Source organism: Bufo gargarizans, unplaced genomic scaffold (genome assembly GCF_014858855.1).
Source record: "Bufo gargarizans isolate SCDJY-AF-19 unplaced genomic scaffold, ASM1485885v1 fragScaff_scaffold_680_pilon:::fragment_2:::debris, whole genome shotgun sequence".
NCBI lineage: Eukaryota > Metazoa > Chordata > Amphibia > Anura > Bufonidae > Bufo > Bufo gargarizans.
The window spans coordinates 68,511-212,689 of NW_025334161.1; positions in this window are offsets into that span (position 1 = coordinate 68,511).

A 144,179-nucleotide genomic window follows, 5' to 3' on the forward strand; every position below is an offset into this window, starting at 1 on the left:
AGCACCCAGGCAGAGGAGAGAGGTCCCGTAAAAGAGGATCTTGCTTCATGTCAGCAGAGAATCAGTCTGCATGTCATAGCAGAGAGTGGAGGCTTCACGTCAGCCACCACTGCAACAGTCCATTGGCATATATTTAGGCCCAGCACCCAAGCAGAGGAGAGAGGTCCCGTAGCAGAGGATCTGGCTTCATGTCAGCAGAGAATTAGTCTGCATGTCATAGCAGAGAATCAGGCTTCACGTTACCCAACATTGGAACAGTCCATTGGCATATATTTAGGCCCAGCACCCAGGCAGAGGAGAGAGGTCCCGTAACAGAGAATCTGGCTTCATGTCAGCAGAGAATTAGTCTGCATGTCATAGCAGAGAATCAGGCTTCACATCAGCCACCACTGCAACAGTCCATTGTCAGATATTTAGGCCCAGCACCCAGGCAGAGGAGAGAGGTCCCGTAGCAGAGGATCTGGCTTCATGTCAGCAGAGAATCAGTCTGCATGTCATAGCAGAGAATCAGGCTTCACGTCACCCAACACTGGAACAGTCCATTGTCATATATTTAGGCCCAGCACCCAGGGAGAGGAGAGAGGTCCCGTAACAGAGGATCTGTCTTCATGTCAGCAGAGAATCAGTCTGCATGTCATAGCAGAGAATCAGGCTTCACGTCAGCCACCATTGCAACAGTCCATTGTCATATATTTAGGCCCAGCACCCAGGCAGAGGAGAGAGGTCCCGTAACAGAGGATCTGGCTTCATGTCAGCAGAGAATTAGTCTGCATGTCATAGCAGAGAATCAGGCTTCACGTTACCCAACATTGGAACAGTCCATTGGCATATATTTAGGCCCAGCACCCAGGCAGAGGAGAGAGGTCCCGTAACAGAGAATCTGGCTTCATGTCAGCAGAGAATTAGTCTGCATGTCATAGCAGAGAATCAGGCTTCACATCAGCCACCACTGCAACAGTCCATTGTCAGATATTTAGGCCCAGCACCCAGGCAGAGGAGAGAGGTCCTGTAGCAGAGGATCTGGCTTCATGTCAGCAGAGAATCAGTCTGCATGTCATAGCAGAGAATCAGGCTTCACGTCAGCCAGCACTGCAACAGTCCATTGGCATATATTTAGGCCCAGCACACAGGCAGAGGGGAGAGGTCCCGTAACAGAGAATCTGTCTTCATGTCAGCAGAGAATCAGTCTGCATGTCATAGCAGAGAATCAGGCTTCACGTCACCCAACACTGGAACAGTCCATTGTCATATATTTAGGCCCAGCACCCAGGGAGAGGAGAGAGGTCCCGTAACAGAAAATCTGTCTTCATGTCAGCAGAGAATCAGTCTGCATGTCATAGCAGAGAATCAGGCTTCACGTCAGCCACCAGTGCAACAGTCCATTGTCATATATTTAGGCCCAGCACCCAGGCAGAGGAGAGAGGTCCCGTAACAGAGGATCTGTCTTCATGTCAGCAGAGAATCAGTCTGCATGTCATAGCAGAGAATCAGGCTTCACGTCAGCCACCAGTGCAACAGTCCATTGTCATATATTTAGGCCCAGCACCCAGGCAGAGGAGAGAGGTCCCGTAACAGAGGATCTGGCTTCATGTCAGCAGAGAATCAGTCTGCATGTCATAGCAGAGAGTGGAGGCTTCACGTCAGCCACCACTGCAACAGTCCATTGGCATATATTTAGGCCCAGCACCCAGGCAGAGGAGAGAGGTCCCATAACAGAGAATCTGTCTTCATGTCAGCAGAGAATCAGTCTGCATGTCATAGCAGAGAATCAGGCTTCACGTCACCCAACATTGGAATAGTTCATTGGCATATATTTAGGCCCCGGCACCCAGACAGAGGAGAGGTTCATTCAACTTTGGGTAGCCTCGCAATATAATGGCAAAATGAAAATAAAAATAGGAATGAATGAGGAAGTGCCCTGGAGTGCAATAATATATGGTTAAGGGGAGGTAGTTAATGTCTAATCTGGACAAGGCACGGACAGGTCCTGTGGGATCCATGCCTGGTTCATTTTTATGAACGTCAGCTTGTCCACATTGGCTGTAGACAGGCGGCTGCGTTTGTCTGTAATGACGCCCCCTGCCGTGCTGAATACACGTTCAGACAAAACGCTGGCCGCCGGGCAGGCCAGCACCTCCAAGGCATAAAAGGCTAGCTCTGGCCACGTGGACAATTTAGAGACCCAGAAGTTGAATGGGGCCGAACCATCAGTCAGTACGTGGAGGGATGTGCACACGTACTGTTCCACCATGTTAGTGAAATGTTGCCTCCTGCTAACACGTTGCGTATCAGGTGGTGGTGCAGTTAGCTGTGGCGTGTTGACAAAACTTTTCCACATCTCTGCCATGCTAACCCTGCCCTCAGAGGAGCTGGCCGTGACAGTAGTGGGCCCTGGCTGGCCACATTTGTTCCTGGCCTATGCTGTTGCAAAAAACCTCCCTCTGAGCCACTTCGAAGAGACTGGCCTGAAAGTGCTAAAAATGACCCCTCTTCCTCCTCCTCCTCCTCCTCCTGGGCCACCTCCTCTTCCTTCATCGCCCTAAGTGTTTTCTCAAGGAGACATAGAAGTGGTATTGTAACGCTGATAACGGCGTCATTGCCACTGGCCATGTTGGTGGAGTACTCGAAACAGCGCAACAGGGCACACAGGTCTCGCATGGAGGCCCAGTCATTGGTGGTGAAGTGGTGCTGTTCCGCAGTGCGACTGACCCGTGCGTGCTGCAGCTGAAACTCCACTATGGCCTGCTGCTGCTCGCACAGTCTGTCCAGCATGTGCAAGGTGGAGTTCCACCTGGTGGGCACGCCACATATGAGGCGGTGAGCGGGAAGGCCGTAGTTATGCTGTAGCGCAGACAGGCGAGCAGCGGCAGGATGTGAACGCCGGAAGCGAGAACAGACGGCCCGCACTTTATGCAGCAGCTCTGACATGTCGGGGTAGTTGTGAATGAACATCTGCACCACCAAATTCAGCACATGCGCCAGGCAAGGGATGTGCGTCAAACCGGCTAGTCCCAGAGCTGCAACGAGATTTCGCCCATTATCGCACACCACCAGGCCGGGCTTGAGGCTCACCGGCAGCAACCACTCGTCGGTCTGTTGTTCTATACCACGCCACAACTCCTGTGCGGTGTGGGGCCTGTCCCCCAAACATATGAGTTTCAGAATGGCCTGCTGACGTTTACCCCGGGCTGTGCTGAAGTTGGTGGTGAAGGTGTGTGGCTGACTGGATGAGCAGGTGGAAGAAGAGGAGGAGGAAGCCGAGAAGGAGGAGGTGGCAACAGGAGGCAAAGAATGTTGCCCTGCAATCCTTGGCGGCGGAAGGACGTGCGCCAAACAGCACTCCACCTGGGGCCCAGCTGCCACTACATTTACCCAGTGTGCAGTTAGGGAGATATAGCGTCCCTGGCCGTGCTTACTGGTCCACGTATCTGTGGTTAGGTGGACCTTGCTACAGATGGCGTTGCGCAGTGCACACTTGATTTTATCGGATACTTGGTTGTGCAGGGAAGGCACGGCTCTTTTGGAGAAGTAGTGGCGGCTGGGAACAACATACTGTGGGACAGCAAGCGACATGAGCTGTTTGAAGCTGTCTGTGTCCACCAGCCTAAATGACAGCATTTCATAGGCCAGTAGTTTAGAAATGCTGGCATTCAGGGCCAGGGATCGAGGGTGGCTTGGTGGGAATTTACGCTTTCTCTCAAATGTTTGTGAGATGGAGAGCTGAACGCTGCCGTGTGACATGGTTGAGATGCTTGGTGACGGAGGTGGTGGTGGTGTTGGTGGTATATCCTCTGTTTGCTGGGCGGCAGGTGCCAACGTTCCTCCAGAGGCGGAGGAAGAGGCCGAGGCGGCAGCAGCAGAAGAGTTAGCAGGGGGAGCCTGAGTGACTTCCTTGTTTTTAAGGTGTTTACTCCACTGCAGTTCATGCTTTGCATGCAGGTGCCTGGTCATGCAGGTTGTGCTAAGGTTCAGAACCTGCCTCGCTTCAGGCTCTGATGGCACAGCGTGCAAACCACTCGGGTCTTGTCGTCAGCACATTGTTAGAAGAAGTGCCAGGGAACTTCTTGAAGCTGCCTTTGGGGTGCTCGGTCCCAGGTGGCTGTGGTCAGTAGCAGGCGGAGTCTCTTGGCGGCGGGTGTTCTGCTTTTGCCCACTGCTCCCTCTTTTGCTACGCTGTTGGCTCGGTCTCACCACTGCCTCTTCCTCCGAAATGTGAAAGTCAGTGGCACGACCTTTATTCCATGTGGGGTCTAGGACCTCATCGTCCCCTGCATCGTCTTCCACCCAGTCTTGATCCCTGACCTCCTGTTCAGTCTGCACACTGCAGAAAGACGCAGCAGTTGGCACCTGTGTTTCGTCATCATCAGAGACTTGCTGAGGTGGTATTCCCATGTCCTCATCATCAGGAAACATAAGTGGTTGTGCGTCAGTGCATTCTATGTCTTCCACCGCTGGGGAAGGGCTAGGTGGATGCCCTTGGGAAACCCTGCAGGCAGAGTCTTCAAACAGCATAAGAGAGTGCTGCATAACTTGAGGCTCAGACAGTTTCCCTGATATGCATGGGGGTGATGTGACAGACTAATGGGGTTGGTTTTCAGGCGCCATCTGTGCGCTTTCTGCAGAAGACTGGGTGGGAGATGATGTGAACGTACTGGATCCACTGTCGGCCACCCAATTGACTAATGCCTGTACCTGCTTAGGCCTTACCATCCTTAGAACGGCATTGGGCCCCACCATATATCGCTGTAAATTCTGGCGGCTACTGGGACCTGAGGTAGTTGGTACACTAGGACGTGTGGATGTGGCAGAACGGCCACATCCTCTCCCAGCACCAGAGGGTCCACTAACACCACCACGACCATGTCCACGTCCGCGTCCCTTACTAGATGTTTTCCTCATTGTTATCGTTCACCACAACAACAAAAATATTATTTGGCCCAATGTATTGTATTCAAATTCAGCTGAATATAAATTTGAGGCCTAGTATTTAGGCGCTGGGTGACAGGTATAGGTTTACTGACAGAATTAGACTTGGAAATGCACAGTAGCGGGTGTGTGAAGTTATTCAGAATGACCCTATGTGCACCTTGAATATGATATACCCTTTTAGGGATAGATTTCAAATAGCTCTGATACAGCAGAAACCACTAAATTATGAAATTGCTAAATTGGAAATTGTATTTCAACCCAGAACAAAAACTGTGCTTGGACGGACACTAAATAACTTGCCCAGCCACAGCAATTTAGCAGGATATAAATTTGAGGCCTTGTATTTAGGCGCTGGGTGACAGGTATAGGTTTACTGACAGAATTAGACTTGGAAATGCACAGTAGCGGGTGTGTGAAGTTATTCTGAATGACCCTATGTGCACCTTGAATATGATATACCCTTTTAGGGATAGATTTCAAATAGATCTGATACAGCAGAAACCACTAAATTATGAAATTGCTAAATTGGGAATTGTATATCAACCCAGAACAAAAAATGTGCTTTGACAGACACTAAATAACTTGACCAGCCACACCAGTAACGACAGATTTAGCTGGATTTAACTTGAGGCCTAGTATTTAGGCGCTGGGTGACATATATACGTTTACTGACAGAATCAGACTGGGATATGGCCAAAAAATAACCACACTATTGATGGTTAAATGCACTTGGTGTGACAGCTTGACCAACCACACTACTGAGGGTTAAATGCACTTGGTGACAGGCGCAGCTTGCCCCTGATGTAGTATATGGCCAAAAAATAAACAGACTATTGCTGGTTAAATGCACTTGGTGTGACAGCTTCACCCTGATGTAGGCTTTAGCCAAAAAACAACCACATCATTGAGGGTTAAATGCACTTGGTGACAGGCGCAGCTTGCCCCTGATGTAGTATATGGCCAAAAAATAAACAGACTATTGCTGGTTAAATGCACTTGGTGTGACAGCTTCACCCTGATGTAGGCTTTAGCCAAAAAACAACCACACCATTGAGGGTTAAATGCACTTGGTGACAGGCGCAGCTTGCCCCTGATGTAGTATATGGCCAAAAAATAAACAGACTATTGCTGGTTAAATGCACTTGGTGTGACAGCTTCACCCTGATGTAGGCTTTAGCCAAAAAACAACCACACCATTGAGGGTTAAATGCACTTGGTCGCAGCTTGTGCTGGCGCACCACAAGACACAAAATGGACGCCGATCACCCCAGAAAAAAGTGACTGACAAACGGTCTGGGCAGCCTAAAAACAGTGAGCAATTAAGTTTCAGCAGCTCAATGATCCACAGCTGCAGATCGATCAATTAATCAAGTCCTTTGGAGGAGTTAATCTGCCTAATCTCGCCCTACTGTCGCAACCGCAACCTCTCCCTATGCTGATCAGAGCAGAGTGACGGGCGGCGCTATGTGACTCCAGCTTAAATAGAGGCTGGGTCTCATGGTGCTCTGGCCAATCACAGCCATGCCAATAGTAGGCATGGCTGTGACGGCCTCTTGGGGCAAGTAGTATGACGCTTGTTGATTGGCTGCTTTGCAGCCTTTCAAAAAGCGCCAAGAAAGCGACGAACACTAAACCCGGACTTTTACGAAAATGTCCGGGTTCGGGTCCGTGTCACGGACACCCCAAAATTCGGTACGAACCCGAACTATACAGTTCGGGTTCGCTCATCCCAAATTGCGGCCTAGTCTACATCTGTACGTGTGAGATACACCATTTAGATACTGTGGTTCTATTCTGCTATTAGAAAACACCCATTTTGGGCTAAAATCTTAAATTTTGGCCTAGTCTACATCTGTACGTGTGAAATACAGCTTTTAGATACTTTTGTTCTATTCTGCTATTAAAAAAACGCCCATTCAGGGCAAAAAACTAAATTTTTCAGCCTTTGCTGCATATCTCATTGTGAGATACACACGTTAGATAGTGTTGTTCTATTCTGCTATTAAAAAAACCACCCCTTTAGGGCAAAAAACTTATTTTTTTGCCTTTGCTGCATATGTCATTGTGAGATACACCCTTTAGATACTGTTGTTCGATTCTGCTTATTAAAAAATAAAAATTCCAATTTAGGGCAAAAAATATATATTTTGCAGCCTTTGTTGCATATGTCATTGTGAGATACACCCTTTAGATACTGTTGTTCTATTCTGCTATTAGAAAAACACCCATTTTGGGCAAAAAACGAAACTATTCAACCTTTGCTGCATATGTCATGTGGACGATGTATTGCTTTATTTAAATGACGGGTGGAGAAACGTCCCACGTTTAATGGAAACGATAGATGAGTTTGGCCGGGTGGCCGGGTGCGAAATAAACTGGACAAAATCCATCCTCTTCCCTCTGAACCGTGTACCCCCTCAAAACGATCTAAAGGTAAAAATTATCTCCCCACTAGATCACCTGGAATATTTAGGTATAAGGATTGGTAGTTCAATCAGGAACTATAACAAACTATATCTGTAAAGAATAAATCAAGGCAACTGGACGTACTGTAGATTTCTTGAAAACGTTTCACTCGTTCTTCCAACAAGCTTTCTCAATTCTGATTGATTGTACAAAAAATTCTGGAAATAAATATGTAACTGAATCCACATCTGGTAATTAGACCAGCCAGTAGTGAGACACTTTATGAATGAAGCAGGCGGCGTGGGCGCGTGACGTATGACTCACGTTGCCAGCGCCCGTCCTCCCGGCCTGCATCCTCCCTCCTCTCTGCTCCGAACGGCGAGCGCTTCTAATTGTAAGTACGGTGATACACAGCGCTCATTATCGCTCATTATGCGATTACATGCATACAACAATTAACTATTAGGGATATGATTATACAGTAAGCGGGGCCCATGTAGTAGAATACAGTCATTGCATGGGCCCCGCTGTCATTATAAAAGCAGATGCGACCCCCACACTTATGGAGGGGATCTGTGGATGACACATAGCATAAGATGCTATATATGTGTCATCCACAGATCTCCCCCATAACTGTCATACACAGATCCTCATAACAGTGCCATCCAGAGAGGATCCCCCATAAGTGTCACCCACAGATCCCCCATAACAGTGCGTCACTCACAGATCCCCCATAACAGTGCGTCACTCAAAGATCCCCCATAACAGTGCGTCACCCACAGATCCCCCATAACAAACAGATCCCCCATAACAGTGCGTCACCTATAGATCCCCATAACAGTGCGTCACTCACAGATCCCCCATAACAGTGCGTCACTCACAGATCCCCCATAACAGTGCATTACCCACAGATCCCCCATAACAGTGCGTCACCCACAGATCCCCCATAACAACAGATCCTCCATAACAGTGCGTCACCCACAGACCACAATTAGTCCAAAACCCACCAAAAGCGCACCTTTTGGTTCAAAATATTTTTTTCTTATTTTCCTCCTCAAAAACCTAGGGCCGGTGCGTCTTATAGGGCGAAAAATACGGTATTCTTTACAGATATATACCATGACCTGGATAAATGAGAACCTTCACAGACATATAACAAACTAAATATCATTCCCTTAGTAAACAGAGTAAAGGAGAAGTTAGGGTTTGGCAGAAATTACCCCTTTCACAGATTAATAGAATTGCACTGATTAAAATGATTCTGTTGCCATGGATATTGTATGTGGTCAGGCCCTGCCCTGTTTGGATAGAAGACAGTGTTTTTAACCTGATTGATAGATTGATTAATGATCTCATATGGGGCAGGAAAAGGGTTTGCATCAAGTTACAGTATCTGTGTTTGGCCGAAACTGATGGCGGCCTTGGCCTCCCACACTTTCAAAGTTACTACCTATGTGCACAGCTACAGTGGTGTATGAACGCTGGGGATGGCTTATTGTTATCTTATCTTACTAGACAACAGCAGCTTCCTATACAGAATATATTTAGTATATTGGAGACCAGACTCCTGGGTCGCGATAAATATACTTGCCCTATAAGCTTAATGCTACAGAAGGTATGGAATAAAATAAAGGCTCATTTGCAGATTACCCACACCCAGGAGTTCACCCGTTATGGGACAACCCCTCTTTAATAGAGTTTGTAGCTCTAAATGACAATAATTATTGGACCCAGAGAGGGATCACGACGCTTTCACATATGTGCACCTCGGGAAAACTGAAATCGATAGGGGAAATATTCCATGACACACATTACTGCACTAAAACACTATAGATATGCCCAACTTAAGCATGCACTAGTATATACACGAAACAATTACCCAAACACCAGGAATGCAGACACTGTTAGATTTTTGCTATAACTCATTTTGAAAAAAAGTCAGGGTTGCACAAATTTATAGTAGATTAATAAAGGAATTAAGCACTGTTATTAAATTCAAAAGTGTGGGTAAATGGGAATTATGGGGGAATTTAACCCACTTCAATGGCGGGAGATATACCAAAACATCAAGAAGGCCTCTCTCTCACGCCAACACCGGCTGACACAATTTAAAATAGTACACCGACTATACCTCACCCCGGGTCTCTTATCCAAAATGTATGGAAAAAAAGGAAAATAATTTTGCTGTTTGAAATGCTCTTTCCCTGATGCTGTTATGGAGCTGCCTGACCATTAAGACCTTCTGGCAAAAGATATTTCAGGGCATGGGGACAATGACTGAAAATAGCCCCCCTTTAACTGTTGAAGTAGCCATACTGGGGGGGAGGGTAATTATGTTATAGAATGGGAAGATAGTGCAGATAGAGACCGGGGGCAAGGTAGTGAGACTGGGGGAGGAATGGAAGGAGGGACTAGAACAGTTCAGAAGGAAAGGTGTAGAGTAAAAAAGATACATAAACCTCTCAAATGTATGTATACTAATGCCAGAAGCCTGACTAATAAAACTAGTGAACTGGAATTAGTGATGTGTGAGGAGGACTATGACATAGTGGGAATGAATAACTGAGACATGGCTGGATGATAGCTATGACTGGGCAGTTAATGTACAGGGTTACAGCCTGTTTAGAAAGGATCGTCAAAACCGGAGAGGGGGAGGGTTCTGCCTTTATGTAAAGTCCTGTCTAAAGCCCACACTCCGTGAAGATATAAGTGAGGGACATGAACATGTGGAGTCACTGTGGGTAGAGATACATGGCGATAAAAACAATAATAAATTACTAATAGGAGTTTACTATAAACCACCTAATATACCAGAGTCCACAGAAAATCTACTACTAAACGAGATAGACGAGGCGGCAAATCATAATGAGGTGGTTATTATGGGGGACTTCAACTACCCAGATATAGACTGGGAAACTGAAACTTGTGTATCTCATAAAGGAAACAAGTTCTTGGCAATAACCAAAGACAATTACCTCTCCCAACTGGTTCAGGACCCGACTAGAGGGATGGCCATACTGGACTTAGTATTAACCAATAGGCCTGACAGAACAACAGACGTGCAGGTCGGGGGACACCTGGGAAATAGTGACCACAAAGTAATAACCTTCCAACTATCATTCAAGAGAGCGTTTGTACAGGGAGGAATAAAAATACCAAACTTCAAAAAAGCTAAATTTAGCCAACTAAGAGAGGCCATAGGCCTAACTAACTGGGATAAAGTCCTCACAAATAAAAATACAGCCACAAAATGGGATATCTTTAAAAGCATCCTAAAATCTCATTGTGAGAGGTACATACCGTATGGGAATAAAAGGTTAAGGAACAAAAAGAAACCAATGTGGATAAACAGAACTGTAAAGAAAGCAATAAATAACAAAAAGAAAGCATATAAAACACTAAAACAGGAAGGTAGCACGGAAGCATTGAAAAACTATAAGGAAAAAAATAGAACATGTAAAAAACAAATAAAAGCGGCCAAACTAGAGACTGAGAGATTAATTGCCAAAGAGAGTAAAACTAACCCTAAAATGTTCTTCAATTATATAAATGTTAAAAAGTATAAATCTGAAGGTGTCGGCCCGTTAAAGAGTAATGAGGGGGGAGTCGCAGAGAGCGACGAGGAGAAAGCAAAGCTGTTAAATATTTTTTTCTCCAATATATTCACTGAGGAAAATAAACTGTCAGATGACATGCCGAATGTTGAAATAAATTCCCCATTAAAAGTGTCCTGTCTGACCCAGGAAGAAGTACATCAGCGACTTAAAAAGATTAAAATAGACAAATCGCCAGGACCGGATGGCATACACCCTCGTATCCTAAGGGAATTAAGTAATGTCATAGCCAGACCCTTATTTCTGATATTTGCAGATTCTATATTGACAGGGAATGTCCCACAGGATTGGCGCATGGCAAATGTGGTGCCAATATTCAAAAAGGGTCCAAAAACAGAGCCTGGAAACTATAGGCCGGTAAGTTTAACATCTGTTGTGGGTAAACAGTTTGAAGGTTTTCTGAGAGATGCTATGTTAGAGCATCTTAACGGAAATAAGCAAATAACGCCATATCAGCATGGCTTTGTGAGGGATCGATCATGTCAAACAAATTTAATCAGTTTCTATGAGGAGGTAAGTTCTAGACTTGACAGCGGCGAATCAATGGATGTCGTGTATCTTGACTTCTCCAAAGCATTTGACACTGTACCACATAAAAGGTTAGTATATAAAATGAGAATGCTCGGACTGGGAGAAAACATCTGTAAGTGGGTAAGTAACTGGCTCAGTGATAGAAAACAGAGGGTGGTTATTAAAGGTAAATACTCAGATTGGATCACTGTCACTAGTGGAGAACCTCAGGGGTCAGTATTGGGCCCTATTCTCTTTAATATATTTATTAATGATCTTGTAGAAGGCTTGCATAGTAAAATATCAATTTTTGCAGATGACACTAAACTGTGTAACACTGAAGAGGAAAGTATACTACTACAGAGTGATCTGGATAGATTGGAGGCTTGGGCAGATAAGTGGCAGATGAGGTTTAACACTGACAAATGTAAAGTTATGCACATGGGAAGGAATAATGCAAGTCACCCGTACTTATTAAATGGTAAAACACTCGGTAACACTGACATGGAAAAAGATCTAGGAATTCTGGGCTCCAGTGAACAAAGCAGACATAGCAGAGCTGGAGAGGGTCCAGAGGAGGGCAACTAAAGTAATAACTGGAATGGGGCAACTACAGTACCTTGAAAGATTATCAAAATTAGGGTTATTCACTTTAGAAAAAAGACGACTGAGAGGAGATCTAATTAATATGTATAAATATATCAGGGGTCAGTACAGAGATCTATCCCGTCATCTATTTATTCCCAGGACGGTGACTGTGACGAGGGGACATCCTATGCGTCTGGAGGAAAGAAGGTTTGTACACAAACATAGAAGAGGATTCTTTACGGTAAGAGCAGTGAGACTATGGAACTCTCTGCCTGAGGAGGTGGTGATGGTGAGTACAATAAAGGAATTCAAGTGGGGCCTGGATGTATTTCTGGAGCGTAATAATATTACAGGCTATAGCTACTAGAGAGATATCGTTGATCCAAGGATTTATTTTGATTGCCTGATTGGAGTCGGGAAGGAATTTTTATTCCCCTAAAGTGAGGAAAATTGGCTTCTACCTCACAGGGGTTTTTTGCCTTCCTCTGGATCAACTTGCAGGATGACAGGTCGAACTGGATGGACAAATGTCTTTTTTCGGCCTTATGTACTATGTTACTATGTTACTCGGACTTCTTCCTCCTGAGTTCAAACATAAAGTTTAAAGAATAGAACAGATTTGTTGGCTAAAGGGACTCTTATTGGCCAAGGTACTAATCCTCAGGGACTGGGTGATAGATAGGGCCCCTACATTACAAGAGTGGGAAAGATTAATGCAAAGAGTAAAATATTTTGAGTCTATTAAATACAAAGGGTAGCAACACCGGACATAGTAGAAAACTACACGACTGGAGTGGAACTGATAACTGAAAATCCAAAACCAAATGGTTAATATTCTAACTATACAGACAACCGTCTGGAGATGACTAGGCGGAATCATCCGCGTACATTGGGTATATACAATACGACTTATAGTGTACTATGAGACAGTTGAAATGAGAGCGGGAGTCGCCCGCCACCTCCGTGACAACCGTGGCCTGGTTTGGGGGGGTGGGGGGGAATAGGTTTGTTTGTTAAGGGAGAAGGGAGATCAGTAACCATCACGGGCATCTGGTACCTTTATATGCCGACAGGCCTATTAGATTAATGGATCAGATTGGAATCTTGTTAGTCTGTATATAATTGAGATCATACATTTGGAGAAGTAAAAAAATATATATGTGTATACAGTTGTGTTCAAAATTATTCAACCCCCAATGCTGTAAAGGGTTTTAGGAAATTTAGTGTACATTTGTAATTGTGTTCATAATGAAATCTTACAAGGACTTTTTAAAGAGCCAAATGCAACTCAAATTACATCAATTGTTTTTGTAATGCAGTATTAAATGTTTTTTTTTTGTGATTTCTTCATTGACACAATTATTCAACCCCTTAAAGACTACCACTCTTAAGAACAGAGGTTCATTCAAGTGCTTTCAATCGGGTATTGAAAACACCTGTGGATGTAAATGAGCAGCAATCAAGCATAATACGCACCAATTAGGCAGATTTAAAAGGACTGTGATACTCAGCTCCTTCTAGACATTTACTGGTGTGTTTACAAACATGGTGAAGTCAAGAGAATGGTCCAGGAAGACAAGAGGAAGGGCAATGGCTATAAGAAGATTGCAAAGATGTTAAACATACCAAGAGACACCATAGGAAGCATCATTCGCAAATTCAAGGCAAAGGGCACTTATGAAACGCTACCAGGTCGTGGCAGAAAGAAGATGCTGACTTCGACTGCTGTGCGCTACCTGAAGCGCAAAGTGGAGAAAAGTCCCCGTGTGACTGCGGAGGAACTGAAAAAAGATTTGTCAGATGTGGGTACTGAAGTTTCAGCTCAGACAATAAGGCGCACACTGCTTAATGAAGGCCTCCATGCCAGAACTCCCAGGCGCACCCCCTTGCTGTCTCCAAAGAATAAGAAGAGTCGACTGCAATATGCCAAAAGTCATGTGGACAAACCACAAAAGTTTTGGGATAGTGTTCTGTGGACTGATGAAACAAAATTAGAACTGTTTGGGCCCATGGATCAACGCTATGTTTGGAGGAGGAAGAACAAGGCCTATGAAGAAAAGAACACCTTGCCTACTCAATTTCAGTGGGGGTTTAATAATTTTTAACACAACTGTATGTACTATGCTCCTTACCTTTCATACCTTTGTATATTGTCTGGAGAAAATGAATAAAGATATTTGAACATAAAAATAAATAAATCAGCCTTTGCTGCATATGTCATTGTGAGATACACCCTTTAGATAGCGTTGTTCTAATATGCTATTAAAAAACACTTATTTAGGGCAAAAAACTAAATTTATCAGCCTTTGCTGCATATGCCTTTGTGAGATACACCCTTTAGATACTGTTGTTCTATTGTGCTTTAAAAAAACAAAAACATTTTGGGCAATAATCTTAAATTGCGACCTAGTATGCATCTGTGCGTGTGAGATAAACCATTTAGATACTGTTGTTCTATTCTGCTGTTAAAAAAACACCCATTTAGGGCAGACAACTTAATTTTGCAGCCTTTGCAGCATTTGTCATTGTGAGATATACCCTTTAGATATTGTTGTTCTATTCTGCTATAAAAAAAAACACCCATTTTGGGCAAAAATCTTAAATTCTTAAATTGCGGCCTAGTCTACATCTGTACGTGTGAGATACAGCTTTTAGATACTGTTGTTCTATTCTGCTATTAAAAAGCTGGGGCAGAAAACTAAATTTTTCAGCCTTTGCTGCATATGTCATTGTGAGATACACACGTTAGATACTGTTGTTTGATTCTGCTATTAAAAAAGCACCCATTTAGGGCAAAAAACAATTTTGCAGCCTTTGCTGCATATGTCATTGTTAAATACACCCTTTACATACTGTTGTTCTATTCTGCTATTAAAAAAAACAGAATAGGCAAAAATCTTAAAGCACTATATCCGCTGTGTCTTTTACGAATATTCTCGATTTTCTAATATATAATTGTTTTAGAATATTGCGAATATTCTAAAACCTAAGATATATCAGCAATATATTGAATATTCGTATATATCAAATACACACATGCGCGTGAGTCACTCCTGGCAGGAAGTAACCGGTTTTATCTAGAATCCAGCGTGAGTTGAGTCGAGTTGGAAGTTGGATCCGATTGGAAAGATGGTGGCGAGCAAGTTCAAAGAAGCTGAGGAAGAGATCCTCATCATAGTAATTATAAGTCAATTTTTTTTTTTTTAATCAATAAAATTTTTATTGAAGATAATTTTTCAATAAACACAGTGACAAGTTACAGAAAGAAAAAAGTACATAAATATTCATATCCAGACAGAAACAGGGACAAATAATAATAAACAAAAAAAAAAAAAAGTGGGGGTTCCACATATGAGTACTAATAATATGACATTCAGACAGTATGGGACTGCACTAGCCATGTATAATACCGATATTAGCGACAATAGCCTCCCCTCACATTAGTGGTGCTGCATATAACACATTGTTCAAAGAACATCTCAATAACTACATTATCAGACAGTCATATTCTTGCATTGAAAAAGAAGGGACAGATCCCAGATGTCCACGCTCCAGGGAGCATGATCATGAGTACATACATAGAGCGTGATTAAAGAAGGTAGTGAGGCAGAGTATCTGCAAATGGGCTGGACAACCAACACAACCACCTATTGTGTACCGCTATCCTTTCCTTTACCGACGATGCAAATGTGAACTCACAAAGCATGTGAAAATTCACTACTTTGATAACATCATTAATTAATGGAGACCTAGCATCCTTCCACTGGTGAGCGATTATTTTCTTCGCAGCAAACAAAACATGCGCTACTACTCCTCTAAATTCAATAGGAATGTTCCCTAGTCCTATACCCAGCACTGCCAGCTCAGGAGTTAATGTGTCTTTAATCCCGGATATCTCTGCTAAAACCTTAGAGACTAAGCCCCATAGTTCAGTGAGATTGGGGCATGTCCACCACATGTGGAATGGGGAACCTATCTGACCGCATCCCCGCCAGCACAACGGAGAGTATCCAGGGGTAGAATGGGCCAACCTGTCCGGTGTGAGGTACCAAAGTAGTTGGACTTTCCTGTTCTGCTCAGTATGGTTAATGCACTTCGAGCACCTCATGGACCAGTTCATAGCATCCGACCAGTCTCTCAGTGAGAATTCCTTCCCCATTTCAGCCTCCCATTTAACCATAAAAGGTTGTTTGCACTGTTTGCCTGAGGACAGCAAGAACACGTACCAGAATGAAAGGCTGGAATGAGAGGTAGTTCCCCCCTCCAACAATTTAGCTAGTGTCTTGCGCTCATCCCCCTCCCCACCGCTTGTGAGGGAGGAGAGGAAATGCCGCAATTGTAAATATTGGTAAAAGAGGGAATTTGGGATCAAATAAGTGGAGTGTAGTGTCTCGAACGCTTTCAGAGTGGAGCTGTCAAAAAGGTCCCCTAGTGAATTAATTCCACAATTAAGCCAACTAGTGACTTGAAGTGTAGGGATATGATATTCAATAGCCGAGATGGGGAGATGCTTTTTCTCCAAGGGAAAGGGCGTTTTAGGTTTAAAAACATGGGTCCATGCAAATATGGTAGCTTGCATCGTACTTAAGGGCATAGAGAATACGAAGGGTTTTAACAAGTAAGCTGCCAAAATTGACTTTAAGGATCTCCTTCTGACATAGTTCTCCTCAATGCTAAGCCATCCGTGAGGCATTTTTGGGGCCCACCATTCCATAGCCTGATCCAATAGGCTGGCCAGATAGTAGCTATATAAGTCCGGGACACCCAAACCACCCGCGTTCAGGGCTGGATAGAGCACTTTTTTGTTGATCCTTGGACGGGTACCTCCCCAAATAAAGTGGAGCATATCCGATTGCAGTTCCTTAATACAGGATTTAGGAATTTTTAGGGGAATGCATCTAAAGATGTATAATATCTTTGGCAGAACCAACATTTTGACTGTATTAATTTTTGCCATCCATGAGAGAGTAGCTTTGCTGTAATTGGAGTAGTCCTTCTGTATATCGGATCTCAAGGACTTAAGGTTAAGAGACAACAGTTCTGCCAATGAGCTTGTCAGTTCAATCCCCAGATATCGTATTGACTCAGCATTCCAATTGTAGGGGAACTTCCCGCATAATTCCTGCTGTAACTCTACAGGCACATTGATGGGCAAGACGTTAGTTTTTCCAACGTTCAGCTTGTAATACGATATCGAGGAATACTGGTCCAAGATTTCATTGACCGCCTGAAGCGACGTTAAGGGATCAGAGAGCGTCAAGATAATGTCATCCGCATATAACCCTATAGAATGCATCTGTTTCCCCACCTTAACTCCCGAGATCCGAGCACAGGTACGAATTTTTTCCGCCAGGGGTTCCATCACCAGTGCGAATATCAGGGGTGATAATGGGCACCCCTGTCTAGTCCCATTAGTGATCTGGAATGGCGCTGACAGGAAACCCGATGCTAACACTTTTGCTGTAGGTGATGTGTACAACCCCAGAATTGCCTGAAGTATATGCCCTCCAAATCCGAATTTCCGAAGGGTATGGTCCAGGAACCCCCAGTGCACTCTATCAAACGCTTTTTCAGCATCCAGAGAGACAAAGATCGTGGGGGCCCTGGACCACCCTGCAATCTGGATTAAGTCAATCATTCGTCTTGTGCCATCCCTACATTGCCTTCCTGTCACAAAGCCCACTTGATCATGTTTAATCAGAGCAGGCAAAACTTCATTGAGACGAGAGGCTATTATTTTAGCAAACAATTTCAGATCTGCGTTCAGCAGGGAGATTGGTCTAAAGTTTTCGGGGGCATCTGGGGTCTTCCCTGGCTTAGGCAGGGTAACTACTGTGGCTGATAACATCTCCGGCAGAACATTCCCTGTAGACATAAATGTGTTAAACAGCTTGACCAGGTGAGGGAGCAGCGTACTTCGGAAAGTCTTATAGTACTCCACTGGGAGCCCATCTGGCCCCGGAGCTTTATTGGACGGTGAGGCCTTAATTGCCGCAAGGACTTCCGTATCTGAGATTGGACTGTTCAGTGCAGCCAATGTGTCCGCAGACACTGTGGGGAGTTTAATAGAATCTAAAAATTGTGCTATTAATTCAGACGACGGCTGCATCGTGCTAACATCTGACTTCAGGTTATATAGGGAAGAATAATACGACGCAAAGGCGTCTGCAATTTCCTGGGGATGCGTGTAAACACTACTTCTGTACTTTAATGTGGTAATCCTGGCCGCAGCTGCTCTGCTCTTTAACCTACGTGCCAGCAGTGCCCCTGCTCTATCACCCGAGTGATAAAAATTAGAGTGCATACGTTTCATGCCCATTTCCTGCCGGTATAGAAGAATGGCTCTGAGCGCTTTCCTACACTCCTGCAGGGAAGCTAGTGTTGAGGGGTTATTGCTGAGTTTATGGGCCTTTTCTGCAGACTGCAGTTTATTTAAGGCATCTTGGAGTGCTTTGCGCCTGTTCTTGTTCACTCTAGCCGCAAGCTGCAACAGAATTCCCCGTATAAACGCCTTATGAGATAACCATAAGAGGTTCGTGCTAGTCTCAGGGATATCGTTAAACTGCATAAACTCTTTCAATGTGTCTGTAATTTTTTTAACTCTTTCAGGGCATTTAAGAAGGAAGGCATTCAATTTCCACTGAGGGTTGGGAGGGTTAGGGAGACCGTCCTCAATAACAATACTCACAGGGGCGTGGTCAGACCACGTCGCTCCCCCAATGTCGGCGCTGATGACCCTATGCAGGAGGCCTTTGGACACTAAAATATAATCAATACGAGACTGAGATAAATGTGAGGTGGAAATAAAAGTATAGTCTCTCTCATCACTATGCTGATACCTCCATATATCATGGAAAGCAGATTCATATAGCGTCGTTTGTAACTCCAGACGCCTACGCCCCTGCACTGACCTGCAATCTAATTCAGAGTTAATCGGGACATTAAAATCTCCGCCCATTACCACCTCCCCAACCGCCATTTTTTCCACCTTGTTAAACAACCTCCTACAGAAGGCCAACTGTCCGACATTGGGGGCGTAAACTGAAACCAACGTAAATGGATTCCCATCCAGTGTGCAAATCAGGATAACGTACCTCCCTGCAGTGTCTGTCACACATCTCTGCAGAGAGAAAGCAATTGACGATCTCACACCGATAAACACCCCTGCTTTCCTCTTCTTCTTAGCGTGTGAGTGATAGATCACAGGGAAAGTTTTATGTTTGCATCTAAAAGCATCTTTCTCTATTAAGTGCGACTCCTGGACAAAAAGCACATCGCATTTAGCCTTCAGGGCATCAGACCAAAGTTGCGTTCGCTTGAACGGAGTGTTCAGACCCCGCACGTTAAGAGAGAAGACTTTAACCCCCATTAGCTATACAAACAAGGATCCTTAACATACGCTGCACCATTCTTCCATACCCACCCTCATGACGAGCCCATACATGGCGTACAGTAAGCATATCATACTCACGGGAACCAAACGAATAAAGAAAAGAAAAACAATACATAGGGAAAAGAAAAAAAAGAAAATGTAAATACAACATGGTCAGCAAGGCTTAACTAGCCCGACCAATAATAACACGGTCCTAGGACCGAACAGAAGAGTCCAGATAGGGCAGAGAAATAAGCTCCCCGCTGCGGGCTACCGCCAACAATACAAACAATAGAATGGTTACTCCCGATCGGGTTAAACTCACTCATCAGGCAACGTCCCAGTCTGGAGGAATCTTATCTGGTCTTGCGGCAGGTTCTTTAGCCCGATGAGAGTCCTCAGCAATAAGGCCCCATTCAATCATTCGTCGGATGGCCATCTGCGGCGAGTTGAAAACCTGCAGGCCGCCGTTATAAGTGACCAGTAACTTTACCGGGAATCCCCATCGATATTTTACTTGCTTTTGCCTCAAAACTGCCGTAACCTGCGCAAACTCTCTCCTCTTCGCAAGGGTAGCTGCCGATAAATCAGTGAAAACCGCAATACCGGTAAATTCTTCCGATGGGGTTGGATTCTGCCGTAGTACCCTCAGGAATGCTTCCTTAATGGTGTAAAAATGGATCCTAGCGATGACATCGCGTGGTAGAGACGGGTCGAGCCCCTTGGGCTTAGGCACTCTATGAATGCGGTCGATTATCAAATCCCTTTCAGTGGATTCAGGTAACGCTGCTTTAATCAGTTGCTGTAGGAGGTGTTCCAGCTCATTTGCCTCCACAGACTCAGGAACCCCACGGATTCTAACGTTGTTTCGTCTGTGACGATCCTCCAGGTCCTGCAGCTTAGCAGTGAGTTTAGCGATGTCTTCCTCCATAGCCTCATGGGCATCGATGAGGGTGTTATGAGAGGCTGCGAATTCGGCCATTTTGACCTCCAGGTGGGACGTACGTTCCCCAATACTCTAAATTTCCTTTCGGAGGTCTTTCAGCATTCCCATCATATCTTCTTTCATTGAGGAGCGCAGGTTCTCCAGCATGGAGCGCATGATATCTGCGTTAAGTTGGGAGCCATCTAGGGAATCACACACAGGCCCTTGCCTGCCTGCAGAACCATGCGTAGGCGGCGATGGCGTTCCCGCCGGAGAGGCCGGCGCGCCCGCCTGAGGTGGAGTCCCACTCCGCCTGGGCTCCGCTGGCGTCAGCTTACCGAAGAACTCGGTCAATTTCACTGGAGCAGGACGCCTCCGAACTCTCCCCATGCCTGCAGCCACTTTAGGTCACTTTAGAGCTCAAGGAGTAATCGCTGTGAGCTGCTGGAAAGCGGTCAAGCCCGGAGCAGAAGCGCTATGCGGCCGGCGCCATCAACGTGCAGGCCACGCCCCCTAATTATAAGTAAATTAAACATTCTATCTCACACGCTCGTTGAGTTATCTTACTAATATTCTTATCTATGTTTATTGAATTTAAGTTTTCGGATATATCTTTGTATGTGAAAACTATTTTTGCATGACAATTAAATTCGCATAGCACATACTTTGATTAGATATAAATGATTGGTTGAAACAAGTATTGTTGACATTCAAAAGTAATATTTTTTTTTGACATAATCATTAATATCTACTCATACTAGATAAAATGTGATTTTATTTGTATTACTAAAATAAATAGTTAAGCATTTTTGATATGACAAACGGTTGGTCTGCCATCAAAGCACTATCTCACTGGCATCTGCTATATATTTATGTATCCATACATACAGTATGTATCCATACATACATGTGGCCGACATGTCATTATGTATGCATAGCAGACAAATATATATCAGAGGCATATTGTACATCTAATTTCCTGCGTCACACAATATACCCACACTACATACCACCAAACCCCCCCTCAAACCCACACCCCCTCTGACCACCCCCCACCCCCAACACACAAACACACACACAGTCTATTCAAACAGCTGTCCTCCAGTTGTTCTCAAACTACAACTCCCATTATGCCCTTCTATAGAATAATAGCTGTAGGCTGTCATGGAATGATGGGAGTTGTATTTTTGCCACAGTAGAGTGCCGCAGTTTTCTGGATGGCTGCAGTGTGAGGATGCCTAGTCTAAAGATTCTAATAAGTGTCCTGTTGGTCAGGAGAAGTGATTTTTGACATTCTATATTTGCTGGTTCATTTAGCTTTAACCAGGGTGCACCACGTGGAGGCGAACCAGCTCTACACCCCATACTATGCCGTCACGTCACTAGACAGGTATATCTCTCCTCAGATGGACACTATCTAATAGCTTATACACCACACACATACAATTTCAATACAATTAGATTTTATACATTTACGTTAACTTAAATTGTAGTATTTCACTCTCAAACAATAATAATTGTTGGTTTGGTGGTTGAGATGATGATGACATGGTGGTGGTCAGTTACTGCGGCATCAAGTCAGTGCACGGCGAGCGGTTCCCTGTAATTAAACTACAACATGCAGAGCTTTAGTTAGACTGCCTCTCGCCGTGTGCTGCCTTGCTGCTGCTGGAACTTTTCCCTCGCCACCAGTGGTGTAGCTGCAGGCCCGGCAGCTGTTCCATCTGTTTCCTACACTGTTATACTGTCACTGTGTTACATAATTTCATTGTGTAATACTGCCGAGGGGGCCCTGACACAATCTTTTAGTCCTCCTCCTCTGGGATGGGCCTCTTCTGGGTCAGGGCCGCAAAGCATACGCTTCTCCTGCTTCCCCGATAGTTACACCCCTGGCCGCCACCATTATAGTAAATGTTGACGGATCGTCATTCTTGTCGCTGGGGTGTATTTACAGGGATGCGGGGTGAAGCGGCTGCTTGGGGGCCCTGACCCAGAAGGGGCCCATCCAGGAGGAGGAGAAGGACTAAAATAATTTGTCAGGGTTCCTTCAACAATATTACACAATGAAATTATATACAGTGACAGTATAGACAGTGTAGGGAACAGATGGAACAGCTGCCGGGCCTGATGTGAGAGAGCGATCTTTACTATTAACAGTTATGTGGGTGGCATAAAAGTAAGGGCTTGTGAAAAAATTTCTGTGGTGGGTAGGTTAGCCCCATTGAAAAATTTGCTGTGGGGCCAAGTCATTTCTAGCTACGCCACTGTCTGGGGGCATAAGTGAACTAGTGGCAGGACGGATCCGACTGCTTGTTCAACTTCAACTTCCTGGAATAGCCTGACGTACTCCACTTTTGTTAATTTTCTTTATTAAATGCTTCCTTTTTTAATCCCACAGCACCTGTTAGAGAAAGGCTATGATGAGCTAAGTTCCCACTGAGCAAAGGAGACGATTATCCGTCAGTTAAGACAAGACTTACGGAGGCGGACAACATACTCAAATGGCCATGCTAAAAAAATGGTCAGACCTGAAGCGGCGGCATCTTTAGAGAATCCGCCAGATCCGTGATATACACTGTCCAGGTACAATGATTACAGAGTGTTGGTGAAATAAACAAAAGTAACGTAATGCTGAGGTACATTTATTTTTCGTGATTTTTATTTTTACATAAGTCTAATTTGTTATTATAGGTGCCCGCCTTCCCTCTGTCAGACGCAGGCCTGCCAGGAGGGATTCGTGGGAGGTGTCTGAGGGGGAGGAGGAGGAGCAGCCAGGACCCTCAGGGCCACCAAATGCCCCTGCACCACCACAGGAGGGGGAGTTAATGGTGGAGGAACAGGGTGGACTGTCAGCCCTACCAGAGTCCCCCCCAGTTTTTGAGGATGAGGAAGAAGAGGATGATGACGGACTAGTCACCACCCCACGCAAGGAGGGTAAATATGTGCTTTTGTTGTTTAAAATTATTCACACACACACGTATTCGTTTAGTTATATTGGATAACAGAAAGTCCCACACTTACAATTCATTACAAGCAGGGTAACAAGACAGTACTATCGCAACACTGTATACAGTCTGTCACTGTTCTGGTTCCCTTCTGAGATTGTTTTGCGTTAGGATGGCCTGTCCACACTTTATCTTAACAGCCTTTTTAACAGCACCGTTATGAGAACATAGGATAGAGTACGGGTGAGACCAGTCCCACCCAATGTCTATGTTCACTATTTAATACCCGATCCAAAATCATTATTAAAGAAAAAAAAACTGAAACAAAACAGGCGTGTTGATTCCAGGCGTACTGATTAACGTAAATTATCTCCCTGAGGCATACATTCCCATTGAGACATACCGAGCATCCCTGATTCTCCCCTTTGGTTTACTACAGTGCATATAGCAATTTCAATCCTTAGTTTCTAAATTTAATATTGTTAAAATATATTTTTTATAATTATGGCAAAAATAAAGTTATAACAAGAACACTATTGTGCCAACCACCTGCCAACCCCGTCGTACTTTGCCACAGTCACCATACATGGCTCGTTTACTCAAGAGTAAAGACTTCTGGAGGGGAATCCACTTTGACCACAGTTTACATTTCAGATTTTTTTATTTTTACAAAAATTGATAGAATACTATTTACATCTCAATGAATAAAATATAGGATTTTTTTTATTTTGGAATACTTCATTACAGTCTAGTGTTATTTAGTAGATCAGATAACGGTTATGATGTAGATAAATTCATTTGTTTATAGTTTTCACACTTTTCAATCTTGTAGAGGCAATATTATTTAAAAATAAAACAATTATAAAATTTAAAAAAATAACATGAGCCCTATCATTAATACCAATAAATCAAAATTTATGATGCAAATCAAATAGCATATGTAAATTATGACCTCAATGACATAGACTATTCTTGGACTAATATTAGGTTAAACAACCAAAAATCAGATTTTATATAGACGTAACCTCTGAAAAATGCATTCTTCACAGTATTTTTTTCGCCTACAATTGCCAGTAGTCAACAGCTTTATACAATATTCACTAAATTGCATTTAATCTGATGACAAACTAATAAAACCATAATTAAAAAAAAAATAAAAAAATATATATATATATATATATATATATATATGTAGTTAAGGCTGCCGGGCAGCCTGTATTTGTGGGAGGGGCTGAGGCCACGCCCCTTGGCCTTATAACCCCAGCAGGACCAACAGACGGGACGTGCAGCCAGGTACTTCCGGGTGACGTACGCATACCTGGTTCCCTGCACGTCCCGTACCTTTGTTTTCCGGCTGAGGTAAGACGGCGGCTCGGCACCCTCTCCACGTCGCTCCTGCAATGAGAGCCTGGCACAGCTGACACAATGGCCTGTCCGGGAAGGGGGGGTTACATTACTCTAGGTATAGGTAGTTCATATCTGATCTCTGCAATAGCCCAGTGATGCTGTGGGTGTTGCATACGGGCGCACAATAGTAGCATGTTACGGGTGTTAGTATGAGTATGGTACATAGAAACATTGTGGCGTCTTGGTTCTGTTAACTTAGTCTTCGGGGTCACTTGAATACTGGTCTTAATTAGCCTGAGGCTACGGTTTCATAGATGGATATTGTGCAAGAGGTTTGATGTTGGGTCTGGGTCCTCATTTGGCCATGATCAGATTGCCAAATGGTGGCTCCTGCGGGAAAACCTGTCCTGTCCTGCGGGAGGCAGGCAAACCCAGGAGGGTGCCTGTGGTTTAAAAAAAAATGCTGGTTGTGGTCAGCCGGGACATTCCTTTACGGCACTCCTGTCTGGTGTCATAACGTCGGTCTAATCTGGGCGGTATTTGTGTTATGAGCCGCCAAAAGCTTCTATATGCATGATATGTTCAAATCAGTATTTATCCCGCCTATACATATGTACAGAATTTTAATACAACGTCATATTTCAGTGGCTGCATTCAGGTCACATAGCTGACGCTTCACGCCTTTTCAAGGACATCCTTTACTAAACAGTAGGTTGTACGTCAGGATATTATATGTGTTATGTTACATGTTATTTTCACAGAGGTGTTTTTATGCCTTGCCGGGCTCACAGGCATCTGGTGCGGCCAGGTAGCATGGCATGTTATGTAAAGGGTAGCGGCTGTCCATGTTCACATCGGCTTGGGGGCCGAATCCTTGCATGGCATCGGGGGAAGTTAGGCGTCCAACACTGTGGCACCACTGAGGTTATGTTTGTCAGTCCTCGTTGCACGTCCGTCTAAGCGGTCACTCGCTATGTCACGTCCGCCGCTGCGGTAGCTTGTGGTCTGGCCTGGTCCCCACAGGCTATGTACGTCCATGTTTTTGTTACTTGTGGGCATGAAGCGGTCAGGTGCAGTGTCACGTCTCCTGGCCATGGTGGCATGTTGTCCTACCTGGAATGTCCAGGTTGTCATACTCGTCAATCTTGTTGCATGTCTGCCTGAAGCGTCAGGTAATGTCACGTCTGCCGCACCGGCAGCATGTTGTCCTGCCTGGAACGTCCAGGTTGTCATACTCGTCAATCTTGTCGCACGTCTGCTTGAAGTGTTCAAGTAATGTCACGGCTGCCGCCCGTGGTGGCATGTCATCCTTCCGAGATCGTCCAGGTTGTCCTATTCGCCAGTCCCCGTCACTTGTCTGTCTGAAATGGTCAGGCTCCATGTTTTCGTCTGCCCATGGAGGCGGGTTGTCCGGGCAGGTACCTCCAGGTCTGTAGATTTCCAGTGCATTAAGGTGTTCATTCATTATTCTTTGTTTATACGGCAGCAACGTTAGGGGGATTCAATTCCTTCGGCCTTCCTAAACAAGGCTGTCACAACCAGACAGCTGAGAAGCTCTGACAGAGGCCTTTCAGAACCTCCTCCTTGAGTTTCTGTGTTGTGGTATTCAGCTCCTCCTCTCGTCAGCCTCTCTCAGCTGTCATGTGTTGGACTAATTGCTTCCCTTTAAATTCTTCCCCAGAAGGCTTTTCTGGGTGGCTTATACTACTTCCTGGAGTGTGTGTGCACGCTGACTCTGTCCTCCTGTTTGCTTCAAAGCTAAGTGTTGTACCTTTATCTGTTATTATCTGTTTGCTGGATCCCAGGTGACCCTGACTCCCTCCGTATCTTGTGTAGGGAGCCGGTGGTCGTGTCCCCTCACTATTGTAGGGTGCTCAGGGCTTTATAGTCAAGGTTCGTGGATATGCAAACCTCCACCATTCGGATCTTTGCATAGGCTGAGCAGCCAGGGAAAGTGCCAGGTCTTCTGCAGGGGTCTCCCTTGGTTCCTTAGTTTTTGGATCCAGCGAGTCGTTTATACATGTTGCTTTGCCTTGTTTCCTGTACACCGTCCGTGACATTATAAGCCGCCATAACCGTCTCAAGCATGGATCCGGTTTCACTTTTGGCTGAACGCTTCCAGGGTCTTTCATTGGAGGTAGCTGATCTCCGTAAGACTTTTTCTCAGCTTCAAGTGACCGGTTCAGCTTGCGTTCATGGAGTTTGTTCTGAGCCTAAGATCTCGCTCCCGGATACGTTCTCCGGGGGTAGTGAGAATTTTGTGCGTTTTAGAGAGGCTTGCAAACTCCATTTTCACCTTCTTCCCTACTCCTCTGGTGATGAGGAACGGAGGGTGGGGATCATTATATCGCTGCTCAGAGGTAACGCTCAGTCCTGGGCCTTTTCGCTGCCGGAGGGGGCACGGCCTCTCCGTTCAGTGGATGAATTCTTTTTAGCCCTGGGTCAGATATATGATGATCCGGATCGTATTGCTCTGGCTGAGTCTAAACTACGTCTATTATGCCAGGGTAAACAATCCGCAGAAATATACTGCTCAGAATTTCGGAGATGGGCAGTTGATACTGGTTGGAATGATGCTGCGCTCCGAAGTCAATTTTGCCATGGTCTTTCAGAGGGATTGAAAGATGCATTTGCCTTTCATGAGAGGCCTATTTCTTTGGACTCTGCTATGTCTCAGGCCGTTCGTATTGACAGGCGTCTTAGAGAGAGAGGAGAGATGTCTCCTTCCTGTCATACGCAGTCCCAGGACAGTGCAGCGGTCCCGCTCTGTGCGCAGGGGTCTCAGTCGCCATCAGCCCCTTCAGAGCAGGAGCCCATGCAGATGGGGTTGATTGCTTCTGACAATAGAAGATTCAGCTTGCATGGGAGGGTTTGTTTTTGTTGTGGAGGTATAAATCATTTGGCAAATATTTGTCCCTCTAGGAGATTCAGGCAGTTTTCTGGGAGTAATAAAGAAACAAACAGGAAAAAATCTTTTAAAAATGTTCCGTCTGTTACTATTGGTTGAGGCGGAAATTGAAGGTTTTCCATTTGCTTGTAGTTCCCGTTTTGTCCTGCCGGCTAGGGTGGCGCTAGAGAGCAAGAACATTTTTTGTGGGATTTTTGTGGATAGTGGAGCAGCGGTTAATCTCATTGATAATCAATTTGCGATAACTCATGGTTTCCAGGTGCGCACTTTGGGAAAGGATATTCCTGTTTTTGCTATCGATTCCGCTCCACTTTCTCAAAAATCATAGGGCATAGTTCACAATATCCGTTTAATTGTGAGTGATGCTCATGTTGAGGATGTGTCATGTTTCGTCCTTAGCGGTTTACCCACCCCTCTGGTGTTGGGGCTGCCCTGGCTCACTAAGCAAAACCCCACCATTGATTGGCAAGCGAGGCAAAAAAATGGTTGGAGTGACTTTTGCAGAGAGAATTGCCTCATGACATCTGTTTCTGAGGTTGCTACTAAGACTGTACCATCTTTTCTCTCTGAATTTTCGGATGTCTTCTCTGAGAGTGGAGTTCAGGATTTGCCCCCGCACAGGGAGTACGATTGCCCTATTAATCTCATCCCAGACGCCAAGCTCCCTAAATCTCGTTTATTATAACGAGATTTAGGGAGCTTGGCGTCTGGGATGAGATTAATAGGGCAATCGTACTCCCTGTGCGGGGGCAAATCCTGAACTCCACTCTCAGAGAAGACATCCGAAAATTCAGAGAGAAAAGATGGTACACCTTAGTAGCAACCTCAGAAACAGATGTCATGAGGCAATTCTCTCTGCAAAAGTCACTCCAACCATTTATTTGCCTCGCTTGCCAATCAATGGTGGGGTTATGCTTAAACAATCTTTCCCAACCTGAGAGGATCGCTATGCGTGCTTATATCTCTGAGAGTCTGAGAAAAGGACACATACGACCCTCGAAGTCACCTGTTCCAGCTGGTTTTTTCTTTGTTAAGAAAAAAGATGGTTCTTTAAGACCTTGTCTGGATTTCAGGGAGCTGAACAATATCACAATTCGTGACCCTTATCCGCTTCCTCTGATCCCGGACCTATTTAACCAGGTTGTTGGGGCTAAAGTCTTTTCCAAATTAGATTTAAGAGGGGCATACAACCTGGTCAGGGTCAGAGAAGGGGACGAATGGAAGACGGCCTTCAATACCCCTGAGGGCCATTTTGAAAATTTGGTTATGCCTTTTGGTTTGATGAATGCCCCAGCCGTTTTTCAGCATTTCGTGAACAGCATTTTTTATCATTTGATGGGAAAATTTGTATTGGTGTATTTGGATGACATTTTGATTTTTTCTCCCGATTTCAAAACTCATAAGGAACATTTACGTCAGGTCTTGCTCATCCTGCGGGAGAATAAATTATATGCAAAACTAAAAAAAATGTGTGTTTGCGGTTCCAGAAATTCAATTTCTGGGGTTTCTTCTCTCCGCTTCTGGTTTTCACATGGACCCCGAGAAGGTCCGCGCTGTGCTTGAGTGGGAGCTTCCTGAGAATCAAAAGGCACTGATGCGTTTTTTGGGCTTTGCCAATTATTACAGGAAGTTCATTTTGAATTATTCTTCTATTGTTAAACCACTCACTGATATGACCAGAAAGGGGGTAGATTTTTCTTCTTGGTCAGTAGAGGCGCGTAAGGCTTTTTCTGATATCAAGGAGAGTTTTGCTTCCGCTCCCATCTTGGTGCAACCTGATGTTTCTTTACCCTTCATAGTTGAGGTTGATGCTTCTGAGGTGGGTGTGGGGGCGGTCTTGTCTCAGGGTTCCTCTCCTGCCAAATGGCGACCGTGTGCCTTTTTCTCAAGAAAACTCTCCTCCGCAGAGAGAAATTACGATGTGGGAGATAGGGAATTGTTGGCCATCAAGTTGGCTTTTGAGGAATGGCGCCATTGGCTAGAGGGAGCCAGACACCCTATTACCGTATTTACTGACCATAAAATTCTGGCCTACTTGGAGTCAGCCAAGCGTCTGAACCCGAGACAGGCCAGATGGTCGTTGTTGTTTTCTAGGTTTAATTTTGTTGTCACGTTCCGCCCTGGAGTTAAGAATGTGAAGGCAGATGCCCTGTCACATTGTTTTCCGGGAGGCGGGAATTTTGAAGACCCGGGTCCCATTTTGGCCGAAGGTGTGGTGGTCTCTGCTCTTTTTCCTGAATTGGAGGCAGAGGTGCAGGCAGCCCAGTCAGAGGCTCCTGATCTTTGTCCTCCTGGGAGGTTGTTTGTGCCTCTCGCTTTAAGACACAAGATTTTTAAAGAACACCACGATACAGTGTTTGCTGGGCACCCGGGGGTAAGAGCCACACTGGATCTCATCGCTCAGAGATTCTGGTGGCCTGCGCTTCGTAAGTCGGTTGAGGGTTTTGTGGCAGCCTGCGAGACTTGCGCTCGTGCCAAAGTCCCTCATTCACGGCCATCAGGTCCTCTCCTTCCCTTACCCATTCCTTCCCGACCTTGGACACATCTGTCCATGGACTTCATAACGGACCTGCCTCGTTCCTCGGGGAAGACTGTGATTCTGGTGGTGGTGGACCTTTTTAGCAAAATGGTGCATTTCATCCCTTTTCCTGGTTTGCCCAATGCTAAGACGCTGGCGCAGGCATTTGTTGATCACATTGTCAAATTGCACGGTATTCCTTCAGACATAGTCTCTGATAGGGGCACGCAGTTTGTTTCCAGATTCTGGAAGGCTTTCTGTTCTCGCTTGGGGGTTCGGTTGTCATTCTCTTCTGCTTTCCACCCGCAGTCGAATGGCCAGACAGAGCGCGTCAATCAGAATCTGGAGACATATCTGCGTTGTTTTGTGGCGGAGAATCAAGAGTATTGGTGTTCTTTTTTGTCCCTTGCTGAGTTTGCTTTAAATAACCATCGTCAGGAGTCCTCTGATAAGTCACCATTTTTTGGTGCATATGGGTTTCATCCACAGTTTGGGACTTTCTCGGGAGAGGGGTCTTCTGGTTTACCTGTTGAGGACAGATTCTCCTCGTCTTTGTCATCTATTTGGCAAAAGATTCAAGATAATTGAAGATTATGCTAGCGCTAGTGTACTTATAATCTTAATTTTAGTAATGACAGGAGGCGAGTATTTTGCATTAAACTCTCTTTACTTACTCCACAGCAGTAAAGAAACAGTTAAAACAGTAACCAATCAAAATGCAATAGGAGGTAATATATTCTGAGCCGTGAGACTCCTCCTCCTCTTTCGCATGCGACATCAGAAAAACTGGACAAACTAAAGTCAATGTCTCTTAAACCACGAACCACCGAACGAACTCCTTGTCCTGTAGCTGTAAAGCATGAAGAAAATCCGGAGTGAACTGTAACCGGAATCAAAAGACCTTCTGTCCGCACTCAGATCTCCGTGAGACGAAGTCCGATCGACACGAAGAAACTCCCTGAAGTTGGACCGGAAACCTCAAGCATTTATACTGAAAAACAATGTGAAATGGGTTAGGAACCGAAACTGAACCTGCTTGCAGGCATGACCCACATAAAATGACAGTAAATGACATCACTTAAAAGGATCTTGGCTGCTAAAACGCAAAAGGGAGTGAAACCATATACTTACCCACGAGCACTTACCAAGGGTGGGAAAGAGGTGGGAAAATACTCGCCTCCTGTCATTACTAAAATTAAGATTATAAGTACACTAGCGCTAGCATAATCTTCAATTTTACCACATGACAGGAGGCTTCATATTTTGCATTTTTAACGGTGATTCACAAGACACATAGCCGCCCACGTGCTTGGACGAAAGTAGAATGTCCTGAAGGTAGACTCCCTCGACCAGTCTGCCGAATGTAGGATGTCTGTCAGAGAAGCGCCTGCCGAGAAGGCCGAGGAAGCAGCCGCCCCACGAACTGAATGTGCCCCAAAACAGGGGTCCACGCCCGCCGGAGACAGAAGCCACCGTATCCACCTGGCGAGTGTAGTAGTTGAGACGGGAACGTTCGGTAGGACATCAAAAGCTGTCCCGAGGCAGAAGTTCGAAGCACGGAAGTGACCTCAACGTACCGAGTAAGGGTAGAAACGACACAAAGTTGCGGTTCTGAGGCAAAGAAGGGATAAAAGACCGACGTAGAGTTGGACTTGGTACGTCTAGACACCCGAAAGGTAACTCCCTCCGGAGAGACCGAAAAGGCGTCGACGTCGAAAGCCCGTACGTCCGAAACTTGACGAAAGGAAACGAGGCAAAGTAACAAAGTCAACTTGGCCGACAGTTGTCTTAGAGAGAGGGAGGTATTAGTCGGCCAATCTCTCAGAAACTGAAGAACCAAGGCCACATCCCAGAGCCGAGAATATCTGGGGTCCGGAGGTCTCTGCAACCTTATACCCCTAAGTAAACGGCAAACAAGTGGATCCCTACCGATTGGGATACCAAGAGAGGGAACGTGCGCCGCCGAAATAGCGGAGCGCACCACGTTGAGAGAACGATAGGAGCGGCCCAAAGAGAACAAATGTGACAGAAAATTCCATATGGCGGTCACAGGTGCCGTAAATGGATCGAAGTCCCGTTCACAGCACCAAGAGGACCAGGAACCCCAAGCTGATAAGTAACATCTTCTAGTTCCAGGAGCCCAGGAGTCCCATATGAGGTCTCTAGCTGCCTGCGATAAATCGCTGGTCTGCCAGGCTCCCCGGAAAGAGCCCAAGCCACCAGAAGGAGACGGCCCTCGAGTACCAGGGGATGCGGATTCCCTTTCTGGTCCGTGAGGAGCATCGGGAAAGACGGTAGAAGCAACGGATCGATGTAGGAGAGCTCCAGAAGGTCCGGGAACCACGGTTGATTCCGCCAAAGCGGAGCGACGAGCAGGAGAGAAATGCGTTGATTCCTCAGGAATTGAATTGTCCGTGCGATCATGCTGAAAGGTATTCCGCCTTGAGTGAAATGTTGCAGGGAAGGCAGAAGTCGAAGATCTCCTTCGTCACCTCCGACAGTAGACGGGAACGGGCTCCGCCCAGGCGGTTGATATAGCGGACCGCCGAGATGTTGTCCATCCACAAGAGAATACAGCAATGTGACTTGTCCTTCGCCAGACTGCGGATAGCGAACGACCCCGCCAACAGTTCCAGGCAGTTGATGTGGAGAAGACTCTCTTGAGCGGTCCAGGCGCCTCCTGTTGATCTGCCTCCGCCCGTCGCGCCCCAGCCCCAAAGGCTGGCGTCCGACTCCAAAACGACGTCGGGAGAGCTCCCGAAGATGGCTCGGCCGTTCCAACGGTCCCGGGAGAAATGGCCTGAATGGAAGCGGATAGTAGACCTACGATCCGAGCCAGAGTACGGAGTGGAATGGAGAAGCAGCGGATGACTCTGCGAAATTCCTTCTTGATAGCCGCGATCTTCTTCGCTGATAAGCGTAGTGTGCTGGACCTGGAGTCTATCTCGAATCCCAGAAACTGGACAGTCTGAGTCGGGGACAACTCCGACTTCAAGAAGTTCACCACGAACCCTAGGGAGGTCAGGAAGTCGACGGTAAAACGTGTGTGCCGAGTCAGTCCGGACCTGTCGTCGTAAAACAGAAGCAGGTCGTCCAGGTATATAATGCACCGAATCCCTTGAGCACGAAGATGTGCGACCACAGGCTTCAGCAACTTGGTGAAACACCACGGGCTGAACTGAGGCCGAAAGGGAGGCACGTGAACTGCCATGGTCGACCTTGCCACAGGAATCTGAGGAAACGTCGGCAGGTCGAGTGGACCAGTACCGACAAGTACGCATCTTTGAGGTCCAGTCTCGTGAACCAATCTCCGTCTCGAAGGAGGTCCCTCAGAAGGTGTATGCCCTCCATCTTGAAGTGCCTGTATCGCACGTAGGAGTTGAGCTTTTTTAAGTTTAAGACTGGTCTGAAATCCCCGGTCTTTGTCTTCACCAAGAAAAGATTGCTGAAAAAGCCTCCCTGATCGTGTGCGGGCTCCACCGCACCCTTGGAGTGGAGGTCTAGTAGCTCGTTTGCTATCAACCTGTAGTCCTCTGCGGAGCAGAGAAAAGGATGCGGCAGGATCGACTGGTCTGGACGTCCCACGAAGTCTATGACGTAACCCTGCACCGTCTGGAGTATCCATGCGTCCGACGATATAGCCGCCCAGTTCTGAAAACAAAGGGAAATACGACCTGCTGTATGAGTGAGAAGAGGTACCTGCAACCAGTGACGACTTACCGATGGAGTTGAAGCGAGCCCTGCCCTGGGCACGTGATCCACGACCTCTGTCGGCTCCTCTGGTGAAGGAGAAAGGCTGTCTATAGCCTGTTTCTGGGTAGAACGGTTGAGGCCTTTGAGAACTGGGGCCCGAAGGCCAGAATCGGCTGGCTGCTCGGCCTCTGTGGCGGCCAGCCCTTTCAAAAACACCCCTTTGGGAGTTGGCTCGGAAGACCCGCTTCATGGAGGTCTGTGCTTTGTTAAGCGAGGTAAAGACATTCACATGTCTATTGAGCTCCTTCAGAAAAGTCTCACCAAATAGATTGCCCTGTGCCAGAGGTCCTAGTTCTTTGGTGCCCAATTCCACCAATTTTCCGTCAAGACGGAGTAATGCTGCTTTCCTCCTCTCAGAAGAGAGGGCTACGTTGGCGTTGCCTACAAAGCAGAAGCACCGTTGAGCCCATTCTCTAATGTCGTGAGCCCATTCACGAACCATATTAGCGTCAAACTCCTCATCATCCGCCAAATACAAAATGCGGGAAAGTGGACCAATGGAGTCCAACAGCTTATCCTGCATGCCGTGGAATGCCTTCTCAACCCCTTTGCGAGGGTCCTGACCACCCCTAGACATAAAGGTGGTCATGATCTGGTCGAACCTTGGAGTTTGCGCCACGAAGTCGGGTAACAGAGGGCGAGGGCATTCGGATCGTAAACGGTTGCGAATCGTTTTGTCCATAGGTTTGCGTAGCCATCGGTGCATAAACTTTGCGAGGTGATCCGGAGGCGTCCAGTTCCCAGAACGTGGATGACAGATGTTTCTCGGATCGAAGAGACGTTGGCCGGAGGGGTCCAGGATGGTTTCCTCATCCTCCAGCAGTGGCGCCGAGTCGTCGGGTAGCTGGGCGGTTTCGAGAAAGGTGCCCTTTTGGTCACCGGAAAACGCGCCCTCATCTGAGCCCCAGGCGTCCTGCGGAACGTCGGAGTCCGCGGCCTGCCACGAGTCCAGAATATTCATGGACGGAGAAAGCTTATCCTCCTCGTCCGAGGAGTATTGATGTTCAGGCAAGGGAGCGAGAGGAGACGGTTTGTCGCGCTTGGCGGGGGCCTTGCCCCTGTCCGGATTAGCAGAGCCCTTCTCTCCTTTCCAATGGCGTTTTTGTGGCCGAGAGTCGGCACGAACCTGTGACTCCGAAGCCTCGGAATCGTAGTCCTGTTGCGGGACCTCAGCGAGGTCATCTGGCCCATCAGCCGCCGTCAGAATTCTGGAGAAAGCCTTCTCCATCGAGGCAGCAACTGCCTCATTAATCATGGCCTGAAGCTGTGCAGCGTTCTGGTCCATTGTCCAACAACACCCTGGCACAGGGTAGTATAAAGTATATAGAGATGGTACCAGCAGTACCTATAACCCCAGCAGGGTAAATTGGGATTTTTACACTGGGCAGCACCCAGGAATAGAGGATGTATAGAGATGGTACCAGCAGTACCTATAACCCCAGCAGGGTAAATTGGGATTTTTACACTGGGCAGCACCCAGGAATAGAGGATGTATAGAGATGGTACCAGCAGTACCTATAACCCCAGCAGGGTAAATTGGGACTTTTACACTGGGCAGCACCCAGGAATAGAGGATGTATGTCTGACACCTCTGTAGCAGCAGCAATTTCGGGGCGACACCCCAAAGCCCAGGGAATGAACCCTGCAGTGGTGAGGCCTGGACAAACGGCCACAGATTTGAGAGCCCTGCCTGGTCGTCTGACAGGCTTATGCAATCCGAGCTGTGAAGGAGGAGAGACACAGTGAGGGCTCTGACACGGAGCACAATATCAAATAGTAAGAGGAAATGGTTGTAATGGACTTACCGCAAAAACCGAGCACTGAGGACATGGAGTCTCTATCCAAAATGGCGGCCACAGTTCTCGCGAGATGCGAGTATAATTCCCGCCGTTGCCGCGAGCGAAAATGTGCGGCGAAAATTTTCGCCGGAAAATGCGCGGCGAAAATTTTTTGCCGAAAATTTGCGGCAAAAAATCGCGACGCGATATTCGCAGATGGGGTGAACGTAACCATAATCCTTTGGGGGGGGGGGGGTTCTAGTAAATAAATAAATTGGCTAGTAAAGCTTATCCTCCACGTCCGAGTGAGAAGGCCAGACAGGGACGGGAGACCAAACTGAGGAGAACATTTTTTGCTTGAGCCACAAACCCCCCAAAATGTAGTAGTAGACATTAAATATTACCACAAGGATAGATAGAAAAACATTCAAATGGAAATACGTAACCCCAAAAGCCTTATAATTGGGAGAGCAGAAACTCTGACCTGTCTGTCTGATGGAGCAGTAAAGAAAGAGGAGGAGGAGTCTCACGGCTCAGAATATATTACCTCCTATTGCATTTTGATTGGTTACTGTTTTAACTGTTTCTTTACTGCTGTGGAGTAAGTAAAGAGAGTTTAATGCAAAATACGAAGCCTCCTGTCATGTGGTAAAATCTAAAGAGCATGAGTGAGAGATATAAGCGTGTGGCTGATAAGAGACGTGTGCTTGGTCCGGACCTGAATGTTGGTGATCTGGTGTGGTTGTCTACCAAGAATATCAAATTGAAGGTTCCCACCTGGAAAATGGGTCCTAGGTTTATTGGGCCTTACAAAATCCTGTCTGTCATCAATCCTGTTGCATACCGTCTTGATCTTCCTCAGACTTGGAAGATCCATAATGTTTTTCATAAGTTCTTATTGAAACCTTATGTTCAACCCATTGTACCCTCGCCTTTGCCTCCTCCTCCGATTATGGTTGAGGGGAATCTTGAATTTCAGGTCTCTAGGATTGTGGATTCTCGTCTTGTCCGCGGTTCTCTTCAGTACCTTGTTCAGTGGGAGGGGTATGGTCCTGAGGAGAGGATGTGGGTCCCAGTGACGGACATTAAGGCCTCTCGTCTCATCAGGGCTTTCCATAGGTCCCATCCTGAGAAGGTGGGTTCTGAATGTCCGGAGTCCACTCGTAGAGGGAGGGGTACTGTCACAACCAGACAGCTGAGAAGCTCTGACAGAGGCCTTTCAGAACCTCCTCCTTGAGTTTCTGTGTTGTGGTATTCAGCTCCTCCTCTCGTCAGCCTCTCTCAGCTGTCATGTGTTGGACTAATTGCTTCCCTTTAAATTCTTCCCCAGAAGGCTTTTCTGGGCGGCTTATACTACTTCCTGGAGTGTGTGTGCACGCTGACTCTGTCCTCCTGTTTGCTTCAAAGCTAAGTGTTGTACCTTTATCTGTTATTATCTGTTTGCTGGATCCCAGGTGACCCTGACTCCCTCCGTATCTTGTGTAGGGAACCGGTGGTCGTGTCCCCTCACTATTGTAGGGTGCTCAGGGCTTTATAGTCAAGGTTCGTGGATATGCAAACCTCCACCATTCGGATCTTTGCATAGGCTGAGCAGCCAGGGAAAGTGCCAGGTCTTCTGCAGGGGTCTCCCTTGGTTCCTTAGTTTTTGGATCCAGCGAGTCGTTTATACATGTTGCTTTGCCTTGTTTCCTGTACACCGTCCGTGACAAAGGCCTCTACCTCCATCGGTGGGTCCGGTCCTCTATTACGGTACCTGTTCCATTCTCGTCCACTTCCATAACCAGGTGAGTATCAGCACTGGTCCTCAGGGCTCCGGCCACAGTCAGATGGTCGGTTCCCCTTTTCTCCTGGCAGTTGTCGGGTTTGGGCACCTGGGTTTCCTCAGTATGCGTGGTCTCCTCACAAAAGTAACTAAGGTTTTGTCCTCAGGTGGTGTCCCGGGTCGTCTGATCAGTCGGCGCGGTCAACGTGTCTCAGGCTTCAGACATAGATGACGCCTCGTCCATCTCCGGGTCCCAGGTGTCTGGTCTGGTCGGCCATGGATCCCTCAGGAATTTGACAATTCCAAAGCTGATCGTGGCGTTAAATAGAAGGGGCATCAGCCACCCGGCATCGGCCAGAAAAGCAGAACTATATAGGCTGCTGGTATCCAATCCGGGACCTTCCAGCGATCAAGCTTCATTGCCAATTGTAGTGTCCCACTAGGTATGGATGGGCACTACACAAGGGTCAATTGGTGTGCGCGTTACTCCTACTCACAAGGAACAGAAATGTCATATTTAATTCTGCATTTAATGTATGTTTTAATGTGTTGTTATATGCAATGTACCCCTGTCTAATGCAGCAGCAGGCCTAGTTGGGTGTAGTTAGACATCCCAGACACTAGAGGGAGATAGGGAGCCCCTAGTATAAATGTCCAGGCCCAGACAGGGAGAGTTAGTGCAGAGTCAGGAGTCTGAGAAGACAGAGGCCAGTAAGCCTGCTCCTGACATGCAGCTGGATAGCCCTGGCTGCTAGTGATGTCCAGGAGGCTGTTGAGAAGCTCCAGCCTGCCTGAAGAACAAGAGAGCCTAAGTTAGCTCTGAAGAGACACCCCAGTTGCAGGATTCAACCTCCTGGGAGAAACCGACAGTTATCCACCTGATAGGAGGAGGCGTCCCAGGGTAAGCCAAGTGCCCCTGATAGGCAGAGGAACTTAGGAACCATTGCAAGCAGTATAATACCTGAGGAAGGAAGTAACCAAGGATATAAGCCACCCTTTTAGGCATCCGGGCCTTGGGAATTATCAAGCCAGAGTAGGAGTTCTATAAAGGACAGTGTAAAAGTGCAACCTGCTGCTGAGTGCTTGTGGAATTTACCCTCAGTGTAACTTGCATGACTATTGCCTGCCATACTTGTGAAAAAGCCCCTTTTTGTGGAACTGTAATCTGAAGACTATACTACTCCCTGCTGTACAAAGTTGGATTGTCCAGTAAAGTTTATGTTTGGTTCACTGCATACTTGTGTACCTTCATCTTTCCAACCACCAACCGGCGTGCCACCGGCCAAAGGCACTGGCGTCACGAATACCACAGGGACCTTGCCCCAGGCACACGAAATACCTGTAACATCCAGGGCACCTCAACTACCATCAGGCCTGGTCCCTATCTACAGAGCGTGCCCCAGAGGAACTGTGTCTACCTCTCCTTCACTGCCACGCGCCTGCCCAGGGTTCTTCAAATATAGTGAGTACCCTCGATTGCCCATAACTGTGACCTCACTTCGTCATCCCCTGCAGGTCGGGCGTGTTGCACAATCATTCAGTCTTCTTTGGCTCAGTTGCACGCCACAATGGGAAGTCTGGCTGCTTTGGTAGCAAACAGTGGGGTTGCGTGGAAACGCTAAAAAGGACCACAGAGAGGCGCCAAAATCCCTAGTATCTAGGGTTGTGATGGTATATACCCAAGCTTGAATTGTTAGATACACATAAGTGGGGTGACAGTACTTTCACACTCACCAATTTATTTATTGTGATTCTCACGGTCAATTCGTATATGATGTGCAATTAGCAACATTATCTTGCTAATTGCACATCATATACGAATTGACCGTGAGAATCACAATAAATAAATTGGTGAGTGTGAAAGTACTGTCACCCCACTTATGTGTATCTAACAATTCAAGCTTGGGTATATACCATCACAACCCTAGATACTAGGGATTTTGGCGCCTCTCTGTGGTCCTTTTTAGCGTTTCCACGCAACCCCACTGTTTTCTTCCTAATCACCCACCTTGAGGGCATCAGGGTGGGTCGAGACCATTGGCAGCCTGCCCTCCTTTGTTCCACTAAATTTTTATTTTTTATATATATATATATATATATTTTTATAAATATATACATATACTTGTTTTCCAAAAAATTCTGGTACAAACTAACTACACATACTTTTGACCTACCTTTGGCGCCCTGCGAAGTTATCCCTGGACCATCATTCTGAAAGGCCCAGTGACTAACCCTCTTTTTTTCTTTCCCTGTCTCTGACTTGCTTTGGTAGCAGACATCCAGAACAGGGTCATGGAGCTCGAGTCCAGGGACTCCGCCGTCTTGCAGCCAGTGGCTGCTGTGGTAACTCTGCCATGGCCTCTGGCAGGTTCCCCAGGTGTGTCCTCTACTCCTCCAGCCATTGTCCCAGCTCACTTTGTGGCTGAGAATATCAGGAAGGATATACTGGCTGGCAAGGAAGTCAACCTTGCGTCTATTCTCATAGCGTCACACGATGCGAATGAGAACAAAACGATTGATTGCGGAGAGGTTTCAGTAGTGCTGAAATCCAAAGATGCCCGCCTGAATCGCGAGCTTTCCATACCCGAGTTTGTGCTCATCTTCAGTCTGTTTAGGCACGTCATCTGCTCGGCAAAGCCGAATAGGAGGGAAGAACTGGACGCCTATCTCTATCAGGTCACCGATTTAGGCCACAAGTATGGGGGCTTGGCTTTTAACGATTATGATCGTTCCTTCGCAGCCAAAGCCGCAGCCTCCCTAGCACAGTTTCAGTTCATGACCAATTGGGCTATGCTCGACATGGAGCTCTTCTGCAGACATTTTGCAGGACTCCGAGCCCCCACTTGTGGGTCTTGTCAATCCATCTTTCATGCTACAGAATGGTGCCCCAACAAAGCGGTCTCCCAACCAGATAGAGCCCTTCCGGGAACGTCAGGGGTCCCCAGGGGCCCGGCCCTCATGGACAAGTTTGGTAGACCTATTGTGTATCTGGGCTAAAGTCAGATATGTAATAACTTTAACTTTGGTCACTGCATGTTCAGTGGGTGCAGAGCCCTCCATGTTTGCACAGTCTGCTTCCGTGCACACCCCAGGTCCACATGCCCGAAAAAGTCCTCTAAGCAGCCGTGACTGACCGACATTACGTTGACCTCCTCGGGGCGCTCCTGAAGAGTCATCTCGATCATCAGTTTGTCGCACATCTGCTTACGGGTCTATCACAGGGGTTCCATACGGGGTTGGTGGCCCTCCCGCAGTCCAATTGGGAGTGTAAGAACCTCTTCTCTGCTAGACAGGATCCTGAGGCGGTGCAAGCTGCGATTATCTCGGAGCTAGACAAAGTGTTCCTCATCGGCCCGTTTGATTCCATTCCCTTCGATGTATGGAGGGTCAACCCCCATTGGAGTGGTGGCCAAGAAGGATTCAAATAAAAAAAGGCTTATCTATGACCTCTCGGCTCCTCATTCTTCCCACGTACCCAATATCAACTCCCTCATACCATCACTCCATCACAAACTCATCAATAGACTTACAAACATCACCTGCAGGTACATATAAAAGGGACATTATTTGTCCTACACAGAACATCAATGCATATTGATAATAACAGTAGTCCTTGATAATCGTTGAGTATATGGCCTGCACATAATTATTAAGCATCTGGATAATATCAGCATTTATTGTTAAGTGTGGATTATAAGGCCTACACCAATCTCCGAATCCTGAAAAACCAGCAGCAGGCAGATGGTTAGTTAACGTTGTAGTTTAACCCCTTAAGGACCGAGGACGTACCGGTACGCCCTATTTCCTGAGTCCTTAAGGACCGAGGACGTACCGGTACGTCCTGACTTAAAAATGTAATTCCGGCGCAGCGGGGGTTAATCGGAACGGGATTTCGGCTGAAATCATTCAGCTGGCATCCCGTAACAACGCAGGGGGGGGGGTCATTGGACCCCCCCCGTATCCGCGATCGCAGAAAACCGCAGGTCAATTCAGACCTGCGGTTTTCTGCGTTTCCGGTCCATTCGGGTGTCCTGTGACCCGATGAACCGGAAAAAGACTGCGATCGGTGGCGTAATTTTACACCACCAATCGCAGTCCGAGGATTTGAGGAGGCGGTGCTGGCCCTGGTGCTGAACACTGCTGTCCAGGGTGCTGATTGGTGCAGGGGAGAGAGGCGCGAGAATCAAACTTCCTGCGCTCCTCTCTCCCCTCCTCTTCCTGTCCAGCACCCTGACCGTGCAGCATCGTCCAGCACCAGCTCCTGTGTCCCCCTAATCGGCATCCATCACCCTCCTGCACCCATCGCCACCCAGGTAGGTTAGGGTCAGTGAGGGAGAGGCACCGTTAGGCAGGGAAAGAAGGGAAAAGTAAGTTAGAAAAAAAAAAAAAAAGTACTTTTATTCCAAACTTCCAAACTTCCATCTATCCATCTAACCCTAACCCCGACCCCCCCTGCCACTTGCCCCACCCCCCACCAGCCCCCCCACCCCCCACCAGCCCCCACCAGCCTCCACCCCCACCACTTTTTTTTTCTGCGTGCGCTGACTGGCCGGCACTTTTTAGCGTCCGTCCACTGTTAGCGCATCGCCCGCCCCACCGCTGATCAGCGTTGTACCGCTGATCAGCAAGTTTTAACATTTTTTTTCCTAACACTTGCCCTTTTTTTCTTGCCTTTTTTAGTACGCGAACACCCGTTGCCCCCGCACACACGCACATATAATAAAGTTTTCCACACACGCACACCTACACGCACACACACCCATGGCCCGCCGGGTGTTCTCGGCCGAGGAGGCATATGCCCAGATTGCCTCCGACTCTGAGAGCCCCAGTGAGGATGAGGATGACCCCACATTCCTTTCATCATCCGCATCCTCCTCATCATCATCGGATGACGATGAGCCACCAAGGCGGCAGAGACGCCGCCAGGTGGAGCCAGGGGCCGCACATGCTAGGGATCCTGTGGCCCACCCTAGTACGAGCCGCCCTGGGGTTCGTACTGGTTTCCCGGCCCACCAAATAAGTCCACCGGAGCCCCCTACCAATGAACTTAGCTGGTGTCCCCCAGTGGACTTTGAGCCTGAGATTCCGGATTTCGCTGTCAATCCTGGAATCCAGATTCCCACAGTGGGGTTTACTGAAATAGACTATTTTAGTTTTTTTTTCAGTAACCCACTGGTGAATTTGATGGTGGAGCAGACGAATCTGTACGCCCAACAGTTCGTCGCTCAAAACCCAGGCTCAGTTTTGGCTAGACCCGGTGGCTGGACGCTGGTCAGTGCAGCCGAAATGAGGACATTTTGGGGCCTCGTGCTGCATATGGGTCTAGTCCAAAAACCCAGTGTCAAGCAATACTGGAGTGGGGACGTCCTGTACCAGACCCCACTGTACAGTATGGTCATGATACATCACCGGTTTGAGGCCATCCAGAAATGTCTGCATTATTCCGATAATGCAGCATGTCCACCCCGAGGTGATCCTGCCTATGACTGGCTGTATAAGATACGGCCGGTCATCGATCACTTTGGGGCCACATTTCAGCAGGCCTACGTACCTGGAAGGGAGGTCGCGGTTGATGAGTCTCTCGTTGCGTTCAAGGGGAGACTCAGTTTCCACCAATATATTCCCACAAAGCGGGCGAGGTATGGCGTGAAGCTATACAAAATTTGTGAGAGTACCTCAGGGTACACTTACAAATTTCGTGTGTACGAGGGGCGAGATTCCTGTATTCAACCCCCAGAATGTCCCCCCACTCTGGGTGTTAGCGGGAAACTCGTGTGGGACCTTATGTACCCACTGCTGGATAGTGGTTACCACTTGTACGTGGATAACTTTTATACCAGCATTCCCTTGTTCAGGTCCCTTGCCGCCAGATCCACGTTCGCTTGTGGGACCGTGCGGAAAAATCAATGCGGCCTCCCTGCCTACCCCCTCCAGGTACCTATCCCCAGGGGGTGAGACCCGTGCACTTACCAGTGGAAACCTGTTGCTGGTCAGGTATAAGGACAAGAGGGATGTCCTTATGCTGTCCACAATCCACGGTAACAGCACCACCCCAGTCCCTGTGCGAGGTACCGCGGCAACGGTCCTCAAGCCCGATTGTATCGTCGACTACAATCGGTATATGGGAGGAGTTGATCTCTCTGATCAAGTCCTCACGCCATATAACGCCATGCGCAAAACCCGGGCATGGTACAAAAAAGTTGCGGTCTACTTGGTGCAGGTTGCCATGTACAACTCTTTTGTACTATACCGAAGCGCTGGCAGCACAGGGACATTCCTCCAATTCTATGAGGCAGTCCTCAAGGACCTGATCTTTTCGGACCGGGAAAGAGCAGGCCGGAGTACCTCGGGAACTGGAGGCGCCCGGATCGTCCCTGGCCAACACTTTCCAGGTGTGGTCCCCCATACTGGAAAGAAGGGACGAACCCAAAAAAAGTGCAGAGTGTGTCACAAGAGGGGGATACGGAAGGACACCACTACTCAATGTGACACGTGCCCCGATCATCCGGGCCTCTGCATTATCGATTGCTTCAGGGAGTATCACACTTCCATGGAGTACTAAATTTTTATAATCCCCAACAGTTCACTAGAGAACATAAAACACTATGGCTCTCAGACTTTGGAGACACGAAAACAATTTTTCTTTCCCCAAAAAATATTAGTTTTAGTGCAGGCATCCTCAAACTGCGGCCCTCCAGATGTTGTAAAACTATAACTCCCAGCATGCCCAGACAACCTACAGCCATCATCAGGGCATGGTGGGAATTGTAGTTTTACAACATCTGGAGGGCCGCTGTTTTAGGATGCCTGCTTAGTGTCTCTAAAGTCTGAGAGCCATACATATTGGGCATTGTCGCGTGCGTAAAAGTCGTCGCTATAAAAATAACTTTTTACCAAACGCCTCGGCTGAACGGTGTTAAAAATATAAAATAAAAACGGTGCCAAAATACCTATTTTTGGGCAAAATTTCCATTTAAATCCATTTTGCCGGTAATAAAGCAAGGGTTAACAGCCAAACAAAACTAAACATTTATTGCCCCAATTCTGTAGTTTGCAGAAACACCCCATATGTGGTCGTAAATGGCTATATAGCCGCACGGCAGGGTATGGAACGAAGGGAACTCCATACGGTTTCTGGAAGTCAGATTTTGATGGACATTTTTTTTTTACACCATGTCCCATTAGAAGCCCCCCCTGATGTAGCCTAGACTAGAAACTCCAAAAAAGTGACCCCATCTAAGAAACTACACCCCTCAAGGTATTCAAAGTTACTTTACAAACTATGTTAACCCTTTAGGTGTTCCACAAAACTAAATAGTGAATGTAGAAACAATTTTAGAATAAATTTTTTTTGTTACATTGCCTCAAAAAAGAGTAATATAGAGCAACCAAAAATCAAATTTACCCCAAAAATAGTCCCAAAACAACAACCACCTTATCCCGTAGTTTCCTAGATGGGGTCACTTTTATGGAGTTTCTACTCTAGGGGTGCATCAGGGGGCTTTAAAGGGCACATGGTGTAAATAAACCAGTCCAGCAAAATCTGCCTTCCAAAAACCATATGACGTTCCCCTTCTTCTATGTCCTGCCGTTTAGCCAAATAGTAGTTTACCACCACATATGGGGTGTTTCTGCAAACGACAGAATCAGGGCAACCCATTTTGAGTGTTGTTTGGCAGTTAACCCTTGTTCTACTCCTGGAAAAAATTGATTATATTGGAAAATTTTCCAAAAAATAGAAATTTCAAAATTGTTTCTCCATCTGCCATTAACTCTTGTGGAACACCTAAAGGGTTAACAAAGTTTGTAAACCCAGTTTTGAATACCTTGAGGGGTGTACTTTCTTAGATGGAGTCACTTTTTTGAAATTTCTATTCTAGGGGTGCAACAGGGGGCTTCAAATGGGACATGGTATAAACAAAACCAGTCCTGCAAAATCTGCCTTCCAAAACCCATATGGTGTTCCCCTCCTTCTATGTGCTCCCGTTCGGCCAAACAGTAGTTTACGACCACATATGGGGTGTTTCTGCAAACAACAGAATCAGGGCAACCCATTTTGAGTGTTGTTTGGCAGTTAACCCTTGTTCTACTCCTGGAAAAAATTGATTATATTGGAAAATTTTCCAAAAAATAGAAATTTCAAAATTGTTTCTCCATCTGCCATTAACTCTTGTGGAACACCTAAAGGGTTAACAAAGTTTGTAAACCCAGTTTTGAATACCTTGAGGGGTGTACTTTCTTAGATGGAGTCACTTTTTAGAAATTTCTATTCTAGGGGTGCAACAGGGGGCTTCAAATGGGACATGGTATAAACAAAACCAGTCCTGCAAAATCTGCCTTCCAAAACCCATATGGTGTTCCCCTCCTTCTATGTGCTCCCGTTCGGCCAAACAGTAGTTTACGACCACATATGGGGAGTTTCTGCAAACGACAGAATCAGGGCAACCCATTTTGAGTGTTGTTTGGCAGTTAACCCTTGTTTTACTCCTGGAAAAAATTGATTATATTGGAAAATTTTCCAAAAAATAGAAATTTCAAAATTGTTTCTCCATCTGCCATTAACTCTTGTGGAAGACCTAAAGGGTTAATAAAGTTTGAAAAAACTGTTTTGAATACCTTGAGGGGTGTAGTTTCTAGAATGGGGTCATTTTTGGGAGGTTTCTATTATCTAAGCCTCACAATATGACTTCAAACCTGAACTGGTCCATAAAAAGTGGGATTTTGAAGATTTCTCAAACATTTCAAAATTTGCTTCTAAACTTCTAAGCCTTGTAACATCCCCAAAAAATAAAATATCATTCCCAAAATGCTACAAACATGAAGTAGACATATGGGGAATGTAAAGTCATCACAATTTTGGGGGGTATTACTATGTATTACAGAAGTAGAGAAAATGAAACTTTGAAATTTGCTAATTTTTCAAATTTTTGGGTAAAAAATGTATTTTTTTTATGCAAAAAAATTAACTTTTTTGACCCAATTTTAGCAGTATCATGAAGTACAATATGTGACGAAAAAACAATCTCAGAACGGCCTGGGTAAGTCAAAGCATTTTAAAGTTATGAGCACTTAAAGTGACACTGGTCAGATTTGCAAAAAATGGCCTGGTCCTTAAGGTGAAAATGAGCCTGGTCCTTAAGGGGTTAAGGTCTACACATAGCCCTGACTCACTCTGCAGGAACAGACAGCAAAATGTTATTAGTTTTTAGTGTTAAGTGTAAAAGAAAATTTTATCTTTTTTCTTTATTAATTAAAATAAAAACAATTGAAGACAGCAAGTTTCATCTACAAATACAAGAAATAGCTACTTTCAACTTAAATACATTATTTTTAAAATTGACATAAATTTGACTGATTGATTAATACTATTTAAAATAAATAAATAATCATTTTGATTATAAGAATAAAAATTATTAATATTTGTATCCAGCCAATGAAATCATTAGGAACAAAAACTTTATTATTATTAAAAGAGCTCAATTCATAAGACTGAGAACTAATATCAAATAAAAAGGTCCAGGCATTGCTTCCGCCAAACAGACCGAAAAATGTGTGTACATGACTCCGAGTATAAGAATTGTCCAACTGGTGAGCTGGCTTCCAGAACATTATATAGTATGTATTTTTTTAATTAAATTTTTTTAAAGCTGTGTCTATATATATTTTGCATGTTCAAATTATGATTACATAATTGTCAATATTTAAAAAAAATATATAAAAGTAACTATCCCTATATACATGTGTCATTCAGGCTTCATTAACAAAACCGGATTGCCACACGGATGAGTATAACTCCAGTCAGCCCCAACCATGTAGATAGGTCAACACAGAAGTCAGCCATCCCTCCCAGGACAACACCATGTTCGAACCTTAACCACTTAAGGACCACAGGTTTATACACTCCTAGTGACCAGGCCCTTTTTTTTCAAATCGGCACTTCACAAATTAATTGATATTAATCAAAATAGATGGCAATTTTCTCAAAAAAAGTGTATTTTTAACTTTTTCTGGTAAATTGTTCAAATATAATTACATTTCTATACAAGTGTGTGCCAGAATGTATTGTGCTACATGTCTTTGATAAAAACAAAATCCAATAAGTGTATATTTATTGGTTTGCGCAAAAGTTATAGCGTTTACAAACTGTGGTGCAAAAATGTGAATTTCTGCATTTTGCGGCTCTGACTTTCTGAGCACCTGTCATATTTCTTGAGGTGCTAGAATGCCAGGATAGTGTAAATACCCCCCAAATGACCCCATTTTAGAAAGAAGACACCCCAAAGTATTCACGGAGGGGCATGGTGAGTTCATGTATGATTTTTTTTTTTTTCACAAGTTAGCGGAAAATGACACTTTCTGAGGAAAATATATATATAAAGTTTCCATTTCTGCTAACTTCTGGCAAAAAAATAAAATAAATCTCCCACGGACTCACTATGCCCCTCAGTGAATACCTTGGGGTGTTTACTTTCCGAAATGGGGTCATTTGTGGGGTGTGTTTACTGTTCTGGCATTGTGAGCAACCCTGTAAAGCCTAAAGGTTGGACTTTAGGCCCCTTTACGCACCTAGGCTGCAAAAAAGTGTCACACATGTGGTATCACCGTACTCAGAAGAAGTAGGGAAATGTGTTTTGGGGTGTATTTTTACATACACCCATGCTGGGTGAGTGAAATATCTCTGTAAATTGACAACTTTGTATAATTTATTTTTTTAAAGTTGTCATATACAGAGATATTTCTCACACACAGTATGGGGTCAGTACAGAGATCTATCCCATCATCTGTTTATCCCCAGGACTGTGACGAGGGAACATCCTCTGCGTCTAGAGAAAAAGGATTCTTTACGGTAAGAGCAGTGAGACTATGGAACTCCGTGGCTGAGGAGGTGGTGATGGTGAGTACAATAAAGGAATTCAAAAGGTGTCTGGATGTATTTCTGGAGTGTAATAATATGACAGGATATAGATACTAGAGAGGGATTGTTGATCCAGGGAGTTATATTGATTGCCTGATTGGAGTCGGAAAGGAATTTTTTATTCCCCTAAAGTGAGGAAAATTGGCTTCTACCTCACAGTTTTTGTTTTGCCTTCCTCTGGATCAACTAGAAAGGATGACAGGCCGAACTGGATGGACAAATGTCTTTTATAGGCTTTATGTACTATGTTACTAACTCATCATACCCCTAACGGAATACCTTGGGGTGTCTTCTTTCCAAAATGGGGTCACTTGTGGGGTATCTATATTGCCCTGGCATTTTAGGGGTCCTAAAGCGTGAGAAGAAGTCTGAAATCCAAATGTCTAAAAATGCCCTCCTAAAGGGTACTCATTGGAATTTGGGCCCCTTTGCGCACCTAGGCTGCAAAACATTGTCACACATGTGGTATCGTCGTACTCAGAAAAAGTAGGGCAATGTGTTTTGGGGTGTATTTTTACATATACCCATACTGTGTGTGAGAAATATCTCTGTAAATGACAACTTTTTCCATTTTTTTTATACAAAGTTGTCAATTTACAGAGATATTTCTCTCACCCAGCATGGGTATATGTAAAAATACACCACAAAACACATTGCCCTACTTCTTCTGACTACGGCGATATCACATGCGTGCCACTTTTTTGCAGCCAAGATGCGCAAAGGGGAACAAATTCCAATGAGTACCTTTAGGATTTCACAGGGCATTTTTAGGCATTTGGATTCCACGAGGGGTATGGTGAGTTCATGTAAGATTTTATTTTTTGTCACAAGTTAGTGGAATATGAGACTTTGTAAGAAAAAAATAAATAAATAAAAAATCAATTCCCGCTAACTTGTGGCAAAAAAAAAAAATCTTCTATGAACTCGCCATGCCCCTAAAAAGTGATCTTTATAGCGCTGCAGTGATTTTACGTTTTTTTTTTGAAGTGATAAGAGAAAAAAATTCTGTCACTGCGGTCGGGCGGACTGAACGCGGACAAGATCAGGCCTGATCGTGTGCGCACAAGATCAGGCCTGATCGGGTGAACACTGTGTTTTTTGTAGAGCCTAAGGTGACCCTAATGTACTGATATAGATCTGATTGCGATCAGTCTTGATCACTTACAGATACTATATAGTACTAGTGCTGATTAGCAACAGTGATGACGCTAATTAGCGACTAATCAGTGACAGCGGTGCGGTGGGCGCAAACTACCTAACAAGTAGCTAACTAACTGGCGGTGATAAGGGACTCTTAGGCCCCATTCACACGTCCGCAATTCTGTTCCGCATTTTGCGGAACGGAATTGCAGACCCATTCATTTCTATGGGGACAGACTTTGTCCCGCTCGGATCCGGAATTGCGGATCTGCACTTCAGGGTCCGCACTTCCGTTTCTCAAAAATATAGAACATATCCTATTCTTGTCCGCAATTGCGGACAAGAAAAGGTATTTTCCATATAGTTCTGGCAATGTGGGGATCCGCAAAATACGGAAAGCACATTGCCGGTGTCCGTGTTTTGAGGATCCGTGGATCCGAAAAACACATACGGACGTCTGAATGGAGCTTTTCAGGGGGGTGATTAATGACAGGGGGGTGATCAGGGAGTCTATATGGGGTGATCAGGGGTTAATAAGGGGTTAATAAGTGACGGGGGGGTGTAGTGTAGTGTGGTGATTGGTGCTACTACTTACAGAGCTGCCTGTGTCCTCTGGTGGTCGATCCAAGCAAAAGGGACCACCAGAGGACCAGGTAGCAGGTATATTAGACGCTGTTAACAAAACAGAGTCTAATATACCCTTCTGATGTTAAAAAAATTGCATCTACAGTCTGCCAGCGAATGATCATTGCTGGCAGGCTGTAGATCAACTTGTTCACTTTACGATCCTGTCAACGCGCGCTCCTGTGAGCACGCGTTCACTCGAAATCTCGGGGCCCGCGAGATGACGCCAATATGCGTCGCTGAGCCTGAGACTGCCGCCGCCCAGATGCCTATCGGCGTTACGTGTGCGGCAAGTGGTTAATCCATAGCAAAAAAAAAAATAATATATATATATATATATAAAAAAAATATATTACATTTTTTCATTAGGTTCATCAATAAGTCCAGTACAATATTTAGTGCACTATTTAGTGCACAAGACCTTTTGACAAGGGAAGGCCACATGCGGTCCACAACTTGAACATCGTGAACCACAAAACTGGTGCCCCAAACCCAATATTTTTTAAATAAAGAATAATAAAATTAAATAAAGTAAAATAATGTAATTTTGTAAATGAAGCCAAACAACACAGGATTTTTTTTCAAAATAATATTATTTACATACATATTTCATTGTCTAAATATTGACAATACATAATTAACACAGCACATGCATGAATATGAACAATCCAAACCATATTTTGAGAATTCTACACTCTAGACTTGTTATTGTGCAAAGTAGAAACAATGATCCTTGCTGGTTGCCTACGCACGATTAAGAACCTTCATGTTTTACAGTTAACACTGTAGTAAAATGCAGACTCAAAAGTTATGATTTACAAATTGGTACACTGTTATCTAAAAAAAATATACTGTCGTAAAGGTCTCGAATATCTGGTTTGTACCTGGATTTAAATTAGGTCTAATGCTCCCTGAACCACTAGTTCACATTTGATACAAGATGCATGATGGTATTATCTTCTTCTAGACTGCTCATGGCATCACGGAAGAAAACATTAATTAATGTATTAATAACCTGGTCACTTGATCTGTTGAATTAGTCCTGTGACCTCATTCTTTCAAAACATACTGTTGATCGATGTGGCTGTCCTGGTGGAAGGCGACGAGTTGGTCACGGAGGGCTTTCGTAAGAGTGTAAAAAAAGCCGTACCTTACGGACAATTTATTAGATTGAGGCGTATTAATAGCAAAGATAGTGGGTATCATAGACAGGCTGATGATCTGAAACAGAGTCTAGTAAAAAGAGGCCACCCTGAAGAAGCACTCAACAGAGATATGGAAAGAGTAGAAGAAAATTTCTCACAGGACAGTCTTCTAAAGAGTGGGAACCAGAAAAAGGACCAGAGTAAGGCCTCATGCACACGACCGTTTTTTTTCACGGTCCGCAAAAACGGTGTCCGTGGGTCCGTGATCCGTGACCGTTTTTTTCGTCCGTGGGTCTTTCTTGACTTTTGGAGGATCCACGGACATGAAAAAAAAGTTGTTTTGGTGTCCGCCTGGCCGTGCGGAGCCAAACGGATCCGTCCTGAATTACAATGCAAGTCAATGGGGACGGATCCGTTTGATGTTGACACAATATGGTGCCATTTCAAACGGATCCGTCCCCATTGACTTTCAATGTAAAGTCTGGAGTTCTTTTATACCATCGGATTGGAGTTTTCTCCAATCCGATGGTATATTTTAACTTGAAGCGTCCCCATCACCATGGGAACGCCTCTATGTTAGAATATACTGTCGGATATGAGCTACTTCGTGAAACTCAGATCCGACAGTATATTCTAACACAGAGGTGTTCCCATGGTGATGAAAAAGCTTTTATGCAGACGGATCTTCGGATCCGTCTGTATGAAAGCAACCTACGGCCACAGATCACGGACACGGATGCCAATCTTGTGTGCATCCGTGTTCTTTCACGGACCCATTGACTTGAATGGGTCCGTGAACCGTTGTCCGTCAAAAAAATAGGACAGGTCATATTTTTTTGACGGACAGGATACACGGATCACGGCCTCGGCTGCAAAACGGTGCATTTTCCAATTTTTCCACGGACCCATTGAAAGTCAATGGGTCTGCGGAAAAAAACGGAAAGCGGCACAACGGCCACGGATGCACACAACGGTCGTGTGCATGAGGCCTAAGGGGCAGACCAAGGGTGTTAGATTTGCATTCTCCTTCAAATACAGTCCCATGGCTGTGCGCATTCGATCAGTCATATTTAAAAATTGGGATGTTTTGAGGAGGGATGCAACTCTAAATGAGCTTACAGGACAGTGACCTTTGATTTCCTTTAGACGGAATCACACCGTCAAAGATAAACTCGTCAGGAGTAGATTTCAAGCAGATAAGAGCAAGAATTGGCTCAAAAGTAATCTACCAAAAGGCAACTTCAGGTGTGGAAGTTGTTCACTGTGCACCAGTAATTCCCCAAAAAAGTGTATTGAGTTTGCTGGTATTCAACATATAGTCAATACCTTCATTAACTGTCGGAGTACATATGTAGTGTACTTATTACTGTGCACATGTGGATGCTTCTACATTGGTAAGACGATTAGATGTCTTTTTGAACGAGTTAGGGAACATTTCAACTCCATTAAGACAGGGAAAGGATGTCCGAGGCTCATAGAACATATAAGAGGCGCTCATGGCGGTGACATCAGTTGCATTTCCTTCTCTGGTTTGGAAATTGTATCCACCCCTCTGCAGGGGGGAGATAGACACCGTCTCCTCCTGCAGAGAGAGGCTAGGTGGATACTTCGCACACAAGCCCTAGGGGAACTCGGACTAAACGATAGGAATGATCTAAGTCCCTTCCTTTAGTATTCTAGTTATGAACACAATTCTGTATTGCTCATATTGTTTATAATCCTTGATGTTTACACATGTATTGTTTTTACACAAATATTCTTTCCAGTCATTTCCTTTATGCAGACGCAGCCTGATTTGTTAATTTCTATGAAAACGGCCTGCGCCAGCATTTAAAAGGAGCAAGCACATATTGACGCACAGCCATAAGAAGCGCATGTAGCGCGAAATGGCCGCTGCTGTTCAATGCGTGCTTCAGAATTGTCCGCCCCCTGCCTGATGTTATTTGGAAAATAAAGCTGCTGATTTTGTGAACACACGGGTGAGTGCCGCTGTCTATTTTCCCCTCTAAATTGATTCTATTTGCATCTCACCTGCAACGCTCAGCTGAGCACCTCCGATCGTGTGTGTCCTCCCCAGCCACGTACAGCATTGATCCATGTGCGCTCAGCCGGTGTAGTGGTGCCGCCCCCTACCTTACTTGCTTTGATTACTCAGGACTTCCTCTTTGGGGCTTGAGCACACCACGTAGCGCTAATCAGCACAGAAGATACTTCATTGCAATTGTTACATGAATATGGCTACAGAGGCATCCAGCCAATCCATACTTGAAGGCAGACAAGGGGCAGAAGATTTCTTCACGCAGTGTAATGCCAAGGACGCCCTGCAAAATCTGAGCACTCGCGCGCTTGAAATCAAAGTAGCGCAGCTAGCAGATAAAGAAATACGTCTTTTCTGGACGGTGAAATCACTCAAATCCTATAAGGAGAGTGCAAGAGTTTGAGGATATATAAAGTTCCTGCACAATATGAGCATGATGATGTTTTTCTGAAGGAGTGGCAATCATTACATATGGGCTTTTCTCTGCAAATATTAGAGATAGTTTTAAAAGAGACATCAAGGAATACGACATAGTCAAAAATGAACTTGACAAAGCACGGACAGAGTTGGAATCCAGGCTATCTGAAAATCTCCAGGAAGCTTTTGACAAGAAGCTGAATAAAAAGCTAACTGTCACACAAGCTGAAGTCAAGGAAAGAAAAAGAGATAAGTTTGTAAGAGACAAACAGGACTATGAATCCGGATCCATCTTTAATTGGAACACTGGCAAAAGATTCAATAAGAAGCAACAAAAGAAAAAAACATACAGTCGCCAGAATAATGATTATTGGACGATGGACTCCGACTCCAGTGTTTCAGATGACCCTAGTCATACATCAGCCGATTCTGTAAGGGAGTCATGTGACCCTTTGGGAAAAGGATCAGAAGAGGAGGGAGGAAGACCAACAAGAGGAATAGGGATCAGGAAGTCAGGAAGGGAGAAAAAACAAGTATCTTGGAGAAAGTAGATACCTCCTTACCCCCTGACAAAAATCTAACTAACTGTTCACTACCACCTGGGTGCACGAAGGTTCTCAACAAAGGACTTGGTTACAGTCTAACTGAAAAGTAACCTGTAACCTTTGAAGTTGATTTATTCAAAGCTACTCGCAAACTATACCTACATAAGCTCTTTAGAGACACCCCACAGAAATTGTCCACTACTCAGGGAGAGTCACCACTTTGTCCGGACCCTGTAGCTTTCCAAATATCTAGCAAATTCAATAAAGAAGAACGAGCCTGTCTTGAATTTCTCACTGGAATGGATGTCACTGAGAGGTCCTCATCCGACATCTCTGTGGATCCATTTACTGGTGGAGTTAGATCCACCTTTTGCCCCCCTATGCCCGCCGGCAGTAGCATTGATATTTTTCAATATCAAGTTATGAGGGATATCAGAGCAGTGATATACTCCACTGCTCAACCCAATATTAGTGCAGATGAGCAAAAAGCCTTACATTGGCTCCGCTCCCAGGAAGATATAATTGTGAAACCGGCAGACAAGGGAGGCAATGTGGTTCTCATGTCTAGAGAATACTATTTAAATGAAGCCTTTAGACAATTAGGTGACACCCGCGTTTATGAAAGGATACGGGGGGATCCCCTGCCCAGTACCCAACAGTTATTGCAATCCCTCGTCAGTAGATATGTGGAGGTTGGTTTTCTACCCAGAAATATGTCGGACAAACTTGTTCCGTTATCTCCAGCCAAGGTCCATAAGTCACTGAGCCATCCCCCTGGATGTCCAATTGTCGCAGGGATTGGCTCAGTGACTGAGCCTCTATCCAAGTATTTCGACTGGCTCTTGAGACCATCACTTATTAGTGCCCCTGCATACCTTAGGGACACCAATGATTTTTTATTGGCCCTTAGGGAAGTGTGTTGGCAAAAAGATTACCAGTTGGTGTCCCTCGATGTGGAAAGCCTCTACACCCGCATCCCTCATGATGCGGGTGTGGAGGTGGTCCTTGACATTGTGGCAAACCTGGGTAAAAGCCATCTATATTGTGAATTTATTGGTGAGGCATTGGAGTTCATTCTAACTAATAATGTATTTCAGTTCGGTAACGAGTGGTTCAGACAAATGATGGGTACGGCTATAGGGACCCCCGTCTCCTGCACATTTGCTAATATGTACCTTGCCAGACTAGAGGACAGGTATGTGTACTCTATCACCAATCCTTTTCTTTCTAAGTTAAAGACGTATCTACGTTTTGTAGATGACGTGTTTACAGGTCCTTCTCAAAAAATTATCATATTGTGATAAAGTTCATTATTTTCTGTAATGTACTGATAAACATTAGACTTTCATATATTTTAGATTCATTACACACCAACTGAAGCAGTTCAAGCCTTTTATTGTTTTAATATTGATGATTTTGGCATACAGCTCATGAAAACCCAAAATTCCTATCTAAAAAAATTAGCATATCATGAAAAGGTTCTCTAAACGAGCTATTAACCTAATCATCTGAATCAACTAATTAACTCTAAACACCTGCAAAAGATTCCCGAGGCTTTTAAAAACTCCCAGCCTGGTTCATTACTCAAAACCGCAATCATGGGTAAGACTGTCGACCTGACTGCTGTCCAGAATGCCATCATTGACACCCTCAAGCAAGAGGGTAAGACACAGAAAGAAATTTCTGAACGAATAGGCTGTTCCCAGAGTGCTGTATCAAGGCACCTCAGTGGGAAGTCTGTGAAAAAGTGTGGCAGAAAACGCTGCACAACGAGAAGAGGTGACCGGACCCTGAGGAAGATTGTGGAGAAGGACCGATTCCAGACCTTGGGGGACCTGCGGAAGCAGTGGACTGAGTCTGGAGTAGAAACATCCAGAGCCACCGTGTACAGGCGTGTGCAGGAAATGGGCTACAGGTGCCGCATTCCCCAGGTCAAGCCACTTTTGAACCAGAAACAGCGGCAGAAGCGCCTGACCTGGGCTACAGAGAAGCAGCACTGGACTGTTGCTCAGTGGTCCAAATTACTTTTTTCGGATGAAAGCAAATTTTGCATGTCATTCGGAAATCAAGGTGCCAGAGTCTGGAGGAAGACTGGGGAGAGGGAAATGCCAAAATGCCTGAAGTCCAGTGTCAAGTACCCACAGTCAGTGATGGTCTGGGGTGCCATGTCAGCTGCTGGTGTTGGTCCACTGTGTTTTATCAAGGGCAGGATCAATGCAGCTAGCTATCAGGAGATTTTGGAGCACTTCATGCTTCCATCTGCTGAAAAGCTTTATGGAGATGAAGATTTCATTTTTCAGCATGACCTGGCACCTGCTCACAGTGCCAAAACCACTGGTAAATGGTTTACTGACCATGGTATTACTGTGCTCAATTGGCCTGCCAACTCTCCTGACCTGAACCCCATAGAGAATCTGTGGGATATTGGGAAGAGAAAGTTGAGAGACGCAAGACCCAACACTCTGGATGAGCTTAAGGCCGCTATCGAAGCATACTGGGCCTCCATAACACCTCAGCAGTGCCACAGGCTGATTGCCTTCATACCACGCTCCATTGAAGCAGTCATTTCTGCAAAAGGATTCCCGACCAAGTATTGAGTGCATAACTGAACATAATTATTTGAAGGTTGACTTTTTTTGTATTAAAAACACTTTTCTTTTATTGGTCGGATGAAATATGCTAATTTTTTTTGAGCTGTATGCCAAAATCATCAATATTAAAACAATAAAAGGCTTGAACTACTTCAGTTGGTGTGTAATGAATCTATAATATATAAGTCTAATGTTTATCAGTACATTACAGAAAATAATGAACTTTATCACAATATGCTATTTTTTTTAGAAGGACCTGTATAGTCTGGGAAGGCACAGAAAAAGAGTGCAATGAGTTTGTTAACTATTTAAACAAAAATGACATGGGAATGACCTTCACGCTCAACTTTGGAGGAAATAGGTTGGAATTCTTGGATGTGGCTGTCCTGGTGGAAGGCGACGAGTTGGTCACGGAGGGCTTTTGTAAGCCCACGGTGACCAACTCCTTGCTCCACCACGACAGCTTCCACCAACAGAGTGTCAAAAAAGCCGTACCTTACGGAGCAGAAATATTCTTTAATTTTCTAATTGGTGGCTGCAAAATTTATCTAATGAAAATAACGTATTTAATTTTGTAAGTGTACTAAAGAAATAGTATTAGAGCTACAATTTAAGGACAAAAGAAACTGTAAACATGTAAGACAGCAGCACTGAAATGTCAACTATGTAGTTAAATGACTAGAAAATGCATTGACTCATCAAAGCACAAAACGTAGTCTTATTAGGCCCCTACATGACTCATATAGATTGGGACAGTCAGCAGCATCCACCAGAGGATTTTTCAATAAGGTCTAGTATGAGGCCCACATATAGCTAGGGCCAAATCAGCAGGACAGGCAGCAGCAGATGGAGTGTTATTAGGCCCCTAGATGACTCAGATAGATAAGGAGTCAGGACAGGCGGCAGCATCCACCAGAGGAATTTTGAAAATGGTCTAGTATGAGTCCCACATATAACTAGGCCCAAATCAGCAGGACAGACAGCAGCAGCAGCAGATCGATTGTTATTAGGCCACTAGATGACTCCGATAGATCAGGAGTCAGGACAGGCAGCAGCATCCACCAGAGAATTTTTGAAAATAGTCTAGTATGAGGCCCACATATAACTAGGCCCAAATCAGCAGGACAGACAGCAGCAGCAGATCGATTGTTATTAGGCCCCTAGATGACTCCGATAGATCAGGAGTCAGGACAGATGGCAGCATCAACCAGAGGATTTTTGAAAATGGTCTTGTATGAGGCCTACATATAGCTAGGGCCGAAACAGCAGGACAGGCAGCAGCAGATCGAGTTTTATAAGCCCCTAGATGACTCAGATAGATGAGGAGTCAGGACAGGCGGCAGCATCCACCAGAAGATTTTTGAAAATGGTCTAGTATGAGGCCCACATATAACTAGGCCCAAATCAGCAGGACAGACAGCAGCAGCAGATCGATTGTTATTAGTCCCCTAGATGACTCAGATAGATCAGGAGTCAGGACAGGCGGCAGCATCCACCAGAGGATTTTGGAAAATTGTCTAGTATGAGGCCCACATAAAGCTAGGGCCAAATCAGCAGGACAGGCAACAGCAGCAGCTAAATGTGCAACCGAAATATATTACACAGAATGGCCCCACCAACAAACAGGGGCAGCACCAATACTAAAATAATACACCTCAGATTGTATCATTTTCTAACCATGCAGCAGGAATGTGAATTCATGAATGGACCACCCATCAGACCATGAACACAACCAATATTTATTTTTTTTGTAAAGTAATTTGACATTTTGAACACACTCTATTTTCAATTAATCAATCAGGTATCTCATTGTGAGAGGTACATACTGTATGGGAATAAAAGGTTTAAGGAACAAAAATAAACCAATGTGGATAAACAGAACTGTAAAGAAAGCAACAAATGACAAAAAGAAAGCATATAAAACACTAAAACAGGAGGGTAGCACGGAAGCACTGAAAAACTATAAGGAAAAAAATTGAACAAATAAAAGTGGCCAAACTAGAGACCGAGAGATTAATTGCCAAAGAGAGTAAAACTAACCCTAAAATGTTCTTCAATTTTATAAATGTTAAAAAGTATAAATCTGAAGGTGTCGGCCCTTTAAAGATTAATGAGGGGGGAGTCGCAGAGAGCGACGAGGAGAAAGAAAAGCTGTTAAATATTTTTTTTCTCCAATGTATTCACTGAGGAAAATAAACAGTCAGATGAAATGCTGAATGTTGAAATAAAATTAAAAGTATCCTGTCTGACCCAGGACGAAGTACAACAGCGACTTAAAAAGATTAAAATAGACAAATCGTCAGTACCGGATGGCATAAACCCCGTATCCTAAGGGAATTAAGTAATGTCATAGCCAGACCCTTATTTCTGATATTTGCAGATTTTATACTGACAGGGAATGTCCGACAGGATTGGCGCACGGCAAATGTGGTGCCAATATTCAAAAAGGGTCCAAAAACAGAGCCTGGAATCTATAGGCCGGTAAGTTTAACATCTGTTGTGGGTAAACTGTTTGAAGGTTTTCTGAGGGATGCTATGTTACAGCATCTTAACGGAAATAAGCAAATAACGTCATATCAGCATGGCTTTGTGAGGTATCGGTTATGTCAAACTAATTTAATCAGTTTCTATGAGGAGGTAAGTTATAGACTGGACAGCGGTGAATCAATGGATGTTGTGTATCTGGACTTCTCCAAAGCATTTGACACTGTACCACATAAAAGGTTAGTATATAAAATGAGAATGCTCGGACTGGGAGAAAACGTCTGTAAGTGGGTAAGTAACTGGCTCAATTATAGAAAACAGAGGGTGGTTATTAACGGTACATACTCAGATTGAGTCACTGTCACTAGTGGAGTACCTCAGGGGTCAGTATTGGGCCCTATTCTCTTTAATATATTTATTAATGATCTTGTAGAAGGCTTGCATAGTAAAATATCAATTTTCGCAGATGACACTAAACTGTGTAAAGTAATTAACACTGAAGAGGACAGTATACTACTACAGAGGGATCTGGATATATTGCAGGCTTGGGCAGATAAGTGGCAGATGAGGTGTAACACTGATAAATGTAAAGTTATGCACATGGGAAGGAATAATGCAAGTCACCCGTACATACTAAATGGTAAAACACTCGGTAACACTGACATGGAAAAGGATCTAGGAATTTTAATAAACAGCAAACTAAGCTGCAAAAACAAGTGTCAGGCAGCTGCTTCCAAGGCCAATAAGATAATGGGTTGCATCAAAAGGTGCATAGATGCCTGTGATGAGAACATAGTCCTACCACTTTACAAATCATTAGTCAGACCACACATGGAGTACTGTGTACAGTTCTGAACTCCAGTGAACAAGGCAGACAAAGCAGAGCTGGAGAGGGTCCAGAGGAGGGCAACTAAAGTAAAAACTGGAATGGGGCAACTACAGTACCCTGAAAGATTATCAAAATTAGGGTTATTCACTTTAGAAAAAAGACGACTGAGGGGAGATCTAATTACTATGTATAAATATATCAGGGGTCAGTACAGAGATCTATCCCATCATCTGTTTATCCCCAGAACTGTGACTGTGACGAGGGGACATCCTCTGCGTCTAGAGGAAAGAAGGTTTGTACACAAACATAGAAAAGGATTATTTACGGTAAGAGCAGCGAGACTATGGAACTCTCTGGCTGAGGAGGTGGTGATGGTGAATTCACTAAGAGAGTTCAAGAGGGGCCTGGATGTATTTCTGGAGTGTAATAATATTACAGGATATAGCTACTAGAGAGGGATCGTTGATCCAGGGAGTTATTCTGATTGCCGGATTGGAGTCGGGAAGGGAATTTTTATTCCCAAAAAGTGAAGAAAATTGGCTTCTACCTCACACTTTTTTTTTGCATTCCTCTGGATCAACTTGCAGGATGACAGGCCAAACTGGATGGACAAATGTCTATTTTCGGCCTCATGTACTATGTTACTATGTACTATGTTAGGTATCCTCTACGCCAGCAACATTCAGCTGTAATTTTCGATATAAGGCGCATCAATTCTGTGGCAGACCACTGCGTTAAAGCAGCATGACTCAACGTGTTCTGATTGCTCTGAGCCAGAGGGATGAAGGACTGCAAGGGTTTAGTAGTGTCTATGCTGTCCTCCGTTTGTCTGTGAGGAGGGATGTGTAACACAGGTCGCCAGACCCATACACGATTATTGCTGCTCACACCCAGCGCTAAGGACATGTGCACGTCTACACAGTCATCAGATCAAACAGAGCCCAGAAGTCAGTGAAGAAGTTGCTTGGCCTGGGCCAGTCGTGTTAGTGTCCGTGTCTCCGCCACCTGGGTCAGTTCTCATTCCCCTCATTCATGACTCTGTCATGGTCCCCGTCTACTGTCGTTGTTCATCGTCAGCTGCTTTTAGTGCACAGCATGGTTCATCTATTGCTGGTCATGCAGCTGAATAAGGCTATAGTTACGAGGCTGGACTACACACGGTGAGTAGTGTCACACATCCCGTCATCCCGTAGAAGACTTCACTTAGGAGGGGGTGACAGGCACAGGGGAGAACCTACACTGTTCTCCATCAAAGCGTTGTTTGTCGACTTTTTGGAAGGCAGCATGCGTGCTGGAGTGACATTGAACAGCAGAGACTAGTAAACCACCTAACTTAAAGGGATTCTGTCACCAGTTTTTGACCCCCACATTCAAAAATATGGTTATGTGCATGGAGCCCTTGTGATTCCTAATGTAGTCTTATAAGCTAAATCTGTAGGCTCATTTAGTGTAAAAAACATTTTATCTAACCTGTCATTCATCAGATTAAGGTGCCCAGGAGGATGCTCATGTCTCCAAGATGCCGCCCGCCGCCGCCGTTCGTGCCCAGCATCTCCTTTGCTGTCATCAGCGATGTGCCCAGCTCCTCCTTTGCTGTCATCAGCGATGTGCCCAGCTCCTCCTTTGCTGTCATCAGCGCCGCCTTAGAATCCTTTTCAACGCCTCCGGCTCTCCCTCACTCCCCCCTCCTTCTTCTCTAACATCCCGCGCATGCTCACAGGCCTGTGCCTGATGCGCCCGTGCGGTCTTCTCAGTTCAGCTTCATTGAGCGAAGTGCGCATGCGCCGGCACTTCGCTCAACCTCCCGATGACCTGAGCCTTCAGGGTTTATCCCTAGAGGTTGCGAATCTGTGTAGTTCGGTCACACAGTGTCAGAAGGTGCTGGGAACAGGTACAGGTCAAATTGTTGGGGAGCCTAAAGTCGCTCTTCCTGAGAAATTTGCAGGGGGTACTGATGATTTTTTTTCGCTTCAAAGAATCATGTAAGTTGTACTTTAGATTGTGCCCATTTTCTTCAGGTAATGAAGATCAGAGGGTGGGTATCATCATGTCTTTGCTTAAAGGGGAAGCGCAATCCTGGGCTTTTTCTCTGCCGCCCGGTTCTCTGGCCCTCCGGTCGGTGGAGGAATTTTTTAAAGCCGTGGGATTGATTTACAATAACCCAGATCGCGTTTCGATGGCAGAATCAAAATTACGTAACTTACTACAGGGTAAACATACAGTGGGCTACTGAGTCAAGGTGGAACAACCCGCGTTACGTAGTCAGTTATGTCAGGGCTTATCTGAAAGGTTGAAAGATGACCTGGCTTTTCATTAAATACCCAGATACTTTGGACAATGCAATGTCTTTGGCTATATGCTTGGATAGACGTATCAGAGAGCGGTGTAAGGGTCCCTCAGTGCAGGGGATTGCTCCCTCGTGTGGTTTTGTTTCACCAGCTGCCCAGGGTGATATTGCTTGTTACTCTGGGGTAGGGGAGGAACCCATGCAGTTAGGTCAGATTTCTGTAGAGATTTCTGTAGTAGAGACTTTTGAAAAGTGCACAATCTATGTTTCTATTGTGGGAAGAAGGGTCATTTTTTTTTTGTGCTTATGTTAAACCACAGGTAGAAGAGAAAAATAAAAAAGAAAACAAAACTCCCCTCACACTTGGTTGTATGAATGGTGTGGTGGAGCAGACGAGTATGCAATCTCCCTGCAGTTCCCACTAGAGTCTAGAAATGTGTTTGTTGATGTTTTCCTTGATTGTGGTGCTGGGGGGAATTTAATTGACTTTGTTTTTCTTCAGGACCTGGGACTAAGTACTTGCACGTTAGAAAACGAGATTCCTGTTTTTGCAATTGATTCTTCCCCTCTTTCTCAAAGGAGCCTTACTCACACTGTTCATGGTATTCATTTAAGGGGGGTGATTCACATGCTGAGATTATTTCTTGTTTTGTCATGAAGGATTTGTCAGCGCCAATAGTGTTGGGGTTGCCATGGTTGTCTAGACATAACCCAATTATAGACTGGCAAGCAAGACAAATCATTGGTTGGAGTTTTGTTCGGATAATTGTCTTGTCACATCTATCGCTGAAGTGTCCATTACGGCCTTGCCTCAGTATCTCTCAGATTTTTCGGATGTCTTTTCGGAGGGTGGGGCTCAGGAATTGCCCCCTCATCGAGACTATGATTGTCCAGTGAATCTTATTCCGGGGGCTAAGTTGCCTAAGTCTTGGCTTTACAACCTCTCTCAACCCGAGAGAGAGGCCATGCGAAAGTATGTCGCCGAGAGTTTGGCAAAGGGTCATATCAGACCATCTAAGTCTCCAGTGGCAGTAGGTTTGTTCTTCGTGAAGAAGAAAGATGGATCTCTGAGACCGTGTTTGGACTTTGCCTTTGATCTCTGATCTTTTTGATCAGATTGTTGGAGCCAAGGTGTTCTCCAAGTTGGATTTGAGGGGAGCATACAATCTGATCAGGATCAAGGAGGGGGATGAGTGGAAGACTGCCTTCAATACGCACGAGGGTCATTTTGAGAACCTGGTAATGCCTTTTGGGTTGACGAATGCGCCAGCGGTATTTCAGTGATTCGTCAATGATATTTTTCATCACTTGATGGGGAGGTTCGTAGTAGTTTACCTAGATGACATCTTAATTTATTCTCCTGATCTGAAGACCCATCAGGATCATGTGAGACAGGTTTTCCGGTTTTCATATGGACCCCGAAAAGGTCCGGGCAGTTCTGGAGTGAGACCGACCGGAGAATCAGAAAGCTTTGATGCGGTTCTTGGGGTTTACAAATTATTATAGAAAATGTATTTTGAATTATTCCACCCTAGTCAAACCCCTTACTGATATGACCAAGAAGGGCGCTGATGTCTCTGTTTGGTCGGATGAGGCATTGCAGGCCTTTTCGGCCATTAAGGAGCGTTTTGCGTCTGCTCCCATTCTGGTGCAGCCGGATGTATCTCAGCCATTCGTGGTGGAGGTTGATGCATCAGAGGTGGGGGTTGGGGCGGTGCTTTCGCAGGGTTCTTCTCCTGGGTTCAATTTCGTGGTTACGTTTTGCCCAGAGGTCAAGAACGTCAAGGCAGATGCCTTGTCTTGCTGCTTCTCTGGGGGAGGTGATTCAAAAGATCCAGTGCCGATTTTGGCGGATGGGGTGGTGGTCTCCGCTCTGTACCCTGAATTGGAGATGGAGGTATTGGGAGCTCAGGAGGGGGCTCCTGGTTCGTGTCCTCCAGGGCGGTTGTTTGTTCCTGAGGGCCTACGATACAAGGTGTTCAAGGAACATCACAATACTGTTCTCGCTGGACATCCTGGTGGTAAGTCCACCTGTGATCTGGTGTCCCGAAGGTTCTGGTGGCCAGGGTTATGTAAGAGTATTGAGAATTACGTGACAGCTTGTGAAACCTGCGCTCGGTCAAAGGTTGCTCATACTCGACCGCCTGGTTCACTTCTTCCATTGTCTATTCCATCTCGTCCTTGGACGCATTTGTCCATGGACTTTATTAAGGACCTGCCGAGTTCCTCCGGGAAAACAGTGATTTTGGTGGTAGTCGACCGTTTCTGTAAAATGGCTCACTTTATACCACTAACGGGTCTGCCTAACGCTAAGACTCTTGCACAGATCTTTGTGGATAATATTGTGAAATTGCACGGTGTTCCTTCAGATGTGGTCTCTGATAGGGGCACGCAGTTTGTCTCCAGATTTTGGAGGGCGTTCTGCTCTCGGCTTGGCATTCAACTTTCTTTCTCGTCAGCTTTTCATCCACAGTCGAATGGTCAGACGGAGCGTACCAATCAAAACCTGGAGACCTACTTGAGGTGCTTTGTGGCTGAGAATCAGGAGGACTGGTCCTCATTCTTGTCCTTAGCAGAATTTGCATTGAATAACCGTAGGCAGGAGTCCACGGGTAAGTCGCCATTTTTTGGTGCATACGGTTTCCATCCTCATTTTTTGAACCTTTTCTGGGACTGGTTTCTCTGGGGTGCCAGAGGAGGAGAGATTCTCTTCTGCCTTATCCTCCATTTGGTGGAGAATTCAAGGGAATTTAGAGAAGATGGGTGAGAGGTATAAACAAATGGCTGACAAGAGACGTGTGACTGGTCCGGACCTGTGTGTGGGTGATCTGGTGTGGTTGTCCACTAAGAATATCAAATTGAGAGTGCCATCTTGGAAACTGGGTCCAAGATTTATTGGTCCGTATAAGATTTCTGCGGTGATCAATCCGGTGGCGTTTCAGCTGGATCTTCCGCAGACTTGGAGGATCCATGATGTCTTCCACAAGTCTTTGCTAAAAAAATATGTTCAACCGGTGGTGCCATCGCCATTGCCTCCTCCTCCTGTTCTAGTCGAGGGAAACTTGGAGTTCGAGATCTCCAGGATTCTCGACTCGAGAGTTCTTCGGGGCTCCCTCCAGTACCTGGTGCACTGGAGAGGATACAGTCCTGAAGAGAGGATGTGGGTACCAGCGTCTGCTGTCAATGCCAGCCGACTGGTGAGGGCCTTTCATAGGTCCCATCTGGATAAGGTTGGTCCGGGGTGTCCGGAGGTCACCCGTAGAAGGGGGGGTACTGTCATGCCCCACTCTGACCATGTGCGGAGGTCAGCCAGGATAGCAGCACGAGTTTAGTGATTGCTTTGGAGCCGTGCTGGATCCGCCTCTCTCAGGTGCACTGGGTGGGGTCTTTAGGTTAAATAGCACACTGCCCAGTGCCCTGAGTGGATTATACTGTTCATTCTGTCTGGGAAGTTTGGAGAGAAGGTTGGCTGTCTGTTCCTGCTATCAGAAATAAGTGTCATTGCTTGTTCGGTTGTTTGTGTCTTCTTGTCCATCCAGGTTCTGTGCAAGCAGACTGCTCCCATCAACCCACTTCACCATCTTAGGGAGTTTAGGGTTTTTGTTAGCCCAGGCTGGAGGACATTAGTACACCTACCTTCAAGGTCTACTGTGGGCTGGGCAGTGCAGGGAAAGAGGTCAGGGATAAGCTAGGAGGTGACCCTTCCCTGTCTCTCGTCCAGAGCCTGGTTGGTGTGTTGTCTTTGATACTGGGTGTACGTCCGCCGTGACACCCATTGAGTGAACGCACACTTCGGTCCCCTGGGGCATAGGGCGCGGTGTGTTTAAAAGCATCAGCAACTGATGGCTGGCGCCGGACGGCAGAGGAGGAGGAAATAGAGGAGGGTGCACTGGTTGCAGAGGGATGGCTGCCGGTACCAATACCTCTACTAGAGGGAGCTAGGGTGTGGGAATCAGTAGTTGTAATAGAGAGGGGGAGCTGATGTACAGTGGCAGGAGCTGCTGTCCACTGCACACTGCCGGTGGCGCTGCTGCTACTACCACTCTTACTCTGTTCCCACTCCCGTCAGTGGTTCAGTCGCATGTGCTGGTTGAGGGCTGTGGTACCCAGCCGAGCAACTGACCTCCCTCTCCTCACCCTGGCATGGCAGAGGTTACAAATGGCAACAGTAACATCATCTGTTGCAGGGTGAAGAAAGCCCAAACAGGCGACTTCCGCACCAACCTCCTGTCCCATGGGGTGGTGCTGGCTTGCGCCTGTTGGGGCTCGGTGTGCACAGGTGGAGCATGCTGCTGCTGCCTGCTCCTCTCAACAGTAGAGCCCCTGCCAATGGGCTCCCTGGAGACCGGCCACACCATTTGCCTCCGCGTCACCCTCCTCCTCATCTGCAATGTCAGACCTGGTGTCAAACTGTGGTGGACTGAGGGGAACAACTAACATGGAGTCCCTGACCGGGCTCTGCTGTCCCCTCGCTGATGCCTGGGTCTGCGGGAGTTTTGTGGCTCAAACCACCCGCACCTGTTGGAAGGGATTTCAAAGGGGTATGTATCGTCGTTACCCCTCCTCCTCCTCGTTACCCCTCCTCCTCCTCGTCGTTACCCCTCCTCCTCCTCCCCCTTCCAACAAGTCCTGCCCATCTTGAGGGCTGAATTGTAATAAAGCCTCCCGAATAGCCTCCCCCAGAATGTCCAGCTCAGTGTCCTCATCTTCGAACATGAGCGGGGACAATTCTGTGGGAGTGGGGGTTGCTTCTACAGGAGGCGTAGATCTGCTGCTACTGATGCTGCTGTAAACTGGGGCTGAGGACTCCGTGGCACTCAAGTCAGCCACCAGAGCCATCACTGTCTCGGCATCCTGCAAAAGTATAGCCCTTGGATGGCTGCTTAAACTAAAAAAGTCACGGATCAGGCGGACACCCCTGCCACCTGCACCTGCCTGTCCGTCCGTGACTGAAGGAGCGGCCCCATGCTGGCAGTGGTCCAACAACGGGACTGATTCCTCTATTGGCCCGACCGCGGGTGCCTGCACGGCCCGGTGCACTCACATTAAATTAAAAATGTAAAGGTGATTTGGGTAAAACTTTATTGGGGTAGAGACGTGTGTCAAAAAAAAATTGATTTAACTTGTAATGTAAAAAAAAAAAAAAAATAATAAAATAAATTAAAGTAATAAGCATAAAATAAATAAAACCCCTAACTTAAAAAACAAACTAATTCAGAGAAAATAAAAAACTTTTTTTTTAATGACAATAAACTAAGACAAACACAGAAACACGCAGACAATCACGCAAAGACAAGACAGATAAACCTAACCTATACAGTAAAACTAAACCTTTTTTTTTGTTTTATAAAACGCTAACAAAGAAAAAAACGCAGACAATCACACGGACAGATGTAGCTAAGCTAAACACTTTTTTTTTAGTTGTGTAGTGTATTTTCAAGTCTGTAACTCCCTATCCCTAATGCCCTACACAGAGATCCCTGAACTAAAATCTATCAGCTAACTGTATTTTGTATCTTTTACCTAACTAATTTAACCTATCTAATAATTCAGACCCTAAAAGCTATTCCCTAATAACCACCTAGCACTAAATAGCTAAATAAGAGTTTAAATTCAAATTTCTTGAACAATAAAAACGCACAGCACACAACCACAAGCTCCTATCTCTCCAAAAACCAACCCCACAAAATGGATGCCGGGGAGTGCCTCGATTTATATAGTGAGAGGTAGACTACTTTCTGATTGGTTGCTAGGGATGTTTCTAAGCAGTGACAATGCCTTCTCATTGGCTATAAGGAAGACTAGGGAGGGGTTAGCAATCACCTCACATGGAATACAAGAAAAAAAATAAAAAATTAAATTTGAAATATTCTACTATTCGCCAAAGCAGACTCAATAGCCTAACGCCCTAATACGAATAGAATTCTGCGAATGTTTAATGATAAATTTTTCGCATAACAGGAACCGTTGTAAAATAGGCTAAATGGAATAGTATTTCAAGGGTCACTCAGTAAGTACACGATAGGATGTCTGGTAATATTTAAGTGCCGATTATTCTCTCAATATACGCTATATGTGAAATACAGTAGTTTAGGCGGGAAAACCATAGCACAAAAAGTTTTTTTGCGAATGTAATGGCAGCGAATTTTCGCATACAATACAACATATTGAAAGTGTTTAAATTATATGAGTAAGGATACCTAATGCTTTTGACATGTCAAGTGAATTCTCGGCACTGTTGCTTGTCATGGAACATAACTTAGCCTTTACGAAAAATCGTCTTTACAATATGTGAGTAGATTGGATCGCACACAAGCTTTAAGCAACAAGCATAGTAATGCTTGACTTTGATGAAATGAGGAATATTTTGAATATAGTGCTATATTCGTAAATCATGAATATAGCACTATATTCGAAAAATACGGATTGGGATTAGGATTGCCATTATGCTATTATATTTAAGCGCATACTTAGGGATAATTTTTAATATCTTATACTTTATAATTCTTACATATGGAAAACAAATTAGGATGCTTCCATTTTAATATATGCAAATTATTTTTACTATGCACTTGATTCTAGTTGGAAAAGGCATTTGAGTAATGCAGTACAATAATCAAGATGTTGAAGGAACTTCGATGGTTAGAATTTATGAATATGGAGAATATAGTGCCATATTCGTAATTGTCGAATATATCGCTATCTTCGACAAATTCGATTACCAATCCAACACAACAGTTGTCAGGTGTAATGCGATTAATAGGCTTATTTAATAGCAATTATTCGCGTGAACAACAGTGATGGGAAAAATAGAAGTAGGGAGGTTTTTCTAAAATTAAATTTTCTGAAACACAAAATTTATAATATGTGCGTTCTTCAAAATACATTGGGCCTAATAAATTATCTTTCTATGATTTTATTTAGCTTCAGAGGAAACAAATATTAGTTTTAACGAATATAGAGTCAAATATTCTACATCTTCGCGAATTCCCGAAGTTACGATATTCGCGGAAAATATTCGCTATTCAAATATTCGCGCTCAACACTATCATTTAGATACTGTGGTTCTATTCTTCTATTAGAAAAAAAACATTTTGGGCTAAAATCTTAAATTGTGGCCTGGTCTACATCTGTACGTGTGAGATACAGCTTTTAGATACTAAATTTGTCAGCCTTTGTCATTGTGAGATACACACGTTAGATAGTGTTGTTCTATTCTGCTATAAAAAAAACATCCATTTAGGGCAAAAAACTTAATTTTTCAGCCTTTGCTGCATATTGTCATTGTGAGATACACCCTTTAGATACTGTTGTTCGATTCTACTGTTAAAAAAAACACACCCATTTAGGGCAAAAAAAAATATTTTGCAGCCTTTGCTGCATATGTCATTGTGAGATACACCCTTTAGATACTGTTGTTCTATTCTTGTAAATTTAGATTTTATTGAGAGATTTTTTTTTTCCCCTTAAGGTTAGAAGTACAACATAGACATGTAAATACAACCAAAGTTCTTCACAAACAAGCATTAAGTCATCGTCTAACACAATTACAATAGTTATATAAAGATCAGTGCGGTATGAATATAATCCTATTAAAAACATAAAAAATAATCTTTATTACATCTCAAAATTATCAATTCTAATTGACCACACCAAGTGGTGGTCCATATAGAATTCAACAGAAATATGAGTATATAAAGAGTCCATGAAAAAAGACCTGTAACAAAAAAAATATAGTTGAACAGCACATCACATTTAGTTTTAGTTTTTCTTTTCCTCTTTCTATATAACTAAACTGTTATTCTAAATAACCATATGAAAAAGTGATCTATATAATGCTCTACAGAAGTGTAGAGGTGAATAAAGTCCCTGTAGAAAAACGTGCAAATAGACTTAGCATTTCGCAGGTATAATAAATACTTTACAAGTGATGTAAGTGTAAAAGGACCTGGTTGGAGGTCATATGGAGGAAAGTAGGGAAAGGGAGGGGGAAAGGAAGAACAAGAACCTTGAACAAAAGTCACATGTTTTTTGTTATGATTTAAAATCTGTCTACAGGATTATCCTGTCACTCTAGAGGTTTATTTATTTTATCAGATGAAATGTAATCGATCCATTTGGACCAGATCCTGAGGTACTTGTTATAATTCCCAAGAGACAACCATTTAATTTTTTCAAACCTATTTGTTAGGTTAATGTCTGTTAACCAATCTTTTATGGTCGGGGTTTCTTCAGTCATCCAGTACTTTGGAATCAGAGCTTTGGAGGTGGTGATAAGAAAGAGAAAAAGTCTATCCCTTAGAATTAAACTGTTTATATTGAATATTCCTAGTAGAATAAGGTCATTATCAACCTTAATAGTGGAGCCATATATTTCTGACAATACCAAGTAAAATGTTTCCCACATAGGTGCAATTTATACACAGTTAACCCATATGTGGGAATAGGTACCATCCGGTCCTCCACACCTCCAGCAACTGGCAGGAATGTTCGCATTAATTCTATTTAGTAGATTAGGAGTTCTATACCATCTTGATACCAATTTAAAGTGTACCTCTTGGAGTCTCACTGATGTAACCTTAGGTATTGACGAATGTAGTATTGTCTGTATTTCATTCTCATTGAAAGATTTTTTTTCTAAGCTCTTTGGCCCAGCTGTTGAGGTATGGAGGTGGGGGGAACCATCATTGAAAATTGCATAAATGAAGGAGATACCATGTGCAAGTGGACGTCTGGATAAAGCTAGTTTAATAAATCCCTTATAGTTTAAGGGTTGGGTTATGTATTTTGAGAGAGACTGAATATGTTTCAGCAATTGGGAATATTCTTTGTGTGTAGTGGGAGTGAGTTTTTAAAGGCTTCAAATTCTGGCAAAGTATCCCTTTCAAGGACATCTTTCAGAATAATGTTGTTACCTGATTTGGCATTGTTTATTTTTTGCCTTATTGACCTAAATTTCCTATGAATAAACACAAGTAAGGGGAGGTCTCTGAAACAAGGAGTTTGTGTCTTAGTGTCTTGTGCCATATTTTTAGAGTATAATTAGTGTAGGGATTTTTTAAAAGATCTTTAAATAAGTCTTGATTAAATTTAGTTTTCCAAATTACCAAATTAAGTGGAAAGGTGGTACAGCCTTCAAGGTTGACCCATAGTTTACAATGAGGCCTTACGTTTCATTCTACCACTCTCGATATGATGGCTGCTTTTCCGTATTTTTCAAAATCTGGGAGGCCTATGCCACCCTTTCTCTTAGGTCTGGTTAGTACGTTATGGGCAATCCTGTTTTCACCTGTGTTCCATATGAAGGAAAGCACTGTTTTCTTTAATGTTTTGAAAAAACTACCCGGAATATGCATAGGAATATTTTGCAAGTGGTACAGAACTCTAGGAAGAGCGATCATTTTAATTAAGTTAACCCGACCGAACCAAGAGACATGAAAGTCGTTCCACTCGAAAGCCTTTTCTGTGTCTGTTGAAATCAGAGCAGTTGGAATGTGATATTTTATGCTGTATTCAATAGCGAATAAGGTTTTCATAATATTATCCTTGGCCTCTCTGCCGGGAGTAAATCCCACCTGCTCTAAGTTAATAATATCAGGCAAAACTTTCTGAAGTCTATTAGCAAGTAGTTTTGTGATTATTTTTAAATCATTGTTTAACAAAGAGATTGGACAGTAGATAGGGCACAATGTGGGATCCTTCTCTTCTTTAGGTATTACAGTGATGTTTGCCAATAGTGTCTCAGGTCTAAAACCTAAGTCGTACCCAATGTGGTTGAAATATTTAGTTAAGTGGGGCGACAGAATCTTTTTATATTTTTTTGTAATAAGTTAGACCGAAACCGTCAGGTCCGGGGCATTTTCCATTAGGGAGTGGATTTATGACTTTTTCTATTTCTTCTTGGTTTATGGGGGCAGAGAGTGAAGTCTTCTGTGTATTGTTAAGGCTAGGCAGTTTTATTTTATCAAGATAGTTGTTAATATCTTGGACTGAGGGAGTATTAACTAAAAGGTTAGTTTCAAGGTTGTATAGTTTCTTATAATAGTTACGAAATGTGTCAGCTATCTTTCCTAGTGTAAGCTCAAGTTTTCCTTTATCGTTTTTAATTTTGTGAACTAGTGTTTTATGTCTGTTTCTTTACAAATTTTGCTAGTTCTCTACCACACTTATTGGCACTTAGGAAGTGTTTGTATTTGTGATAAAAAAAATATCTGAGTTTTCATTAAGGGTTTCCTTGAGATCATTTCTGAGCATTAACAGTTCTTTATCTATATCCCTAGAGCACACAATTGTATGTGACTTTTCTAATGTATGTATTTTGGCTGTTAAAGCCTCTATTTTGAGTATATTTTCCTTTTTATTCCTAGAACCTAATTGCATGAAATGTCCTCTGATTACTGTTTTGTGAGTTTCCCAAAGTGTTGACCAGTTAACTTCATTAGGTTTATTTTCTTTGAAGAAATATTTTATCTGGGAAGCAATATAGTTTATAGCCACATCTAGATTCAGTAAGGAGTCGTTCAATCTTCAAGTGAACCTCCTATATGAGTCCTACGTTATGTTAAGTTTAACAATTAATGATGCATGGTCTGAATGTGTGAATGAGTCATATTGCGCTTTTCGGACATATTCTAAGTTATTTTGTTATATGTAGATATGGTCTATTCTTGAGTATTGGTTGAGGGCGGAGGAAAAGTGGGAAGAATCGCTCTCACCAGGGTTATCATTTCTCCAGATATCTACAAGTTGCCTTTCATGGAGCATGTTTTTAATGGTTCTAATCCTTTTGTAAGGAAGAGAGGTCTTTCCCCTAGAGGTGTCAATAGAGGGTTCTAGAGAAATATTAAAATCTCCCCCTATGATGATACATTCCAGGAAGGAATTCTCAATAATGTTGAAAACATGTTTCAGAAAACCTGTTTGGTTAGTGTTAGGAGCATATAAATTTACAATAGTGATAAGTTTGCCGTCCAGACGGCCTTTGATTAGAATGTATCGCCCTTCTCCAGCTATGATTTTGTCTATCCCAACAAAGTTTACGTTTTTGTGGATCAAAATCGAAACGCATTTTCTCCTTCTAAGCGTTGTGTTGGAATTGTACCAGTGTGTATAAACGTTTTTTTTTATTTGGGGAGTATATTTTTTTTTTAAATGCGTTTCTTGAATGAGTGCGATTCCTACCTTTTCTTTCTTCAAGTAGCCCAGGATCTGAGTCCTTTTCTGTGGTATGTTCAGACCGTTAACGTTATAGGATGTGATTATTAAATCCTGCATGGTAGTGAACATAGTGAAGGCATAGAGTTTTCACCGATTATGACATTGTGAACGAAGTATACAGACATGGAGAGCGGCGCCCGGGGATCTCACTGCACTTACTATTATCCCTGGACGCCACTCCGTTCTCCTGCTATGCCCTCCGGTATCTCCGGCCACTAAGTTATAGTAGTCAGAGATTTCAGTCACTAAATTATGGTAGGCGGAGTCTGCCCTTGTTCTGTTCTAGCGCTGGCCAATCGCAGCGCAGAGCTCACAGCCTGGGAGGTTATTTTCTCCCAGGCTGTGAGCTCTGCAATACGATTGGCCTGCTCTACAGAAGAACAAGGGCAGACTGCGCTTACCATAACTTTGTGACCAGAGATACCGGAGGGCATAGCAGGAGAACGGAGTGGAGTCCAGGGATAATAGTAAGTGCAGTGAGATCCCTGGGAGCCGCTCTCCATGTCTGTATTCTTAGATCACAGTGTCATAATCAGTGAAAGGTCCTCTTTAAGCATGTGACATAGATCAATAAATCAACCGTTAAAATGAAACAAAGGAGAACATAACATAGTTTTGGTTGCTTAGGGGTGTACATCTCGCAAAACGAACAAGTTAAATAATAAGAGGACTTATAAGTCCTCGGCGCCTTATTGTGTGCCTGCTATTTTAAGGCTGATGAGAAAATGTATTGGGCAAGTGCTTTAAAAAACTGATACTGGCAAAATTCTACACAACAATGCAATAACGTATAGATGTACAGTACAGACCAAAAGTTTGGACACACCTTCTCTTTCAAACAGTTTTCTTTATTTTCATGACTATGAAAATGGTAGATTCACACTAAAGGCATCAAAACTATGAATTAACACATGTGGAATTATATACATAACAAAAAAGTGTGAAACAACTGAAAATATGTCATATTCTAGGTTCTTCAAAGTAGCCACCTTTTGCTTTGAGTACTGCTTTGCACACTCTTGGCATTCTCTTGAAATGGTCTTCCAACAGTCTAGAAGGAGTTCCCAGAAATGCTTAGCAGTTGTTGGCCCTTTTGCCTTCACTCTGCGGTCCAGCTCACCCCAAACCATCTCGATTGGTGACTGTGGAGGCCAGGTCATCTGGCCCAGCACCTCATCACTCTCCTTCATGGTCAAATAGCCCTTACACAGCCTGGAGGTGTGTTTGGGGTCATTGTCCTGTTGAAAAATAAATGATGGTCCAACTAAACGCAAACCGGATGGAATAGCATGCCACTGCAAGATGCTGTGGTAGCCATGCTGGTTCAGTATGCCTTCAATTTTGAATAAATCCCCAACAGTGTCACCAGCAAAGCACCCCCACACCATCACACCTCCTCCTCCATGCTTCACGGTGGGAACCAGGCATGTAGAGTCCATCCGTTCACCTTTTCTGCGTGGCACAAAGACACGGTGGTTGGAACCAAAGATCTCAAATTTGGACTCATCAGACCAAAGCACAGATTTCCACTGGTCTAATGTCCATTCCTTGTGTTCTTTAGCCCAAACATGTCTCTTCTGCTTGTTGCCTGTCCTTAGCAGTGGTTTCCTAGCAGATATTCTACCATGAAGGCCTGATTCACATAGTCTCCTCTTAACAGTTGGCGGCTATGTCATATTATAAATAAATAAATGAATGAAAATAAAAACAATTTTAACTCACTTCACCCAGGAGGTACCGGATGGGATAAACTCATAACACCCACCAGATCACCTCCTGCGCCTGGGTCGCCTGTAAGATCTCACGGAATGACAGCAGTCCAGTCGAGCCTCTTGTCAATCGTCTTTATTTAAACCACAGGTTAGGGTGAAGGTATCTTGCTCTACACTATATGCTCCTGATGAAGAGGTCTGCATAGAGCAAGATACCTTCACCCCACCCTGTGGTTTAAATAAAGACGATTGACAAGAGGCTCGACTGGACTGCTGTCATTCCGTGAGATCTTACAGGCGACCCAGGCGCAGGAGGTGATCTGGTGGGTGTTTTGAGTTTATCCTATCCGGTACCTCCTGGGTGAAGTGAGTTAAAATTGTTTTTATTTTCATTCATTTATTTATTTATAATATGACATCATAGCTGCCATTTGAGCCTGTGAATATATGTACTAGGAATTTTAATAACACACTAAACTTGAATTTTAATAACTTACCAAAAAGCGAAAATTTTATTATATATTTATCATCTAAGGGATGGTGGTGCCGTGTAAAGGGGTGAAAAACATTTTTTTGTTCTACCTCTTGTGCTTCTGCTGCTAGAACTCTGTGTGGCATTGACCTGGTCTCTAATCTGAGCTGCTGTTAACCTGCGATTTCTGAGGCTGGTGACTCGGATGAACTTATCCTCCGCAGCAGACGTGACTCTTGGTCTTCCTTTCCTGGGGCGGTCCGCATGTGAGCCAGTTTCTTTGTAGTGCTTGATGGTTTTTGTGACTGCAATTTTTTTGACTGACTGACCTTCATTTCTTAAAGTAATGATGGCCACTCGTTTTTCTTTACTTAGCTGCTTTTTTCTTGCCATAATACAAATTCTAACAGTCTATTCAGTAGGACTATCAGCTGTGTATCCAACTGACTTCTCCACAACGCAACTGATGGTCCCAACCCCATTTATAAGGCAAGAAATCCCACTTATTAAACCTGACAGGGCATACCTGTGAAGTGAAAACCATTTCAGGTGACTACCTCTTGAAGCTCATCAAGAGAATGCCAAGAGTATGCAAAGCAGTAATCAAAGCAAAAGGTCGCTACTTTGAAGAACCTAGACTATGACATATTTTCAGTTGTTTCACACTTTTTTGTTATGTATATAATTCCACATGTGGTAATTCATAGTTTTGATGCCTTCAGTGTGAATCTACAATTTTCATAGTCATGAAAAAAAAAAAAAACTCTTTGAATGAGAAGGTGTGTCCAAACTTTTGGTCTGGGCTGTATATAAATTGTCAAGAAATAACAAGGAGAGGACATTTATGAGTTTGCATAATACAATCAGTCCCCCACCATTGTTCTCTGGTTCTTAGCTGGGGTCTTGGGGGATGCTTTCTCCGCTGTTCTGTGCCTTTTTGGTTGCATCGGTGTCACCGTGGTCCAAGAGTCACAAACTGGTAGAGCTGGAAATGGGAGATCACCTTCTTCCAAAAGAGTCCAGTCTTTTAGTTGAATACCTGTAATTTCTAGCTTATTGAAAATTGTCGTGAGGTCTTCTGGTGTCCTTATTGTGTAGTATCTGCCTTGATCAGTGATCAGGAGACCAACTGGAAATAGCCATCAATATTTAATACTTTTATTCCTCAGCTCTCTTGTCAGAGGTTGGAGTTGACTTCTGAACTGTGATGTGAACCGTGAGATCTCTTGGAATAGGGAAATATCTCTATCTTCCCACACTATTTTTGTAGCTATTCTGGCCTTTTGGAGGATGCTTTCCTTCGTTCTAAAGCTCTGAAGACAGCGGAGAACATTTCTAGGAATATCTGTTTGAATGTGCTTAGGTCTGTACACTCTGTGGGCTCTTTCAATTTGTAGCTCTATGTTCTCATCGTGTTGAAGCAGTTCATTAAAGAGTTGTGTCAACACAGCCCGGATATCTTTGTCAAGTACAGTTTCTGGGAGACCTTTAAGCCTGATGTTATTTGTACGTGACCTGCTTTCCAGGTCGTCCAGGTGTACTCTGATATTGTAAAGTTCTCTATGGTGATTAAGAATGTTTTTTTCCACATGTTCCGCGTGAACTATAAGCACAGAGACTGTTGTTCTATTCTGCTTTTAGAAAAACACCCATTTTCGGCAAAAATCTTAAATTGGTGCCTAGTCTGCATCTGTACGTGTGAGATACAGCTTTTAGATATTGTTGTTCTATTCTGCTATTAAAAAAACACCTATTTAGGGTGAAAAACTAAATTTTTCAGCCTTTGCTGCATATGTCATTGTGAGATACACAATGTTAGATAGTGTTGTTCTATTCTGCTATTAGAAAAACACACATTTTGGGCAAAAATCTTAAATTGCGGCCTAGTCTGCATCTGTACGTGTGAGATACCATTTAGATACTGTTGTTCTATTCTCCTATTTAAAAAAAACACCCATTTAGTGCAAAAAACTTAATTTTACAGCCTTTGCTGCAAATGTCATTGGGAGATACACCCTTTAGATACTGTTGTTCTATTCTGCTATAAAAAAAACACCTATTTAAGGAAAAAATATATATAATTTACAGCCTTTGCTGCATATGTCATTGTGAAATGCACCCTTTAGATACTATTGTTCTATTCTATTTAAAAAAACACCCATTTTGGGCAAAAATCTTAAATTGTGGCCTAGTCTGCAACTGTACGTGTGAGATACAGCTTTTAGATACTGTTGTTCTATTCTGCTAGCCTTTGCTGCATATGTCATTGTGAGATATACAAGGTTAGATAGTGTTGTTCAATTCTGCTATTAAAAAAATAAATAAACATTTAGGGCAAAAACTAAATTTTGCAGCCTTTGCTGCATATGTCATTGTGAGATACAACCTTTAGATACTGTTGTTCAATTCTGCTATTAAAAAAAACCACCCATTTAGGGCAGAAAACTAAAATGTTCAGCCTTTGCTGCATATGTCATGCATATGTCATTGTGAGATACACCCTTTAGATACTGTTGTTCTATTTTGCTATAAAAAAACCACATCCATTTGGGGCAAAAATCTTAATTTGCGGTCTAGTCTGCATTTGTACGTGTGAGATACACCATATAAATACTGTGGTTATATTCTGCTATTAGAAAAACACCCAATTTGGGCAAAAATCTTTAATTGTGGCCTAGTCTACATCTGTACGTGTGAGATACACCCTTTAGATACTGTTCTATTCTGCTATAAAAAATACACACATTTTGGGCAAAAAACTAAATTTTTCTGACTTTGCTGCATATGTCATTGTTAGATACACCCTTTAGATACTGTTGTTCTATTCTGCTATTTAAAAAAAACACCCATTTAGGGCAGAAAACAAAATTTTCAGCCTTTGCTGCGTATGTCATTGTGAAATACACCCTTTAGATACTGTTGTTCTATTCTGCTTTTAGAAAAACACCCATCTTGGGCAAAAATCTTAATTTGCTGACTAGTCTGCATCTGTACATGTGAGATACACCATTTAGATATTGTGTTTCTATTCTGCTATTAGAAAACACCCATTTTGGGCTAAAATCTTAATTTGCGGTCTAGTCTACATCTGTATGTGTGAGATACACCATTTAGATACTATGGTTCTATTCTGCTATTAGAAAAACACCCATTTTGACCCAAAATTGGAGTTAAGTGAACCCGAACTGTAAGGTTTGGGTTCGTACTGAACTTTAGGTTTTTCGCCACCCGGACCAGAACATTTCCGTAAAAGTTTGGGTTTGGGTTCGGTGTTCGGCGATTTTTATGGTGCTTTTTGAAAGGCTGCAAAGCAGCCAATCAATAAGCGTCATACTACTTGGCCCAAAAGGCCATCACAGCCATGCCTAATATTGGCATGGCTGTGATTGGCCAACTGCAGCATGTGACCCAGCCTCTATTTAAGCTGGAGTCACTTAGCTCGGATTAGTGTAGGGAGAGGCCGCAGCTGTTGTAAGGGAGAGATCAGGGAGCGATCTTATCAAGAACTGGTTTATGTACTCAGCGATCTACAGAAAAAGTGTTTTGTGGGTGCAGTGCACAATTATTTTAAGCCTGCCCTGAGCCAACTACTGCTGAAAACAAACTTTTTTTTCTTCATTTCATCCCCAATATACTGGGGTGAAAAAAGCCTGTAATATACTGCACATCTGGGATTACACGTTCCTAAGTGACTGTCACATTTAGGCCATAAATTCGGCTATGGCATACTGGGGTGAAAAAAGCCTCTCATGTACTGCACATCTGGGATTACACATGCATATGTGACTGTCACATTTAGGACAGAAATACAGCTTTTTGGTTAGGGTGAAACCCTCTAATATACTGCACATCTGGGATTAGACAAGCATAAGTGACTGTCACATTTAGGACAGAAATACAGCTTTTTGGTTAGGGTGAAAAACCCTCCAATATATTGCACATCTGGGATTACACATGCATAAGTGACTGTCACATTTAGGCCATAAATACGGCTTTGGCATACTGAGGTGAAAAAAGCCTCTCATATACTGCACATCTGGGATTACACATGCATAAGTGACTGTCACATTTAGGCCAGAAATACAGCTTTGGCATACTGGGGTGAAAAAAGCCTCTCATATACTGCATATCTGGGATTACATGTGCATAAGTGACTGTCACATTTAGGACAGAAATACAGCTTTTTGGGTAGGTTGAAAAAAACCTCTAGTATACTGCACATCTGGGATTACACATGCATAAGTGACTGTCACATTTAGGCCATAAATACGGCTTTTTGGTTACTGCATAAACAGCATATGTAATCTATTGGTAATACAATCGCCGACTACAAATATCTATATGTACACATATAACGTCTACTGAGATATTATGCTTATATACATACCCACATACTCACACGTATAACTTAGCTTTCTCCTGAAATGCTGCTGGTCCAGTCGGTGGCAGGAAGAGAGCCAGCCTCACTCCCAACTTTCACCTATATCTTGCTGTGTCCCAGCCCCCCACCATAGACTCCACCCTGTGACCACCCAAATATCTTCCCCCATCTCTTGGTCAAGAGGATGTTGTTCAACTGCCTTAGATATGCTAACAAGGGACACAATGCTACTGGCCATACTGAATGGGTGAATACCACTGGGTCCAATTATTAGGCATATTTGTGTGGTCATCAGGATGAGGTTCTGGCTGAAAGCCATATTTCCCTTAACATATCCCCCTGTTGTCGGTATACCGACACACTATGTTGGAAGCCTGGTCTGTGTGTGGAAGTGTTTACAATAAGAACAACACAATACATTATAAGCTCATTTATGTTTGTGCATTTTTAGCCAATCGGTTGATTCATCTTCTTGTGCATGGATGGTTCTGATGTTCATCTGGGATCTAGTGGCTTTCTGATGGGTACAGATGTCTGTTCATCTTCTTAGATCAAGGACAATCATTGTGTCTCTGGGCATTTCTCCACCTGGAATCATATTAAACAGTCTGCTCCTCAGGGGAGCACGCCTCAACAGCTGCAGTTCTGAAAATCTATCAGGAGATATCATGGCCTCCCCCTGTTGACAGAATCTGTAGATAACACTTGGCACTCTTAGTAGGTACATTACAAACTGAGGCTATATATCACAACCCAGTGGGAGCTCCCACTTGCAACGGCTGCTCCCAAGTTCCGCGTCCAACTGGATAGTCACAATTTTTTACAAAGCGCCTCTGCGGATCACTGTGGGGTCAACCCACTCCCTCGCAGAATCCCCAATAGGGAGAGCTATGTCCCACAACCTACTGGCTGCGCCGCGGACTTTGTGGGCTAGCACCCAAATTACATGCCATGTATCCATGGTAGTTATTTACTACCGTTAATGGGCCCAGTCAGTTTTGGCCTGACTGAACGCCTACTTATAAGTGCCAGTGACAGACAGGGAGATAGACTGCCATTTCTCCATACTCTTTAGTGACCCAATTCAGAAGCTGACAGTACAGGGTTTACTTGAGTTAGACACACTGGAGACATGCAATGACATGCCCTTATGATGACACTCCGTGCCAAGTTTAGGGAGCAACAGACCTTGGCACCAAAAATTAGAACCATATATTATATGTTGTCCTAGTGATATAGGCAAGGGCCGCCTCACAACCAGACTTTGCTATATATATATATATATATATTTTTTTTTTTTAAGGTACCTGCCAGACATGAAAAGATTGTACAAGAAGTTATTCTTTATGAACCAACAGCATTGCCAATTGATGCAAGCAAAAGAGCTAATCTAAAATCCATTGTCTTCTCATGGTTGAGGGACAGTACCATCTGTTTGTGAGCTGTATGGCCTTACCCCTACAATAAAGAGAGTCATACATTCCTAACAGCTCCCCCAACAGACACCTGGGTGTAGAGATTAAAGACAAGAACTGTATCACATTTGCATTACATACTGAGGACAAACAAACAAAAGGTTCTGCATCAGTAAACCTAATCCCTCCCTCTGTGTTGGTGACCATGCACTGGGGCTATTATAGGTTTACATTGATTGCATGCTCTGACCAGTATATGGGGGAGCCCTGAGTTACATATTATGGCCAGATCTTTAGGGATCCCCACCACAGATCTATCATAACAGATTCCCAATAGGTATATCTGTTGTAATGGTGTCTTTTTGCAGCCCTGTTTCATGTGTAGCCTGTTGGCTCACAAATGGAACAGGTGTCTGTCTTTGCAATTGTATGTGTGGTTGAAATCCACCCGCCTTACATCTCTGTGCGGACAGAGTCGTTTTATGTGTCCAGATTGCAGACAATGGAAACACTGTATATTCTCCCACTTTCTTCTTTGAAGCGCACTAGAATACACAGATATTTTGTTAGCTGCCATCCCCTTTAACATGCAGCCATCTTTTTTTTATTATTAAATGCTACCTTCTTCCTGATTTTTTTTTGATTTGTGACTCTTTAGTAAATCCTGCCTGACCTGCTCTATTACCATTGCTGCTTCAAATCAGTGATGTCTCCTTAGCTGCATTTAAACAAATTATAGTATCAAGATATGGAAACTTCTCCACAAACATACGTATCATGCCTTGTGGGGCTCCTACACCATGATCCTTTGTCACTTTCCTATACATAGCTTCAAACCTTCCACAAAGTGACAGGGGCTCATCATGGATGGTAGGTCTGAAGTTACTTAGGACCTCTGGGCTGACGTCCGTATGCTCTGTTACCAATTTTATGAAGATGGAAAGCCTGTCTTCCTCATCATGAAATAGGCCATTCCTGGGGGAACTTTTCTCTATGACCTCATATATTTTAAAAAGATGTGTAGGCCCAAAGCTTGAACAGTTCCATGCAATATTCTGGAGGGACTGAAAATTTCTGGCAATGTCCCTCAAAAATATCACAGGAAGTGAAAGGATCTGCGTCTGGATCATATGTAGGAATCAGTTTACATATCTTTAGCAGAAATTGCATCCTCTCCATGTTATGGAAAGAATGCAATTCTGTCACATTGCTATGACACGTCTGTGAGTCGGAAGTGGTCTGTAAATTTCCCATGCCACCTCCTAATCCACGAATAGTGTCACCAGCAGCCCTATGTACAGCTATTGGAGTGGAATCAGTCTGATTGGAGGCAGCCATAGGAGCGCTCTCACTCTCATCTGTCCCCCTGTTTGCACTCAAAACACAAATTTGCCTTCAGTGCAAATCTTTGGGATATGAGAGCTCGGTTATGGTCTTCTGCATGTTGCTAATTTTCTCATCCCTCTTAGTTAACTCGGTCCTCAGGTCAGCAGTTATCACCTCTGTAGAGGCTGTTTTTTCCTTATAGCCATTTATCTCCATATACAGCTGTATAAAAACTTTATCAACATCTGTATAATATTTTTCTTTCTCAGCTAACTGAGACTGCAGCATGCTAATCAGACTGTCTTTTTCTTTGTGTTGTGTTTCTAGACTAGAAACCTGTTTAACCGCTTCTGCACAACAATAACAATGCAAATTTACAGGGGCCTTTGCCTCTTCAAATGATTCCACCTTCTCCAGCTTGCTAATGGCATCATCAAATATGCACATCAGCTTAGCAAGCATGTGAAGACGCTTGGACTTTTGTTTGAACACACCACGCTTAGCAATGTGCAATTTGTCATAGGAATCAGAGATTCCCATAACATTTGCACAGATTCATTTGATCTAGGCAATACAGGGTTAAATGTACTGTATCTAGTTAACTTTTCAAAAGTCCCATGTCCTGCTTTGTCACTCATGGTTATCCCTTCGATCTGTATGTTACTCCTGAAAGATTCTACGGAAGGACTGGAAAAAAAATGAATGAAAAAAGCAAAAAAATACAAAACAAAAACAAGCACCTCACATGTTATAATGGGAAACATAGGAAACAGTCAGTAACCTAGGAACATCACTAAAATAGGTTCTCTGTAATTAATTGAACTCACACTAGGACTCAATGAAACTGTGTTATCTGTCCGAATCTCCCAGGTCTAAAAACCTAAATTCACAGTATAACAGCAATTTCAACAGTATATCCTAACAGAGATCAATTAAAACATTTGGGCCTCACTCGCCATTGAAGAGGGGATTTTTGCTTCTTGGAAAATGGAGATGTATGTATATCTCCGTTTTCCATCCCTTCTATTCTATTCCTAGTATGTTGCCCTTGTTTCCCATACAACCCGATTATCCGATATTCATATACCCCAGGAGCAACACACAACCCTCGCAGATACTTATATATAAAAATAGTTTACTGATAACATAGAGATGACAAAGCAATGGACATTATACATAAAGATACAGATAACACAATACATAGAGGACACCACCACACACAGCCGCCTCCGATCCTGCCCACCCTGGATGCTAATCAAATGTGGCTAATAATGTGTATGTATATACAGTATATCCAGAGAACACCAATATACAGTCTACTGGATCTACTCTTCAACCAACTCACATCCAATACCTGACCATTAGTACATGTACATATAGAGAGTCCTGCATAAACAGCATATTTAATCTATTGGTAATACAATCGCCGACTACAAATATCTATATGTACACATATAAAGTCTACTGGGGTATTATACTTATATACATACCCACATACGCTGTTGGTCCAGTCGGTGGCAGGAATCTCTTCTTCATTTAGCCTCACTCACTTTTCACCCAGTCTCACTCCCAACCTTTACCTATATCTTGCTGTGTCCCAGCCCCCCACCATAGACTCCACCCTGTGACCACCCCAATATCTTCACCCATCTCTTGGTCAAGAGGATGTTGTCCAACTGCCTTAGATATGCTAACAAGGGACACAATGCTACTGGCCATACTGAATGGGTGAATACCACTGGGTCCAATTATTAGGCATATTTGTGTGGTCATCAGGATGAGGTTCTGGCTGAAAGCCATATTTCCCTTAACAATAAGTGACTGTCACATTTAGGACAGAAATACAGCTTTTTGGTTAGGGTGAAAAACCCCTCTAATATACTGCACTTCTGGGATTACACATTGGGGGGTGGGGGGGGGGGGGTGATTAGCTCTTCTCCCGGGGTCCTTCTCACAGGTTACTTCACCAGACACGGATATACTGTCCAAACTTTGCATTTATTGTGCAACACCAAACAATAACACAAAACAAACACCTGCCCGGCTGGGCTCTAACTAAACATAGGGTAGAATCCCTGACTCACCTATAGAGTGCTGTTCAGACACTGTCATAACCTGCGGCTTTCTAAGCTAGCCCAGCAGCCTCCAGGATGTAGCAAACGCAAGTCCCTTTGGGGGATTGTGGTCCAGCAGTCCTCCCGACTCTGACCTTGTGGCCCTTGTACCACAGGCATCACTGCGTCCCCCAAATTCCAGGCTGTCACTTAGCCTCTTGGTCCCTCAGCCTAGCCCAGCTGAGACCACACAGACCTCCAGGCCTCCTTCTACAGGTAACACACTCCCCCCTTGCTGACACTCTGGGAGGTGCTTTATGGCAGGCTGAGTACCTCCAGCTGGTCTCACCTGTGGTGGAACAGGGATGTGGACCACACTATCCACCACTTCCTTGCCTCCAACCTGCGTGAGACCTGTCACTGTCTCACATACTCCGCCCCCTTTGTTCAAGCCCGTGAGGGTGAACACCTGCATAACCACAGGAGGCTGGTGAGAGGGCATCCACCTGGCCTGAACGTGGGGAACAGCAACCCACCCTGCTCTTTGGCTGCTCCCAATAAGAACCGTCCCAGATTGGCTTTACAGCCACGCTAAGTAACCAAGTGTCAGCGAGCACTAGCTGCCGTTGACACAGAAAATTACTGGTTATTTCACCGAGGCCAGGAACCTCTGTGACACTTACCTTCCCCTTGTTCTGCCAGACCCACGCCAGCAGAGCTTAGTTTATCACCAAAACCAACATCTTGCCTAACAGAAACTGCCTAACGGCCTTATGTGCCCATCTCATGGCCAGATAATCTTTTTCTACGCTTTCCCGAGTGATAATGATGCACTGTCGTATATTTTGATCTCTCTTTTTAGATCCTCTGGCTCCTGTACATGCGCCTCACGTCCTTTCTTGGACTGCTGCAACTCTTGACTGAACTGTTCCCAGTCATGGTCATGACCTGACACTTTCTGCTTTGCTTTGAAGGGCTCCTTCAGAAGAGCATGCTTGCCCCAGCTCGCTTCTTTTACGTGCATCTGGGTCACTTTTTCCTTCTTTCCAGCAGTGGTTATGCCAGCTACGGTGGCAGTTTCAGAGACCTCTGCTTCTTTAGTGGCTTTTTCCACTTCAGCCGCGGCTCCCTTTAGCTTAACATCAGTCTCTGTAGCACCTGGGTACTTCACGTCAACCAACACATCGGCCTTAACTTTTTCAGCCTTTGTCTTCTCGAAGTCTCCATTCTCTTTGTCCGCCTTCTCATCCTTCTCGGACATGGCACCATACCCTTGCCCTGTTAACCCCTCCCCCTCTTCTTCATCGAGGCAGGAGGCACCAGGGTCTTCAGCAGACTCCTCGTCTTGTGTCATTTTTCTCCAGAGGCTCACCCAGGACACTGTTCTCCTTTTGTGGAGGAGTCAGGAGATACAGCCCATCTTAATAGCCCGGATCCAAAAACTGATTGTTCACCTCCTCGTACTTCTTCCCCAGCAGGCTGCTGGCTATTTGGAAGGCCTTGTATGCAGAGGGGACGTCTTTCAGGCCTTGGCTACACGCTACCACGGGTCTGTGGTCTTCGGCATCCATAGCCCCATCAACTGGTTCAGCAGAAGCATCTTCCATCTTCTCTGCCACAGCCAGCACCACAGTGCCACCATCTCCAGTCCGATTTTTAACAGGCTCTGGCTTCTTGACTTCTTCCAGAGAACTCTCCTCTTCAGGTTTCTCACCTTCCACCTGCTGCTCGAGAGCACACTTAGATTTCTCCAACTCATCTTTTAAGCTCATGAGATTTTCCATCTCTGTTCTGAGTTGCTTGTTAAGCCTCTTCAAATCAGCATGCTCCTCAAGAGCTTCTTCAAGGGCTCTAGCCAAGGAGAGGGCCTGGGTCTCCTTTTCCCAAGCAACAGTCTCTGCTTGGTCACGTTTTTCATCATATCGAGCCGAGATGTATTTCTCTTCAGTTAGGAGCCAGTCAAACTTCTCCTGTTGCTTCGCTAGATTAGACATAATTTGCTTCTGGTGGTCCAGGTCCACTATCAGATCATCCAATACTCGCTGAAGTTTGTTCTTGGTTTTCTCCACCTTTTTGTATGTCACACCCTGTTTCTCCAGGCGCTGAACCACCAACTTCATATTTTTCAGCAGTTTCAGTGGGAAGTGCCCCGCTTTTGGGCCTCCGGTTCCAGCTGCTCCTTGCTCGGCTCTGCTGCAGCAGGTGTAGGAGTATCACCATTCTCTTTCTGGCTCTTCTTCTTTGCCCTTTCTGAAACCTTCTTCAGATTCTCTGTGAAGACAGCTAGTCCCATCTCTAACGTTTCTAGGGAGCGTGAGGAGAGAGAGAGATCATCCTCCTGTTTGCAGTTGTACTGTCGTGTCAGGTCACCTACAACTGTCTGGATATGAGCTTCAGACCCGAGGCTGATGTCACCCGACTTAATTCTCATCTCGTCAGATATAACTGTCTGGTCGCTACTAGTAACCACCTTTGTTTTGCAGGACCTTGACATGGTAGCTTCACTCTCTGGGTTGCTATCGGTCACAGCACATACGTCACCTATACCGCTCGTGTCATTATTTATTCTGACCTCTAGGGGCACCAATGAGCTAATCCCCACCTCAGGACACTTCCTTAGTAACCAACCAATATTGTGGAGACTGCATTTCCCCCCTCTGGTACGTGCGGTACACCCTCTAACCCTATCATATTTTCCTGCACCTTCAAACACTTAGCTGGAGCTAGGCTTTGCTCCACATTACTTATAGGCATGTCTTCAAACCTTTTGATTAAGTTATATAGTGCTTCATGAAACATAGCAGATACAGAAAAAAAAGTTTCATCATCATTTACATTTTTACCACCAGGGGACGCTTCTCCCCTGACCACAACCTGCAACGAAAAATATATATCACTGTCACCACATATTTCATATGACATCACATTTTCCTTGTGCATTTCTGCTTATGCACTTTTCACTTGACCAGCACCATTGTTTCCAATGGTCAATATTCTTTCCCCATGCAGGTCAAAGTGCAGCTCCCTTAGATCCCCACTTAAAGGGACAGGTACAGGTTCTGCAGGAGTTTCTACCTTACCCCACAGCAACAAACCAATATCACGGCCCAATACTCCCTCATGCATGAGCGTATCTGTAACATCAAATTCATAAGTCCCTGTTCTCATTGGAGTCTCACGCTCAGTGAAAATCAGAGGATAGTCCTTATCCGCACGACTGTCCAGCACCTTTATTATTTTACCAGTCTCAGGTTTCAATATTGTGCTACCTCTTACCCGGGCTAGCATGGGATCCCGGATCCTTGTCATCGCAAAACTAGCTTTGGTCATGGGCAACTGAGGTAACACAAAAAAAATTTTCCTCGGTAGATTTCTGCGAGGGAGCAATCACAGCAGGCTTATCCGCATGTTCAGACACAGTTTTTTTTCTGGGTGACTTTTTACCTACCGGCCAGCAGGTATTAACTGCCGCCGGCTCACTGTCACTGGGTCTGCCACATGGTTAATAACAGGAACAGTCTTACCCTTCGTTGTCACGGGTACAGCAGTCTCGGGAGACGAGTACATCCCATGGACATCTCTACCGAGACGATCCTCCAAAATCCAGGCTTTGGAGACCTGCTCTTGATTCCTGGTATCATGATCACCTGCAGACTCCTTACTCCAACAGTTGCTACCGGAAACAATTTGGCCTGCAGTTAAGACTCTTCCTGGACAGTCATTCCAGCCGCACCCTTTAGAATCTTGCGAACAGTCGCAGAGAAGATATGTACTCATGAGAACTGCACCGCTCTCCACCTCTTTGTCTTCCCGAAGGTTGCCCTTGGCAATGGCATACCTTTGCTTTTTATCAGGAACTCCACTCCACAACTGCCCAAACAATGGAAAGTCCTTGCCCAGTACAAATTCCACTTCCAGTGTCTCACATTTTAACAGTTTTCATTGCACAGAGCCATACTCTGTCACAAAGGTCAGAGACACAGTGTCATCAGTCTCTGGCCCTCTCTCCAGAAAGACCAGCACTTCAGGCTTGACCCGAGACACCTGCTGGCAGGCATCTAGAGTGACCCCCAGCGGGATTCCCCCAATCACTAGCTCCCAGTCCTTCTCCCATGGAGGATACCAAGCCGCAGCCATTTTGACCAAAGAAAATGCCACAAGTCAGTCTCTCTTATTCGGCTATTGGCCCTTTAAATCCTGCACCACAGAAAAAAAAATGTCCAGATTAACACCAGCAGTCTCTGCTCCTGCAAACTAACAGGCTTCCAGCACTTTTACTTATCAGCAGGGACACCTGCCTGCATCCTACACCAATTGTGGGGGGTTAGCTCTTCTCCGGGGGTCATTCTCACAGGTTACTTCCCCAGACACGGATATACTGTCCAAGCTTTGCATTTATTGTGCAACACCAGCAAAAACAAACAATAACACAAAACAAACACCTGCCCGGCTGGGCTCTAACTAAACATAGGGTAGAATCCCTGACTCACCTATAGAGTGCTGTTCAAACACAGTTATAACCTGCGGCTTTCTCAGCTAGCCCAGCAGCCTCCAGGCAGTAGCAAACGCAATTCCCTTTGGGGGATTGTGGTCCAGCAGTCCTCCCGACTCTGACCTTGTGGCCCTTGTACCACAGGCGTCACTGCGTCCCCCAAATTCCAGGCTGTTACTTAGCCTCGTGGTCCCTCAGCCTAGCCCAGCTGAGACCACACAGACAGAGCCTCCAGGCCTCTGTCTACAGGTAACACACTCCTCCCTTGCTGACACTCTGGGAGGTGATTTATGCCAGGGTGAGTACCTCTAGCTGGTCTCACCTGTGGTGGAACAGGGGTCTGGCCCACACTATCCACCCCTTCCTTGCCTCCAACCTGCGTGAGACCTGTCACTGTCTCACAACGTGCATAAGTGACTGTCACATTTAGGCCATAAATACGGCTTTGGCATACTGGGGTGAAAAAAGCCTCTCATATACTGCATATCTGGGATTACACGTGCATAAGTGACTGTCACATTTAGGACAGAAATACAGCTTTTTGGTTAGGGTGAAAAACCCCTCTAATATACTGCACATCTGGGATTAGACAAGCATAAGTGACTGTCACATTTAGGCCATAAATACGGCTTTGGCATACTAGGGTGAAAAAAGCCTCTAATATATTGCACATTTGGGATTACATATGCATAAGTGACTGTCACATTTAGGCCATAAATACGGCTTTTTGGTTACTGGGGTGAAAAAAAGCCTCTGATATACTGCACATCTAGGATTAGACATGCATAAGTGACTGTCACATTTAAGCCATAAATACGCCTTTTTGTTACTGGGGTGAAAAAAGCCTCTGATATACTGCACATCTAGGATTAGACATGCATAAGTGACTGTCACATTTAGGCCAGAAATATGGCTTTTTTGTTACTGGGGTGAAAAAAGGCACTGATATACTGCACATCTAGAATTAGACATGCATAAGTGACTGTCATATTTAGGCCATAAATGCGGCTTTTTTGTTACTAGGGTGAAAAAAGCCTCTGATATACTGCACATCTAGGATTAGACTTGCATAAGTGACTGTCACATTTAGGCCATAAAGACGGCTCTTTGGTTACTAGGTGAAAAAGCCTCTGATATACTGCACATCTGGGATAAGACATGCATAAGTGAGTGTTACATTTAGGCCACAAATACCACTGTCATATAGAATTTTAAAAAAAAATTGAGTGCAATACCCTACATCAGGGTTTATATTGGCGGTTAATTATTTTTAACATACATAACTACTTTTTACTTTGCTTTGTGAACGCTAACTATGAGGCAAACATCCAATAAGGGACACGGTCATGGTCGTGGTGGTGGTGTTGGTGAAGCCTCTGGTGCAGGGAGAGGACGTGGCCGTTCTGCCACAGCTACACGTCCTACTGAACCTACTACCTCAGGTCCCAGTAGTCGCCAGAATCTACAGCGATATTTGCCTAATGCCGTTCTAAGGATGGTAAGGTCTGAGCAAGTACAGCCGCTAGTCAATTGGGTGGCCAACAGTGGATCCAGCACGTTCACATTATCTCCCACCCATTCTTCTGCAGAAAGCGCACAGGTGACGCCTGAAACCCATGCCCATCAGTCTGTCACATCACCCCGTGCATATCGGGGAACCTGTCTGAGCCTCAAGTCATGCAGCTGTCTCTTATGCTGTTTGAAGACTCTGCTGGCAGGGTTTCCCAAGGGCATCCACCTAGCCCTTCACCAGGGGTGGAAGACATAGAATGCACTGACGCACAACCACTTATGTTTCCTGATGAGGACATGGTAATACCACTTCAGCACGTCTCTGATGATGACAAAACACAGGGGCCAACTGCTGTGTCTTTCTGCAGTGTGCAGACCAAAAAGGAGGTCAGGGAGGAAGACTGGGTGGAAGACGATGCAGGGGACGATGAGGTCCTAGACCCCACATGGAATGAAGGTCGTGCCACTGACTTTCAGAGTTCAGAGGAAGAGGCAGTGGTGAGACTGAGCCAACAGCGTAGCAAAAGTGAGAGCAGGGTGCAAAAGCAGAGCAGCTGTCGCCAAAACAGTTTGCCTGCTACTGGCCACCGTCACCAGGGACCGAGCACACCAAAGGCAGCTTCAAGGACTTCCCTGGCATGGCACTTCTTCACACAACGTGCTGACGACAAGACCCGAGAGGTTTGTACGCTGTGCCATCAGAGCCTGAAGTGAGGCATTAACATTCTCAACCTTAGCACAACCTGAATGACCAAGCATTTACATGCAAGACACGAGCTGCAGTGAAGTAAGCACCTTTAAAACCAAGAAAGGGTTCAGGCCCCTCCTGCTCCCTCTTCTGCTGCTGCCTCGGCCTCTTCCTCCTCCTCTGGAGGAACGTCGGCACCTGCCGCCCAGCAAAACAGAGGATGTGCCACCAACAACACCACCTCCGTCACCAAGCATCTCCACCATGTCACACGGAAGCATTCAGCTCTCCATCTCACAAACCTTTGAGAGAAAGCGTAAATTCCCACCTAGCCACCCTTGATCCCAGGCCCTGAATGCCAACATTTCTAAACTGCTGGCCTTTGAAATGCTGTCATTCAGGCTGGTGGAGACAGACAGCTTCAAAGAGCTCATGTCTCTTGCTGTCGTCCCCAGCCGCCACTACTTCTCCAGGAGAGCCGTGCCCTCCCTGCACAACCAAGTATCTGATAAAATCAAGTGTGCACTGCGTAACACCATCTGTCGCAAGTTCCACCTAACCACAGATACGTGGACCAGTAAGCACGGCCAGGTAACCTATATCTCCCTAACTGCACACTGGGTAAATGTAGTGGCGGCTGGGCCCTAGGCGGAGAGCTGTTTGGCGCACGTCCTTTCGCCGCCAAGGATCGCAGGGCATCATTCTTTGCCTCCTGTTTCCTCCTCTTCCTACTCGGCTTCCTCCTCCTCTTCTTCCACCTCCTCATCCGGTCAGCGACAGAACTTCCCACCAACTTCAGCACAGCCAGGGGTAAACGTCAGCAGGCCGTTCTGAAACTGATGTGTTTGGGGAACAGGCCCCACACTGCGCAGGAGTTGTGGCGGGGTATAGAACAACAGACCGACGAGTGGTTGCTGCCAGTGGGCCTCAAGCCTGGCCTGGTGGTATGTGATAATGGGCGAAATCTCGTTGCAGCTCTGGGACTAGCCGGTTTGACGCACATCCCTTGCCTGGCGCATGTGCTAAATTTGGTGGTGCAGAAATTAATTCACAACTACCCCAACATGTCTGAGCTGCTGCATAAAGTGCTGGCTGTCTGTGCGCGCTTTTGGCGTTCTCACCCTGCTGCTGCTCGCCTGTCAGCGCTGCAGCATAACTTCGGTCTTCCCACCCACCGGCTCATATGCGACGTGCCCACCACTAGAGGACGAGGAGGAGGAGGATGGGGATGAAGCATGTTCACAGCGTGGTGGCATCCAAAGCAGCTTGGGCCCATTAATGGTGAGTGGCTGGGGGGGTTCAGAGGACGCTGACATATCGTCTGCGTCCTCTGTATCCCCCAGCCGCGCACCTCCCACAGAGGACAGCTTGTCCTTACCTCTGGGCGGCCTGGCACACATGAGCGACTACATGCTTCAGTGCAGCCAGTGTACTCTCTGAACGTATATTTAGCACGGGAGGAGGCGTCATTACAGACAGACGCAGCCGCCTGTCCACAGCCAACGTGGACAAGCTCACATTCATTAAAATGAACTAGACTTGTCTGTACCTTGTACAGAATAAGTACAGAATAAACATTTATACCACCATCAAACATACATTCTTGTACTCAAGTCAAGTGCAATGAGTCTTTATTATATTTTTTTTTTGCCCCAATATTTTGGGGGCTACCTACCCAATAAAAAAATAAAAAAACATTGTTGGCTACCTGTTCCTCCTCCATTGCTGCCTCCACCTACAACACCACATTTACTGCCTCCTCAACCTCCTTCTCTGAGTTGCAGGTTAATCATATGTAATTTTTAGTTATTTTATTTCATTTTAAATTATTTCCCTATCCACATTTGTTTGCAGAGCAGTTGGCATGCTCTTAAAGGGAACCTGTCACCGGGATTTTGTGCAAAGAGCTGAGAACATGGGCTGCTAGATCGCCGCTAGCACATCTGCAATATCCAGTCCCCATAGCTCTGTGTGCTTTTATTGTGTAAATAAACCGATTTGATACATATGCAAATTAACCTGACATGAGTCCTGTATGTGAGAGGAGTCAGGGACAGGACTCATCTCAGGTTTATTTGCATATGTATCAAATCGGTTTATTTACACAATAAAAGCACACAGAGCTATGGGGACTGGGTATTGTGGATGTGCTACCGGCCATCTAGCAGCCCATGTCCTCAGCTCTATACACAAAATCCTGGTGACGGGTTCCCTTTAAGCACATTTTACTGCCTTTTACATCCCTCTAGCCTAAAATTTGCAGCCTTTGCTGCATTTGTCATTGTGAGATACACGCTTTAGATACTTATTGTTCAATTCTGCTATTAAAAAAACACAAATTTTGGGCAAATATCTTAAATTGCGGCCTAGTTTGCATCTGTCCGTGTAAGATGCACCATTTAGATACTGTGGTTCTATTATGCTATTAGAAAAACAAGCATTTAGGGCAAAAAACATAATTTTTCAGCCTTTGCTGCATATCTCATTGTGAGATACACCCTTTAGATACTGTTCGATTCTGCTATTAAAAAAACACAAACTGTGGTAAAAAATCTGGGCTAAAATATTAAATTGTGGCCTAGTCTGCATCTGTAAGTGTGAGATACAGCTTTTTCTATTCTTTAGATACTGTTGTTCTATTCCGCTGTTAAAAAACACCCATTTAGGGCCAAAAACTAACATTTTCAGCCTTTACTGCATATGTTATTGTGAGACACACCCTTTAAATACTGTTGTACAACTCTGCTATTAAAAAAACACAAATTTTGGTCAAAAATCTTAAATTGTGGCCTAGTCTGCATCTATACATGTAAGATACACCATTTAGATACTGTGGTTCTATTCTTCTATTAGAAAAACACCCATTTTGGGAAAAAATCTTAAATTACGGTCTAGTCTGTATCTGTATGTGTGAGATACAGCTTTTAGATACTGTTGTTCTATTCTGCTATTAAAAAAAAAACAATTTAGGGCAAAAAAATAAAATTTTCAGCCTTTGCTGCATATGTCATTGTTAGATACACAAGGTTAGATAGTGTTGTTCTATTTTGCTATAAAAAAACACCCATTTTAGGCAAAAAACAAAATTTTGCAGCCTTTGCTGCATATGTCATTGTGAGATACAAACTTTAGCTACTGTTATTCTATTCTGCTATTAAACAAAACACCCATTTGTCTGCATCTGTACGTGTGAGATACACCATTTAGATACTGTGGTACTAATCTGCTATAAAAAAAAAAACAATTTTGGTCAAAAATCTTAAATTGTGGCCTAGTCTGCATCTATACGTGTAAGATACACCATTTAGATACTGTGGTTATATTCTTCTATTAGAAAAACACCCATTTTGGGAAAAAATCTTAAATTACGGTCTAGTCTGTATCTGTATGTGTGAGATACAGCTTTTAGATACTGTTGTTCTATTCTGCTATTAAAAAAAAAAACAATTTAGGGCAAAAAAATAAAATTTTCAGCCTTTGCTGCATATGTCATTGTTAGATACACAAGGTTAGATAGTGTTGTTCTATTTTGCTATAAAAAACACCCATTTTGGGCAAAAAACAAAATTTTGCAGCCTTTGCTGCATATGTCATTGTGAGATACAAACTTTAGCTACTGTTATTCTATTCTGCTATTAAACAAAACACCCATTTGTCTGCATCTGTACGTGTGAGATACACCATTTAGATACTGTGGTACTAATCTGCTATACAAAAAAAACACCAATTTTGGTCAAAAATCTTAAACTGTGGCCTAGTCTCCATCTGTACATGTGACATACACCCTTTAGATACTGTTGTTCTTTTCTGCTATAAATTTTTCAGCCTTTGCTGCATATTTCATTGTGAGATACACCCTTAAGATACTGTTGTTCCTATTTAGGGCAAAAAGAAAAACACCCTTTTAGAAAAATACCCATTTTGGGCAGAAATCTTAATTTGCTGACTAGTCTGCATCTGTACATTTGAGATATACCCTTTAGATAGTATTGTTCTTTTCTGCTATTAAAAAAACACCAATTTTGGGCAAAAATCTTAAATTGCGGCCCACTCTACATCTGTACGTGTGAGATACAGCTTTTATATACTGTTGTTCTATTCAGCTATTAAAAAAACACCCATTTAGGGCAGAAAACTCAAATTTTCAGCCTTTGCTACATATGTCATTGTGAGATATACAAGGTTAGATAGTGTTGTTTAATTCTACTATTTAAAAAAAAACTCCCCTTTAGGGCAAAAAAATTAAATTTTCAGCCTTTGCTGCATATGTCATTGTGAGATACACCGTTAAGATGCTGTTGTTCAATTCTGCTATTAGAAAAACATCCATTTTGGGCAAAAATCTTAAATTGTGGCCTAGTCTACATTTGTACGTGTGAGATACACCCTTTAGATACTGTTCTATTCTGCTATTAAAAAACACCTTAAATTAAATGAGAAAATAAAACAAATTAAGACTGTGGTCGACAAACTACCAGCCAGTGAGGAACTAACTATGTGGCAGGAACGTTTATGTAAAAGTCTTGATAAGATGGAGTCAGAGATAATTAATAGGAAAACTAGAAAATATAGATTTAATGCTAAACCAACAGAAGAGCACAATTACAGAACTAATTCGCAGGAGGTAGATCTAGGCATTAGAACCATAGATCGTTCTGATGTATCCCCCTAGATATACCATTCCTGTGAGATATACCATTCCTGTGAGTAATAGATTTGAAACATTTAATTACAATCATTTTTTAGACAGGACTCCACCCCATCACAAGACAAGAATAAGACAGAGATCACAGACCCCCAACGACAAATATGTCCAACCCCAACAGACAGGGGCACACCACAGCATGAGAACCAGACACAGATCACGTTAATCATCCAGAGACCAGATTCACCGACAGGCAATGCCAACACACACATACAATCTGAGGAACAGGCCAGAAAATCAAGAGCCACAACAGAGGATCAGGCCCCCACAGAATTACAGACATCAATATATACCCAAACACTTGAGAGAGGGAACACAAAGATATCAACGGAACCCGGATCCAAGAGAAAGATACGAAGATCCCAAAGAAAAAAGAGGCTCTTACAACAAACACAGATAGCTGAATCAGAAGCTATAGTAAACCTCAGTTCTGTGGTTTTGACTGATCCCCAGATAAGATTACTGAATAGGGGCCTCAAATTTGCACCAACAGCGAAACTAAATAAATTCGACACCTATATAGGTATAGAAAAATTTGTGAGGAAACTTTGTTTGAGGAAATATTTTTTGAAAAATCCTATCCCAATGAATATAGTCGAATGTGAGGATATGGAGACTAAACATACATCTCTTAGACCTAAATCAAAAAAGTTTCCAAGACAGGAGATAGGTGCTGAGATAGCCACCTTCAGAAAAAACATAGAGATAGATCTGAGAAAGGTACCCGATAAAAAGATGAGGAGGAACAATCTGTCTATACAGGAGATCAAAGCGATTAAGGAACTACAAAAATAAAAAAATCTTACCATCCGTCGCGCCGATAAAGGTGGAGCTATTGTTCTCCTGGAAACAACCAAATATAATATGGAGTGCCTGAGACAACTCTCGGACACTACAACTTATAGGCGGTTGAGAAAAGATCCTACAGAAGATTTCTCAAAGATATTGAACAACTATTGCAATAGAGGACTCGAAGAGGGATTACTCTCTAGGCAGGAATTTGATTTTATTCTAGGGACACAACAGAGGCTACCTGTGTTCTATTGCCTGCCTAAGATTCACAAAAGTACGATTGACCCACCAGGTCGCCCTATAATCTCGGGGATAGGGTCTTTGACATCCAATTTGTCCCAATATATAGACCAACTTATTCAACCAATAGTGAAGTCCATTCCAGCATATTTGAAAGATACCACCCAGATTGTCCAGATCCTGGAGAATCTGAAGGTGGAGTCGCATTGGCTGATAGGGACCTTGGATGTCCAATCCCTCTATACCGTGATTGAGCATGGACAGGGCACCAATAGTATGAGTCTACAATTGAGAAATCATGGTAGCCTTAAAGAGAAGTAGATTGATTTCTTGGTGGAAGGTGTTAAACATATACTAACACACAATTACTTTTTCTTTGAGGGGGACTATTATCTCCAGATTCGGGGCACCGCCATGGGCACCAGATTCGCCCCCAGCTATGCCAACCTCTTTATGGCACAATGGGAACAGGAGACCATCTTACCCAAGCTGGGGTCGGATCTGGTGCTCTGGCGGCGCTACATCGATGATATCATTTTTATCTGGCAGGGGGATGTAGCCGGCCTCCACACCTTCCTAGAAGAAATAAATATAAATATATACAGTCTGAATTTCTCTCACAATATCAATCAGGAATCCATCGAATTCCTTGATTTACGGATCACTACACAGACGGACCACTATGTATGTACCACATTTCAGAAGAAGGTGGCTAAGAACAGCTTCATTCTCTTTTCAAGCTGTCATTTGCCCTCTTGGCTATTAAATATACCAACCGGCCAATTTCGAAGAATTAAGAGGAACTGTACCAAACAGTCAGAGTTTGAGGAAGAGGCCCTCAATATGAAAGATAAATTTCTGTCAAAAGACTATCCTGAGACAGTAGTAGAGAATGCTCTAAAAAAGGTCAGATTGATGGATAGAAATTTTTTTTTTGAGATTGACAAAGAGAAGATTGATAAGCCCAAAGAAGATGATAAATTCCGCATTATACTGCCCTATAATGCACAGCATAAGAAGATTGAGCAAAGCATTAAAAAGCATTGGCACCTAATACAAAAAGACAAAATTATAGGTCCACTGATCCCACCAATACCGGAGATAGTGTACACGAAGGCCCCTAATCTAGGTCTGAAGGTAGCACCATCAATAAAACAACCAACAAGAGAAACCGGTTCCATTAATAAATGGTTAAATAGAAGTGGGTTCTATAGATGTGGATGCTGTGTGAACTGTAGAAATACGTCCTTTACAAAGAAGACCCAACGGGTAAAATCAACACAAAATGCCTTTGAAGTTGAGATAAAGACTTTACTCACATGCAACAGTTCAAACGTCATCTACATCATAGAATGTGCTTGTGCAAAACAATATATAGGCAGGACGAAAAGACCGTTAAGAATTAGGATAGCGGAACATATAAACAACATTAAAAAGGGCTATGAAAAACATGTACTATCTAAACATTTTAAAATGGTACACAACCAAGACCCTAAATCTCTGACCTTTGCAGCCTTTGAACAAATAGAACATAACTGGAGGGGAGGCAACCACATTGCCCGAATGTCTAGGGCTGAATCCAGAAGAATTTTTGAATTCGGCAGCCTAGCCCCGGCTGGGCTTAATGCCGAATTGGAAATATTCGGATTCCTGTGAGGGTTTGGGCGCCTTCGGCCCACGAGGGGTACTAGTTGGGCTGTCTATCAGCACTGGGACCCCTCCTGGGCTGCAGGTCTCCATTCCCATACCATCTAGTCAAGCCTCCGACACCGTACAGTTTGGTTGCCATCCATCTCCAATTTTTGGGGTTACCTAATGAGTCACCTCTCGGATGGATTCTGCTGGATATGAACTAAATAGTCTAAATTATATGATATATATAAAAAACACAAATTTTAATAATTTGATCCAAAACAGAGGTCCACTAGATAGGACATGATTTAATAAAAATTTTAATTTTTTTTAAATAAATTTTATATAGATTGTTATATATTTATTTATATATAAATGTTTTTATTTACAATTTAACCCTAATCCTATTTGTACTTTATCGATTTGCAAAACAATATATGAACTTATATGGACCAGAATCATAATAGGTGACATGTAGTTCCTTTATGCAAATTCATACTGTAACAAACCATGTATTTTCACTGATATAGAAGGATAATGCAACTAATTATACATAAAACTAAGTATGGATAATGGCTGAGAAGAATTTTTGCTTTATTGGACAAGAAAACGCAGAAACATTTATAAAAACGCATACAAACCGCACTAATATCACATCTAATGATAACCTGGATCTGAGACATCCAGATTTTCCCGATCCTTTCCAGGTTTTCTATAGAACACTTCTTGTCAACTGCAATGTATAAAAGGAAGGCAAACTAGTCAGACCCAACAGAGCCACTGAGGAAGAAGGTAGATACCCTTCGAAACGCGTCTGGCGTGGACCAATTGGACCTGACTATCAACCGCAACAGTTTGCCACCTGATACCGGACAGGAGAAAGCGCTTTCCAGGATTCCAAAAGTCTTATGGACACTGAACAGACATCCATGCATGTGACCGCAATAAAAAGGTGGAGCACGCATTCTATTTAAAGCCACTGAGGTGAACCTGCAGCGGAGCTGAACGATTACCACCAGCACTGTTACTCACAGCCGGACCCGGTAAAACAACACGGTAACATACCAGAGGAATTTACATTTAAAACAGCCAGGCCGGAAGCTATCTGGGGTCTTAGTGATACGCTTTACCCAGAATCTCCATTACGTGGGACGCCGCGGTGAAGAGGGCAGAAAGCCCGCATGTGAGTAACAAAATCACTGATATCATATGTGCATATAACATTGTTCAATAGTTCCACTGCTCAACCAACTTACTATCGCTGCTGCACTTCATAGCGATACTAATTAGAGATTTGTCGGACTGACACATTGTACCAACTACCGTTGCTGTGCTCTATAGCGGGACTGTACTAACACATTGTAACAACTATCGCCGCTGTGCTCTATAGCGGTATCAACTAGAGATCTGCTGGACCAATATACTACTCTATAGCAGCATTTACTAGAGATTTGCCGGATTGACATCTTGTACAACGGAGTATATGTTGGATCAGTTGTTAGACTAACAAGCTGACTCCCAGGAATTTTTTCTGATGCAATTTTCTGTTATATCTAGGAAGATTGAGCTCGAAGATAAATCTCCACAGATATTTTGCACGATTGCACATCATTATAACTAATTTGAACACTTGTAGTTTATTGCACTTTAATACAAGATCTGTATATTTATCACTTAATTTTGGTTTTCTTTATATTTTACGCACTGGTCACTTATTTATACTTCATATTTATTTGATTATGTGGAGAGAAAGCAGATGGTTGTCCCAGAGAATAAATATACTTGCTAATACAGCTTGCACAAATCAGAATCTACGGCTATTATATCCGCATCCAGGCCATATTATATTATTATCAGTGGATACACCACAATATATTTTATCAAGTATATTTATTTTTATTTTTACTATTTTTTATTAATCTTATCAATTGTATGTTTTTAGCAGACATTGATCTGTTCTGTTTTGGTGTTAATAAAACAAATTATCGTCAACTAAATACTGCCGCATTGCCTACTCTGTGACCCAGATATTAGAGTGCCCACCCTATTAATTATTATTGCAATACTTCTGGTGATCGGGGTACGACATCAGGGTGGAGCACCTTACCAGCTGGAATCTGGGGTGAGCCGACCTGTACCAAAAATTTCACTTCCATTAAAAAACACCTATTTAGGGCCAAAAACTTAATTTTGCAGCTTTTGCAGCACATGTCATTGTGAGATACACCCTTTAGATACTGTTGTTTTATTCTGCTTTTAGAAAAACACCCATCTTGGGCAAAAATCTTATTTTGCTGACTAGTCTGCATTTGTACATGTGAGATACACCATATAGTTACTGTTGTTCTATTCTGCTATTAGAAAACATCCATTTTGTGCCAAAGTGGCCTACTTACATCTGTACGTGTGAGATACACGCTTTAGATACTGTTGTTTTATTCTGCTACTAAAAAAAAAACACCCATTTAGGGCCAAAAACTAGATTTTGCAGCATTTATTACATTTGTCATTGTGAGATACACCCTTCAAATACTGTTGTTCAATTCTGCTTTTAGAAAAACACCCATCTTGGGCAAAAATCTTATTTTGCTGACTAGTCTGCATCTGTACATGTGAGATACACCATTTAGATATTGTGTTTCTATTCTGCTATTAGAAAACGCCCATTTTGGGCAAAAATCCAAATTTTCGGCTTAGTCTGCATCTGTACGTGTTAGATACACCATTTAGATACTGTGGTTCTATTCTGCTATTAAAAAAAAACACCCATTTTGGGCAAAAATCTTAATTTGCGGTCTAGTCTGCATCTGTACGTGTGAGAAACACCATATAGTTACTGTTGTTCTATTCTGCTATTAGAACACATCCATTTTGTGCTTAAATTGTGGCTAGTTACATCTGTACGTGTGAGATACACGCTTTAGATACTGTTGTTTTATTCTGCTACTAAAAAAAAAACACCCATTTAGGGCCAAAAACTAGATTTTGCAGCATTTACTGCATTTGTCATTGTGAGATACACCCTTCAAATACTGTTGTTCAATTCTGCTATTAAAAAAACATCCATTTTGGGCAAAAATCTTACATTGCGACTTAGTCTGCATCTGTACATGTAAGATACACCATTTAGATACTGTTGTTCTATTATGTTATTAGAAAAACACCCATTTAGGGCAAAAACACAATTTGTCAGCCTTTACTGTATATCTTATTGTGAGATAGACCCTTTAGATTCTGTTGTTCAATTCTGCTATTAAAAATACAACCATTTTGGGCAAAAATCTTAAATTGCGTCCTAGTCTACATCTGTACGTGTGAAATACAGCTTTTAGATACTGTTGTTCTAATCTGCTATTAAAAAAACACCTATTTAGGGCAAAAAACTAAACTTTTCAGCCTTTGCTGCATACGTCATTGTGAGATACAACCTTTAGATACTGTTATTCTATTCTGTTATTAAAAAAACAGACATTTTGGGCAAAAATCTTAATTTGCGGCCTTTTCTGCATCTGTACGTGTGAGATACACCATTTAGATACTGTGGTTCTATTCTGCTATTAAAAAGAAAAACAATTTGGTCAAAAATCTTAAATTGCAGTCTAGTCTGCATTTGTACGTTTGAAATACAACATATAGATACTGTGGTTCTATTCTGCTATTAGAAAAACACCCATTTTGGGCAAAAATCTTAAATTGCGGCCTAGTCTCCATCTGTATGTGTAAGATACACCCTTTAGATACTGTTGTTCAATTCTGCTATAAAAAAAAAAGAAAATCCATTTAGGGCAGAAAACTACATTTTTTATTTTTTGCTGCATATGTCATTGTGAGATACACCCTTTAGATAGTGTTGTTCTATTCTGCTATTAAAAAACACCTATTTAGAGCCAAAGATTTCGGACTAGTCTGCATCTGTACGTGTCTGCATCTGTACGTAATTTTTAGGCAAAAATCTTAAATTGCGGCCTTGTCTACATATGTACGTGTGAGATAAAGCTTTTAGATATGGTTGTTCTATTCTGCTATAAAAAAAACACTAATTTAGGTAAAAAACTAAATTTTTCAGCCTTTGCTGCATATGTCATTGTGAGATACACCCTTTAGATACTGTTGTTCTATTCTGCTATTAAAAAAACACCCATTTTAGGCAATAATCCCAAATTGCGGCCTAGTCTGCATCTGTACGTGTAAGATACACCATTTAGATACTGTGGTTCTATTCTGCTATTAGGAAAACACCCAAGTTTTTCAGCCTTTGCTGCATATGTCATTGTGAGATACACCCTTTAGATACTGTTTTTCTATTCTGCTATTATAAACCGGATTCCAAAAAAGTTGGGACAGTATACAAATCGTGAATAAAAACTGAATGCAATGATGTGGAGGTGCCAACTTCTAATATTTTATTCAGAATAGAACATAAATCACGGAACAAAAGTTTAAACTGAGAAAATGTACCATTTTAAGGGAAAAATATGTTGAATCAGAATTTCACGGTGTCAACAAATCCCCAAAAAGTTGGGACACGGCCATTTTCACCACTGTGTGGCATCTCCCCTTCTTCTTACAACACTCAACAGACGTCTGGGGACCGAGGAGACCAGTTTCTCAAGTTTAGAAATAGGAATGCTCTCCCATTCTTGTCTAATACAGGCCTTAACTGTTCAATCGTCTTGGGCCTTCTTTGTTGCACCTTCCTCTTTATGATGCGCCAAATGTTCTCTATAGGTGAAAGATCTGGACTGCAGACTGGCCATTTCAGTACCCAGATCCTTCTCCTACACAGCCATGATGTTGTGATTGATGCAGAATGTGGTCTGGCATTATCTTGTTGAAAAATGCAGGGTCTTCCCTGAAAGAGATGATGTCTGGATGGGAGCATATGTTGTTCTAGAACCTGAATATATTTTTCTGCATTGATGGTGCCTTTCCAGACATGCAAGCTGCCCATGCCACACGCACTCATGCAACCCCATACCATCAGAGATGCAGGTTTCTGAACTGAGCGTTGATAACAACTTGGGTTGTCCTTGTCCTCTTTGGTCCGGATGACATGGCGTCCCAGATTTCTAAAAAGAACTTCGAATCGTGACTCATCTGACCACAGAACAGTCTTCCATTTTGCCACAATCCATTTTAAATGATCCCTGGCCCAGTGAAAATGCCTGAGCTTGTGGATCTTGCTTAGAAATGGCTTCTTCTTTGCACTGTAGAGTTTCAGCTGGACACGGCGGATGGCATGGTGGATTGTGTTCACTGACAATGGTTTCTGGAATTATTCCTGAGCCCATTCTGTGATTTCCTTTACAGTAGCATTCCTGTTTGTGGTGCAGTGTCGTTTAAGGGCCCGGAGATCAGGGGCATCAAGTATGGTTTTACGGCCTTGACCCTTACGCACAGAGATTGTTCCAGATTCTCTGAATCTTCGGATGATGTTATGCACAGTTGATGATGATAGATGCAAAGTCTCTGCAATTTTTCGCTGGGTAACATCTTTTTGATATTGCTCCACTATCTTTCTGCGCAACATTGTGGGAATTGGTGATCCATCTTGAGACACTGAGAGACACTGCCACTGTGAGAAGCTCTTTTTATACCCAATCATGTTGCCAATTGACCTAATTAGTGTTAATTGGTCTTCCAGCTCTTCGTTATGCTCAAATTTACTTTTTCCAGCCTCTTATTGCTACTTGTCCCAACTTTTTGGGGTTTTGTTGACAACGTGAAAATTTTAATCAACGTATTTTCCTTTAAAATGATACATTTACTCGGATTAAACATTTTATCTGTCATCTACTTTCTATTACAAATAAAATATTGACATTTGCCATCTCCACATCATTGCATTCAGTTTTTATTCACAATTTGTTTAGTGTCCCAACTTTTTGGGAATCCGGTTTGTAGAAAACCACCCATTTTGGGCCAAAATCTTAAATTGTGACCTAGTCTACATCTGTACGTATGAGATACAAGCTTTAGATACTGTTGTTTTATTCTGCTATTAAAAAAAAACACCCATTTTGGGAAAAAATCTAAAATTGCAGGCTAGTCTGCATCTGTACATGTAAAACACACTATTTAGATACTGATTCTATTCTGCTATTAGAAAAACACCCATATAGGGCAAAAAACTAACATTTTCAGCCTTTGCTGCATATGTCATTGTGAGTCACACCCTTTAGATACTGTTGTTATATTATGTTATTAGAAAAAAAAAACATTTAGGGCAAAAAACTAAATTATTCAGCCTTTGCTGCATATCTCATTGTGAGATACACCCTTTAGATACTGTTGTTCAATTCTGCTATTACAAAAACACCAATTTTGGGCAAAAATCTTAAATTGCAGCCTAGTCTGCATCTATTCATCTGAGATACAACATTTAGATACTGTGGTTCTATTCTGCTATTAGAAAACACCCATTTTGGGCTAAAATATTAAATTGTGGCCTAGTATACATCTGTACATGTGAGATACACCCTTTAGATACTGGTTTTCTATTCTGCTATTAAAAATACACCCATTTTGGGCAAAAATCCTAAATTGGGTCCTAGTCTACATCTGTACGTGTGAGATACAGCTTTTAGATACTGTTGTTCTGTTCTGCTATTAAAAACACCCTAAATATTTCAGCCTTTGTTGCATATGTCATTGTGAGGTACACCCTTTAATTTGTGTTGTTCTATTCTGCTTTTTAAAAAAAACACCTATTTAGGGCTAAAAACTAAACTTTTCAGCATTTGCTGCATTTGTCATTGTGAGCTACACAAGGTTAGATAGTGTTGTTCTATTCTGCTATAATAAAAAAACACCCATTTAGGAAAAAAAATAAAAATTTGCAGCCTTTGCTGCAAATGTCATTGTGAGATACAACCTTTAGATACTGTTATTCTATTCTGCTATTAAACCAAACAGACGCTTTGGTCAAAAATCAAAATTTGTCAGCCTTTGCTTCAGATGTTATTGTTAGATACACCCTTTAGATACTGTTGTTCTATTCTGCTATTAACAAAACACCCATTTTGGGCAAAAATCCTAAATTGCGGCCTAGTCTGCATCTGTACGTGTGAGATACACCATTTAGATACTATGGTTCTATTCTGCTATTAAAAACAAAAACAAATTTTGGTCAAAAATCATAAATTGCGGTCTAGTCTGCATTTGTACGTATTGAGATATACCCTTTAGATACTGTTGTTCTATTCTGCTATAAAAAAAAAAAAACATTTAGGGCAGAAAACGACATTTTTCAGTCTTTGCTGCATATGTCATTGTGAGATACATCCTTTAGATATTGTTGTTCTATTCTGCTATTTTAATACACCTATTTAGGGCCCAAAATGTTGGACTAGTCTGCATCTGTTTGTGTGAGGATACACCCTTTAGATACTGTGGTTCTTTTCTGCTTTTAGAAAAAAAACAATTTTGGGCAAAAAACTAAATTTTTCAGCCTTTGCTGCATATCCCATTGTGAGATACACCCTTTAGATAATGTAGTTCTATTCTGCTTTAAAAAAACAAAACATTTAGGGCAGAAAACTAAATTTTTCAGCCTTTGCTGCATATGTCATTGTGAGATACACCCTTTAGATAGTGTTGTTCTTTTCTGCTATTATAAAAACACCAATTTTAGGCAAAAACCTTAAATTGCGGCCTAGTCTACATCTGAACATTTAAAATGCAGCTTTTATATACAGTTGTTCTTTTCAGCTATTAATAAAAAAACACCCATTTTGGGCATAAAACAAAAATTTTCAGCCTTTGCTGCATATGTCATTGTGAGAGACACCCTTTAGATACTGTTGTTCTATTCTGCTATTAAAAAAACAGTATTTTGGGTAATAATCTTAAATTGCGGACTAGTCTGCATCTGTACGTGTGAGATACACGATTTAGATACTGTGGTTCTATTCTGCTATTTGGAAAACACCAATTTTGGGCAAAAATCTTAAATTGCGGCCTCGTCTACATCTGTACGTGTGAGATACAGCTTTTAGATACTGTTGTTCTATTCTGCTTTTAAAAAACACTAATTTAGGGCAAAAAATACAACATTTTTCAGCCTTTGCTGCATATGTCATTGTGAGATACACCTTTTAGATACTGTAGTTCTATTCTGCTTTAAAAAAAAAACAACAACATTTAGGGCAGAAAACTAAATTTTTCAGCCTTTGCTGCATATGTCATTATGAGATACACCCTTTAGATAGTGTTGTTCTTTTCTGCTATTAGAAAAACACCCATTTTGGGTAAAAATCTTAAATTGCGGCCTAGTCTACATCTGTACGTGTGAAATACAGCTTTTATATAATGTTGTTCTATTCAGCTTTAAAAAAAAAAACAATTTAGGGCATAAGTCAAAATGTTTCAGCCTTTGCCGCATATGTCAATGTGAGAGACACCCTTTAGATACTGTTGTTCTATTCTGCTATAAAAAAAACACTATTTTGGGTACAGATGCAGACTAGGCCGCAAAATTTAGTAAAAATTAATCTCACAATGACATATGCAGCAAAGGCTGAAAGATTTAGTATTCTTTGCCCTAAATTAGTGTTTTTTAATAGCAGAATAGAACAACAGTATCTAAAAGCTGTATCTCACACGTACAGATGTAGACGAGGCCGCAATTTAAGATTTTTGTCCAAAATTAGTGTTTTCCTAATAGCAGAATAGAACCACAGTATCTAAATCGTGTATTGATTATTACCCAATAATTAGATACTCTAGAGAGAGTTCAGAGAAGAGCTACTAAACTGGTCCATGGATTGCAGGATAAAACTTACCAGGAAAGGTTAAAAGACCTTAATATGTATAGCTTGGAAGAAAGAAGAGACCAAGGGGATATGATAGAAACTTTTAAATACATAAAGGGAATCAACTCGGTAAAGGAGGAGAGCATATTTAAAAGAAGAAAAACTACCACAAGAGGACACATTTTTAAATTAGAGGGGCAAAGGTTTAAAAGTAATATAAGGAAGTATTACTTTACTGAGAGAGTAGTGGATGCATGGAATAGCCTTCCTGCAGAAGTGGTAGCGGCAAATACAGTGAAGGAGTTTAAGCATGCATGGGATAGGCATAAGGCTATCCTTCATATAAGATAGGGCCAGGGACTATTCATAGGATTCAGATATATTGGGCAGACTAGATGGGCCAAATGGTTCTTATCTGCCGACACATTCTATGTTTCTATGTTTCTATGTTTCTATGTATCACACACGTACAGATGCAGACTAGTCCGCAATTTAAGATTATTACCCAAAATAGTGTTTTTTTAAAAGCAGAATAGAACAACAGTATCTAAAGGGTGTCTCTCACAATGACATATGCAGCAAAGGCTGAAACATTTAGTTTTATGCCCTAAATGGGTGTTTTTTTAATGGCCAAATAGAACAACAGTATATAAAAGCTGTATTTTACATGTTCAGATGCAGACTAGGCCGCAATTTACGTTTTTTGCCTAAAATGGGTGTTTTTATAATAGCAGAAAAGAACAACACTATCTAAAGGGTGTATCTCACAATGACATATGCAGCAAAGGCTGAAAATGTTTGTTTTTTGCCCTATATGGGTGTTTTTATAATAGCAGAATAGAATCACAGTATCTAAATAGTGTATCTTACATGTACAAATGCAGAATAGTCTGCAATTTAAGATTTTTGCCCAAAATGGGTGTTTTTTTAATATCAGAATTAAAGGGTGTATCTCACAATGACAAATGTAGAAAATGCTGCAAAATTTAGTTTTTGGCCCTAAATGGGTGTTTTTTTAATAGCGGAATAAAACAACATTATCTAAAGCTTGTTTCTCACACGTACAGATGTAGACTAGGCCACAATTTAAGATTTTGGCCCAAAATGGTTGTTTTCCTAATAGCAGAAAAGAACCACAGTCTACCACAGCCTAATTGTGGCCTTGTACGTGTGAGATATGGTGTATCTCACACGTACAGATGCAGATTTGGCCGCAATTTAACATTATTGCCCAAAATGAGTGTTTTGGGCAATAATGTTTAGCAGAATTGAACAGTATCTAAAGGGTGTATCTCCCAATGACATATGCAGCAAAGGCTGTAAAATTATTATTTTTTTTGCCATAAATGGGTGTTATTTTAATAGCAGAATAGAACCACAGTATCTAGATCGTGTATCTCACACGTACAGATGCAGACTAGATACTGTTGTTCTATTTTGCTATTAAAAAAACACCTATTTAGGGCAAAAAATGAAATTTTACAGCCTTTGCTGCATATGTCATTGGGAGATACACCCTTTAGATACTGTTGTTCTATTCTGCTATTAAAAAACAAAAAATGTTTTAAAAAATCTTAAATTGCGGCCTAGTCCGCATCTGTACGTGTGAGCTACACGATCTAGATACTGTGGTTCTATACTGCTAATAGAAAGACACCAATTTTGGATAAAAATCTTAAATTGCGGCCTCGTCTACATCTGTACGTGTGAGATACAGCGTTTAGATACTGTTGTTCTATTTTGCTATTAAAAAACACTAATTTAGGGCAAAAAATACAAAAGTTTACAGCCTTTGCTGCATATGTCATTGGGAGATATACCCTTTAGATACTGTTGTTCTATTCTGCTATTAAAAAAAAAAAACATTTTGAAAAAAAAAATCCTAAATTGCGGCCTAGTCTGCTTCTGTATGTGTAAGATACACCATTTAGATACTGTGGATCTATTCTGCTATTAGAAAACACCAATTTTGGGCTAAAATCTTAAATTGTGGCCTTGTCTACATCTGTACGTGTGAGTTACACCCTTTAGATGTTGTTTTAGTCTGCTATTAAAAAAAACACCCATTTAGGGCAGAAAACAAAATTTGTCAGCCTTTGCTTCAGATGTTATTGTGAGATACACCCTTTAGATACTGTTGTTCTATTCTGCTATTAACAAAACGCCCATTTTGGGCAAAAATCCTAAATTGCGGCCTAGTCTGAATCTGTACGTGTAAGATACACCATTTAGATACTGTGGATCTATTCTGCTATTAGAAAACACCAATTTTGGGCTAAAATCTTAAATTGTGGCCTAGTCTGCATCTGTACGTGTGAGATACAGCTTTTAGATACTGTTGCTCTATTCTGCTATTTAAAAAAATAAATCAGCCTTTGCTGCATATGTCATTTTTTTATTTTTTTTATTTCTTTATTATTATACAAAACACATTAAATATACAGTATCAGACCGTCCAACGGGTCGTTACAATAGTCCTTCACATTAACATTTTAACCCTACCACCCCCCTGCCCCCCCCCCCCACCCAAATGTACTTTTGCCAAAATTTTAACATCGGTATTTAAAAGTGATATTGGCCTATATGATCCCGGGTCTAGTTGTTCTTTGCCCTTTTTTGGAATTAGTATTATGATTGCCTCTTTCATAGAGTCTGGTAAGTCCCCAATTTTTTTAGCCTCGTCCAATGTTGTTTTTAATTCAGGTACTAACACCTGGGAGAAGGTTTTATAAATTTCAAAAGGGAGCCCGTCACTTCCTGGTGCCTTTTCAGATTTTACCTGCCCCAAGACCTTATTTATTTCTGCAATTGATATTTCTTTTTCTAGAAATATCTTTTGGGCCTGGGATATCTCCCTAAGAGGGATCTGATCTAAATACAAGTCTAATTCTTGTTTTGAGTATTGTGCCCTAGACTTGTATACCTCCTGGAAATATTTTAAAAACACTTCTTTAACTTCTTCTGGTGTATTAATTGTACCACCCCTTTTATCTTTAATCGCCCCTATCCAGGATTTCTCTCTTTGATTTCTTGCTATATTTGCCAAGATTTTACCAACTTTTTCTCCCTCTGTGGCCAACCGGATCCCTTGAAAAATGAATTCTTTCCTACTTCTCTCCATATGATATACCTTTAACTTTTCCTGTTCTTCCTCCCATATTTTCTTATTATCATCAGTGGGATATCTCATACATGTTATTGCTAATTCCTGAACTTTTTTTTCCAAAGCAATCCCCTTTTCCCTGGTAGTTTTTTTTAAGTGATTCACTTTTTTACAAAGCAATCCTCTTAGATATGCTTTAGTCGTATCCCAGACAATTAACTTACTTGCGGAGTAGTTGTTCTCCCTAAAAAAAAAAATTAATTCTTCCATTATGCTTTCTTTGTCTGGGATCATTGGTAACCAATGGGAGTTAAACTTAAATGGTAGTAAGGCCTTCTTTTTATTCAAATCTAGTTCCAATACCACGGCATTATGATCTGATAGAGCCATGGGGAGATACTTTATTTTAATCCTGTTATAGAGCATCAGATTTTTATTTCCCAGGGCCATATCTATTCTAGACCAGGTTTGGTGTGTTTTTGAGTAGCAGGAATACATGTTTTCATCCGGGTTCTGGAGACGCCATACGTCAATCCAGTTAAATTCATGGGCTAATTTATAAAAATCTACTTTTTGTGTTCTTCCCCCTCTGCTAGAGGTTCTATTCCTGAGTGGATCCATTACTGCGTTATAGTCTCCAATCGCAATCATTATAGCTTCCTGTCTATCCAGCATAAATCCATACAGTTGATATAAGATCTCTGACTTATACGGTGGAGGAATATAGATATTTGCAATTACCATTTTAACCCCTTCTATATTACAATATAGGAAGAGGTATCTGCCACAGTCATCGGCCTCACACGTCAGGCATTCAAATTTTATTTTATTATGGATCAAAATTGAGACCCCCCTTGAATAGGTAGTGTATACAGAATGGTAACTTTGCCCTATCCATCTCTTCTGCAACCATCTTAAAGATTCCTTATCCAAATGTGTCTCTTGTAGGCAAATGACGGCCGGCAGAAACCCCTTCATCCACTCAAGGATAGCATACCTCTTCACTCTCTCCCTTAAACCCCTCGTATTCAGCGAAACAATCCTAACCATCTAGCAGAGGGGGAAGAAAAAAGAAGAAGAAAAAAAAACACAACACGTCTCCCTCTCCCTCGACCCACCCACACACCCCCGTCCAAAATAGCCCCCCTCTCTGCTGTCCAGCAGTCGGGGCGACTCCATAACTTAGCATATTTGCTCCTTCCCTCTCCGCATCCCCCGGCCTCATAGGCCCTCCTCATCCGCCCAATCACTAACCTCCTCCGGAGTCTGAAAGAAAACAGTCCTGCCTTTATATTCCACCCTTAATTTTGCCGGAAAGAGTAGACTATATTTTAGACCTGCTTCCCTTAATCTTTTCTTAACAACAATATACTCTTTCCTGTGGGCGTTAGTGTGTGCAGAATAGTCTGGAAATAACCTTATCTTTACACCCTGTATCTGGTACTTTTCGGAGGTTCTTGCATCAGTTAATATTCTATCTCGATCCCTGCCTAATAGACATTTAACCAATATCTGTCTAGGGGAATCTACTGGAACCCTCTTTCTTGTGGGGACCCTATGCGCTCTTTCAATAGCAAACAATGGAGATAAAGCACCTTCCGTACAATTATCCCTTATCCATCTTTCCATATATTCGGTACAGTTGTCACCTTCTACACGCTCTGGGATCCCTATGCATCTTATATTGGATCTCCTTGATCTATCCTCTTGACTTATTATTTTTTGTTCCATCCTAGTATTCATTTCCTTTAGCAGAACCACCTCTTTCTCCAATTTCTGTACCGAACGTTCCAAAACGGGAACCTTATCCTCCATCTCATGTAAGCGCTGCCTTATCTTCTCCATCTCAACCCGTATTACACCAACGTCCATTTGCACTGCCCCGATCTGGGTCACCATATTCCCCATTAGGTTCTCCATCCTCGAGACAGTGCAAAGTATGTCTTTCATCATCTTTGCATCATTTTCTGTGAATGCAGCTACTGTTCCCTTCTCCCCCCCTCCCCCCAAAGTCTCGCTATCCTGCACCAAATCATGAGACCCTGCTTCTATCCTTCTCTCCCTTTGTGGGGACCCCAATCCAGGCGAGTTTAGGAGCTAGAAATTTATTTAAGCCCTGCTGTTTGGGCCCAGTCTCCAATCCCGTAGCTGATCTCCTATTACTAGCCCCCGTAGGGCCTTTCTTGGGTGGCATTTTGAAGTCTCCTTACCTCCCTCCCCTACTCGCCTCCCGCCTCCCGCCCACCCACACCAAGTCCCTGGAAACCAGATCAGAATGAACCAAAATAAGCACAACTTGTTAATTAAAAAAAAAAAAAAAAAAAAAAAACACCAGAAAGGAAGGGGGGGTGGGGGAGAATGGGAACAAACAAAACAACAAGGAAAAACGTCCAGAGTTAAAGATGCTGTCCTTATTTTTCATAGAACACAGAAAGTCCCCCTTTTGTTAGTATCCACTTGTCTGTTAAATCTTCAACATAAGATAGAGAAGCGGAAAAAAAATAAAAAAATAGAAGTAATAGTCTGTCCAGGTTTAACCCAGCGGACGGTTAAAGGTAAAAAATTTTAGCGGAGTCAAATGTTAGTTGGGTTATCCATTCCAGAGCAAGATCTCAGCGTCTCAGTGTCTCCCAAGCCGGAACCCACAAGACAGCGGGCAGCGCAGCAAGGATGCCATCCAAACGGGCAGTGCCAGGGGAAGCAGGGGAGATAAAGTTAATTAGTACAAGGAAGTCCAATAGGGTTAGTTTAAGTTATCACTAAGAAAAAGATCTCAAAAAAAGGGTTGTAAGGGGTTATAGCCCGTAATTCAGACCCCCAACGATCTCCATCTTTTTTTCCCCCCCTTTTTTTTTTCTACTCCCTCTCCCTCCACATTCCTATTCACTCCAGTGCAGGACCATGCTCCATGAGTGCCTCTAATACCTGCCGGTGTCTCAGAGCGCCCACTGCCACTCAATCAGTGGCGGCCTCAGGCTGCACGGCAATAATCACAACCGCAGCAACGGGCCGACCATCCGCCAACCAGCCACAATCACGGGATCTTACCCACTGTTGCCGCGGCAGCAAACGCACCAGTCAGAGTCCCGAACACCTGAACACATGCCACCCGTGAAAACCGGGGGGGGGGGGGGGGGGGAGCCGAATCCAGCCGCAACCCCACAGACAGTCACCTCCACGAACCTTTGCTCCGGCCACAAAGCTCAGCACTCTGCAAACCCTCAGCAACCGTGGACATACCAGCAGGCAAGTGTACACCTCAGCGTCTCAGCGGCGGCGGCGGCAGCGGCAGCAAGCAGAAACCAGGGGCCAGAGAGAAGCCCTCATCGGTCACAATGGGCAGGATCAGCTTCTCAAAGTGAATAAGGCTAAGCAGACGACGATTGACGTCCAGGACCTCCAGAGCAGACGACCACACTCACGGACGCCATCTCAGAGCGATCCGGCAGTCAGCAGGTGTTCAAACAGCGGGCGGTGAGCAGCCAGTGCGCCAGGGCAGCGGAGGGGGCGGAGCCTAGCGTAAGACGTCCGACGCTCCCATGCTCCCCGCATATGTCATTTTTAGATACACAAGGATAGATAGTGTTGCTCTATTCTGCTATTAAAAAAAACACTCATTTAGGGCAAAAACCTAAATGTTTCAGCCTTTGCTGTATATGTCATTGTGAGATACAACCTTTAGATACTGTTATTCTATTCTGCTATTAAACAAAACCCCCATTTTGGGCAAAAATCTTAATTTGCGGCCTTGTCTACATCTGTACGTGTGAGATACACATTTTACATATCGTTGTTCTATTCTGCTATTAAAAAAAACACCCATTTTGGGCAAAAAACTAAATTTTTCAGCCTTTGCTGCATATGTAATTGTGAGATACACCCTTTAGAAACTGTTGTTCTATTCTGCTATAAAAAAAATCCACACATTTTGGGCAATAATGTTAAATTGCGGCCTAGCTTGCAACTGTACGTGTGAGATACACCATTTTGATATTGTGTTTCTATTCTGCTATTAGAAAACACCCATTTTGGGCTAAAATCTTAAATTGTGGCCTGGTCTACATCTGTACGTGTGAGATACACCCTTTAGATACTGTTGTTCTATTCTGCTATTTAATAACAACCATTTAGGGCCAAAAACTTAATTTTGCAGCCTTTGCTGCATATGTCATTGTGAGATTCACCCTGTAGAAATTGTTGTTCTATTCTGCTATTAGAAAAACACCCATTTTGGGCAAAAATCTTAAATTGCTGACTAGTCTGCATCTGTACGTATGAGATACACCCTTTAGATAGTGTTGTTCTATACTGCTATTAAAAATACACCCATTTTGGGCAAAAATCTTAAATTGCATTCTAGTCTACATCTGTACGTGTGAGATACAGCTTTTAGATGCTGTTGTTCAATTCTGCTATTAAAAAAGACAAATTTAGGGCAAAAAATGCTGTATATGTCATTGTAAGAAACACCCTTTGCATACTGTTGCATAGTAGTAACATAGTGCATAAGGCTGAAAAAATACATTTGTCCATCCAGTTCGACCTGTCATCCTGCAAGTTGATCCCGAGGAAAGCAAAAAAAAAACTGTGAGGTAGAAGCCAATTTTTCTCATTTTTGGGGAATAAAAAATTCCTTCCCGACTCCAATCAGGCAATCAGAATAACTCCCTGGATCAACGACCCCTCTCTAGTAGTTATAGCCTAAAATATTATTACCCTCCAGAAATACATCTTAAATTCCTTTATTGTACTCACCATCACCACCTCCTCAGGCAGAGAGTTCCATATTCTCACTGCTCTTACCATAAAGAATCCTCTTCTATGTTTGTGTACAAACCTTCTTTCCTCCAGATGCAGAGGATCTCACTTCGTCACATTTACAGTCCTGGGGATAAATAGATGATGGGATAGATCTCTGTACTGACCCCTGATATATTTATATATAGTAATTAGTTCTCCCCTCAGTCGTCTTTTTTCTAAAGTGAAAAACCCTAATTTTTATAATCTTTCAGGGTACTGTATTTGCTCCATTCCAGTTATTACTTTAGTTGCCCTCCTCTGGACCCTCTGCAGCTCTGCTATGTCTGCCTTGTTCACAGGAGCCCAGAACTGTACACAGTACTCCATGTGTGGTCTGACTAATGATTTGTAAAGTGGTAGGACTATGTTCTCATCACAGGCATCTATGCCCCTTTTGATGCAACCCATTATCTTATTGGCCTTTGCAGCAGCTGCCTGACACTGGTTTTTGCAGCTTAGTTTGCTGTTTATTAAAATTCCTAGATCCTTTTCCATGTCAGTGTTACCAAGTGTTTTACCATTTAGTATGTATGGGTGATTTGCATTATTCCTTCCCATGTGCATAACTTTACATTTGTCAGTGTTAAACCTCATCTGCCACTTGTCTGCCCAAGCCTCCAGTCTATCCAGATCGCGCTGTAGCAATATACTGTCCTCTTCAGTGTTAATTACACAGTTTAGTGTCATGTGCGAAAATTGATATTTTACTATGCAAGCCTTCTACAAGATCATTAATAAATATATTGAATAGAATAGGGCCCAATACGGACCCCTGAGGTACTCCACTAGTGACAGTGACCCAATCTGAGTGTGTACCACTAATAACCACCCTCTGTTTTCTATCCCTTAGCCAGTTACTGACCCACATACAGACATTTTCTCCCAGTCCAAGCATTCTCATTTTATATACTAACCTTTTATGTGGTACAGTGTCAAATGCTTTGGAGAAGTCCAGATATACGACATCCATTGATTCGCCGCTGTAAAGTCAAGAACTTACCTCCTCATAGAAACTGATTAAATTAGTTTGGCATGACTGATCCCTCATGAAGCCATGCTGATATGGCGTTATTTGCTTATTTCCGTTGAGATGCTCTAAGACAGCATCTCTCAGAAAACCTTCAAACTGTTTACCCACAACAGATGCTAAACTTACCGGCCTATAGTTTCCAGGCTCTTTTTTTGGACCCTTTTTGAATATTGGCACCACATTTGCTATGCGCCAATCCTGTGGGACATTCCCTGTCAGTATAGAGTCTGCAAATATCAGAAATAAGGGTCTGCATATGACATTACTTAATTCCCTTAGGATACGGGGGTGTATGCCATCTGGTCCTGTCTATTTTAATCTTTTTAAGTCGCTGTTGTACTTTTAATGGGGAATTTCCTCAGTGAATACATTAGAGAAAAAAATATTTAACAGCTTTGCTTTCTCCTCGTCGCTCTCTGCAACTCCCCCCTCATTACTCTTTAAAGGGCCGACGCCTTCAGATTTATACTTTTTAACATTTATATAATTGAAGAACATTTTAGGGTTTGTTTTACTCTCTTTGGCAATTAATCCCTCCGTCTCTAGTTTGGCCGCTTTTATTTGTTTTTTACATGTTCTATTTTTTTCCTTATAGTTTTTCAGTGCTTCCGTGCTACCCTCCTGTTTTAGTGTTTTATATGCTTTCTTTTTGTCTTTTATTGCTTTCTTTACTGTTCTGTTTATCCACATTGTTTTTTTTTTATTCCTTAACCTTTTATCCCCATACAGTATGTACCTCTCACAATGAGATTTTAGGATGCCTTTAACGATATCCCATTTTGTGGCTGTATTTTTATTTTTGAGGACTTTGTCCCAGTTAGTTAGGCCTATGGCCTCTCCTAGTTGGCTAAATTTAGCTTTTTTGAAGTTTGGTGTTTTTGTTCCTCCCTGTAGAAACGCTCTTTTGAATGATAATTGGAAGGTTATTACTTTATGGTCACTATTGGTTAATACTGTCCAGTATGGCCGTCCCTCTAGTCGTGTCCTGAACCAGTTGGGAGAGGTTATTGCCAACAACCTGTTTCCTTTATGAGATATACAAGTTTCAGTTTCCCAGCCTATATCTGGGTAGTTGAAGTCCCCCATAATAACCACCTCATTATGATTTGCCGCCTTGTCTATCTCATTTAGTAATAGATTTTCTGTGGACTCTGGTTTATTACGTGGTTTATAGTAAACTCCTATTAGTAATTTATTATTGTTTTTAGCTCCATGTATCTCTACCCACAGTGACTCCACATGTTCACGTCCCTCACTTATATCTTCACGGAGTGTGGGCTTTAGACAGGACTTTACATAAAGGCAGACCCCTCCCCCTCTCCGGTTTTGACGATCCTTTCTAAACAGACTGTAACCTTGTACATTAACTGCCCAGTCATAGCTATCATCCAGCCATGTCTCAGTTATTCCCACTATGTCATAGTCCTCCTCACACATCACTAATTCCAGTTCCCCAGTTTTATTTGTCAGGCTTCTGGCATTAGTATACATACATTCGATAAGTTTATGTACATTTTTTACCCTACACCTTTTCTTCTGAACTGTTCTAGTCCCTGCTTCCATTTCTCCCCCAGTCCCACTACCTAGCTCCCGGTCTCTATCTGCACTATCTTCCCCTCCTATAATGAATTTTCCCTCCCCATTCCCTAGTTTAAACATTCCTCCAACCTTCTAGCTATCTTCTTCCCCATGACACGGTTCCATACGCATCTGACCTGGCTTTACCTTTTCCAAGATGGCGGTCTGTGCAGGAGTACTGGGCGTTTGCAGGTACTAACTTATCGCGAGGCTTTGTTATGACACTGACATGACGCAACTGTCTAGCAATGCACGTACTTTATTTTTCGGATGACGCAAGTGTGTCCAGACATTTGGAGCATGCGCACCTGGCCGTGCACGTGTTTGTCTGTCGGATGACGTGCCTATTGGACGCATGCGCATCCGGGATTCTAAGACGCTGACTTATACTCGTCCAAGGTCCTGAACATGTTAAGATCTGGGGAGTTTTCAGGCCATGGACCAAAAATGTAAACGTTTTGGTCCCCGAGCCACTTAGTTATCACTTTTGCCCTATGGCTCGGTGCTCCATCGTGCTGGAAAATGCATTGTTCTTCACCAAACTGTTGTTAGATTGTTGGAAGAAGTTGCTGTTGGAGGGTGTTTTGGTACCATTCTTTATTCATGGCTGTGTTTTTGGGCAAAATTGTGAGTGAGCCCACTCCCTTGGATGAGAAGCAACCCCACACATGAATGGTCTCAGGATGCTTTACTGTTGGCATGACACAGGACTGATGGTAGCGCTCACCTTTTCTTCTCCGGATAAGCCTTTTTCCTGATGCCCCTTCATCGGAGAATATGACTTTGCCCCAGTCCTCAGCAGTCCATTCACTAAACTTTCTGCAGAAGATCAATCTGTCCTTGATGTTTTTTTTGGAGAGAAGTGGCTTCTTTGCTACCCTTCTTGACACCAGGCCATCTTCCAAAAGTCTTCGCCTAACTGTGCGTGCAGATGCGCTCACACCTGCTTGTTGCCATTCCTGAGCAAGCTCTGCACTGGTGGTACTCCTATACCGCAGCTGAATCCTCTTTAGGAGATAATCCTGGCGCTTACTGGACTTTCTTGGACGCCCTGAAGCCTTCTTAACAAGAATTGAACCTCTTTCCTTGAAGTGCTTGATGATCCTATAAATTGTTGATTGAGGTGCAATCTTAGTAGCCACAATATCCTTGCTTGTGAAGCCATTTTTATGCAACGCAATGATGGCTGCACGCGTTACTTTGCAGGTCACCATGGTTAACAATGGAAGAACAATGATTTCAAGCATCACCCTCCTTTTATCAAGTCAAGTCTGCCATTTTAACCCAATCAGCCTGACATAATGATCTCCAGCCTTGTGCTCATCAACATTCTCACCTGAGTTAACAAGACGATTACTGAAATGATCTCAGCAGGTCCTTTAATGACAGCAATGAAATGCAGTGGAAAGGTTTTTTTGGGATTAAGTTAATTTTCATGGCAAAGAAGGACTATGCAATTCATCTGATCACTCTTTATAACATTCTGGAGTATATGCAAATCACTATTATGAAAACTTAAGCAGCAACTTTTCCTAATTCCAATATTTATGTAATTCTCAAAACTTTTGGCCAGTATATATATATATACTATTTTTGTATATTTTTTGTGTGTATATATATATATATATATATATATATAGTGACGGTATCATCCGTGTCACCGTCTAGTATTCCCTTCTTCCCTTGAAATAGCACTGCCAAGTAATCCACAGATGTCGGTTGGGCAAAAGAGGGTATAATTTCCAGGCAATCCTCTGGGCTGAGGGATGGTGGTTGAGCTAGGTTGAACAGTTGACGGTAGCTCTGCTCCAGCTCCCACTCCATGGTGACTAGATGAATCAGGTCTGGCCCAAGGTCGTCCGCTCGGGGAAGGTCCAGCTTGGTTTCCCTGATGTCGTGGATGTCCCAGAACCGAAATTCTGTGGGGCATCCAAAGTCATCGCCCTCATCAAAGGCTTCCCACAGTAAGCCCGGACCATTATAAACCCCTCCCTCTGGCAGATAGTGGTTAGTCATCCATGGGTGGCGCTGGGTGGCATACCACTTTAGTGCCCGGTACGCTTTGTCCAGCCACAACTCCCTCCAAATCAGGGTCCACAGTTCTGTCACCCACTCAGCCAAGGGTTGCTTTCCTAGGAAGGGTGACCGCAGGGCCACGAGTACCTGGAACCTCTGTTCCTCCCCGGGAAGGCTCTCTCTCCGCTGCCGCTGTACCTCCTCTAAGGCGTCATACCACAGCCCCTTTCGAGTGGCATCTCTGTAGTCCAGTATGCCCTCCTCTGATACAGGCCCATCCTCTTGGTCCAAGTACTGCTGCAACCTCCAGCGAAACTCCTCTTCCATGTTGCTGTGGATAGGAACGCTGCCCGGTAGCTAGCTCTGTCCCTTGAGCTCCTTCAAAGCCAGGAGCTTTGAAGGAGCTCTCCATGCACCATACACTAGTTGCTCTCCATGCACCATACACTAGTGCCTTCCTTGAATCCTCTGTGCAGGGAAAAAGAAGGGACGGTATCATCCATGTCACCGTCTAGTATTCCCTTCTTCCCTTGAAATAGCACCGCCAAGTAATCCACAGAGCAATAAATCGCTATTATCGCTAGTATCGCCAAATAAGTCTATACATGAGCCCAAGCTGAATGCTAGAAATACTTTACTGGAAGGCAACTACATTCAAAAATACAATTTATTTTATCCCCTGCTCCCATGCAAGGGAGACACCCACAACAAACATACATTAACCAATAACACAAAGGTTACAACCTACATAACATCCTCCCGTCTGCCTGTGATATGATTATGGTACAATGGTTAACATAATTATCCTAGGCAGGACAATACACAATGTCCTCTGTCCTGGAGACAACCGAGGTGTAATTCCATTATCTCTCAGGACAAAGGGAAATCGCCAATACACACGGGGAGACAATAGGACAGACATCACTTACTCAAATATACAATGTCCCACCCTTTACAATACACATAGACATTTAACACATCCCAAAATGGCACGAATTAGACCAGGAATTCAAAAGTTAGTACAAGTCTCTTGGGCCTGGCTGTACTTATGGCTTTTCTGTCCCAAACCGGATCTACACCGTATTTTGTCCTGGAGACAATTAAGAAGTTATCCACTTATCTCCCAAGGACAGAGGCCAGACTCCATTAGCCACATGGTAGCAAAAGACAGCAAAATACATGAACTTATATAACTATTCCGCTATTGCATAAAACAGGTACTCAGGCAAACTACAGCTATTTACAAGTAATGTAAAATACATTTTTTACGAATACTCTAAAAACAAATATATAGCACTATATTGAATATAGTGCTATATATTTATTTTTTAGAATATTCGTCATTTTTTCCCATCTGAAGTCATGACTCCTTCCTGCTTAAATTCTTCTCTGCCGGATCCTAAGCACTAGTGTGAGACTAGTCTTTGGCAGCGACATTATAGTGGGGGGTTATCCCTGCCGGATCAGGCAAAGACACTAGTGTGAAAGTAGCCTAAGCCAACATAAACTCCTCTTTGGATGTTATATATTGAACTGAAAACAAGCTTGGTAGTTTTCAGATACCCCATAGTTCTAACAACTAAAGGTTGAAGATGATTGTACACCCACTCCTCAAGACCCTCATTTAACCTATTCCTGACAGCCTTACGCATATATATGTCAGCAATTGGGTATTTAAATATGGCCCCCACTCAAGAACAGAGCAGAGCAGGCACCATAGCCTACAGGTTCCTGTTGTTTTGAACAGCAGGCACTGGGGGCTAATGCATGCGATCGACAATAACATTGATCACTTACATTTAGCCCCTCAGATTCCATGGCCAAATATGACTATGACATCTGAGAGGTCAAAAACACAGTATGCACCAGCTCACCCTGGAGAGGATTGATGGAGATGGATGGTATGTGTGGCAATGTTGGTCCTCCTGAATGTGACAGGGCTTCATCGGAAATTCTCATAGACTCCAAAGCTAATGTATTGGCTCTGCTAAGGCCTTGTTCTTATCATGGCTCGCCGCAAGTAACACAAGACTTGATTAGTCTCATGCCTGTGACATCACGCTACAGTTCGGCTCTGCTCAAAAAATTACTGTTTCAAAATCTAAAGCCAAACTGCGGCACAAATCCAAGTTTGGCTTTGGATTTTGAAACAGTAATTTATGCAGAGAACCAAACTATACCATGACATCACATGACGTTACTTGTGGCGAGAAGAACAAGACCTCAGCAAAGCCAACACATTTTATTGCAGTACGGAGCGCATATGGCATATTGTAAACAAAGTTTTCAAACAAATCGGGTTTGGATAGAACTCAATTTTATCAAGCCAAATTGTGGGCATTGTTGAGTGCAAAAGCCGGTACTATTAAAATATAAAAATGTTTATCCCATATGGGAAAACGACAAACGGCGTCCAGCCACCGGGCTGGGCCTTAAAGGAGCCCGGGTGTTGAGCAACGAACTGTTGGGCATACAGATTTGTCTGCTCCACCATCAGATTTACCAGTGGGTCACTGAAAAAATGACAAAAAAAGTCATATTCAGTGTAGCCCACTGTGGAAATCTGGATCCCTGATTGGCCTACAAAATCAGGAATCACGGACTCGTATCGCTCTGGGCTACACCAGACTAGTTCACCGGGAAGGTACTCCGGTGGATTTAAGTGGTGGGCCGGGAAACCAGTACGAGCCCAAGAGCTGCTCGTACCAGGTAGGGCCACAGGGTCCTTAACATGGCGATCCCCTTGCTCCACCTGGCGGCGTTTCCGCCGCACGCCTTGGGGGCTCATCATCATCGCTGGATGATGAGGAGGACGCGGATGACAACAGGAATGTGGGGTCATCCTCGTCCTCACTGGGACTCTCAGAGTCAGAGGCAAGCTGGGCGTATGCCTCCTCGGGCGAGAACGTCCAACGGGCCATAGGGGAGTGTGTGTCTGCGTGTGTATGTGCGTGTGTGTAAATCCTTATTTGGTGTGCGTGTGTGTGGGGGCATGGGTGTTCACGAACTCACCCTAAAACTAACAGAAAAAATAAAAATAAAATAACTAAAAAAAGGCAAAAAAAATGCGAAAAAAATTCAAAACCGCTGATCAACCGAGCCAAACCCTCATCCAGGATAGTTTGTAATTGATCATGGTGTTCAAAGGTAGGGTTATTGGGCAGTCTCATATATGTCTGACTTTCTCTCAACATTTCTTCATTTAATTTAATATATTATCCAGTATTGAGTAAAACTACTGAACCCCCTTGTCAGCAGCCCTGATTGTGAGATCATGTAAAAGTTTCAGTTCAGTTGTAGATTTATTTTCCAATCCTGATAAACCGCATCTGGTGTTCCTATTGCCATATGACAGAATTAGTTCTCTTTGTCCGCATTCTTCAAATCTATCAATAGGTGAACAACGTGCCTGTAATGGATAAAAAGTTGGATTATTCATCTTTTATGGTTTAAGACAAGGAACATCACATGTAATACATCCCTCCGACTTGTATTGTAAATTCTGCAAATGTTTCTATATCAGACAAGATTTTCTGTCTCAAAAAGAAATAATATATGGAACAGAAAAATCTCTATTAACCTCTTCAGGACACATGACATACCGGTACGGCATGTTGTCCTGGTACTTAAGGATGATCAGAACCCAGTGCCTGCTCAAATCATTGAGCAGGCACCTTGGCTAAATACGTGTGTGGGGGGGTCCCGGGACTGCCGCAAACCGCAGGTCAATTCAGCTGCGGTGCCAACGGGTCCCCATGTGGCTGTAGGGGGGACCCGATGGCATGGGAGGCAGCGTGATGCCTAAGGAAGGCATCGCACTGTCTTCCCGTGACGAGCCTGTGAGATCCAGCCCCCTGGATCTCACAGGCCGGAAGCTGTATGAGTAATACTCACTGTATTACTCACACAGCCAATGCATTCCAATACAGAATGATTGAAATCCATTGGAAAGGGATTAGACCCCCAAAAGTTGAAGTCCCAAAGTGGGACAAAAAATAAAGTGAAAATTTTTTTAAAAAATAACGTTTCCCCCCCAAAATTAAAAGTTTCAAGTGAAAATAAACAAAAACGTAATTTTCCCCAAATAAAGTTAAAAAAATTGGTAAAAGATAGGGAAAAAATATATATACATATTAGGTATCGCCATGTCCATATCGACCGGCTCTATAAAAATATCACATGACCTAACCCCTCAGATGAACGCCGTAAAAATAAAAAATAAAAATTGTGCTAAATAAACCATTTTTTTGTCACCTTACATCACAAAAAGTGCAAAAACAGCAAGCGATCAAAAAGGCATTTTCTCACCAAAATAGTACCAATAGAATCGTCACCTCAACCTGCAAAAAATGAGCCCCTACCTGAGACAATCGCCCAAAAAAAAAAAAAAAACTATGGCTCAGAATATGGAGACACTAAAATCATCATTTTATTTGTTTTAAAAAAGCTGTTATTGTGTAAAACTTACATAAATAAATAAAAAGTATACATATTAGGTATTGCCGCGTCCGTATCAACCGGCTCTATAAAAATATCACATGACCTAACCCCTCAGAAGAACACCGTAAAAAATTGAAAATAAAAACTGTGCTAAATAAACAATTTTTTGTCACCTTAAAAAGTTAAATGGATAATTTAAATTCTGAAATTTAATCTCCATTTTCCAATAACTCTTGTGGAACACCTAAAGGGTTAACGACGTCTGTAAAATCAGTTTTGAATACCTTGAGGGGTGTAGTTTCTTAGATGGGGTCACTTTTATGGAGTTTCTACTGTAGGGTTGCATCACGGTTGCTTCAAATGGGACATGGTGTAAAAAAAACAGTCCAGCAAAATTTGCCTTCCAAAAACCGTATGGCATTCCTTTCCTTCTGCACCCTGCCGTGTGCCCGTACAGTAGTTTACGACCACATATGGGGTGTTTCTATAAACTACAGACTCAGAGCCATAAATATTGAGTTTGGTCTGTTAACCCTTGCTTTGAAACTGGAAAAAAATAAAAAAAAATGTAAAATCTGCCAAAAAAGTGAGATTTGAAAATTGTATCTCTATTTTCCATAAATTCTTGTGGAACACCTAAAGGGTTAACAAAGTTTTGAATACCTTGAGGGGTGTAGTTTCTAGAATGGGGTCATTTTTGGGTGGTTTCTATTATGTAAGCCTGCAAAATGTTACTTCAGACCTGAACTGGTCCCTAAAAATTTCTGAAAAATAAAATATAATTCCCAAAATTATCCAAACATGAAGTAGACATATAAGGAATGTAAAGTAATAACTATTTTTGAAGGTATTACTATGTATTATAGAACAGTCCTGGATAAGTCAAAGCGTTTTAAAGTTATCACCACTTAAAGTGACACTGGTCAGATTTGCAAAAAATGGCCTGGTCCTTAAGGTGAAATAAGGCTGTGTCCTAAAGGGGTTAAAGGGTTTCTGTCATCAGAAAAATGGGCACTAACCTGGCTGACATTAGCGATGTGCTAATGTCAGCTGAACATAACTATATTAGTCCTAAGTCACTATGTGCCACCATTATTTAGGAAAACAACCTTTTATAATATGCAAATGAGCCTCTAGGAGCGGAGGGGCGGGGGGAGCGTTGCGCCTGCTCCTAGAGGCTCAGTTCGCTTACCAGCGCCGAATACTGAATGGGACGGCGCAGGCGTGAGATTTCCCCGGCAGACAAGAGACTAACGCTGGCCTGGCCCTGTCAATCAAGTGTAGATGGTCATGGAAAGAGGTAAGCCAACGGAGCCTCTAGGAGCAGACATTAGCACATCGCTAATGTCAGCCAGGTTAATACCCATTTTTCTGATGACAGAAACCCTTTAAGATTCAATCTGGTATCCACAGTTGTCTCCACATTATCTAGCAAAGAAAATGCTCTATAACTGTTAATAAAAAAGTAAATCTATTAACATCTTTTGTGGCATCATATAGATCAAAAGTATGCATAGACACTAAACTTAGTCCTTTAGGTAAAATATCCCTTTGATTCTTTCTGAACATTGGTTCAGTTCAATTGTGAATAGCGTTTATTGGTGCTAATTCCTCGCTCTTCTCCATTTTTTGGAGCTTAATGCAGTTTTCTAGTACGATTATAATAAGCTATTGTTTGATGTTTATTGTTCTGTTTTGCATGACAACTAGTATCTGTTATATGACAGGAATCATATGTGTTATCTCCTTCTGTGGAACTGAAACTTTTTGCTGTATATCGTGCATTTTGTCTTTCCTCTTTTTTTCTCAATATCGACCTGGACGTTGTTTTCTCCTAACGACTTCTTTCATACACAGCATTTTCTTGGTACCCTGACAGATAGAGATGGCCTTGCAGTTCGCCCGGCTGTCGTTTCGTGGCAAACTTTGCTCGTTCACTGTTTGCCGAACGGGCGAACATATGCCGATATTCGCGCCCGCCATATTGTTTTGCATTGTGAAGAACTTTGACCCATGACACATCCATTAGGTGGTACAGGTCAGCCAATTGAGACGTTTCAGCACATGGACATACCCCCAACCTTATAAATAAACCTGATCTGCCCGCCATTTTACATTCAGTCTTTTGCCAGTGTAGGGAGAGGTTGCTGTGTGGAGCAGAGACAGATTGTTAGGGACTGTGGGGGCAAAGACCCCTTAATAGAGAGGGAGGCTGAGAGTGGGGAAAGAAAGAATCTGGACGTTGCAGGAACGGATTGCAATTGGACTCGGATGGAAATATTACCGATAACTGCACACGGTGTGAATCGGTGGCGGCAGCAGTTACAAGTCAGTGGACATATTGCTAATAGTACATCAGCGGGAGCGCTGCTTTATTATCCGGCCCGCGGGAGACAAGCCTGATATTGGATATTAAGCATTGACGCAGACCATCTCCGCTCAATGTACTGGGCTGCTGCAGCTCACTGAGTTCTGATGGCTCCACGCCTGGACGCCTACTCCGCTCATCTACTCCCGCTTCTTGATATTTAGATAGATGCACTGAACGCCGGCACATCGCCTCGACCTGACTGCCAGCATTGCACTTCAAAGAAAAGGAACCCTTGGATTCAGCAACAGAAGACCGCAATACATCATTCAGCAGCGCCAACAGAGAAAGGTCTGTGATCCTCACATTGAACTAACATCATCTGTGAGAGACACGTGGGACGCAAGCGGCTCCACAGCCGGGATGCTGGCAGATTCAAAGGAGCAAGGGCTCGAAATCAAGTCCCGATTCACCCGACCGCGCAAGTAAAGGTAAGCCCACAACAGTGGGTACAACAATAAGAAATACCTTGTCAAGTAATAACCGAATAAACTGCTTCGGCTACTTAAGCGAGTAATCCTTACTGCAGTTACATACGAATTTACTACAATAGCCAGAAGTTGGATGCAACTTAGTATCAGCTTGTGGCGGCCAAAGCGCTTTTTCTGATACAGACGTTTGATACAAATAAACTGCATCGGCCACTTAAGCGAAGGATCCTTGCTGTAATTTAGCTGTATGCTAGCGTATTGGGACAATTAGTAGCTGGAAAGCTGATACAACCCATCACCTGTTTGCAAAGAGTTGGAGTCCTTTTTTGACACAGACGCTTGGATAGACCTGTGTAGATATAAGAAAAGACTTAATATCCAGAGACTGGTCCACTTAATGATCTAATATAATTTTTTAATTTTAAAAATTGAATATTGGATGTAATGTCATTTTTATCAATTTGGTACATTTTGTCACTCAACTAGATAGATACTGCCTGCACCAACTTGTCTCTCCAACCAAAATAGCCAATCTATCACACCTAGGACCTCACTAGTCCAGGTGGGGCTATAAAGAGAGAGGCATCTGGCACTATCAGTACCTATTCCAAGGTTGTTGCTTTTCTCTATGCAATGCACATATCATTGAAAGAATTTATGACATCTTGATAGAGAATAAGCATATGATACTGTGCTGAACAGTCTACAGAAGATTCTTTGTTGTACTTTTTATTACTTTTATCAATTCATTTTAATATATATGTCAAAAAAACATCCTGTATTTCCATATAAGAGTGACCAATCCACTTCTTTCCTACATATATCTTATTTATGCTGAGTGCCAAATCATCATTGCCCATAGATTCAGTAATGGGAACCCATGTAGAATTGATTGACCGACACTCAGTGATCAAAGCAAGTCTCTGTTTATTAAAAGACAAACTGTATATCTTAGGCTACTTTCACACTAGCGTTCGATCGGATCCGTTCTGAACGGATCCGATCATAATAATGCAGACGGAGGCTCCGTTCAGAACGGATCTGTCTGCATTATATTGGCAAAAAAAAAGCTAAGTGTGAAATTAGCCTGAGCTGATCCGTCCAGACTTTTACATTGAAAGTCAATGGGGGACGGATCCGCTTGAAGATTGAGCCATATTGTGGCATCTTCAAACGGATCCGTTCCCATTGACTTACATTGTAGTCTGGACGGATCCGCACGCCTCCGCACGGCCAGCGTTCAGGTGTCCGCCTGCGGAGCGGAGGCTGAACGCCGCCAGACTGATGCAGTCTGAGGGGATCCGCATCCATTCAGACTGCATCAGGGCTGGACGGAAGCGTTCGGGTCAGCTCGTGAGCCCCTTCAAACGGAGCTCACGAGTGGACAGCCGAACGCTAGTGTGAAACTAGCCTTATACTGTTAATGGGGGAAAAAAACCTTTGCTTACACAGTAAAAACTATTACATAATTATCTCTGCAAAGATCGGCTTTACCACAAATTAGGAACTTAGCTCCTTGGAAAATTATAAGAGGAACTAAAAACAGGTGCAAAGGCTAAAAACTGCCAGTTCATAAAAAAAATGAAAAAATGAAACATGTAACCATTATTTTAGAATGGTCACAAGAACTTCAGCATTTTAAAATGTCCGACAAGACAAGAAAGATTCCTTTTAAGATGGCTGACATAAAACAGGGAGAAGATCTCCTGTCTTCCACATTCCCCATTTTTGAGACAATGATGAGCTGTCCGGACGTACCCCAGATGTTTCACCTCATGGATGAAATGTACATCTGCTGGCAGCCATGCAAAGTTTAGTTGAACCAGGGTTCCAAGCTCATCCATGGTCTCATTACAGAAATGGTAAAAAGTTGCTTCTGTCTACAATCTTTTCAAGCAGTCTTCTAATACATGGCAGAATATAATACACCACTATTACAAGCAAAATTATAACAACAAGCAGTGATACAAATATGCAAGATGGACCCTCCATCTTTGAGACATCAGTGGACTGTCACCGCCCAGAAGTAGGGATGAGCGAACTCGAACTGTATAGTTCGGGTTCGTACCGAATTTTGGGGTGTCCGTGACACGGACCCGAACCCAGACATTTTCGTAAAAGTCCGGGTTCGGGTTCGGTGTTCGTCGCTTTCTTCGCGCTTTTGTGACGCTTTCTTGGCGCTTTTTGAAAGGCTGCAAAGCAGCCAATCAACAAGCGTCATACTACTTGCCCCAAGAGGCCATCACAGCCATGCCTACTATTGGCATGGCTGTGATTGGCCAGAGCACCATGTGACCCAGCCTCTATTTAAGCTGGAGTCACATAGCGCCGCCCGTCACTCTGCTCTGATTAGCGTAGGGAGAGGTTGCGGCTGCGACAGTAGGGCGAGATTAGGCAGATTAACTCCTCCAAAGGACTTGATTAACTGATCGATCTGCAGCTGTGGATCATTGAGCTGCTGATCCTCAATTGCTCACTGTTTTTAGGCTGCACAGACCGTTTGTCAGTCTCATTTTTCTGGGGTGATCGGCGGCCATTTTGTGTCTTGTGGTGCGCCAGCACAAGCTGCGACCAAGTGCATTTAACCCTCAATGGTGTGGTTGTTTTTTGGCTAAAGCCTACATCAGGGTGAAGCTGTCACACCAAGTGCATTTAACCAGCAATAGTCTGTTCATTTTTTGGCCATATACAAAATCAGGGGCAAGCTGCGCCTGTCACCAAGTGCATTTAACCCTCAATGGTGTGGTTGTTTTTTGGCTAAAGCCTACATCAGGGTGAAGCTGTCACACCAAGTGCATTTAACCAGCAATAGTCTGTTCATTTTTTGGCCATATACAAAATCAGGGGCAAGCTGCGCCTGTCACCAAGTGCATTTAACCCTCAATGGTGTGGTTGTTTTTTGGCTAAAGCCTACATCAGGGTGAAGCTGTCACACCAAGTGCATTTAACCAGCAATAGTCTGTTCATTTTTTGGCCATATACAAAATCAGGGGCAAGCTGCGCCTGTCACCAAGTGCATTTAACCCTCAATGGTGTGGTTGTTTTTTGGCTAAAGCCTACATCAGGGTGAAGCTGTCACACCAAGTGCATTTAACCAGCAATAGTCTGTTCATTTTTTGGCCATATCCCAGTCTAATTCTGTCACTAAATCCATACCGGTCACCCAGCGCCTAAATACTAGGCCTCAAATTTATATCCAGCTAAATCTGTCCCTAGTGCTGTAGCTGGGCGAGTTATTTAGTGTCCGTTCAAGCACATTTCTTGTTCTGGGTTGAAATACAATTCCCAATTTAGCAATTTCATAATTTAGTGGTTCCTGCTATATCAGAGCTATTTGAAATCTATCCCAAAAAGGGTATATAATATTGAAGGTGCACATTGGGTCATTCAGAATAACTTCACACACACCCGCTACTGTGTATTTCCAAGTCTAATTCTGTCACTAAACCCATACCTGTCACCCAGCGCCTAAATACTAGGCCTCAAATTTAAATCCCTCTAAATCTCTCGTTACCCACCGCTGTACTGTTGTTGCTGGGCAAGATATTTAGTGTCCGTCAAAGCACATTTTTTGTTCTGGGTTGAAGTACAATTCCCAATTTAGCAATTTCATAATTTAGTGGTTTCTGCTATATCAGAGCTATTTGAAATCTATCCCTAAAAGGGTATATAATATTGAAGGTGCACATAGGGTCATTCAGAATAACTTCACACACACGCTTCTGTGCATTTCCAAGTCTAATTCTGTCACTAAATCCATACCGGTGACCCAGCGCCTAAATACTAGGCCTCAAATTTAAATCCCTCTAAATCTCTCGTTACCCACCACTGTACTGTTGTTGCTGGGCAAGATATTTAGTGTCCGTCAAAGCACATTTTTTGTTCTGGGTTGAAGTACAATTCCCAATTTAGCAATTTCATAATTTAGTGGTTTCTGCTATATCAGAGCTATTTGAAATCTATCCCTAAAAGGGTATATAATATTGAAGGTGCACATAGGGTCATTCAGAATAACTTCACACACACGCTTCTGTGCATTTCCAAGTCTAATTCTGTCACTAAATCCATACCGGTGACCCAGCGCCTAAATACTAGGCCTCAAATTTAAATCCCTCTAAATCTCTCGTTACCCACCGCTGTACTGTTGTTGCTGGGCAAGATATTTAGTGTCCGTCAAAGCACATTTTTTGTTCTGGGTTGAAGTACAATTCCCAATTTAGCAATTTCATAATTTAGTGGTTTCTGCTATATCAGAGCTATTTGAAATCTATCCCTAAAAGGGTATATAATATTGAAGGTGCACATAGGGTCATTCAGAATAACTTCACACACACGCTTCTGTGCATTTCCAAGTCTAATTCTGTCACTAAATCCATACCGGTGACCCAGCGCCTAAATACTAGGCCTCAAATTTAAATCCCTCTAAATCTCTCGTTACCCACCGCTGTACTGTTGTTGCTGGGCAAGATATTTAGTGTCCGTCAAAGCACATTTTTTGTTCTGGGTTGAAGTACAATTCCCAATTTAGCAATTTCATAATTTAGTGGTTCCTGCTATATCAGAGCTATTTGAAATCTATCCCAAAAAGGGTATATAATATTGAAGGTGCACATTGGGTCATTCAGAATAACTTCACACACACCCGCTACTGTGTATTTCCAAGTCTAATTCTGTCACTAAACCCATACCTGTCACCCAGCGCCTAAATACTAGGCCTCAAATTTAAATCCCTCTAAATCTCTCGTTACCCACCGCTGTACTGTTGTTGCTGGGCAAGATATTTAGTGTCCGTCAAAGCACATTTTTTGTTCTGGGTTGAAGTACAATTCCCAATTTAGCAATTTCATAATTTAGTGGTTTCTGCTATATCAGAGCTATTTGAAATCTATCCCTAAAAGGGTATATAATATTGAAGGTGCACATAGGGTCATTCAGAATAACTTCACACACACGCTTCTGTGCATTTCCAAGTCTAATTCTGTCACTAAATCCATACCGGTGACCCAGCGCCTAAATACTAGGCCTCAAATTTAAATCCCTCTAAATCTCTCGTTACCCACCGCTGTACTGTTGTTGCTGGGCAAGATATTTAGTGTCCGTCAAAGCACATTTTTTGTTCTGGGTTGAAGTACAATTCCCAATTTAGCAATTTCATAATTTAGTGGTTTCTGCTATATCAGAGCTATTTGAAATCTATCCCTAAAAGGGTATATAATATTGAAGGTGCACATAGGGTCATTCAGAATAACTTCACACACACCGCTTCTGTGCATTTCCAAGTCTAATTCTGTCACTAAATCCATACCGGTGACCCAGCGCCTAAATACTAGGCCTCAAATTTAAATCCCTCTAAATCTCTCGTTACCCACCACTGTACTGTTGTTGCTGGGCAAGATATTTAGTGTCCGTCAAAGCACATTTTTTGTTCTGGGTTGAAGTACAATTCCCAATTTAGCAATTTCATAATTTAGTGGTTCCTGCTATATCAGAGCTATTTGAAATCTATCCCAAAAAGGGTATATAATATTGAAGGTGCACATTGGGTCATTCAGAATAACTTCACACACACCCGCTACTGTGTATTTCCAAGTCTAATTCTGTCACTAAACCCATACCTGTCACCCAGCGCCTAAATACTAGGCCTCAAATTTAAATCCCTCTAAATCTCTCGTTACCCACCGCTGTACTGTTGTTGCTGGGCAAGATATTTAGTGTCCGTCAAAGCACATTTTTTGTTCTGGGTTGAAGTACAATTCCCAATTTAGCAATTTCATAATTTAGTGGTTTCTGCTATATCAGAGCTATTTGAAATCTATCCCTAAAAGGGTATATAATATTGAAGGTGCACATAGGGTCATTCAGAATAACTTCACACACACGCTTCTGTGCATTTCCAAGTCTAATTCTGTCACTAAATCCATACCGGTGACCCAGCGCCTAAATACTAGGCCTCAAATTTAAATCCCTCTAAATCTCTCGTTACCCACCGCTGTACTGTTGTTGCTGGGCAAGATATTTAGTGTCCGTCAAAGCACATTTTTTGTTCTGGGTTGAAGTACAATTCCCAATTTAGCAATTTCATAATTTAGTGGTTCCTGCTATATCAGAGCTATTTGAAATCTATCCCAAAAAGGGTATATAATATTGAAGGTGCACATTGGGTCATTCAGAATAACTTCACACACACCCGCTACTGTGTATTTCCAAGTCTAATTCTGTCACTAAACCCATACCTGTCACCCAGCGCCTAAATACTAGGCCTCAAATTTAAATCCCTCTAAATCTCTCGTTACCCACCGCTGTACTGTTGTTGCTGGGCAAGATATTTAGTGTCCGTCAAAGCACATTTTTTGTTCTGGGTTGAAGTACAATTCCCAATTTAGCAATTTCATAATTTAGTGGTTTCTGCTATATCAGAGCTATTTGAAATCTATCCCTAAAAGGGTATATAATATTGAAGGTGCACATAGGGTCATTCAGAATAACTTCACACACACGCTTCTGTGCATTTCCAAGTCTAATTCTGTCACTAAATCCATACCGGTGACCCAGCGCCTAAATACTAGGCCTCAAATTTAAATCCCTCTAAATCTCTCGTTACCCACCGCTGTACTGTTGTTGCTGGGCAAGATATTTAGTGTCCGTCAAAGCACATTTTTTGTTCTGGGTTGAAGTACAATTCCCAATTTAGCAATTTCATAATTTAGTGGTTTCTGCTATATCAGAGCTATTTGAAATCTATCCCTAAAAGGGTATATAATATTGAAGGTGCACATAGGGTCATTCAGAATAACTTCACACACACGCTTCTGTGCATTTCCAAGTCTAATTCTGTCACTAAATCCATACCGGTGACCCAGCGCCTAAATACTAGGCCTCAAATTTAAATCCCTCTAAATCTCTCGTTACCCACCAGCTGTACTGTTGTTGCTGGGCAAGATATTTAGTGTCCGTCAAAGCACATTTTTTGTTCTGGGTTGAAGTACAATTCCCAATTTAGCAATTTCATAATTTAGTGGTTCCTGCTATATCAGAGCTATTTGAAATCTATCCCAAAAGGGTATATAATATTGAAGGTGCACATTGGGTCATTCAGAATAACTTCACACACACCCGCTACTGTGTATTTCCAAGTCTAATTCTGTCACTAAACCCATACCTGTCACCCAGCGCCTAAATACTAGGCCTCAAATTTAAATCCCTCTAAATCTCTCGTTACCCACCGCTGTACTGTTGTTGCTGGGCAAGATATTTAGTGTCCGTCAAAGCACATTTTTTGTTCTGGGTTGAAGTACAATTCCCAATTTAGCAATTTCATAATTTAGTGGTTTCTGCTATATCAGAGCTATTTGAAATCTATCCCTAAAAGGGTATATAATATTGAAGGTGCACATAGGGTCATTCAGAATAACTTCACACACACGCTTCTGTGCATTTCCAAGTCTAATTCTGTCACTAAATCCATACCGGTGACCCAGCGCCTAAATACTAGGCCTCAAATTTAAATCCCTCTAAATCTCTCGTTACCCACCGCTGTACTGTTGTTGCTGGGCAAGATATTTAGTGTCCGTCAAAGCACATTTTTTGTTCTGGGTTGAAGTACAATTCCCAATTTAGCAATTTCATAATTTAGTGGTTCCTGCTATATCAGAGCTATTTGAAATCTATCCCAAAAAGGGTATATAATATTGAAGGTGCACATTGGGTCATTCAGAATAACTTCACACACACCCGCTACTGTGTATTTCCAAGTCTAATTCTGTCACTAAACCCATACCTGTCACCCAGCGCCTAAATACTAGGCCTCAAATTTAAATCCCTCTAAATCTCTCGTTACCGCTGTACTGTTGTAGCTGGGAAAGTTATTTAGTGCCCGTCAAAGCACATTTTTTGTTCTGGGTTGAAGTACAATTCCCAATTTAGCAATTTCATAATTTAGTGGTTCCTGCTATATCAGAGCTATTTGAAATCTATCCCAAAAAGGGTATATAATATTCAAGGTGCACATTGGGTCATTCAGAATAACTTCACACACACGCTTCTGTGCATTTCCAAGTCTAATTCTGTCACTAAATCCATACCGGTCACCCAGCGCCTAAATACTAGGCCTCAAATTTATATCCCGCTGAATTTGAATACAATACATTGGGCCAAATAATATATTTGTTGTTGTGGTGAACCATAACAATGAGAAAAACATCTAGTAAGGGACGCGGACGTGGACATGGTCGTGGTGGTGTTAGTGGACCCTCTGGTGCTGGGAGAGGACGTGGCCGTTCTGCCACATCCACACGTCCTAGTGTACCAACTACCTCAGGTCCCAGTAGCCGCCAGAATTTACAGCGATATATGGTGGGGCCCAATGCCGTTCTAAGGATGGTAAGGCCTGAGCAGGTACAGGCATTAGTCAATTGGGTGGCCGACAGTGGATCCAGCACGTTCACATTATCTCCCACCCAGTCTTCTGCAGAAAGCGCACAGATGGCGCCTGAAAACCAACCCCATCAGTCTGTCACATCACCCCCATGCATACCAGGGAAACTGTCTCAGCCTCAAGTTATGCAGCAGTCTCTTATGCTGTTTGAAGACTCCGCTGGCAGGGTTTCCCAAGGGCATCCACCTAGCCCTTCCCCAGCGGTGAAAGACATAGAATGCACTGACGCACAACCACTTATGTTTCCTGATGATGAGGACATGGGAATACCACCTCAGCATGTCTCTGATGATGACGAAACACAGGTGCCAACTGCTGCGTCTTTCTGCAGTGTGCAGACTGAACAGGAGGTCAGGGATCAAGACTGGGTGGAAGACGATGCAGGGGACGATGAGGTCCTAGACCCCACATGGAATGAAGGTCGTGCCACTGACTTTCACAGTTCGGAGGAAGAGGCAGTGGTGAGACCGAGCCAACAGCGTAGCAAAAGAGGGAGCAGTGGGCAAAAGCAGAACACCCGCCGCCAAGAGACTCCGCCTGCTACTGACCGCCGCCATCTGGGACCGAGCACCCCAAAGGCAGCTTCAAGGAGTTCCCTGGCATGGCACTTCTTCAAACAATGTGCTGACGACAAGACCCGAGTGGTTTGCACGCTGTGCCATCAGAGCCTGAAGCGAGGCATTAACGTTCTGAACCTGAGCACAACCTGCATGACCAGGCACCTGCATGCAAAGCATGAACTGCAGTGGAGTAAACACCTTAAAACCAAGGAAGTCACTCAGGCTCCCCCTGCTACCTCTTCTGCTGCTGCCGCCTCGGCCTATTCTGCTGCTGCCGCCTCGGCCTCTTCCTCCGCCTCTGGAGGAACGTTGGCACCTGCCGCCCAGCAAACAGGGGATGTACCACCAACACCACCACCACCACCTCCGTCACCAAGCGTCTCAACCATGTCACACGCCAGCGTTCAGCTCTCCATCTCACAAACATTTGATAGAAAGCGTAAATTCCCACCTAGCCACCCTCGATCCCTGGCCCTGAATGCCAGCATTTCTAAACTACTGGCCTATGAAATGCTGTCATTTAGGCTGGTGGACACAGACAGCTTCAAACAGCTCATGTCGCTTGCTGTCCCACAGTATGTTGTTCCCAGCCGGCACTACTTCTCCAAGAGAGCCGTGCCTTCCCTGCACAACCAAGTATCCGATAAAATCAAGTGTGCACTGCGCAACGCCATCTGTAGCAAGGTCCACCTAACCACAGATACGTGGACCAGTAAGCACGGCCAGGGACGCTATATCTCCCTAACTGCACACTGGGTAAATGTAGTGGCAGCTGGGCCCCAGGCGGAGAGCTGTTTGGCGCACGTCCTGCCGCCGCCAAGGATCGCAGGGCAACATTCTTTGCCTCCTGTTGCCACCTCCTCCTTCTCGGCTTCCTCCTCCTCTTCTTCCACCTGCTCATCCAGTCAGCCACACACCTTCACCACCAACTTCAGCACAGCCCGGGGTAAACGTCAGCAGGCCATTCTGAAACTCATATGTTTGGGGGACAGGCCCCACACCGCACAGGAGTTGTGGCGGGGTATTGAACAACAGACCGACGAGTGGTTGCTGCCGGTGAGCCTCAAGCCCGGCCTGGTGGTGTGTGATAATGGGCGAAATCTCGTTGCAGCTCTGGGACTAGCCAATTTGACGCACATCCCTTGCTTGGCGCATGTGCTGAATTTGGTGGTGCAGAAGTTCATTCACAACTACCCCGACATGTCAGAGCTGCTGCATAAAGTGCGGGCCGTCTGTTCGCGCTTCCGGCGTTCACATCCTGCCGCTGCTCGCCTGTCTGCGCTACAGCGTAACTTCGGCCTTCCCGCTCACCGCCTCATATGCGACGTGCCCACCAGGTGGAACTCCACCTTGCACATGCTGGACAGACTGTGCGAGCAGCAGCAGGCCATAGTGGAGTTTCAGCTGCAGCACGCACGGGTCAGTCGCACTACAGAACAGCACCACTTCACCACCAATGACTGGGCCTCCATGCGAGACCTGTGTGCCCTGTTGCGCTGTTTCGAGTACTCCACCAACATGGCCAGTGGCGATGACACCGTTATCAGCGTTACAATACCACTTCTATGTCTCCTTGAGAAAACACTTAGGGCGATGATGGAACAGGAGGTGGCCCAGGAGGAGGAGGAGGAGGATGAGGAAGAGGGGTCATTTTTAGCACTTTCAGGCCAGTCTCTTCGAAGTGACTCAGAGGGAGGTTTTTTGCAACAGCAGAGGCCAGGTACAAATGTGGCCAGCCAGGGCCCACTACTGGAGGACGAGGAGGACGAGGATGAGGAGGAGGTGGAGGAGGATGAGGATGAAGCATGGTCACAGCGGGGTGGCACCCAACGCAGCTCGGGTCCATCACTGGTGCGTGGCTGGGGGGAAAGGCAGGACGATGACGATACGCCTCCCACAGAGGACAGCTTGTCCTTACCCCTGGGCAGCCTGGCACACATGAGCGACTACATGCTGCAGTGCCTGCGCAACGACAGCAGAGTTGCCCACATTTTAACCTGTGCGGACTACTGGGTTGCCACCCTGCTGGATCCACGCTACAAAGACAATGTGCCCACCTTACTTCCTGCACTGGAGCGTGATAGGAAGATGCGCGAGTACAAGCGCACGTTGGTAGACGCGCTACTGAGAGCATTCCCAAATGTCACAGGGGAACAAGTGGAAGCCCAAGGCCAAGGCAGAGGAGGAGCAAGAGGTCGCCAAGGCAGCTGTGTCACGGCCAGCTCCTCTGAGGGCAGGGTTAGCATGGCAGAGATGTGGAAAACTTTTGTCAACACGCCACAGCTAACTGCACCACCACCTGATACGCAACGTGTTAGCAGGAGGCAACATTTCACTAACATGGTGGAACAGTACGTGTGCACACCCCTCCACGTACTGACTGATGGTTCGGCCCCATTCAACTTCTGGGTCTCTAAATTGTCCACGTGGCCAGAGCTAGCCTTTTATGCCTTGGAGGTGCTGGCCTGCCCGGCAGCCAGCGTTTTGTCTGAACGTGTATTCAGCACGGCAGGGGGCGTCATTACAGACAAACGCAGCCGCCTGTCTACAGCCAATGTGGACAAGCTGACGTTCATAAAAATGAACCAGGCATGGATCCCACAGGACCTGTCCGTCCCTTGTCCAGATTAGACATTAACTACCTCCCCATAACCATATATTATTGGACTCCAGGGCACTTCCTCATTCAATCCTATTTTTATTTTCATTTTACCATTATATTGCGATGCTACCCAAAGTTGAATGAACCTCTCCTCTGCCTGTGTGCTAGGCCTAAATATATGCCAATGGACTGTTGCAGTGGTGGCTGACATGAAGCCTGATTCTCTGCTATGACATGCAGACTAATTCTCTGCTGACATGAAGCCAGATTGTCTGTTACGGGACCTCTCTCCTCTGCCTGGGTGCTGGGCCTAAATTTATGACAATGGACTGTTGCAGTGGTGGCTGACGTGAAGCCTGATTCTCTGCTATGACATGCAGACTGATTCTCTGCTGACATGAAGCCAGATCGTCTGTTACGGGACCTCTCTGCTCTGCCTGTGTGCTAGGCCTAAATATATGCCAATGGACTGTTGCAGTGGTGGGTGACGTGAAGCCTCATTCTCTGCTATGACATGCAGACTGATTCTCTGCTGACATGAAGCCAGATTGTCTGTTACGGGACCTCTCTGCTCTACCTGTGTGCTAGGCCTAAATATATGCCAATGGACTGTTGCAGTGGTGGGTGACGTGAAGCCTCATTCTCTGCTATGACATGCAGACTGATTCTCTGCTGACATGAAGCCAGATTGTCTGTTACGGGACCTCTCTGCTCTGCCTGTGTGCTAGGCCTAAATATATGCCAATGGACTGTTGCAGTGGTGGGTGACGTGAAGCCTCATTCTCTGCTATGACATGCAGACTGATTCTCTGCTGACATGAAGCCAGATTCTCTGTTACGGGACCTCTCTCCTCTGCCTGTGTGTGTGCTGGGCCTAAATATATGCCAATGGACTGTTGCAGTGGTGGCTGACGTGAAGCCTCATTCTCTGCTATGACATGCAGACTGATTCTCTGCTGACATGAAGCCAGATTCTCTGTTACGGGACCTCTCTCCTCTGCCTGTGTGTGTGCTGGGCCTAAATATATGCCAATGGACTGTTGCAGTGGTGGCTGACGTGAAGCCTCATTCTCTGCTATGACATGCAGACTAATTCTCTGCTGACATGAAGACAGATTCTCTGTTACGGGACCTCCCTCCTCTGCCTGGGTGCTGGGCCTAAATATATGCCAATGGACTGTTGCAGTGGTGGCTGACGTGAAGCCTCATTCTCTGCTATGACATGCAGACTAATTCTCTGCTGACATGAAGACAGATTCTCTGTTACGGGACCTCCCTCCTCTGCCTGGGTGCTGGGCCTAAATATATGCCAATGGACTGTTGCAGTGGTGGCTGACGTGAAGCCTCATTCTCTGCTATGACATGCAGACTGATTCTCTGCTGACATGAAGCCAGATTCTCTGTTACGGGACCTCTCTCCTCTGCCTGTGTGTGTGCTGGGCCTAAATATATGCCAATGGACTGTTGCAGTGGTGGCTGACGTGAAGCCTCATTCTCTGCTATGACATGCAGACTGATTCTCTGCTGACATGAAGCCAGATTCTCTGTTACGGGACCTCTCTCCTCTGCCTGTGTGTGTGCTGGGCCTAAATATATGCCAATGGACTGTTGCAGTGGTGGCTGACGTGAAGCCTCATTCTCTGCTATGACATGCAGACTGATTCTCTGCTGACATGAAGACAGATTCTCTGTTACGGGACCTCTCTCCTCTGCCTGTGTGCTAGGCCTAAATATATGCCAATGGACTGTTGCAGTGGTGGGTGACGTGAAGCCTCATTCTCTGCTATGACATGCAGACTGATTCTCTGCTGTCATGAAGCCAGATTGTCTGTTACGGGACCTCTCTGCTCTGCCTGTGTGCTAGGCCTAAATATATGCCAATGGACTGTTGCAGTGGTGGGTGACGTGAAGCCTCATTCTCTGCTATGACATGCAGACTAATTCTCTGCTGACATGAAGACAGATTCTCTGTTACGGGACCTCTCTCCTCTGCCTGTGTGTGTGCTGGGCCTAAATATATGCCAATGGACTGTTGCAGTGGTGGCTGACGTGAAGCCTCATTCTCTGCTATGACATGCAGACTGATTCTCTGCTGACATGAAGCCAGATTCTCTTTTACGGGAGCCTCTCTCCTCTGCCTGTGTGCTAGGCCTAAATATATGCCAATGGACTGTTGCAGTGGTGGCTGACGTGAAGCCTCATTCTCTGCTATGACATGCAGACTAATTCTCTGCTGACATGAAGACAGATTCTCTGTTACGGGACCTCTCTCCTCTGCCTGGGTGCCGGGGCCTAAATATCTGAGAATGGACTGTTCCAGTGGTGGGTGACGGGAAGCCAGATTCTCTGCTATGGAACCTCTCTCCAATTGATTTTGGTTAATTTTTATTTATTTAATTTTTATTTTAATTAATTTCCCTATCCACATTTGTTTGCAGGGGATTTACCTACATGTTGCTGCCTTTTGCAGCCCTCTAGCCCTTTCCTGGGCTGTTTTACAGCCGTTTTAGTGCCGAAAAGTTCGGGTCCCCATTGACTTCAATGGGGTTCGGGTTCGGGACGAAGTTCGGATCGGGTTCGGATCCCGAACCCGAACATTTCCGGGATGTTCGGCCGAACTTCTCGAACCCGAACATCCAGGTGTTCGCTCAACTCTACCCAGAAGTAGTTCAGAACAAGCTAATCCCATTCTGTCCTTTGGGATCCCTTCCAGGGTGGGAAACAGTACCACAGATACTCTCAATAATCTTGATAGCATTTCTTCCTCTTTTTACAAACTTTATTAATACACATAAGAATAAGCTTGATTATAATGTAAATGACTAGTATAATTAGTACTACTTGTACTACTGTTTGAATAAGCCCAATTAGCCAGCCACCCAGCCCTTTGAACCAGTTGGCAGGATTGAGAAAGGAAAAGGTGTCTCCACACAACGAGTCTTTGTCTGCACTATTTTCCTGTAACCATTTGTCTCTCATGAGCTTCATCTTTTCTATTCCAACTTTTACCTGTAAGTTACCCTGGGGATCTATAAAATGGCAACAAGCGGTCCCACAACCTGGCACATACCTCCATCTTTGGCTGTAACATAGTCTAGAACTAATGTGTGTTGGTGGTGGTACACCCAGTGGAGCATGTGTGCGGGGCACGTTGATGACGTGCGCACCCCCCGTCGGAGTCCGTGCTCCCAGCCCGATGCGATCCCATTCTAAGTGAAGCCCTGATGCCGACGCGATCTCCGCTCTGAGGCTGCCGGGGAAATCGCTTTATTCCAGCTCCCACAATGGCACCGGCCATCAAGACAGCTGATGGTGCCTGACACCGTGCTGAATACTGCTTGCCCGCTCTTCGGCTTACTTATCTGCTGGCCGTCTACTAATCACCCCACGTTGAGGTCCCGCTGCCGGAAGGTCGACATCCCACTGGTGTGGGTGGTAAGCACCTGAGAGACCCCCTAGATAATTTCATAGGACAGAGGAGCGAAAGTGGGGGGTCTGTCGGAGGTGTAGGAGCATTCCCCTCCCCCCCTGGAACTCTGAGTGGGGTGGTGTGATCTGGATCCCCTCACCATATTCGTACTGGAATTGTGCTGCCCTAAACGTAAAATGCCTGCAAATAGGGATTTCTCTATTTGCAGGCAATCTTTTTTTATACAAGATTGGTTGAGGGAACAACTGGGTCAGGATATTTCTGAATATAAAAGCTTTGTGGAGAGTGCTTATAGAGTGCCGGCAAAAATACCTCCTCCAGGTACAAGACCGAGGGTAATGATTCTGAATCTGCTCTCGGTCAGGGACAGGGAGGAGATATTGCTTAGCACAGGAAGGAAAGGGTGGCTGGACTATGCGGGTACAACAGTTATGATATTTCCTGACTATGCAAAAGAAACGGTAAACGAAAGAAGCCGGTTTAATGATGTGAAAAAAATATTGCGGTCAAAGAATGTTAAATATTCAATGATGTTTCCAGCCAAGCTGAGAATTGAGTGGGAAAGCAAATCATGGTTCTTTGAGACAGCAGAAGCAAATGGGTTAAGGAAAAGATAAAGGGCTGAGTGGTGGGCAGGGATGTACAGGGTGCTGTAAGGGGGAATGCTAGCTTAGGATACTTTCACACTAGCATTCGTCGGTCCGCTCGTGAGCTCCGTTTGAAGGGGCTCACGAGAGGACCCGAACGCAGCCGTCCAGCCCTGATGCAGTCTGAATGGAGCGGATCCGCTCAGACTGCATCAGTCTGGCGGCGTTCAGCCTCCGCTACGTTCGCCTCCGCACGGACAGGCGGACAGCTGAACGCTGCTTGCAGCGTTCGGGTGTCCGCCTGGCCGTGCGGAGGCGTGCGGATCCGTCCAGACTTACAATGTAAGTCAATGGGGACGGATCCGTTTGAAGATGCCACAATATGGCTCAATCTTCAGGCGGATCCGTCCCCCATTGACTTTACATTGAAAGTCTGGACGGATCCGTACGAGGCTATTTTCACACTTAGCTGTTATATGCTAAAATAATGCAGACAGATCCGTTCTGAACGGAGCCTCCGTCTGCATTATTATGATCGGATCCGTTCAGAACGGATCCGATCGAACGCTAGTGTGAAAGTAGCCTTAGAGAACCAGGACCTAGGTTGCCTGGATCATATGTAAGGGATGGGTGAAGTTTGCCGGTTGACATTTTTTTCTTTTTTTCTTTTTTCTTTTTTTCCTCCTCCCCATTGTCCCCCTCCTCTGTCCCCGCAGTGCCATACTCCTTTTTCTCCTATCTCAATATTCCCGACCTTTCTATAATAATGGGGGCCTTTTACACTCTGGCAAGGGATAGGACTATGAACAAAAAACATGAGAATCTTCTCTTGGAATATTAGGGGGCTAAGTAGGGGTTCCAAGAGAGTTGCGGTCTTTGATGCATTACAGAGATCTCTTCCCGCAATAGTTTGCCTGCAGGAAACACACCTGACAAAGGAGACTAAGGACGGGATAAGTAGACCATGGATGCAATATGCTTTTCACTCAGTGTATTCAGCATACGCGAGAGGAGTAAGCATATTAATACATCGGGACAT